This window comes from Vidua macroura, chromosome 1 (assembly GCF_024509145.1).
Source record: "Vidua macroura isolate BioBank_ID:100142 chromosome 1, ASM2450914v1, whole genome shotgun sequence".
Taxonomy (NCBI): Eukaryota; Metazoa; Chordata; class Aves; order Passeriformes; family Viduidae; genus Vidua; species Vidua macroura.
The window spans coordinates 86,849,704-86,993,882 of record NC_071571.1 but is presented as its reverse complement, the minus strand read 5'-3'; positions in this window follow the sequence as shown (position 1 = coordinate 86,993,882).

The following is a 144,179-nucleotide window of genomic DNA, read 5'->3' as shown; positions in this document are numbered from 1 at the left end:
GTTTATTTCTGTATCAGTACTTACACCAGAAAAGTAATAAAAAATAGTTCCTAGTATGCAGAAGATTAGCTACTAGAAAGATAAACCTAGAAAATGCCTGTATTTTCCTTTTTTTTTAATGAAGATCCTTTCTTTTACATTTACTCCTTTTTTTCTGACATAATCCTTATCTGTCTTGACTACTGTTGATCCCGTATTAATTCCTCCAGCCATCATCTTCTATGTAGCTGTCTTTTCCTAATTTTCTTTTTCAAGTTCCTCTTTGTTTCCTCAATCTGCCTCTAGCACAGTCCAGCAAGGGCCCATAGAGAGAGTGAGCAAAATCATCGTCTAATTTTTCACCCATCATAAGCACATTGGATAATCATATAGTCTACTTGGATTAAGGCCAGTTGACAGAAAAAAAAAAGGTTATAGATCTTGATGGTAATGTTGCAAAACATTGTTAGCTTCAGAGCAGCATTACTGGCAAACACTTCTGTGCTTTTGATATAGAGTTTTAGCCAGTATTAATTTTAATGCGGCCCCAAAGAGCCTGCTAACCAGACCTTTCATTTAGTAACATTACAATATCAGAACAGATTTTTAAAGATCTTGGCAGAACCAGTGAAAAAACAGGAGGGACATTAATTTAGTCAGGAGACAATGCAATATGATGCTATTACACCAACTCACAGTAAATCTGAGCAGTTAAAAGCAAACTTGTCTGAACCTGGAAAAAACTTCTCTGACTTAAAGCTTGGAACTCTGAAATTGCAGTGGGCTTGTTTTTCAGAGTGACTAGGACAATAAATCTCTTTCTGCAGAGTTAATAACAGCTGGGACAATGAAGGTGCAGCTAGGTATGAATATGGGATGCCCAAGAAGTTAGGTTTAGATGGCCTTGGGATTTTATTAATGAAATGAATCATCGGTCACAGCTGAATTTGATGAAGTGTTTGCAAAACGCATATCAGTTACTTTTTGCAGCACAGTCTTTCTCTAACTTTGCACTATTATAGACCGTTTTTCATGGATCCAGATGTACTTGATTGATTCAATTCCATGGAGATTTTAAATGACCACATATGCGATGTCTCAGCAGTGCAGTCTTAAAATAGGAAGACTCTTACAAGTCTAAGAGCTCTGGAGGTTTTTATGAACTCAGAATGTGACCGGTACTGGACTTGTTGGTTTGCATACAGATCTCATTGTGATTACCCTAACCTCAGTTATTACAATTTATTCCACATGGAAAATGGGAGATCTTTGTTCTTTGCACATTGTGGGAGCCCAGTGAGGTGTCCTTGTTTTGGTTTCTTCCCATATCTTGTAAATGTGCTCTTACAGGAGAGCACAGAGCTAATAAAAAATATATGTTGATTTAAATGTTCTTTCACTAAAATAGACATAGCTGGTTTTTGCTGGGAGAGATCATTCATCAAAGAGAAGTTTCCCAGAAAACCAAGCTATCAAACTGGAAAAGATCATGTGAAAAACAGGGCTCATGCTAAGCTAATAAAAACTACTAAATACTGAACTATTAAAATTATTTAACACCTTCACTTACTTAGCAGGATCCATTTTTATCTCCATTGCTCCTGCAATGCCTCTGTTCTGAGAAACTGCATTTCCTGGTGGTTAGGTATTCTTTTCCAACTCCTGATTTGTAGTCCAGGTATATACATTTTTTCACTATAGTAATAGTGTCTCTAGATATAAGTTAACTCTGCTTTATCAATTTTCTCCTACTTACCTATTTGATGTATCTCTGGTCAGTAATCATATCTCCTCCGAATCTTCTTTTCAGGCTCAAATAACTCAGCCAATTCCTAGACATCAGTTTTTAGATATCATCTTTCTTCTTTGATTAAACATTCTTTTGCCCTTCCTAAAACTAGTTCAGTTTGAACAAAACAAACTGAATATGTGTGACTGAATATGTGTAAAAAAATATGTGACTTGACTTGCATCTAATATTTTAGGTGAGGTCAAACCAATATTTTATTTGATGGTATTAATACCTTCTAATATTTATTAATTTCATAATTTTATGTCTCTTTTTTTCCTGGTTCCATCACACTGATGAGTTACAATCAGCAGGTGATTAATCAATCCAAGTCCTGCTTCCAATGTGTATTATTCTTCTTTCTGTGTAGTGTGATGATAAGATAAATTCTTGTTTTAAATATGCATTTTTTTCTCAACTCTTTTAATTTCATATATTTTTTGGTATTTCAATCTTCAAGGCAAGTAATTTTTCTAAATTTAATGTCTACCCCTCTGGGTTGATAATGCCTTCCATGTATATTTTGTCAGAGTATATAGTTCACTAATACTAATATGTACTGCATAGTAATTAATTGTTTTCATTTGTCTAAGGATCTTCAACAGTAATTTTCAGAAGTCCAGAATCACCTGGAAAAAGTCATCTGTTGACCAGAAACTAAAACATCTAATGATGGGGAAGATTATGCTGCATTAAGTTGCATTTCAGAGTCTGAAACAGATTTACATTATCTCAAGTTTAGAAGAGGGAGAAGTGTGAGGAAGTTCACATACTGTATAACAAAGGAAGGATAATATGCTTATGTTGTGAATATATATATATATATATATATATATATATATATAATAGATTGGACTTTGTTTCCTAAATGAGGAATAGGATAGCTTTCATGCCAGTTGTTTTGCTATGTTTACTATTATACATGCTATAATGCTTTCCTATTCCTGTATAGATGTACTATAACTACAAAATCTGTGTATTAACTGGAATTGTGCAGGGCAGGCAAGAGTCAGAGAACCATGTAGAAAGTCTTCATTTCAAGAAAGAAATATTTTACTGTGAGACTCCAAGTGCCAACAAACGACAAGACATAGTGTCTGCCTGCACATGACAATTTACTCCCGTTCCTGCCCTTTCTTGAAGTACCATCCATCTTTTTTGCTCCTGTGATCCATTGATTCTTTGCCTACAGTGTTTTTCCTCCATCAGCTGGTGACTTTAATCACTCTTTGCTTAAAACTCTTGATGCAGGTGTTATCACAAGGAGTAGGCATTAAATTAGAAAAATATAAATGTTGCACTAGTGGTAAATTGGCAAAGAATCTTATTTTTTCTCCAGTTTTATTTAAAAATTCTCCTTAAATATTTCTTTTACAGTTTCTAAAACTGCATAAATGAGGAAAATAATTTATGTTTTCTATTCTTCATAATTATCATGTTTCTGAAGGAAAGTCAAAATTCTTCGCTGTAGCATAGAAAATTTAGGTTTTTCTGTGTTCTTCCTTTATTCTGTGGCTTCCAAATTAGTCACAAGCCCTCCTCTGCTAACTCTTAGTAGCATGGGACCCTGTTACTTATGGCTTGCTTGCTTCTTTTTCCATATCCAGACTGGGAGCTATAATGAACAGGGGTAACTTGACCCTGTAGGACATAAAGAGATGGTTTTTGGCTCGTTTTTTCTTTTTTGAGAGTTTTTTTGTGGTTTTTGGTTGTTTGCTTGTTTCAGCATATTTGCCTCTGTAAGAATTTTCTATTATCAGGAAAACCACAAGGCTAAGATAAGAGTTATTCCTCATGGCAGTTTGTCAAACTTATGCCTTTATGATTGTCATCTTGTCACTGGATGCTAGAGTGTTCCTGATGTTGTATCCTGAACGCTACGTGTATTTGTCATTTGGATTTGTCATTTTTGCAAAGGAACCCTTTCCAGGCAAAAAAAAAGGAGAGGGAAAGTCTCACTTTCCTTATTTTCAGTAAAGAGCAGTTGTAATAGTAAATTATACAAGGGGCACACCAGATGGACTGTGGAGAGTGCCTTAGGAGTGCATGCAATAATAATAACAACACAATTAATCATTAATAGCTGCACTGGACTGGGCCTTCCAGCATTGCTTTGTTTGGAACTTACCAAATATTTCTGAATAACATAGGTTCCCTTTAATACCCAGCAAGTCAGCTGTAAGCTTATTATAAAATTGGCTCAAGTTGGAATGCGCCTGATAATAAATGTGATGTCAGTCACCCCACCAGTGCTGTAGGAAAAAAAGTCAATCCATTTTCTTTGAAAGTCTGGATCAGCTGCTGAAATTAGAACAAAGTGATGTGTGATATATGATACCATACATACCCTTAAGAGTTTTCTTAGTTACTGAATTAAGGAAAATCTTAGTGAGTGTCTGGGAATCTGTGGGGTTTTTGACCATCGGACATAGGGTATAGTTCAAAAGGAAAGGCTGACATAGGATATAGTTCAAGAAAATAAAATAAAATTCCAATGTCCATGAAACATGCCCAGGTTTGAAGTCATCTGCATCTGTAAAGAGGGGGAAAATAGTATAGCTTCTTAAGTCTTGTAAAATGTCAGCAAAATATATTCTAACTAGACAGTAATCCAATGCAGACTATGTTTCAGTTATGATTGCCAGGATAAAAAGACTTGTTTTATCTCTAACTTTGGGTTGCTTCATCTTTTTTTCTCGTGATTGATAAAGCTCTTATTTTACTTTAGCTGAGCCCTTCAAATTTTACTACTTGAGAACTTAAAATCTGACATTCTAAAGTTGATTTCTGAAGCTGCTGCAGAAGCCTGGTGGATAGGTTGGAAATGATGGGCATGTAGGGGATACTGCAAGGTTCAATACTGTTGTTTCTTGAGCTGTATTTTAATATTATGCGAGATAATTCTGTAAGCACTGTGGGAGTCTTGCCTTCTGCAAATCTGACTCTTGTCCAAGTAACACTGGTTCCTAAGAAGACTTAAATACCATTTGATCTTTTCTCCGCATTTGTGGCAGTTATAATGATTTTGACCTTCCAGCGTCTCTGATCTCTTGCACATTTCTGCTTTTACCTGCAGATTTCTGTTGAGAGTGTAAGACTCTCGGTGGAAGACTGAGATGGAGGGTCAATCTTTTTAACTTCTGGAATTTGAGTGACATCATTTGATTCTAGTATCTTTTTTTGTTCAGTCTGTTTTGGCTTGTTAAGCAGTTATAAAACTATTAAGAGACAGACATGAAGCATAATCAGACAAAAAAAGTAATCACAGGAATTCTGATTAAAAAATAACAAAAAAAAATCCAACCAACAAACAAACAAACCCTTAACAAACTAAAAAAACCCAAAAAAACCCAAAAAACCCAACAGTTAGCATTAATTGGCTTCATGGAATCAGTTTGGGGTGGGGGTTTTTGTGTGGGTGCCCTCAGCTTCTCATTCTCAGTCTGCACTCTGTCACTATGGCTGTCTTCCCTATTTCTCTCCTTCTTAATGACTTTATAACTCGATTACCAATTTGACCTGGGGTGGAAAGGACCAGTATTTTTTATTTCCATTAAAGTCATTACAACAGATGCTCAGGTAAATTGATTTTTCCTCTGAGGAAAAAGATGTAATCCTTATCAGAGAATCCACATTGGAAAAAAAAACTCAGACATGCTACTCACAGAATAAGTTGTTTTCCTACCAATGAAAGAATAAGAAACACTTATTTTAAATTTCATACCTTAAACATTTCCAATAAAAGCTAAGGGTCAGTTTTCTATAATGTGGTGGTGATGTGCTGTTTTAGCAAGAATGTATTTTGGATAAGATCCTCCCAACTTTAGCCAAACACTGCAATTCAGAGTGTTTCAAGTTCAATACGTATTCATAGTGTTACCTGTGATAATAAGCAAAGATAGCAAGGAAGAGCAGTTTCATTTTACATCTTTTTTAATTGTTTCACTGTAGTAGAATATAGAGTTGTGGTTGGAAGCCTCACCATGCTCTGAAGGTTTGGTTTATAACAATTCATTTGCATCTGTATATGCATCTATTTACACACAGTTGCTTAATATGGAAATAATCTAATCAGGTGTCTAGGAATAGATAATAATTTTTCTGGTCGCTAAATTCAGTACAGTTGTTCTGTGCTGACAAAAACTCCTTCAGTGCTGCTTTTGGCATGTGGGATGCCTGTTGGCACATGCTGCTTCACAGCTGCTGAATTACTGCAGTCTCAGGTGACTGCTGTGTGCTGCAGCATTATCCAAGTCAGGACATGGTTTTGCCAATCTCTTGAGTCATGCCACTGATGGGGAGGAAATTTAGGTCTTTTATTCCTTTCACTGGGCAGCCTCTGCCTAATTAGGCATCAGGACATAAATCTGTATTGTGAGCTTTGGATTGAACACTGTCTTCTCTGTGTGCAATTTCTTTAATGTATTTCAGGAATGAAAAAAAAAAAAAAACTTTCAATAGTACTCTGATAATTTGGGGTTTTTGGTGACATTCTTTTATATAGCATGTATTGGTGTTCTTAATACTGAAGAGATGTAACAAAATTATATTTCTTCATGTATTAAGATGCCAATTGAAAGTATGTATGGGGGAAAGATATCCCATGCACCAGAAAAATTGTATTCTGCTAAAAAATACAGGTTATTTTCTCATATTTTCTCCATACCCAGAGAATATCTTCCTTCTCTTAAGGAGCCTTTCATCTAGCAGTTCTAAATGACTAGCACATCCTCTATGAGATGGTACTAGCAGAAAAGTAGAGGTTTTGCATTATTTTGAGAGAGATAGCGCAAATTTTTCCTCCAAATTGAAAAATATGTCAGAAAAAAAATTCACAAAATATTTTTTTTGAAAAAAAAGAAAAAAAATTCCTCCATTCTGAAAAATATGTCACAAATCCCAGTCTGCTTTTAGCTTTTAAACAATTAATGCCACTTTTGAATATGAGATGAACTATAATAAGCACACTAGATGTGTTCAGTTTGTATTATTTTTCTAGTGCAATTTCAAAAGTGCCTGAGAGAATTAAGCATTCATTTCTCAATGAGAGTAAAGGAAATTAAGATGCTCTTTAAAGGAGTTAAGGGAGCTTTTGAAAAGGTAGCATAACATCTTTGCAGACTATGAGAGTCTAATGCTTTATATTGATTTTAATAAGAGAGAAATAGCCCAGAAGACTGACTGAATATTAAGAATTCTGATGAACTGTCCACAAGAATTGTTTTATACTACTATGATAGTTAGGTTATTGGGTTATTGGGATATAGGTTATTATTATTTCAGATTTGTTCTGTGCATGGAGAAAAAACATGTTCTTTTCTACAAGGCCTCTTTTGTTTTGGAATTGAAACAGACATCTCTATGGAAAGCAGAATTGATGGTGGTTGATTTCCTACAATTCTCCAAGTCCCTGGTACTTAATTATCCAGCTAAGCTAATTCTGTAATATTTCCCTCCTCTGAAAGAATTAATATTTTCTACCTAGATGCCTTTTCCATGTAAGTTTCAGCAACTTAATGATGTTGGTACCTCAGTTCTTTTCAGCAATTTTGATTGAAAGTAGAGATTTGAGAGATAGACATATGAAGGTCCTAAGGCTCATTTCCTTGGGAGATGAGGTTAACTAGCTAGAATTAATAGAAGGATTGGAAAGGATAGGAGTAAGGAATGAAATAGCATGAATTTACAGCATAAAGTGTTGAATCTTCCCGAGAACCCATGACCTAATACATATTAGAAGAAAAACTTGTGGGTTTTTTTTTTAAGTAATTTTATTCCCTTATGGCTAGATATGCAAGACTTTACATCTTTACTTGATATCCTTATTTTCCCCTGTTCCATGAATTTAGGATTGAAAATAATATGGAATATTTCAGCATTGGCTGTTATTTTACTTAGTGAATTTGCCTGAGTAATAGTGACATGGCCTTCTGATTTTCCCATATGTTATCTAGATGAAGACTTGTTATATAAACAAAGATAAATAGTATGCAGTTCAGATTTATGATTTATGTATTATACTTTGGAATGAGTTACCTAATCTGTCTTACCATGGGAATTGATATTATTCTGCTACACTACCATCAACCTATGAAATAGAAAAATGAAGTTATATTTTATATCCAATAACTAATTCTTATATTTTCTAAGTACTTTCTGTTTCTTTTACACTTTAATTTTATCTTGACAAGTAAATTCTGACTGGTAAGAAGGAGTTTTTTTGTTTCATCCCAACCCTCCCCTCCACTACCCCACGGAAATCTCAAGGGGAAATTTATCATCCATAGGTTCCTTTAACCAGTGTCACTGAATCACTGTTTTCATAATAGTGACATGATAGCTCAGGCTGTTGTTCTTGGCTTTAAAAATTACCTCAGGATAAACTACAGTCCTCTGTAAGTGCTGGAAAACATTTCAGAGGGCCCAGTGAATAAAGATGAGAACTAGAGAGTTCACAGCATTTCAGAGAAATGGATTTGACAAATACAGTGTGTGTAAAAAACAAACAAACAAACAAACAAACAAACAAACCCACAAAACAAAAAAAAAAAAAAAAAAACAACAACAAAAAAACAGTTGGGAGAAAATTCAAGAACAATTAAGGACACTTCCTTCATCCAGGAAAATGTCCAGAAGAGCCCCTGCTTCCAATGTGTATTATTCTCCAAAAAATCTTTCAGGTTCAAAAGTGAAACATTGTGCTAAATGAATGTACTTCTGGCATTTACTTGGTTTCTCTTCCAAGTAAACAATGATGGTGAAGACAACACAGAAGATCAAGTTCTTTCCCAATTATTCGATGTGCTAGGAAATGCACCACTGAGTTTGTGGTTTGACTATACTTCATACATGGAGAGATAAGGGATTATCTCAGTGGAATGTGTCCTGTTTTGATACTTTCAGATTTGCTTTTGATATTGCTAAATATAGAGCTAATTGACTTGCAGAACCACTTGGCAACCCTCACTCACAGTTGCCTAGTCATGCTAAAACTAATGACATGAATAATAAAAATATTTAAGTTATGGACATAGGAATGGTAGCAAATATGAAATCTATCATCTGGTTCCAGACCAGTTTTGTACTTTCAGGATTTTCTCCATTGTAATCATTAGTCTGTCAATTGTAAATCACCTTTCTGGAGAAGGTATGCAAGGTAACTAGCTAGGGACTGTGTCTATGTAGCATATCAATTGAGAGATTGTATATATTTACTCCTTGGAGTAAGAGCATGCATGAGGCCTTGGTGTGGAACATGGTATATTTTCACAGATGTGAAGAATTCCACACAGATTTAGATTTCACAGTCAGAGATTCCTCACCTCTCACTGGTGGAAGTACTAGAAGAAACTGGAAAGAATCTTTTTTCAGTGGTATTTCTATATGGCCAAGCTGTACATCAATAGCCAGTCACACAGTTCCCTGGCTACTTGTAAGTTAGACATGGTATTAGGAGCAATGCAGCTCCTAACAAGAAAAAGAAGCAATTTGAGGGAGGGCGCCTTGCTACTGAGGAATACAGTGGTGATGATGCTACTTAGGCAGATGGTACCTATGCTTAAATAGTTAAGTTCTTGAATTACTTTCCAAACTAGGTTCTGAGTTAAATGTTGAGGGTGTTAAATCTTGACAGGAAGGACTGCATACTGACAGTTCCTGCTGAGGTATAACTAATTATATGCAGCCTCTCTTTATGTATCTCTGGTTTGACTCTGCATTCACTTCTCTAAAAATATTGCCTTTAAAAGATTTACATGTCTGTAGAAGGTATTTCTATTTATATAATACATTCTGGGAACATACATTTACTCATCTAGGGCTTCTGTGTGGATTCTGCTGAATGATTGCATTTATATTGGTTTAAATTGGAGGTAAAAAGTCAGAATGGAATGCTCTTCTGTAGTCATAAGTAGGACATCTCAGATAAATGTTATATGCACACAAGACTACATTATCATTTACTAAAATATTTTTAAAAAAGATTTTCTGGTTTGTTCTATGGATAAATCCTGAACTCTCTTCTTCCTGAGATGAGCAAAGCCTTTGATCTTTGTCAGACTATTACTGAACACTTTTCTATGCATTGTGCCTTGGAACTAGTATATTTGTTTATTATAGATGTTATTGCATTTAAATTGCCAGCAAGTTCATCTTGAAATAAACTTAAGCATTTTGTTTGTGTTCTAGATGTAAATAAATACCAATGAAATATTCATTATATATAGGAGATACTGGAGGCATAAATCATTATCATATAAACTGCCTCATTTTCAACATATTAAAATGAAACATTTATTTTCTTAGATAAAGTACTTCATAGAAATAATTGTTAGAAAAATAGAGAATTTCAAAACAGGAGTTAGTAAAATAATACAGTACCTTTAAATCCCCTTTTGGCTTGTGGAGTGAATCTACTGATGGGCAGAATATCAAGGCTTTTTCTCAAGAAAAAGCTTATAACTTAAACTGACTTGTAAAAAATGTTTATGGATTCTTTTTTTGCCTGCACAAGTTTTTAACAAGACATAAATGTTAATATATGAAAAGAATAGGTAGAGGTGTTTGTGATGGCATAAAAGGAAGAAGTTGCCATTTATTTCACTAGAAATCATGTTAAGTCCTGAAGAGAGATTTTGATTTGACAGAGTTCTCTATAGGTCAGTATCCACCACAAGAGCTGACTTGGGCTTATTGGCAGGAAACATGGGAATATTGAATAGGTCTGAAGCGATATCCACTTATTGAGATTCGATATCTGTGTATATGCAGGATCCAAAAATGTTCCCATGGGTAGGATCTGAAACCCTTCATTTCAAAGTATTCAAAACACTCATCTTTTGCATTTCATAATGGAACTGTCTGGGAAACAGATATTCCTCATGGTAGACATATAACCAGTGTTTTGGCTGTCACAGCATTTGCCCAGCATCAAGGTTTTTCCCAATGCAGTTAGGCTCCAGGTGAGCAATAGGTTGGGAGGGGACACAGCCTGGACAACTAACAAATTGACCAAAAGCATATTCTATACCACATTATGTCATGTTCATCAGTAAAAGCTTGAGGAGAGGAGGAGGAAGCAGAGGATGGTTGTGATTATGACACTGGTCTTACCAAGCAGCTATTACACATGCTGGGGACTTGATTTCCCAGGAAGTGGCTGCACATCCACCTGCTAGTGGGGAGTGTTTTGCTTCTGCAAGCATCTTTTGATTTCTTTATTAAGCTGTCATTATTCTGACTTGAAGTTTTCTTGCTTTCCTTCTACTTTTGCTTTGTCTGATGAGAGAAGTCAGTGAGCAAGAGGCTGGGCAGGGGTTCAGCTGCAGGCAGAATCAACCCACCAGACCTAGTTTCAAGTCCATAGTGCCAGGAGTTTTTGTTCATTTTGTGCAATGACTGTTTAAATATAAGGTTTACAAATTATTTTGAGTAAAGACTAGAACCAGAAAACCCTTAGTTGCTCTTTCTGGTGTCATGGACATCAGGCTAGTGAATAATTCTCTGTCTTGTAAAAAGTTGTCTGTGCATTTCTATACATATTTTTCTTTAGGAAAGAAAATAAGGGATTTTACTGCTTGCTACAAAGTCATGAAAAGAATCTGACTTAAATTGACACTGAGATGTGATTCTGGCAATGAGCCCCTTTGTGTGCCACCCAGGGGTTTGTGTAGCATCCAGCAAAGCTCCAGCTTAATGAGTGATGCAGCCAGCTTCCTGTGCATTTCCTCTTGAGTGGCACTCCATGCTGATGCCAGAAGAATATACTGTATCCCTTCTGAGTTTCAGCTGGAGAGCTTTTTATCCTGATAAAGGGCAAAAAAGGAAATAGAATTTTCATTATAGATAGATCACTCACAAAGTTTGGGCTTTTATGGAGCCACACAGTTGCATTGCAATAAATAGGAATGTTTTTGCAAATTAATTTTACCTTTAGTTACTAAAAACTATTGGTCAAGATAAATCATGTCTGAATTAGCAGCCCTATTATAGATGAGAAGTTTAAAGTATATAAATAACAGATACACTTGCTTTAATTTAACCCTAAAAAGAATAATTATTGTTTCACTTGAATCTACAGTTAAGAGGGATTTTCTTATAACTCTTCTATTTCTACTGTACTTAATTCTTCTGTTTCCAAAAAATTCTGTTGATTTTAGAGATTACATTATTTTTTCATTTTAGTGACATTCCCATGAAAAGAAAATGCTAATAAAAAGAGGCAGCTATTCTTCTTAGTTATTTCCCTCCATCAGGAGTGCTTACTGAACATTAATAATAGACATTTGCATCTTGAATAAGGAATCATTGGCAAAAATAAATGTATCCAAGAGACACATATGCAATGCTAATTGACAACTGTGTACAAAAGAGCTGCCATTTATTTTATTACAGTCAAACATAACCTTTGTAAATGTCAGCTTTGTGTTCTGTTGACCAGCATTTTAATTTAGACATATTGTTCTTCCTTTTTAAGTGATTATTATTTCATTCCTTTGCAGCACATGGTTCATTCTTATTAGTTGCCCTTGCCTATTTAGTGATTATTTTGAAAGTAAATTATGTTGTTTTTTTTTTTATGGGGCAAATTATGAAAAAAAAAAAAAGAACAACAAAACAAAAAACCAAGCAAACAAACAATGAAACAAAATGGAAAAATTATCTCTTTTAATTACTTCAGTAGAGACTTTATGGTGAATGTAGAGGATGTTTTTAGTATTTATCTACAGAGTCGATAATAAACCTTACCAATAAAGAAAGAATAGTGATAATACCAAATTGCCTTAACAACAAAGAGGTAGGAAACAAAGACAGAGTGGGCATTTCAAACTTTTACTGGTGTCTGCCAAGCCTGACTTGGGAAAGGTAACGGATGTGAATGGGTCCATGTTGTTCATACCTGTCAGAGTCTCTGTGAACCTTAATGAATCTTTCGTTAGTACAGAAGGAAATCTCACTACAAGTGAGATTATAGGTGTAACAGCTGTTAATTGTGGCTTCTTGATCCCAAATCTCTTGTCCCTGGGAAATTTAGCAGAGGGAATTAAAAAGAAGATAGTGTAACTTACACAACTCAAGGACCCTTCACAGCTCTTTACTGGCAAGCTTCCCTCTTGCCAGTAACACCTCAGTGGTGTTGTGATTTTGAAACAACATTCCCCAGTTTTATGCCTCACCCCACCAAAACTCTCTTAAACCAGATGCCACCTGCTTGCTTCTCTCCCCACTTCACTGGGAGACATAAAAAACAGAGATTATGGGTTGAGATAAGAACAATTTACTGGAAACAACGATGCCATAAGTAAATGAACAGTAACAGAAATAATACTAATAACAACTGTGTACAAAAGAGAGGGTGATTCACATGTAAAATGCTCACCAAGACGAGACAATGAACAATGAGTGAGTGGACCCTACATCCACCATGTTTTCCCATGACCAGGGAAACCAGGCACATTCTTTGATGGTTATGCTGCGAGGTGGTGACAACTCATCTTGGCAACGTCCACACATCTCCAGGTTCTGCCCCTCACAGCTACTGTGAAAAATGAACCTTGTCCTTGGCCAAAACTAGAAGAGGGCATCCTTTATTTTTCCCATGGGGAAAGCAAGTTGCAGAAAGTTTGGGATGTTTGCTGTTTCCCATTTTCATAGGGAAACTGTGTATTAAGAGCTCTTGTGCAATACTGTACAACTTCAAAGGGAAGCAGACCCCTCCTAGGTTTTACAAAGCATTAAGGCAAAACGCTGTTTGTTGTCATGCAGAATGGCCATTGAATTTTATGAGAACCTGCAGGATATTAATTTGTTACTCCACATTTATGAGAATAAAAAATATGCTTTGTGTTCCTACTTAACTTCTGTGTGACAGAGTGAAGCAAAGAATCTCCCTTATTCATATTTAAAAACTAATACATTGTATTCCATATTTTAGGACCTGAAAGATAAGGCATATGAAAAGGAATATGTTCAAGATATAGATTGTAATTGGTTATTTTCTGGTGAGATGATAATTTGAATTTCACCAAAGCCATCTTTTAGAACCAAGTAAAATTGAAGAAGGTACTGAGTCAAACCTGAAGATAATAGGCTCAAATTTCAAATGAAACACTTTTGTGATTAAAATATCTTATCTTTTTTGTCATTTTTTGATACACTGAATATGGTTTAGATTTTTTTTGAAGACATACTGATAAAAAAACTTCTGCTTTACTTCTGAATATTTCATTAAGTCTGGTTGACATTTTAACTGGAAAGCTTGTATGTATTTAACAAACCCCTCAGTAAAATTCAACATCATTGAAGGAGGCAGAAAGCCTTTTGAAAAATATTGGCATTTAATCTCATAGGAGAGCAAACTGTCAGGGTTGCATGCTGCTCACTATTCAGTAGCATGTAGTCAACATGGGAAGGTATGGATAGTGGCTCTTAAGTTCACTTAACTGACTCCTAAAGAATATCTAGCAGGTTCTAAAACTACAGTTGTGTTCAAGATAACTCTTGCCAAAAGCTGAGAATAATTACTTTTTAAAAATCTTTTCCTAGTCATGAACCCTTAATTGTGCTTGGAGAGAGGACACAGGGTTAGAAGGATAATTGGAAAGGCTGTGGTGGTGCTCTCAATTGCGGATTTTCTACTGGACAAGTTAATTTTGCTATAGAGACTGCTAACAATTTTAGAAATTAAATGGCAAACAAAATATTAGAACAATAATGACTAATGATTTTTTCCTAAAAACTGAGAAGTTTTACTAAGTAGATTGAGAAGTTTTACTAAGTAGAAGTTGGAGTAACAAATGCTAGACCTTCCATAAGGCAACAATATTTGTTTTATGAATTGCATTATTTACAGCAGAATATACTAAATATTTCAACACATTGTTTCTAAAAATTGGTAAGGAACATTATTGTTTGTGGCTTGCTACTCAATGATATAAAAAGTTAAACCATTTATGAGATAATATTTTGAAAAACATTGTTTCAAAAACCCTGTTTCTAAGCACTTGTCTGTTGATTAATACTGGGGGTCATACAGGCTTTGGAAATACTGTTTTCAGAAGCTTTAACACCACAAAGTGATCATAAAATTAAACCATTATCAAAACTAAAATGAAAATTATTTTTTTCTCTGTAATTATTTCTTGCACATGGAACACATCCACCCACACAGCACACCTACATTCCACCTCCATCCAATCAAGCTATTTCTCTTCAGTGTTTAGCAAAAAGAGAGATGATAATACATCTTTTTTCTATTTTAAAATGCTGGAATGTTGCTCAATTACAATGGAGCTAAACTTCACTGAAGCATTTAAATAAGCAGGAGATGGTAGTGACAAGTCATAAAGAAACTTTTTTGCTGCTTAATTTTGCAAACAGCTTTTTATTTTGTGTATTCAGTACCACTTTTTAAAATATGGCCAGTAAATTGAGACTTTAAAATCTGAAATCTGCACTGAAATGATTGTAAATTACTCTAGATTATAAACATTGCAGAAAATGGGAGAATACAAAATGCATTTGAATTGTGTTCTAAAAGAAATATTGTTGTAGCCATGGAAGCATAAAAATGTAAGAAAAGAAAAAGGTATGCAGGGTAATAATATGATTCAGTAGTTTAATATTTAATTCCTTTGTCAGACCATATGATACCACTGAAGATGGTGATAGGGAATGAGATAAAGCCAGCATGCTTTGGGCTCTCTCTGTCTTCTATCAGGTCCAAAAAGAGGTCACAAAATCCAACCTAAATATACTTAGACACAATGTTTTGTTTAATTTTTTTAACTCACATTGCCCTAATTTCTATTTATTTTTTTCACCAAACCCAGTGCAAAACTTGCATGAGTGATGTAAAACTGTGTCTTGTAATTTCTTAAGTGCTATAGCTTCCTTTAATTTAAGTGTATAATCAAGGTTATGTAATTTCTTTACGATTGTAGGTTGTGGCAAATAATTGATTGTATTTTCCATTAACCCTTTGGAAGCCAAGGGATGAAAAAGACTGTTCCTGGTAAGTCAGTAACTGTACAGGAAAAGACAAATTTCTTAAAGATAGGTGTGCTTCACCTTACACAGGTCAATAACCTCACATTAAGCACTGTGGTGAGGACTCATAGGATGCCAGAGGCTGAAGTGTGTCAGTGAAAATCTTGTGTTTGTAGCTCAGCTTTTAACTGCAAGCCTCTTGCTGTTTTGGTCATGACTTTTTCTAACTGTTGAGTGGAGCTGTGAAGAAATCATATAATTAATTTTCTGTTTGACCTTGCTTGAGTATAGGTTCCCAGAGGTGGAAGGCAACTGTGATTATTCACTGCAAAAGTATGCCTCCCACTTTCCTTCTGTAACTAAAACTTCACTGTTGCACCTTATATACTGAGTCTGATTCCATACTCTCTCTTACCTCTCTCTCCCAAAGCCAAACAAAACCAGGGACCCCCTCCCCCCGAATAAATAACTAGTGTGCTTTCCTAGGAAAGCAGTTCTATTTTATATTGAACAGGACTTGTAATAAGTAGTGATTTGAATGAATTGTGCTCAATACTACTAATATACCATTTATTATTTTTAAAATGTTCCCATGCTTCTAGAGCATTTTCAGGTGAGTAGTTCTTGAGTTGCAACTAGTTTATGTTGTACTGTGAATGATCACTGATATTTCGTTACTTTATTAGTTAGCTATCAAAAGTGATGCCTTGGAGAGGCTGCCTAGAACGGAGGCTAGACAAAGCTAAAAGAATAAAGTAGGTATTTATTAAAAGGCCTTCAAAGGATACATCTTGGGCAGTGCAAAGCCTTGCAGAAGCTAGACCCATGATGGGTGACAGTTATGAGATTTCTCAGACAGATATACGCTTGGTCTATTTGCATATCAGGGGTCAATTGTCCAATTATAGCTTTAGGTAATGAAGTCATATTCCCCTGTTGTGTTACTCTTCCCAATTTACTTTTGTTCATACTTCCTGGGGCTTGAGGCAAATGATATGACCTTGGTTCCCAGGCCCAGAAGGATTGTTTAGTCTGACTAAAATGTAAAGAAAGCTAACTAGCATTCTATATAGGGTTCAGAGTTATACACTAATGCAGAACAGAATCTGAAAAAATATAAAAGCTAAAAACTTAAGTCATCAAAAGCATGTAATAATGCCATGGTTTATTTCTGGACAGTTTTTTTGTAGGTCACCTAATAGAGTGAGAAACACAAACAATGAATAGCAAAAGTAAAAGTCACGATACCTTAATGAGATGGTTCTTCTTTTTAAAGAATATATGTTTTGGGTAAAAGATACACAGCTAGATAAAGGGAAGTGATCCTCTGCCTACTGTCTTCATCCATTGTTACCTTAAAATAGGTTTTTTTATACCCTAACTATTTCTAAATTACTTGAAAAACAATCTTCTAGTTAAAATCATTTGCCTGGTGAAAGTCATGTCTTTTAAAATAAAATTATACTAAGAATCATTCCAGTTTCTAACAGTATGAAACCTCAACTACCACTACAATTATTTCTTTTTTATAAAATGTCAGCTTTAGTGAAGGAAGATGCTGTTTGGTTTCCTGTCTATTCTCTCATTAAATGTTGACAGTTTAACCTTCTCTGTGAGGTAGGGTGATGCTGCATTTCATTCTTTCCAGGAGACAAATAACATTGCATTTACATGTCCACTGAATACTTTCCAATACCTGTTTATATTTCCATAAGAATGTTTTTATCTTATGCTTCTCTGCCCAGATATTACAAGCCATGGTGATTTTAGGACCTCCATTGCACCTTTATTTTTAAAAGGGTGGATTTATAAATGCACACATGCTCTCACACATCTAAAAAGACCCTTAAAATCAGGAGCTATGCATCCTAAAAAATTCTACCGTGGTTTCTGTTAACACATTTCTGTTCTTGCTTGCCATGGCGATGGAATATTCCACATGAATGGAAAAGAAGGCACTCTCATAGAGCAGGAACCTACTGAACTCTAGTTGCTACTTTGTTTCTGAAAGTCTGAACACACCTCAATTTGTAGGTTAGTTGGGGACATCTTACAAACAAGAATGTGTTAAAGAGATACATTTTAGGAATAAATTCAGAACAACTGAAAAACAGGATTGGAGGCATGGGAAAAAAAACAACAATATGACATGGAGTATTTTGGTAATGTAAAGTTGCTTTTTATTTTTATATGGAAAAATTGTTAATCACCTTGTGTTTCTCAACAGAAATTTGAACTTAAATGCTTAGCTATTTTTATAAGAATTATCTCATATGTGCAAGTGACATTTTTCATAAAATGTCTTAACTACATGTTGAAATAAAATCAAATTAGACAACATGACTTTCTATTAAAATACTACTTTAAATTACATTAAAATTTGTCTCTCTTGATTGGAAACAAAAGTTAATTGAAATCAAGCAATTTCAAGAGAAAATTCTGATTTCCATAAAACAGCCTGATGAAGAGCAATGATATTTGAAAATTTTAATTGATTGACTAATTTGCAAAGGCAGCATAAATTTTCTATCACCTGAAGATAACATGTATTGTTCTACATTGCTAATACAGCAGAGACAGAGAGCAAAAATATCTACACAATTTGCTAAATGTTAAAGGTATTTGGTGTCTACCAATATATTATTTCACTTTTATTTGCTCTTATATTTTGCTTCTCTGTTCTAATTTTTTTTTACAAAAATGAGTAGTGCATGCTCTTTAGTAAAAGTCAATGAAAATTTGAATATTTTATCCAAAAACAAGCAAACCTCAACCTTTATGTATTCTTCACAGCAAAAGAAGCCATGCTAAAAAAAGTGAACTACATCTTTTTAAGTAAATTAGATATGCAGTGACTGCAGTGACTGACCTAACGATGCTACATCACAAGTATAAGATAAGAGCTAATAACAGGTCCTATAAATTTAATAGACTTTAGTTACTAAAACTGGTAATGCCCAGGTAGTTGTGAGAGCATAGGAGTGTACAATTACCCATCTGCAGACAAAAGCAGATATTTTCATTTCAAGAATAAGATTTTTTTCCCTAGAATTTCACACTTATGTGTTAGTCAAAGTCTCTGTTTTTTTTAGGAAAGTAGACAAAAAATGTTAATTAGCTAACAAGTTAATGAATGGGTTGGTCCTTATGATAAAACCAAACAGTGCCATTTAGAATGCTCTTTATCGTTCTTCATTCCTTGGACTGAAAAACATACCCTAATAGGACCAAGGCTGACATATAAATATCCTAATCATCTATAAAATATTTTAAGACATCCTATCACTGTAGATGAACAAAGGCACAGAGATGATATATTTGTGTGATTTATAGGATTAAATTTTAACTAACCTGCAAGATTCTGACATAAATGTCTGATTTAAGTTACTCTGAATAACACAGGAATATCCAATCCAAAGATAAAATATGAAGAGAAACTTATAATATGACTGCAATTTGGTCATGGCCAAGATTTATCAACTACATTTTGAAGGAGAGGACAAAAAAACCAGATGACCTTTTGAATCTTACCTGTAAGATATAGCAGCATTTCCATGATTGAATTCAATCAGAATTGAGTATTGGGTGCAACCAGAATAAAGCTCTGGAGAACTTATAATTAATTACTTAACCTGGTAGACTCTTTTCAAGTTCTGACCTTTGTATTCTCATAGGATCACAGAATGATTTGGGTTGGGAAGGACCTTGCAGATCATCATTCCAAACCCCTGCACACCATGAGCAGGGACAGCTTTCACTAAACAAGTTTGCTCAGAGCTCTATTCGTCTCGCTTTGAACACTTCTGGTGTGTGGTCTCTGGACAACCTGGTGTGTGTCTCTGGACAACCTGTTCCAGTGTCTCATCACCCTCACAGTAAAGAATTTTTTAATATCTGATCTAAACCTACTCTTTGAGTAGGTTTGAAACCACACTTTGAGAGTTTGAAACCACTCCCCCTTGTCCTGTCACCATGCTCCTGTAAAAAGTCCCTCTTCATCTTTCTTGGAAGTTCCCTTCAGGTACTGGAAGGCTGAAATTCGGTCACCCTGAACACTTCTCTTTTCTCGGCTAAACAAACAAAATGCTCTCAGCCTTTCTTCACAGGAGACGTGCTCTATCCCTCTAACCATCTTGGTGACCCTCATCTAGACTCACTCAAACAGGACCATGTCCTTCCTGTGCTGGGGACCCTAGAGCTGGATGCAGCCACTCCGAATGGGGTCTCACCAGAGCGGAGCAGGGGGGCAGAATCCCCTTCCTCACCCTGCTGGCCATGATGCTTTGGATGAAGCCCAGGACACTTTTGGCTTTCTGGGCTGTGAGTGCACATGGCTGAGTCATGTCCAGCCTCTCACCCACCAGCACCCCCAAGCCCTTCTCAGCAGGGTTGCTCTCCAGCGGTTAAACCCTCAGAGTGTGTTGATATCAGGGGACTGGAATGTCTTTTCATGACTTTTTCACCTGAGTGCCATGACTTTTTAAAAGTCATGCGGAGTTGCTTGACAATTATGCCTGGCAGTTCTCTCAGGACTCCGAGATGAACGTATTAGGTCCAAGAGATTTATATACACTCAGGTTACTCAGGGACTCCTGAAGCTGATCTTTACTTCCATTCTCATGCCTGGTTGTTTTTCCTTGCCTACACTACCAGTTGCTGCCTTTATATTTTCATTTAGCAAGGTACATGCACATTTTAGAAAGAGAGGCAAGCTTAACCTGATCAGTAATGAGCACTTACTGTGGTCAAAGCAGCCAAAAAATACCAGGAGGTTTGGGTTGGTCATTTAGTTTTAATTTTGCAAAATAATTCCCAAATCTTTCTGCTTAGATTTTTTTTCAGTGTGCTATTCCACCTTCCCCTGTCTGCTTGGAACTGATTCAGAGCTTGGGCTGTTCTAAGAGGAAGGGTTAGAGATAGGGCATTTTGGGAAAGGGGTTGTTTTCATTTACTCTATTTTGCTCAGTGAAAATGAAAGTGGTCTGCCATGTGAAGCCATAAATATCTGGCTTTGGGGAGAATTGATGCAGTGGTACAGTTCCTTCACCTTTAGAAGTGGAAGGGAAAATTGATCTGTGTCAAAAGGGAGCATTGCTAGCAATTGCAAAGGCTTATCTTTCCAAAACCTATTGAGTCAAAATGTTCTTTATGTTTACAGTTTTGTTGAGATAAAAGAAACAAGCTTTGGACACAGAAGAAAGTTACAGCATTTTGCTTGAGAAATATCTCCTGTCTAAACTATTACTAAAGGTAAAGATAAAAGAGATGTGGTGGGGTTTTTTTTTGGTTTTTTGTGGGGTTTTTTTTTTGGTTTTTTTTTGTTGTTTTTTTTTTTGTTTGTTTGTTTGTTTGTTTTTGTTTTTTGTTTTGTTTTGGTTTTTTTTGTTTGTTTGTTTGTTTTTTTGTTTTTTTTTGTTTGTTTGTTTTTTTTAAGAGCAAGAGAAGAAGAAAATAAGATTACTTAACTAATTTTGGCATTTTGCCACTATAAAATCCATAACTTTCATCATTGTGTTTTGGAAAAATGTAAGTCAATGAATATATATGTAAATACACACATGCATATCTTAATTCCATCTAGTTTTAGAATCATAGAATTATTTAGGTTGGAAAAGACCTCTAAGATCATCAAGTCCAACCATGAACTTTACAACACTAAGTCTATGCCTGAACCATATCCTCAAGTGCCACATCTACGTATCTTTTAAATACCTCTAGGAATGGTGACTCAACCGTTTCCCTGGACAACGTGTGCTAATGCTTGAACAACGCTTTCCAAAGAGAAATTTATCCTAATATCCAGTCTAAACCTCCACTGGTGTAAGTTTGAGTCATTTCTATTGTCCTATTGCTTTTTACTTGGGAGAAGAGACTGATCCCCAGCTCCCTACAACCTTCTTTCAGGCAGTTGTAGAGAGTGATTAAGTCTCCCCTGAGCCTCCTTTCTTCCCAGCTAAACAGCCCCAGCTCCCTCAGACACTCCTTATAAGACTTAGTCTGTAGACCCTTCACCAGTTTTGTTGTCCTTTTCTGGACATGCTCCACTGCCTCAATGTTCTTCTTGTAGTGAGGGGCATTCACCAATAGCAAAATGGAATAGTTTACTTTAAGACATGGACAGACTTCACAGTAAAAACAGAACAGAAAGCAAAACAATTATCTTTACAGAAACAAAAAATTCAGATAGACAGCTTGGAGTAAGCTGGGAAACAGAAGAGCATAGCATAAAAAAAAAAAAATCCATCATGAACGGGAGTACAAAAAAATATCCACAAATCACAAAACATGAATTGACCTTAGGACATTCTATTAACTTGAAAAACAAAGTAATAGCTACCACCTTCAACTACATAGGGAAGAATGAACTTTGGCTGCAAGGTTAGAAAACTGCTCATAAGAAAGTAAGCAAGATGCCATAAAATAGGACTTTTTTCCCCATCACAAGAACTAAAATGTAGAAATGAAGCAGAAAAACATCTACTGAACTCTTTCTAGGGGTTGCCTTTAGCTCCTCCTCAGTGGTTCACTTACAACTGAAAAAATGCAACAAAATACTATACAAATCAAGAACAATTTAAAAACTAGCTAAGTATGATTCTATATATACAATCATAACTGCATATATATAGATATACCACAGCATAATAAGGTTTTCAACTTTGAAATATCAGTAATTTTTAAAAAGAATTTATAAATATCTATTTATTTAAGACTTATTCATAAATAGCTTGCTGGAAATCAGCGTTTCTTTAGTCTGATATTCTTCATTCCATTAAATATTCAAAAAAAACTTTAGAAAATGTACAAAGATTAATATACATGTTTAGTGAAGCATTTCATTGTATTACCAGAAAATAAAGAAAGAATTATGAGGCTTTGTCAGCCTTCTGTTTTCCCAGGTGATTCTGACTATCTGCAATATTTCTTTAATAGGTGCCAATTTTCAGCTGAAAAGTCAAGTCTATCCCTTTGTTACTTCATACTTCCTTTTTGTGCATAGCAATGGACAGTGAAAATTTTTCTGACAGAGTGATTGTTGTTGCATCCCGTCACCCCATTCCCGCGGTCCCACTTGCCCCGAAGCCCCGTGTCCGCCCCTGCCATGTTCCCATTGGTCGCTGTAGTACACATCATCACCACGGCGTCTGTATTCATTGGGCGGGAGGACTGCCCGTCCTCCCTGTCCCACCCCTGTATCATCCCGCTCCCCCCTGGTCCTGGGGCCACTTTCATCCACGTGAGGTTGGGAGAGGGCTGCGGCTTCTACATCACGGCTCTCACAGCCAATAAAGCATCCAGCCGCCACATGGACGGATTTGGACATTTTCCTTGCCTGTTAGTTTCCTCCCTCGTGCCAACGGCAAAGCGCGGGCAGCCCATCCCTGGAGCGTGGCAGCAGAAGCACCTGGAAATCGTGGCAAGTGCCGGCCCCAACGAGAAGCCGAGGAGCCCAAGCCTGGCACTCGGGAGCTGACCGGGGCCGACAAAAATAACGCATTGCCACTATTGTAATTCTGTGGAGTTTTTCCTTGCAGAAGCATGTGAAATTCTCCTCCAAAATGGTATTTTAAGAAACCGAAAGTCCTTCTAGCCTTAGTAATTTTTCCAGAGTAAACTTTTCAATAAAGCCAATAAAATTCAGTCCAGTGAATGTAGTTTGCAATGGGGGAAATTTACATTTTCCCTTAGAACTTCAAATATCAGGGCTTTCATGATAATTGACACAAGCCTAGATCTCCCAGAACCAAATCCCTACTGCTGTTGGTGCTGTCATGGTCCTCCTTTTGTTGCTATTTTCCTCACATTTGCACAGTATTCCATTATTGATTTTATTGTTCTCTAAGGATTTACTTCAAAGTCTAGTTTATTGATTCAATTTGTAGATAAGTCTTCTAAATTGCTATGCATTTTCACAACCTACCAACTCTACCATACCTCCTATTTTGCTAACTGGTATTGATATGTATGAATGGAAAAATCCCCAACTTCATATGGTTTTCTAGAGAAATTAAAGCACTAACATCTTCTGTATGACCGCTGATGGATTTTTCTTAAGAGGTTTACTGTTAAAAGTAGAAAGAAGATGTCCTTGGATTTCCCTCTAATTATTTTTATAGTGCATTGGTTAGTTTTGTTTTCAATATAATTGCTAAAATATTTTAGTGGATGTATTAGATAATTAACTAAACCTAGAATTATTCATGCCTAGGGCTATGAAATCTAAAGGAGAGAATCAAGAGTAGTACTGATATTCATTACATTTCCCTACATTTCCCTACAATCTACTAATATATTAATAAGATAGCATTTTCTGTTTGAGTGGAAACAATTTCACTAATTTTTCTGTTGCATAATAATGAAAAGATTTTCTAGTTCTTCCAGTTCCACCCACATATGATGTGGATGCTGAAATGTCAAACTCTTACTACAGTGAGCAATCATAATACAATCAAACCTTCCTTCCTCTGAATTACTTTCTCTAAATGGTCATTGTTTTGCAGTATCAAAGTGTCCTATTAGCATTCTCTATATAAAATCATAGGGATTCCATTCCATAGGTATCACACCAAAAGGCCTTGAAAAATATGTTGTCTTTGCATTAGAGTTCTCTTAGGAATTGGTTTTATAAAATGCATAGATTTTTTTCAAAAGAAGTGGAAACTAATTTTATCTTCAAGATCAGGAATCAAAACTCTTTACCAGTGCCATTAGAATTGCAAATGAGATCATTTGCCTTCAAGCTAAAGAACACTGTGTTGTATGCCAACACTGGAGTATTGTGTAAGAGGAAATATTTAAAAATCAGAATTAGCAGTATTTTCAAAGATAGTTACTCAATTAGAATTTAGCTAGTAAAAGTAAGATCAAAATTCATTACCATATTTTTAATTTTTTTTTTCTTCTTTCTGGTACACTTAACAGAACTCCATGGTTTAGAAACTATTGTGCATTTTGTCTGCTGCACAGAGATCTTTATATTAGAGACTGTTGGAACTGAAGAATGAAATAGAAACTCAGTAGCAATAATAATTTTGCTTTTTGTGTCATGAGAAATGCTCAATTAGTATTAAGAAGACTATTTCAAGAATATTTTAATTACTGAAGTTTGGAATAGAAAGTAAAACTCTATATGCATTCAAATTAGTCAATATGAGAATCCTACAGTATTTAACATCTAATATATGAAATGTTTCTACATCTGTCTGAAAATGAATTCAGTCTTTGTTCATGGTATTAATCACTTTTGTTTCATATACTACTTCAGAGTATCCAATTTGTCACACAGAGGCTTGTGTTTTACAGAGTATAGTAGATTCAAAATAGAAAAGAACCTTTCTTGGGAGAAATGCATTAATTTCTGGCAATATAACTACCATGTAATTATCCTCTAATACTGTCTGAAAGGTAAAAAAAAGACAAATGGCTGCAATAAAGAGACATCACACATGCAGAATGAAGGTTCAGAAGAGCTCATTCAACCTCCATTTTAACAGCAGTTTGTTTCAGCCACTAAGCATTACTAATAGATTCTTAGTATAATCTAGATAAATGGTTAAAATTATAAGTTATGATTCAAAGAGACTGAAAGGAGACTTTGAAAAAAAGACACCTGCCGTAAACTGTGGTGAGATTTCTGGCTGTGGGAAACTTAGCAAAATGCAAATAGTTATTAATAACTACACTTTATTTTACATGTTTTACATACTTACAACCTTGCTTTTTCTAAAAGCCGAACACCACCTAGACATTTTGTTTCAGCTCCTATCTTGTAAATTGAATGGATTATTTAAACCACAGGTATGGTTTTCTCTAAAGAATTATACATGTGAGAATCAATTACTGTAACAGTGATACAGGATATTTTTCCTGCCCTTCTTGTCTCTTTCCATCACCTTGTGTAAGAAGCAATAGAAAACATAATTACCTTCAGCTATTCTATAATTTACAAGACATTTCCATTCATCCAGGTTAAGTACTTGATTTGTAGTTGGGTAAGGAAGGAATATAAAAATATAAGGAAGATAAAAATGAAAGAGAACTGTTAATTTAGGACAGCTGTTGGCACTGTGGAATTCCTGTGTATACCACTAGTGGTTAAAGAGTGTGCACATTATTTATTCTGCACTTAGTTGTCCCTAAATCCTGCTCTGTGGGAAGGGTGACTACATTTTTTATATGATTAGGTGGATGAGGTTTCAGAAAGCAGAGACCTGCCAATGTATGGGAGAACTGCTGGAGCTTCAAATCTCTCCTTAGGAATAAAATTATTTTGTCCAGCCTTGGGATCAGAGAAGACAGATCCCAGGAGTTTTCCCTCTTCCCCTCTCTGGTTGAAATTTAGCTCCTTAGTGGGAGTGGCCATGTAGCTACTGGTGCCATCACAATGAGATTCTGCTGCAAAAAAAAATGGCCCTTGACAGCAGCGTGTTGTCTTTCCTCTGTGACCAGCTGGGCAAAGAGTAAAGCCTGCCTCATCCTGCTGCAAGAGCTGACTGCTTTTCCATGACTGGGTTGAAACAGGGATTACCAAGCAACTAGAGTGTGAGTGTTTCAAACTGGTTTGTGGCTCTTGTTTCAAGGAAAAAGGTAATTCTTGCCTGAACCTGTTCTTTCAATTTTGATTTGGTTATTAAGACTGAGAAAGAAGGGTCAGTGAGAACAGCACAATTCACCTTCTCTGTACAGCTAGAAAACAAGCTGTACTCCTCCCAGTTGCGTGGAGGGGAAAGCTAAAAACTTCTGACATATGCTCTTCCTTGTAGTGCCTTATGTGAAAGTTATTCACATAAAGTGAAAAGTGAAAGTTATGTTGAAGTTATTTCTCTCTGCACCTGAAAACTCACTATAAATGTTTCCTCCCTCAGAGTTCACATTTTTACTGTTGACAATGTGCATCTTTTGCACTACATTCAGTGTTGCTTTGGTCATTAAATCAGTGGTATGAACTGTCAGTTTCGAGTAAAGTGCAGTATGTCTTCATGAAGCACAGTATCTTCTCATTGTTATGTCTATTTACTTCTAATGGACATGAAAATTTTATTCTTCCCCCAAGTCACTAAATGACCTTGAGAGGAAAAAGGTTGGAGCTTAAAGGCTATTCTTTACATGCCTCTTTTATGATTTAATCCTTCTAGTAAGTATACATGGCCTCATCTTTGGTAATAAGAAACCTATGTTTTGTAATCCATGTTGTGTGTTACGGAGTTAAGATTCATTGGCATGTGTCTGATATGGTGGCATTGACATACAGATAGTGAAGAAATGGTAGATGGTGGTGTCAGAAATAACTAGTTCTTTAAGGAATACTGTAGCATTTTTATTTTTAGAAACTGTTCAGTTAAACATTTGGAAGGGTGATCAGGGCCTACTTCTGAAATTCTGTCTCAAGGCTTATCCTTCCACACCTGCCTAGACTCAAGGGAGTTATTTATAAAATTAAGGATTTTCAGAAGTTGCTTTACATTAATTTGAGTGGCAAATAACTAGAAAAAATGAAGTTGGTGGATTTTTTCCATAAAAATATCTAAAGTTCTGAGACTGTGCACTACAGAACTCATATTATGAAATGACAATTATTTTAAATACCAAATAATTATATGCTGAGTGCTGTTCCTTCACTCAGGATAGAATCTAGTCTTCTATTTCATGTATTGTATCTTCACAACAACCTTCCAGTGTATTTTAACAGTATGATATTTTATTATTATTCTCTTCTAGACAGTTCAAATCACTATTCTGTTTGGAAGAGAAATGTCTGATTGCTAAACATAACTTGTTTTACAAAGGAGATTGTCTAGTAATAGTAAAAGAAACTGGCCTCTGAATGAGCTACTCCCATCCCTTTTTAAAGAAAGATGACATTCTGCAACTCTTCTTTAATAGTTTGGACTATAACATAGTCCCAGTTTCATAAGCTTCAGCTCTAAAGCAGGCCCATTCAGATATTCAAAATTAACTGAGTTGTTTCTTAAGTCAGAAAAACTAGATCTTTGTGCATATCTATGTGTGTGCAATGCAGTTTTTTCAGTTGATCATTACTTAATTTCAGCAGATATTTTTGAGACGTTAATGAGACAGAAGACGTGGTCAGTTTCTAAGAGTAATTTAGATGATCTATACACGGATTCAATTTTCACTCTTTATATGTGCTCCTTCACATATATTTTTATCCTGGTTTCCGTCCACAAATAAGCAAGTTAATGTTTGCTTTGTAATCACTTTCTTTCGTTTCTTAAGAGGGCAAATACTTTTAAGAAAAAAAAATAAGGTCACGTTAAGCACTTGTAGAATCTGTGTCCCACCAGTAATTTATAAAGTTAGTATGAGATTAATGCCTTAACCTTTAACAGCTGCTCAGATTAGTTAGAAAAGTGTTTTTAAAAGTTTATGAATTATAGCTTAAAGACAAGGTCTTTTATCTTACAGCTTTTCCTTAAAGAGTAAAACAAAAATTCCTGTAAACCAGGTTAATAGTGATTCAGATTTTGACACCAATTAGTTAAACATTTTGGTTAAACTTCCAAGTTACACTGTTATGTACCAGTGTATTTTGTATGCCAAGTCGTCAGACCCTGCAGTGCCCTAGGCTGATGGACTGTTGCTGCTGGACATGTAACAGCAGGTAGCTGTGGAGACGCTGACTTACATTTACCACTGGATGTGTGCTTGGGCCATCAGAATGATTATGAAAAGAAAACACTTGTTCAAAGAGCAGATATAGACAAATTTGGTTAATGGAGTCCTGTGATAAAAAGACTAAAGAGCTCATTACTTTTTATAGCAAAGCTACAAGGTATTGAGGAGGATAAACTTTGACCATATGTTGAAAGTACTTAAGGAATTGAATCTGATTTTCGGTGAAAATGGAATATTTTGTTTGTTTGTTATCCCAAAGGTTAATTTTAACAATGTTTTTTGCTTGATTATCAAGTGTATTCTTTGATTAATTAAGTATTCAGCTTGATACAGGACCATAGGAGTCTCACTTAATTTACTGGGCCATCTGATGACCAAAGTCTACTGAATTTGGAACCACTCCATCAATGTCTTATAGGCTGTTGAAATTTGCATTCAGCTCAGCTTTAGGTGTGGACAGCTGGTTAACAGGAAAATACAGGAGAAATTGCCTACTAAGAGGAAACCTTTCTAAAGTCAAATTGCTTGGTGAGACAACTCAAATAGCTCTTACAGAAAAGCCCTGAAGGATTTAGCATGACTAAAGCCTATCATGTTCTACAGAAATTACTCTTACTAATCTGTAGGACTGAATACAAAGCACTATCCTGTCTGTTGCATTTTTTAACCATATGCTTAATATTCTATAGAGAAAAAACCCCAGGATTTTATCTTCAATTACTTCAGAAAAGTAGTAATTTTCTTGTAAATATTGTGTCTTTCTGTATCTCTTTTGTGTAGGAAAAAAAAGAAGAAAATGAAGAAAGAAACTGCAGTTTATTTGAACTGTCAAGTTTTTAGGCAAAGCTAATAAAAAGTTCATCTGAGACTGTCTCTTGGTCCCCATTGAAAGGTTCTGGTTTTTTATTGCTGTTAATTTTATCAGAAGTTAGTCATTTTGGTTGAAATGTTCATTGAAAGATATTTACATGAGACTGTTTTAGAAAGTAAGACAGCCAAAATAGTTCACCATTTTGAAAATTTTAATGTTTTTCAATGGAACACAAGTTAATTTGGAGAAAAAATATTTAAAAAAAACAATCCCAACATTAAGTGTGGAAGATTTTGAGAGAGTAGTAGTAAGAGAAGATTTTTGTGATGATAAAAAGATGGAAGCAAGATACAAGGAACAAACTAGGACTAACTGGATAAAGCCTGGTGTGAGAACAGGACCTATAAACTTGGTCCTATATTCTGGGCCTGAGTTCTGTAACAAATAATGTTTGTTTGTACAGTGAAATGTGCCCTAGTAACAACAAACCACAATCAAATGGAGTTCAGAATCATCTGTACATCATAACTACAAGGTTTTTTTCACAAAAACATAGAAATTACCTTTCTGTGCCATAGAAGGTTGATGCTGACTGGATGCCACGCACCCACCAAAGCTACTCTCTCACTTCCTTCTGTAACTGAACAGCAGGGAGATAATATAAAGGAGGGTTCATGGGTTGACATCAGGACTGAGAGAGATCACACAGCAAATATCATCAAGGCCAAACCACATTCAGTTTGGGGATAATAATTGAATTTCTTACCAGCGAAATCAGAGCAGGATAATGAGAAATAAAGACGAACTTTAAACATCTTCTCTCCACCCCTCCGTCCTTCTCATCTCTATCTCCTCCCCCTCAGCGGTGCAGGGAGACAGGGAATGGGGGTTACGGTCAATTTATCCCATGTTGTTCCAGCCCCTGCTCAGGGAGAGGAGTCCTTCCCCTGCTCCAGTGTGGGGTCCCTACCAAAGGAGACAGTTCTCCATGAACTTCTCCAACGTAAGTGCATTCCACAGGCAATAATTCTCACAAACTGCTGTAATGTGTGTCACTCTTCCAAGGGGTGCAGTCCTTCAATAATAGTCTGCTCCATTGTGGGTCCTCCACAGGGTCACAAATCCTACCAGGAAGCCTGTTCCAACAGGGCCTCCTCTCTCCACAGGTCTACAGGTCCCTGCCAGCACCCTGCCTAGCACAGGCCTCCTGCAGGATCACAGCCTCCTCTTGGGCATCCAACTGCTTTGGTGTGGGCTCTTTCACGGGCTACATGTGGATCTCTGCATCCACATGTATCTCCATGGAAGTTTGCTGTTCTAGTGACTTTGCAGGCATTGATATTGTCCCTAAAGACTTGAAACAAAGCACCTGCCACAAGAGGGAGAGATTCTGTAGATATTTAACACACCTGTTAAAGAACAGAAACAGCAACAGAAAATGGGAGATAATCCCTTAATGTAGCTGAGAATGAAACTGGTTCACATTGTGTGACCTTTGTTACAGTTAGTATTTGATGTGTCTTTATGAAGGAAAAGGTAGGAAAACTACAAAATAGTTCCAGAGCTGTGTTTGAACATCAAATGTTTGAACATATAAAATATATGTGACCAGTGAAGATAACAGTTCCTCTCAAGAGGTGGAGATGTCACCAATTAAAAAACAAACAAACAAACAAACAAACCTCTCAAACTCTAAATAGATCAGAATTTAGAGTTTCATAGATGTCCAAGCTCTGAAAGAAAAGCTGAGCACTCCTTCAACAGGAACCCTCCCCTTCCCAGCTGGTCATTTCTATCCTTGCACTTTCTGCAAAAATTCTTGACACCAAGTGCAGAGTAGCAGGCTATGGAAATGACTGTTTGTTCCTCAGTGAGATCTGCTGATCACAGAAATAAGCACATATAAAGGTGAGTAGCAAGAGAGAGGCTAACCTCTGCCAAATTACAGCTCTGAATACTTTATTGGGAAAAAAAACACAAGTCTGTCTTCTTCAATTTTCCTGGATCTCCAGGTCACAGAACAAGTTACCTGTGCATGTTTCATGGTGATACTGATTGAAGGGGAGACAGTGGTTATGACTGACCAGAAAGCTGCTGTAGTCCATTATGAAGTAAGAAATAAAACAGGTGCTTGTAGCTCTCCAGCTGTTCTCTGATTACTCTCTTCTGTTATTTTTAATTATTAGGTAGCAATTAATTGTGCTAGTCATCCAATTTTTCTGTAACAGAAGAAGAAAACATTCCTAATCCACTAACTTTTTTTTGTTTTTTGCGTCTGTGCCTTAGGTCTGACTGGGATGGATTTAAGTTTTCCCATAGCAGCCCTCATAATGCTGCTTTTTTTATTTGGAACTAGCATGGGGCTTCGGCTACTGTTGTGTAGTGCTTGCTGTCTCTCCAATCATCCCCAAGCCAAAGTTAGCCCATCACAGACTGTGAATGGCAATATGACAATACAAACATCTAGGATGGGTAGTTTTTTTGTTGAGAATACAATTACTAATATTTTTCAGCCTTTGTGTTTGCTTGTTGAGAAATATTGAAACAATTCTACCCCATATGAAATGCTAATGAGGGATAGTACTGCTCAACATTTCAGTCCCAGAAGATGGGGATGAAACTGATTTTTTTTTTCTTTTACTGTTCTTTTTAGTCCTTGCTCCATTATTGTTGATTGTTCTCTAGTATATTACAGAGAAGAAAAGGACCACCAGTGTGCTTTGACATTTCCCAGGCTGTATTTTGGACATGTTTTTCTATCTACTGTTGATTTTTTAAGCTGCCTAACAGCTTGGTATCTGTGATAACTCCACAGTGAAACAATATTTCAGAAAGTTTTATATTATGCAGAATTGTATTGAGAATGAATCTGATTTTTTTAAAAATACATTCAGTTTTGAGTTTATATGTATTTTTAAATTGGTCTAGAAATTTATTTTTTTAGACCTAATAAACAGCATATTTCCATGCTTGAAAATAAGAATTACAAAGCTACTGACATATTTCAAAATAACACTGGGTTTGCTTCAGCTGTAATGTTTTCAGTAATAATCTTTGTATTATAGAGAGAAATTGCACTGACGACACTACATTTACTCAACCCAAATAAATCAGAACTTATTTGATCAAAGTACAATTTCACATGCAAATTTTTTCAGTTTGCACAGTGCACAGAATGACTGTGACCTCCAAAGGAGGTCATAAAAATGTGGTGTTAATTGATATATTCCTGCCCTGAAAAATGGTGTGACCAATCTCATTTAAGCAATGTAAACACTACGTGTTCCTGAAATTTAAAAACTTTCAGATATAATACGGATATTTAGGACAGAGTGTGAGACCCTGAAATGTTACAGTTAATGGCTTAAACATTGTTCTGAAGGACTTTTTTCCCATTATGGCAAAACTGTATGAATAAGCTGCGACCACTGAAGCCCGCTCCTCCCTGAATAGCCCTCCTGACTGGAACTTCAGACTGAGTTAAGCTTCAGGTGAGTTAAGCCACCTAATGGAACATGAGGTAAGATAAAGGTGACACTATTTTCCAATTATCTCAGGTCTAGGGGAAGTAAACAAGGCTGAAGGGGAAGAATGCATCCACAAGAAAGCCAAACCTAGCAGCTGTCCTGAAAATTGGTTCTGGCTGGGTTTGGAGTCAGGGAGGCCAAAATCCACAGACCCATGTGGTGAGGTCAGGTTTGCACACACACACCCCAACCAATGGGGGAGGAGAGTTTTGGGTGTGTGGAATTACCTCTGAATATCCATCCTCTCTTATGCAAACTGGCTCAATTGTAAAGTCCCACACCCCTAGAAGGCTACATCCATGGGACATTCACATTAGAGCAGCTGAGAAGTGTCATAAAACATCAAAGACCCCAAAGTGCTCCCCAGACTCACTCCTGAGGCCTTGCACCAGAAGACTACATGTGATTATCATGGTTTGACACTGGCCCAATGCCAGGCACCCACAAGGGTCGCTTGCTCGCCCTTTGCTGCCACAGCTGGGCAGAGGAGAGAAGAAAAAAAATTAATGAAGTTTTCATGAGTGAGATAAGGACTGGAAGAAACAGTTCAAGAACAAAACAGGCTCAACTTAAGTTGCAAAGTGAAATTTATTATTAACAGAATCAGAGGAGGATAATGAGAAGTGAAATAATCCCTTAAAATACCTTCCCCCCCACCCTGCACTTCCCTCCTTCCCCATGACAGTACAGAGAGACAGGGCATGGGAGTTTTGGTCAGTTCATCACCAAGATTTTCTTCCACTGCTCTGGGAGAGGAGTCCTTCCCCTCTGAGGCCATGAGGTTCCTCCCATGAACTTCTCCTTTGGGGGTCCACTCTTATGAGCAGCAGCCAAACTGCACCTGCTGCAGCGTGAATTCCTGCCACAGGCCGACAGTCCTCCCAAAACTGCTCTAATGTGTGTCTGTTTTTCCATGGGGTGCAGTGCTCCAAGGACAGGCTGCTTCAGCCTGGAAGCAGAGGGCCTCTGTCTCCACTGGGTCTTCCACTGCATCACAGCCTCCTCCAGCTCCAGCATGGGCACCTCCCCCATGGGCTGTGGGTGGATCTCTGGATCCCCTATTGATCCCCATGGGCTGCAGGGGCACAGCTGCTTCACCATGGTCTCTCCATGGCCTGTGGAGGAATCTCAGCTCCAGTGCATGGAGCACCGATGTTGTATGCCAGCTTGGTTCAGTAAGGGGTTTTAATAAATGTTAGTTAGTCGGTTCTATGTACCCCCATTTTCCCCTCACAATGGTTTGCTCCAAGTCACTTACCATAGGAGCTTTCCCATGTCCATCTTATAGGCACCCCCTGTTCATTCCTGAAAGTTCTGTGTCAGTCACCCCATCCTTGCAGTCCTATTTATCCCAGAACGCTGTACCCATCCCTGTTGTGTTCCCGTTGGTTGCCGTGGTCCACGTCACTCCCCTGTTGCCTGTCCCCATTGGGTGAGGGGAGCTTCTGCCCCTGTCTGCCCGCCCCCTATTTAACCCCATGCCTCCATTGTTCAATTGCCGTTTTGTTCGCGCGCTTGGGGACAGCCGCTCCAGCCACCGCAGCGGCCACGTGGGAAATAAACGTTCTCCAGCCACGCAGAACAAGGTGTGCCTCCCTTGTCCCTTTGTCTCCTCTCAGCATTTGGCTGCAAAAGCAGCAAACCCACACGGAGGCTCAGCCCTAGAGCTCCATACACAAGGCAGCCCCGGTCTCACCAAAAGGCAGAGCCTAGCCGGGCTTCCCAGCTGCCTGAGACCGGGGCGAGAAGAACAAAAGCTGCACACCTCCTCCCCTCCTTCTCCACTGACCTTGATGTCCCCATATTGTTTCCTTCACATGTTCTTACCTCCTCCTCGTCTCTGACTAGAAGCAAATACCCCCGATGACTTTGTTTTGATTTTCTTCTTAAATACATCATCACAGAGGTGTTACCAACCTCTCTCATTGGTCCAGTTTTGGCCAGCAGCATGTCCATCTTCAGAGCCATCAGGGATTGGCTCTGCTGGACACGATGGAAGCTTCCAGCAGTTTCCCACAGGAGGTGTCTTTGTGGCACCCCTGCTACCAAGAACCAGGCTGGGCAAAACCAATATAGTGATGCAAAGGGATGCAACTGATCCAGAGTCTGTTGCAAGAGAAAGTGTCAAACTTGCCCTCTCCCAGGGGATGTACATGGACATTCCCATATGGTCCAAATGTATATAAATTAATTGAACTCTATGTTTGAAGCCCTCCCCACCAAGAAAACCAGAAGAAGAGGATCAACAGGATGCTATTGGGATCCACAGAGTGGTGATATTTTCTAATTCATCTGCCTCTCCATCACCCTCTTTCTCTCCCTGCCTTTTTTTTCTCTTTCTCTCTCTCTCTCTCTCTTTCTGTCTCCTTCCCCTTCACATTTAATGTTAAATAAAGTCCATACTATTGACTTTGACATCGTTTGTACCTTAATTCAGGCAGAGGTATCCCTCTAACAATTTTAATAATTGGATAGTAACATGGAGGGAAATACAAAGCGTAATTGCTGCTCAAAACAAATTCATTTAAACCATTTATTAATCTATCTAGATTTTTGGTTGAAGAGCAGACACAAACTCAAAATCCTTCCTGCAGATTTCCTAGGGGTTTCCTCCTATAAAATGTAACCAGTTGTCAAATTTGATAAAATGCTTGCTCAAGTCTCAGTCAAAAGATAAAATATAGGTTCCTTCTGTCCTTGTGGTGGAATGAAGAACCTTGTTCTTTGAGATAAAGGAAGAGGTCATTCCCTGATCTGTCTGTGGTGAAATGGAAAGATCCTCCAAGATGTTTGTCTCCTGGGATCTCTTGGGTGGTGCAAGATAGTAAGGCAAACTTTTCTGATTGGAAGACTTAGTTCTTGTGCCCTTTCTGTGAGAAGGATAAGACTGCATCAGAGATGAGAATTGGAGAATCCCATACTCTTCCTCCGCCTCTGTGTGTTGTTAGACAAAAAATATTTCTTCAGCAGGAAGCTGGCTTAAGCATGTCAAGAGGTAGATTACTTCTTTCATGCTTCATAGAAAAGTCATTTGTACTACTTTGAACACAGAGTAACTCCACTGGAAATACACTGGTGTCTCAGAGGTTAAAATGTTTTTAATTAATCTGATCACTGTTGTTGCCTGTAAATTACATAAATTGCCAAATATCAGCTTACATCACTTCTGTGAGACTTCAGTAATTTTTTTCTAATGTGTTTGGCTACTGCCCTGTTAATCCAGTGACAAAATGTATCCAAGATATCCACAAGTGAGAAAACTAATGCCTCTAATCCCTTTCTATATCACCAGTAAGAACTGACACAACATTCTTTGGACTGTGCTTTTAATGGTTACCTTCCAATTACAGGGATTTAACACTCAAAAAATGAATTGACTTATTTAAATTGTCGTGTTTTAACCACCTGTCCTATTTGAAACAATGAGCACTTTTCTTTGTAAAAACATAAATCAGAGTGAAGTCAATTGACTATACAAATATGTAACAATATTGTTGTGAACTGAACAAATTGCATGACTTCAGTATTATAAGGATTAATGTAGAAACACAAGGATGAATGAAGAAACGCTTAAATGATGCCTATATCTCAAGTGCTAGTGGTCGTAAATAAGATTTATCTGCCTGGGGAGCAGCTCTGAATGAAGATGAAGCAGCTCATGTCAGGTTTCTTATACATTTGAGGTAGGGGTATGATTCAGTGGCCTCCTAAGAGAGACTGTGGAGCTAGGCTGGGGTGCTTACTGTGCTGATGCTTGTGAAAAAGTCACAGTTGCTACATATGGCTGTCCTTGCAGAGAGGAGGGGTTAGTCCTTCTGCTTGACAGCAACTTTCCCCTTGCATAATTCAGGTAAGCCTCAGAATTTTTCCAGAGAAAGGAAGAGGGAAGGAGAGAGAGTTTTCACAAACACTGCTGAGTTGAAGTCTTCTCCACATTCTACTATCAATGCTATAACCCATTTGGATAGTTTCCACATCATAATACTGTTATTCTAATATATAGTAATTTCCTAATTAAATAAGGTTTTTTTATTCCCTTACATTATTTCACCTTAAATATAATAGCAAAATATTTTTCTTTATTAAGCCCTTTGACATATCAAATGATTTTTCAGTCACACACTGAACATTATAGAGAAGACACATGTAAACTGAAGTTTATAGAAGTTGATCATTTCCAAATGTAAAGGTATTAATAGCTTAACAGATTTGGAGTAGTGTCCTAAGAAATGGTAAAACTTCTATAAAACTGTTGTTGCAGTTACCTTCTTCATGTTACTTAGAATCATAAAAAAGAATGAGCACTGGTCAAGATAATCAGTCAATGATCCAGGAGCACTACACCTTCAGAAGCATCACTCTTATATGTAGTTTAGTTTTCTTGGCTCCTTGATAGGAACAGGAACAGAAAATCAAAAACATCACCAAAGAAAACACTCCATCATGGGGTGGGTACTTCTGGGGCATACCCTAAGATCCTGGTCATTCTAACTCTGGATATGGTTTTATGTGAGTGCATAGTGCTGCTCTCTTCAGCATCCAGGTTTCCCTCCTGCACATGCCAGGGCACAGAGGAGATGGGGCAGTATGTCTTAGTCTATGTCCAGCATGTAGGCAATGTGAGCATCTGAACTTGGCATTGAAGAGTTCTGAGGCCTCATCTTTTAGGTGTAACTTTAGAATTTTGCAGTCAAGCTTAAATTTTGCACTTGAACACAAAACAACAACTTTATGTTTGTCCAGAGCCCAAAAGCAGTACTTCCATCACAAACCCACATTATTTCAAACTGTGCAAGCATGTCCTGTTCACCTCTTCTTCACTCTCTCCTCCTGTAGCCCCAGAAATGAGTTTCCGACCCCCCACTGACTTCTGATAAGAGAGACAGAAAGAGCAAAAGGAGAAAGCTATGAGTTCCATTTTAAATCAGTATGTCTGGGTTTTTCTAATCCCAAGGTGCAGGAACTATTTTATTTTAAACATGATGTGATTGCTCCTTGTTATTATGCACAATACAGGCTCATTTTAGAAGTCTGAAAAGTTTCAAAAAGCAAGTGCAGTTAGCATTCAGTGAAGAAGAGGTCCAAATAAGAATTGAGCTGTCTGTTCCTGTTACACTGGGATCACAATGTACAGGGTCAGATTTCTTCATCCTTATATCAGTTTTATAGACACATAACTCCACTGATTTTTATTGGTTACTTGCACATGAAAGGAATGAGATGCAGCTCAGTAGAGTATTTGGTAAGGCAAGGTCTTGGCTCTCCTCTTCCTTGCATGCACACTGCTGAAATACAAAACCCCTGAAGTCAATATGAAAGTGGCAAAACACTCACTAATCCCAATGAGGTGAGGTGAAAGCCAGAGGTGGCTCTTTCCAATCTTTTAAAGGGATACAGCTTCCCTCAGTGTTTTATTTTGTTCTTTAAAAAAAAAAAGTCCTTTAAAGAATTTTAAGGAAAAGAAGAAATCTACTTTGCTCCTACTTTGCTGTGAGCAGATTTTGACCCTGAACAGAAGAAATAAAAATTAAGATATTCACTTAGTGTTTATAACTTTATTCTTTGTTTCCTTGCTGCTGAAAAATTGATTATGTCTTATGTCTAGAAATTGATTATTTTACAAAAAACAAAATTGGTTTACATATTTCCCTGGTTGTTCTAAAATACCAAAAGTAATTTCAAATTTTAAAAAAGCTGAAAATGAAAACAGGAAGTGCAGTATACCAATGTGATTCAGTGCTAATGAAAGTCAGGTGAATCAAACTCTTCTGAAATTGGTGCACTTGTCAACAGAGTGAGCACAATCATATAATAGGAAACCAAGCATTTAATATCCCTGTCTGGAATAAAATAACTCCAATTTGGTTAGCTTTGACCTTTGTGAGATTTCAGTTCAGATCTATTTTAACTTGAAAGGCTTGAACTGGAAAGGCCAGATGGCTGTTTGATGGAGCGATATCAAGGTGGAATCTGACATTTTCCCAACCCCATGTCATTCAGGTTGCAGCATCTTGTCATTCAAATCTCCCTTGTCAAATTCAAATCTCAGCCAACTCTTGCTGTATTATTTATTTCTCTGAGAGTTGATTAAAGTTTGAACAGTGAGGTGCAGGAGAATGCCTCATGACTTTTCACCTTATCTCTTGGTGAATTCTGCTTCTGATCACCAGTTGAGACTGCAGAGCCAACCACAGTCCAGATATAATGAGAGGTGATTTTCTAAATATTCCTCCAACCCTAAATATTGGCACAAAAAAACACTAGCTAACAAATTAAATATTTATAATACAGCCAGAATAAAGATGAAGTAAAGGAACAAGTACAATTTTAAATGACTTTCTGCTCTGGGGGGATGGGGGAAGCTGTTGAAAACAGCACCCTTGTTAGCTGTACTCTTCCCTTTTAGAAAAGCATCATTGTATAAGCAGAATAGCTTGTGGTTTCGAGGCTGTGGGAAGAGACTAATGACATTTATTATTTAAATATGAACCATCTAAAAATATTTTCAAAAATACTGAACAGAAAGCCCTAAATCAAGAGAGCTATAGTAGTTTGAGAATCAACCCATAGCATTAAATCATGGTGTCACTTATGTTGAGGTAATGCAAAAAATCACAGTTCTTGTGCTATGATTTAAATGTAAAACTGTCAGTGATAGCTACCACAGAAGTGTATCAGATATTGCAGGGTAGATGAGAAGGGTGTATTTAATTTTTCATAGCATTATCATCCTGCTGTGGTGCATATTTAGCCAAACTACAGAAACCAAATTGTGTGCAGCTAAATAGCATCTATACAATTCAAAGCAGATATATATTGTGTTTCAGTAGGTAACAAGATTTCTGTAAAATATGTTCATCCCTTGCTTCTTAATTTTATTAGTAGTCTCAAGAAATGTAGATGTGTGGCTTGGGTTGGAAAAAAGAGATGGTCAGGTAACAACAAGTTTTTAATTCATATTTCAGGCTGAGTCAATTTACCTGAAGTTTTTCCTCAGTGACCAACTAAAGCTTAGACTGTGCTAAACTGAAGGGTGATTAATTGACAAACAGGAGAGAAGGGAAGTTAGTGACACGAGGGAAGTATGTAAAGAAAGGTATTTTTGGTCCCATTTTAAAAATTATTTCTTTGTCCTCAAAGCCAGACAATATAATTTTCAGTAGGCCTCATATGGAGATGGAGCTTAAAGTGATAAAGTAAGCTGGTCTTTGCTTTTTTGGAATTTATTTTTCTCATAAAATGTCTAATAAAATGCATGTTTTTCTCTTTTCAGGATAGTTTGACAATGAACCAGACCTTTTTGGCTTAGGACTTAGAATATTGTAAGGTACTTTGAAGAGGGCAACAAAAAGAGGAGTCAAAAGCTTCATCTACAAAACACTTAGGCAGTGGCTGTTCATCTATCAGGTAGAAGGAGTGAGAGGAAATTCATTTCAAAATGCTCCAATATTTGCACTAACTTTCCCATTTTCTGGGTACAGTTTAAAGGATTGCATTTGATCTGGTCCTACAGAGGATTAAAAGAGGATTAAGAGGATGAACAAGTCAGTTGATGGAATTTTACCATTGATTTCAACAAGGCCAGGGATTTCACCTCCAGTGATTGCCCTCTGTAATCAGGAAAATGTTCTTCCTCTTGGGCCTGTTACAAAGGACAGGATCAAGAGGATTAAATTTTTGCAGTTAAACAATCAAATGCCTAGAAGCATAGGCAAACTCAACAGCAGATATGAAACCATTCCTCTCCTCCCTTATGAATGTAAATAGCAGAGAAGCCTCTGACTGTGTAAATGTGCACAGACAGGTTTGATATACAGGAGAGACAGGAGCATGGGACCCATGAGCATGGGAAGAAGGGAGCAATGATCCTTGTAGAGAATGCCTTCATTCCAGAGAGGTAACCCCAGGCTCAGTCAGTGACTAAATAGAAGTCCTTGGGCTATAACATTAGCAAGTAACAGTAGATGAAATAGTCAACCTGATAAATTGCAGGAAGGAGCTGTATCAAAGAAGTTCAAGAGAGATCAGAGTTATAACTTGAGACCCAAAAAACTAAAATCCTCATTTTCTTCCAAGACGTGTCACTTCTCACATCTTGGGAGATGCTCAACACAAGGGCCTGTCATCCTGGAACTCATCCTGCAGAGAATGGTATATATCATCCTCTTCTGTTTTTTTTTTTTTTGTTTTGTTTTTTTTTTTTTTTTTTTTTTTTGGTTTTGTTTTTTTTTTTTTTTTTTGTAATAGCTGTGGTGAGATGCCTCTTTCAGGAGACATCAAAAACCATAGCATCTTATAGAATGGCCAGTGTTTTGTCCTAACTACCCTTTTCTTTCAAAATTGAATAGTATTTTACCCAATGTGTTGTAATGCATTTCCTCAATAGAACAGTCATGTCTTTGATTACAGCTTTACCTGATATCTCGATATTATAATGTAACTTTATCAGATGACATTTGGGTTTTTTTAAGATTATCAAAGAAACGGAACAATATTAGTTAAAAAATGGTGGGTTGAAATGGGATGACAGAGCCTTCTAGTCAGTTGTTAAATTTAACTATTTTAGACTGGCAGCCTAAAGAGATTGCTTCTTCAGATTTACAGAGATTTTTATTTTTGATGTGTACAAAACAAGGGCATACATTACAGTTTATAGCGCTCATGAAATCCTGGTTGTACAGAAGTGGGTGACAAAACTTCAAAAGACATTAAGTTATACCTTGATTTAATTAGATGGGCTGGCACTATTTATCTTGTCGAGTAGAGCATTTTTAAATCTGAATGGGATATAATTTTTATTATCTTTTTATTTCGGTTTAGTTTTCCTGTGAATTTTGCACTTTTCACTTTATTTGTTTAAGTGTAGTGTAAAGAAAAACACCAAATGTCAGGGAGAACTAAGTTTGCTTTAAGAAGATGGAAGAGAAAATCTATTTCAGTCATTTATACCTTCTAAAGGAGCACTAGTCTATTTTTTTCATTATAGAACAAAGAATGATACCTTAATTGAATATATTGATGGGTTAATTTTCTTTATTTGCATAGTAATAAATTAGAACCTAATTTTTATGTCGATTAATAGAAATGGAGGTAAATGTACTTTCATATTCATAATGACATCTAAATGCTTTTTCAGTTTTCTCTCCCTGATTATGTATGAATATTTCCTTTTAATGTAATGCATTAATTATATCATTAGAAGAGGATTATTATTCAATTGAAGACAAATATATTTGGCTTTAAAAGAACTTTGGCATCATATTATTTAAGCTTGTCCAGATGCCTGATGTATGACATAAGTTCTCACGTTTGCAACTCATTCTCTCTAATTCAGAATTTTAATGTTGTTCCAATCCTGTGAATTTTTTAATGTACTTTAAAATTGTACAGACTTTAAAATTGTACAGACTTTAGGCACAATTGATTCTGGGGACATTATGCTAAGAGTGGAAGGCACAAGCATGCAGTTTCTGCAGTTTTCTCAACTTTACTTAGGTAAATATATTTGTGTGAAATTTCATGTCAACATCTACAGAATCCTGTGATTTTCACATGGTCTAACATCACCTTGAAACTGCCATGCAAATTTTTTCAAATTAACAGTGGAGAAATTTAACCTCACTTTTATGAGGTAAGAGGCAGCCTTTCTGTTCTTTAAGACCTTAAAGCTCAACAACTTTGCTTTCTCTTTGAGTTTATTCTCTTGAAGAAAATGAACTTTTGTATTTAAAGAAGGGGAAAAACACGCTGGAAGAATTCAGAGATTAAATAGGTTATGTAAAGACAACATTTTTTCTTCTACTGGAAAGTCCAGGGTCCAAGAAAAAGAGTGAGAGGATGAAGGAAACAGCTGTATTTGTTTCATAAGGACTTTCCCCCTAAATACCACGGGAGTTATGAGAATGGAGAAACATTATGAACAGGCCTTCAGCCCATCATTCATTGTCTTGTTCATTAATGTCAGGAGAAAATAGGCAGCACAGTGCATGGCAGATATGTTAAAAACTCCAACAAAATCATGTTAGACAAATGCATTACAGGGAGAGAAGTGATTTGAGTCATATATTATCAGGGCATACTGGGGGAAAATACTGTCCAGTCGTATAATATACAACTACTGGCAATGCCAACAAATAATGCTGGAGTCTTTACAAAAATCCTCCTCATACCTGTCTGGATTTTGCTCACATCCATAATTAGTTGCATGTTAACACAAGGCAGAGAGTTCTGACATGCCTGTGTGAAAGTCTCAAAGCCACAGCTCCATATATTATTTAAATAAATGAATGAGCTTCAGTAAAACATGAAAATATGTCCATCTGGATACATTTAATATAATAAATCATATGAGCTCTGGGGTTTTTTGGGGAATATGATGTCATCACAACCCATCAAGAGAATTATTTTGCTGTATCTCATCTATTATTCTATATATTAACACAGAAACAGCTGTCATTCTGATGAATGTTCTCAGGATACTCAAAATAATGGCATGTGAAAGCATAGCCAAAAATACTTGGCATCCACTGCAACTCATTAGTAGAGTTCAGTATCACGATTAATGTTTAATGAATTATGATCAATTTTAAGTGACCATTTATCATCTCATAGTGACTGGCATGCTAAATCTTTGATGGCATAGCAAAACAGGCCTCATGCCAGTTGTCATCAGTCTGTCATTGACTGAAGACTCTCCTACACCATGAACAATCAAAATATAGCAAACTGGAAAAGGCACTCTGACCCCTATTTAAAGAGTTGTTCAAATTCTTTTTGTTCTAAGTATGGGAAAGATACTGAAGTGCAAAATAGAAGTGCTAAAATATTTATTTTGCTAATATGCAACATATTCATTATATAGAAATAGTTAAAATTTTGGTGGCAATGAGATTAGTTTTCCCGCTAAAACCAATTTCTATCTAGCAATATTCTGTTGACTTTTTTAAGATACTTTCTTCTCAATTTGAATTCCTCTTCTGTTATTTCATTCATTTTCATATCTTCTTTATTCATGTCGGTAACATCAAAACTCTGATTTTATAACCTTGGTGTGTTTTGTTTCACAAGAGATAGATGGATTCCATGACCTATTGCTGCCATTGAAATAGTTGGGCTTTTAATAAATATGGTGGCTCCCCTCTTTGAAATAAGTCTTTTGAAACAGTCAAGTAAAGGAATTGGGACTTGGAAGAAATTCCTGCAAACCAGTTCAGCCTTTGTTTTCATCCATGTGAACACCTATAGCTGATAAAGCTACCTTAAGGCTTGGCAGAGACCTTTGCAAATGTTTAATCCTTCGAAGGCTCTCACGCAATCTCTTGTTGACGTGGTAGTGGTTTTTATTCACATCACATGTACATATAATAAAACTTTTTGATGAATACATCTAGAGTTATTTATTTAATAAGTATTAGTAATAGTAATTTATTTTATTTATTGGAAAAATGTTAAGTGTGCCAAAGTCGCTTAACTCAATATTACTGCAGCAAGTCTCTCAAACTTGAAAATTGATGGTGGCAGTGATTTCTATCACACTAATTATGGTCATGAACAATCTAAGCCCAATCCAAATTCCAGTGTATTCACTCTGTGTGTTGCATCCTAAAAGAGTCTTTTCCTAATGCAATATCTGAAGCTTGTATTTAATTGGTCTTGGTGAGATAATCCGAAAGGAATTTAGTTTACATATTTCCTTAACAATATTGTCAACAAAACCACAACCCTCTAACAAGGAAGCCATTACAAAACCTTAAAATGGGTGAGACAGAAGACTTATGCATACTGCGAGGCATTGACTTATATGTGCATTTCTTTGAAGAGTCTTGAAGGTAGGAAACACCATTATGAATGGGACAGTGTAGCCAAAGAAGGCCTACTGCTGAGGAAAGTGAGTGGCCAGCAAAAGAGGGGAAAAACAGTGATTATTCTCCTGATTCCCCACTGCAAGTAGGATGCACTTTGAGAACATGTTCATAAGAAACCTCAAAAGTATCTTCTTTCCTGAAATAATTTTCCTGCTATTTACATTCATGTAAGTGTTTGGAGTCCACAATACCTTTTGACAATGATTTTACATCAAACACTTAAGCAGTGTTTCATGTAAAATCAGTAACAGTGAAAAAATTATCCTCTTCATTTGTAACCTGCTGCCTCACGACTTCATGTGATGTCCCCTTCTCTCTGTATTGTGTTTACAGTGATTAATGCTTAACTTCTCTTAATCTTCTTTATTCTGTTTGCAATTTTATATCTGTTTAATCTTCTTTTGCCTCAATCATTCTTTTCCAGGCAGGCCAGTACTGGTGTATTTGCTATAACAATATCAGACAGCATCTCCTTTACCTCGAATGGTTTTGTTTGGATACAATAGAACAGCATGGAAACAGATCAGTATGTGCAGGTTAATAATACAGGAGAGAATTTCATAGTGCTGGACTCTATTTTTGTGTTCTGTGAACCGTCAAAGATCAGCTGTGGCTCTGCAATGTATTATTTGATTTGATATTGTATAAGTATTACTGCCATTTACTGCACTGTGAAGCCCTTTCTCATTAAGGGCATGCATCACTTTGTCAACCTGAGGAGGTTTGCCATAGATTTGTTAAAATATCCGTTATGGATTATTACATGGAAAAGCATGTGGGCTATAATGTTTTGTTCAGCAAAATTATCTCACAGGTACCTGGGGTTTGAATGAGGTGCTTAAAGAGGAAGATTTGCTTGCTGACAAATATCTTCCCTTTTTTGTCTGTATTAAATTAATGGGAACCATATGGTGAAGTACAGAAAACCCCTGTGTTAATATCCCTTGTTAACTACAGCCACCTGTTACAATGGCCAGACTAATAGCAGGCCTGTTGGTGGTTGCTATTAACATATTCAGTGTCTTTCTCGGCTTTCTTTGGCAGTCACAGAGGATTATATGCCATTCTCAAAACTGAAAATCCTGTGGTTATTTTTTTAACAGATCCTCAAGGCCAACATGGGGTACCCATGCATAGCCTTATTTAAAAATCAGCTTGTTTTGTTATTTAATCTATTAAAAGTTTGTTTATATGGCACTCAGCTTAGAAAGCTCATGCTCACTAATTCTCAAGTTTTGACATGAATATGTTATTTTCCACTGCCATCATATCCCAAATTCTTTTTCTCTGTGCCCCATTCTCTGTGATCATCCCTTAGCAAATTTGATTCTCTAATTTCAGTTGTTTGTCAATATGCCAGAAATTTGTACAAGTGAATCGACTGGTAAATTAATACTTGAAACCTATTGAAAAATGTGATCTCATCCCTTATAATCACATCTGTTCCATCAGTCTTGTTCTTTTGATAAATATGCTGCAAAATAATTATGTGTAATGAGTTTCATATACTTATTAACCATTATTATTAAGGTAAGCAGCACCCTCTGCAATATGTATTTGAAGCAGTAGTTGTGCTTCCCTATCAGACTTCAAAGTCACAGGAATGAATTTGTAACTAGAAAGGGTAAAACCAGTTTATCACTCCTTTTTATCTGTTTGCTTGCCCCTGCTCCTTAAGGTCCACCAAAATGAAAGAAAAGGAACAAGCTAAGAATTGTTAAAACTAGCAGGATCAAGAGCGTGGTTGGTTTACAGCCCTACCAGTCATTCGTTTGCTGTTCAGACACTACACCCTGTGAGCAGCAGCAGTCAGTGGCAGTACTGAGAAAGAAAAAATTAATCACAAATATTTGTGAAATCTGATTTTTTTTTTTTTTTTAATGCTGGAAGAGCAGAGAAGCATGAGCTGGAAGTGTGGGGCTGGACATTCTGCACAGGCATTCAATTCCTATGTGAATTGGCCAGGTTGGGTTTGGAAGCCTCATATCTTCATTGAGATCAAATTGCACCCCAGAACATAAATTTGTATAACAATAATGGGAAGGAATAGAATTTCTAGTGGCTATCCCTTCTCCCTGACCTATTTATTTTACATGGGCTGTAACAAAGAGCAAAGAGAGAATTAGGGACAAAGATAGGAATCTAGGTTTCCTATGTCTGATTTTCTCTTTTCACCTTGAAACTTGAGTGACTTTCCACTTTTCACCTTGAAACTTGAGTGACTTTCCACCTCAGAACTTCTGCTGGTTGGAGGGGTCATATTTTCAGATCCATAGCGACAGATTCACAGACAGATATTTAACTGTGTTGGAGATAATTTTGTTCAAATTTTCAGCATTAATACTTGTCTGCCTTTGTTGGTTGCCTCTTCAGGATGCTGGAGGCTGAATATATTTTTCTTAGCATGTAATTGTTGCTTTTTAATGTACAGAGGTGATAAATTCTTAATTCAGGCATCGAAATTTCCCCCAGTAATGAATATCCCTTGGCTATGACCCCTCTTTGAGCTGTCCCTTTGTATGTACCAGTACTATTTTCCTATCTTAGACAGTTATTATGAGTATAATTACATTCAAGATTGTGATTTTCTCTGACAGTAATAAAAGCTACACAATATATAACAAGTTTCTAGAGGAGAACTGGATGGAATAATTTGTCTGCCATTTTTGCACATTATAGGAAGAAATAAACACATCTTTGGTGATGCTGAAATACTTTATGAATCAATATTAAGTCATTGAAATGTTTGTATTTTGGAAAAATGCAATGTAAAAAAACTCAAACTTTTCATTTGGATATTTCCAATTGAAATGTTTAGTTTATTATAAAGTTGAGAATTAGTCTTTTATCTTCCAAATGAACCAAAACAAAGGGTAACAAACAATCTCCTTCATCTGAAACATGATTGCTTTTCTCCCCAGCTTCTCAAATGTCCATATTTTTCAAGAAAGGGAATTGTTTCAGGTAATCTAAAAAAAAACCAAAAAACAAACAAAAAACAACAACAACAAAAAAAACCAACAAAAAAACCAAAACCAAAACAAACAAAAAAAAGAAATACAAATAAAAAAAAAAAAATCCTTTTTTTTTTTTTCAGAACTCCTAGGGAAACAAAATATCTAATTTATAGTGAATCCTATTCAGTAGCTGATATTGTCAGCTTGTGCTGACATTGACTCTTGAGCTGTGTAATTTGCTGTTCCTCTGAAGGTCTATTATTCTCTCTGTTTTCAAGCATATGTATTTATGACAATGGCATACAACTGTTAAGGACAGATAGATTGTTGGCCACGCGTTGGGGCGCCACTTGTTGCTTCTTTTCTCTCCGACTTCCTTGTTTTTGCCCGGCTCCTCTTTCCCAGGGCGCTGGCCAGGCGCTTCCGGGAGCAGCCGGAGAGAGAGAAGCAACAAACACCTTTGTGGGTTCGTTTGATACGGACAGAGCTGTTTAGAGAGCGCGATCAAGACCAGGATAAAGAGGCTCAAGAGATTGGACACTTGTTGTGCAGTCCAAAGTAGGTTGTATTTGCTCAAACGCCGCACGTACAAGTGACAATGATCAGGGGTCGAGACACAGGTTATATAGGGGAAAATAAGAGCTAAGGTGAAACCAATAGAACAATGCCCAGTATGAATACATTATAGGTTAAATCCAATGGGAATAACTCCAGGGGGAAGGGTAAATACACGTAAAAATACAGAATAGAAACTCCAGCTTTAGGTTTAGGAAACAGAAACTCCCATTTCAAATTCACAAAGCTTTTTTGCTCTGTTTGTGTAGCTGTACACTACAAAAATAGATAATTAAGAAATGAAGGGTAAAATGTTCCCCCTTTTCATGAGAGTTAGAAATATATTCCTGCTCCAAGCCAAATACTCTAAGAAGCACTCAAGGCAATTATAAAATAAATTATTTGTAAGTGTAACTGAATTCCTAAGGTAGTTTATCAACAGTTACGAAAATACAAATATGGTAGATAGCAGTACTATAAATTTTTCTTCAATGACATTGTATATAGTTTTTATTATTGTTATAAATTCATCTCTGCTTCTGAAAACAGGGCATTTTATCTTATAATATTTTCTTCAGATATTGCAAGGTTTTTACATGGGTTAGTTTTAAATGTATATTTCCACCTTCATTTTATCATCAACCTTGTGTATGCAGGCAAAGACAATTATTACTGCTTTCAATGTCTTTGCTATTTGCTTAATAGCAGGTTTCAGTTGATGTGACCTTTTACTTGATAAAAAGAAAATACAGCATCAATGGATTGCTATCATCAATAGGATACAATTAATCAGGCAGTGATTTAATGAAAGAATAATGTCAGAAAAACTGTGTTGGAAAAGCTATTTTAAGACTTGGAGAAAATTTTATGCAAAAAGCATATGCAGAAGGTAGTGATTTCATTAGCATAGTGCTTAGGACTTGACAGCAACCTTGATTTTCATCTCTTTTCTCTAATTTTATGCTTAAGTGATCATTGAGGTAAGTGATGTGGAAAAGAGAAGCACTTCTCCTTTGTCTTAAAAAGACAAAGCAAAACATTTAAAGACTAAAAGGAGGTTTCAGTCATCTGCTTTCCGTGATACTGTAGCTGCCAAATAAAGCAAACTGTGACCTCCATTAACCATGACATGACCTTTGACTTGCTAGCTAAGTAGTACTTGATCCAAGGAGTTTTAAGCAGGTAACAAAAAGATGCCCTGAGCATTGGTTCTAAGGGTATTGTTTTATAAACTTCATGACATTTATTTTGAAGAAAACAGCTCAAAGAAAGTAACCAAGGGTGCCTTGACACCAGTGGAAATAGATTTTATTATGGAAGTATTGTGTACTGAAACTACATATAAATACTACATATAAAGCTTTCAATTTCACTTTTTTAATTACTTTTGTATATTATCTTTAACATTACTTTGTCATTCATATTGAAAATATCTCTCTTCTCATATTCATCTAGGAAGACTTAACATCTCATTGCACAAAAACAAAATACAGCTGGATCAACAACCATCATTCATTCATTAATCAGTTTTTCAAAATAGCAAATGCCTGGCTGAAATCAACTGTGCATTTATTAAATTATTCTTCATTATATTATGACCAGAAAATATTCTAAGGGACTTGTGTTGTAATAAGAATTGCAAGTAAGCATAATAAGTATAGTCTCAGAGTCCAAAAGCTTGCACATTAAGAGGTTAAATGAGAGAAATATAGCATTAATAGAGGAAGATAAAAGTATATCTGTCTATGACTCTTGAGAAGAATCAGTTATGCCAAAGGTAGTTTGTGCTGGCAAAGGGGCTATGTCATTGGTCTGCAAGGGATAGGTTGTTTCTCCTATGAAGGACAATGGAGATATGGAGAAGAGAAAGTATATGAAGTGACCAATAAAACTAGTTCAGTAATTATGTCAAAAGCTAGGCCACAGAAAATCACACTCCAACTGGAGTATTAAAATTATTGTATTTTTAAATATGAGTAATGACAGGAAATATATAAGGAATATATTATGTTGCTAGAAGAGCACACAGTCAATAATATTTCTTTTCCCTCTAAACGTATGGGGTTCATTCTGGGCTATTAAAGCATGATGGCTTTGAATTCCAAATTTCAGACTTCACAATCCCAATTTCAGACCACAAAACATATGGAAATATAGGGACAGAAACATATGATAATAAATAGGGGCAAAAAATACAAGCAAGCCATGTCCAGATGAAAGTCTTATGTGCATTATTTTGCCCTTCATATTTAAAGATAATTGCTTTGTTTGAAGTAAAATTAAGTGCTCTGTTAGGATTTGAGTAAAGATCTCTTAACAGGGCATCTATAATGTACTGAGGTTAAAGCTCAGGAAAAATTGTTGCAAAAAATTACATTTCTGTTCAGTAGCAAAACAGCATCCTAAAAGTCAAAATATTCCTTGCAAGTTACTTGTCCTATCAACACATCACATCTTGAGTGGTCCTCCCCAAGTCACTTTGGTTTGCTCATTATATCTCTTCTATGAATGTGTAGCATTGCTTTCCCCTAAGTATTTTACGGTGTTCTGTTTTGTTTGTTTATAGTTTTCTCCTGCTAGCCCTACTTTTGTCCTAACTTCATAGGCTATTTGTTTCTGCTACAGCACTCGTGAACTTAGGTAATTGCTGAGGAGTCGTCTAGAGTCTAGTGTGCTAATTTGTTTAAAATATAGATTATATTTTTTATTCCCTTTTCTCCTCTGCTACTCTATATGAACTAAGAAATATTGATATGTTGTTGAAAATTGAGGCCTGAGAAAGGTCCGCACAGTTCTGCTTTCCAGATAAAGCTGCAGATGAAAAAATCAGGCAAATTATTAAAACATCCAGGAAATGTCATCTGGTTTACACTCATTTTACTTTTTTTGTTACTGACCATGTTTCCATCATAGATTCATATCATTCAGCTGGAGTTTTATATTGGACACCACATGAAATATTGTTCTTACAGTAACACAGATTTTGACATTACATAAATATTTGCAACATATCAATAATTGCCACAATGGGCACAGGGAGTCATTAAAAATAAATTTTCAGTGCATTACTAAAGAAAGAAGGAAAGGACAGCATTCTTTTATACTGCCATTACATTATTGTGGATCTTCGTGTCAGGCAAATAGTACTTTATTTATACCAAAAAAAGAAAAAGTATATTTACAGTGCAAGGTAAACTTGTACTTTTCAAATGCAAGGATATAATTCAAAATGTCTCAAAGTTAAGAGAATGATCTCTCTAGGCACCTGCATAATCAGGCAGGAGAGAGAAAGGCTGCAATAGTCAGTGTTTGGGAGCAGGATATTTAATAGATGTCTCAGGAATGCACCATTTTATTTCCTTTTTCTGTTCTAATTAATATATATATGAGTTCACTCCATTTAAATGATGGTGTTCTTCTCTGTTTTATTCCAGTACTGCAACTTAAATATGATAACATTCTTTCTACTTGCTTGTAGTCCAGTGGGAGAAGCAGACAGGCTAATCCTACATAAATTTTACCACATTAAGAGCCACGGGCATTCTATTAAAGCTGTATATTCTGAACGTCTACTTGACCTGGAAGAACAGCTTGTTATTGAAGTAAAAAAAAAAATGTAAATGCAAAATTAAAAAAAAAAAAAGAAGAAAAAAAAAGAAAAAAAAAAAAGAAAGGAAGAAAAGCAAGGGGACATTTAATTATCAAGTTTGCTTCTGGCAAAATGAGCTTCCAATTTTCTTCTCTTTTTGCATTCTCTGGAAACCTGCAGAAATGAGATAACCCTTAATCCAAAGCTCATTCTCTTTGTTTACTCCCATAGTATTTACCTTCCCTGTCTTGCTTTTCTCTGTTTAACCAAGTATTGTACATAAAGGATAGAAGAGGCTTCAACCCCAATTCTTTAAAACAGGAGGTGGTAATGACTTTAACAGCTGTGGCATGAGAGCACAGTGTGCCAGGGAAAGGAAATTGATACCTTATGCCACCATCAGTAACATCTTTAAGGAAACACCATGAACTCATGGGCTCATAGTTTAATTTATGTCAAAAAAGAACGTTAGGATCAACAAGTCCAACCATGAACTCAGCACTGATAAGTTCACTACTAAACCATGCCCCTCAGTGCCAAATCTACACATCTTTTAAATACTCCCAGGGATGTTGACTCAGCTAGTTCCCTGAGGAGCCTGTGGCAATGACTGATAATCCCTTTCATGAAGAAATTTTTCTTGTTATCCAATCTAAACCTCCACTGGTGCAACATGAGGCCATTAACTCTTATCCTGTCACTTGTTACCTGAGAGAAGAGACCACCTGTTCCCCACCTGGAAACAGGCTCCTTTCAGGCTGTTGTAGAGAGCGAAAAGGAGCCTCCTTCTCTCCAGGCTAAACACCCCCAGCTCCCTCAGCTGGTCCTTACAGGATTTCTGTTATGGACCCTTCACCAGCTTCATTGCTTCATTCCCTTCTCTAGACCTGGCCATCTAGCTAGTTGTCTACTCAGTGAAGAGTGCACATGTCCTATCCATGAGCAGATGATTTTCCCACAGAAATCCTGTGGAAACAGTGTCAGAGGCTTTACTGAAATCCAGTTAGGCTACATCCACAGCAGATCATCTTGTCATGGATGGAGATCAGGTTACTCAAGCAAGGTCTGCCTTTCATAAACCTGCACTGGCTGGATCTGATCCACTGGTTGTCCTGTTCATGTCATATGCCTTTAATATTGAAATTGATTTAGCATTTTATTGATATTTGTTTTGATGTATTCTTTTTCTGAATATACTTAATAAAATGCTAACATGCAAATTCCCATTGAAATTACATACTGTATTCAAGTTTGGCAAAGTAATAGCAATTATCCAGCAGGAAGAGCAAACTGCTATTTTTAAGAGTGCTTTGAAAGATACCTACATTTGTTATTACAAACAATAACTTGGTCCAAATTCCTTTCAATTGCTTCAGTCAAAATATCATATATGTACATGGTCCATGCAGTTCATTTAGCATTTACTGCTTAATCCTGATGGACATGGAAATATAAGGGAGTTCTTGCAAGATGAGATAAACAGCTTGATTTTAAGGCTAATAATGAGATTATCCAAAAGTATTCATACTTGGAAAGGAAAAAACACAGAAGATTATAATTCACATTGACTTTGGTACTGCAAAACTGAATTTATGATACTTTGTAAGTAAAACAACTTTACATTTCTGAAGAAATTGCTTTTTAAAAAGCATATATCTAGAAGAAATAATAACACTGAAAGCTAAATTTGATGCAGATGAATTTATGTATCTTATCTTCAGTAGTCTATCTCACAGCTTATTTCTGTACTCTGAAAAGATTCACTGCAATCTTTATAATGGAATACATATGCTATCTGTAACGCATTTCAAAATTACTTCTTATTTGTAGTTAACAAACAGCTCCTTGTGAAATTCCTGTTTAGGGTTGCATTTCAGACAGCTCACACTGAATGTTGTGCAATTCTCAGCACATATTTGAGGAAGAAGAAGCAGCATGTTCAGTGAATGAATCAAGAGTAGTTTGCTAGGAATTGCCTTCTTTCTTTAATACAAATATGGAAAAATGTTTGTGGTTTTTTTTAAATAATTATTTTAAAAGGTAACTTTTCTATAATGCTTTCCCATTGCTTCTTATATAACTGTTAGGATATATACCTCTTCTAATGAAGTTCTGTCTCCCTCATTTAGGGTATTTATGGAAGAGAACTGTTTTTGAAACAAGAAGAAAATTCATTGTCTAATTACCGAGATGCCAGTAAAATAAATGTGGAAATCTGATTTTAAGAAAGACACAGTTTGCATCGCTAGAGTTTCTTAAATTATTAAATCTCACTGAAGATAGAAGAGCCCAAAAATTCATTTAAAATGTCATGACTGTGTTGTGCCTCTTGTCTGCATCACTAGAAATGGCATTGAGGATAATTTTATATCTATATGCAACATTTTTCAGCAATAAATAACTGTCAAATGTAACTTCTCTTAATGACTATATATGATTATATACATGATTATAATTTTGCAGTTAAATTATTGCTAGTATAACTTTAATGTTAAACTTTCATACCTAGAACTATGGGACTTCCTTGCTCAAGATACTAGCAAGTAACAGTTCTTGAGCATTGGAAATATTTTTTCCCCTGTGCATCAATTCAGTAGAGCACTTTACAAGATGCTTTGCAGAAGTCCTCCATTTTCCAGTTCTGACAACAGCTGTTACAAACTCAGTGAAAGAGGTAGACATTCATATAGCCAAACCCCCAGATTTAAATTTCTGGCTGCCATTTGGGGGCCAAAAGAAAAAAAAAAAAAAAAAAAAAAAGAGAGGAAACAAAATACCCAAAGCAGACATGAAAATTACAGAAAAACAAAGTTTTAATTTTGTCTGTATTATCCAGCTAATATAAGCCAATCATTTATAGCCACTATATGTACTATTCCATTCCAGATTCCATGTAAATAGCATTCTACTACAGCAGATACCCAAACAGGGAGAGACAGGTTTGTTTTTAGATTAACAATGACTATGAATTATTCCTTTAAAGAAGTTAAACAGACAAAAACTAAAAGCTTAAAAAAATAAGGGATTATTTAAAGGATTCCCTTTTTTTTAATGGGGATAACAGAAAATCTGAAATCAAAACACTTTTCAGGAAAGTGTTGATTTTAGTTGTTGTTTAAACTATATGGACTTTTTTAAGCCACTAACATGCCTTATTTGAGTAATTGATTTTTTCAGTTCTAAAAATGAATATACAGCTTGTACATCATTGTGTGAGTCCAGCTGAAAACGTCACCTGTATTTTGTAAACATAAAAGAAATAACTGGGTAAAATTAAACAAGAAATATTAAATTTATTTAAATGATATGATGTTATCTTTTTGGTATTTTTTACTGTCTAGTTAGAATTTCAGATAACAGGGATATGTTGGTAAACTGGAAGCAGGAAAACAGGTTTAAAATGTAGTTTTAGAAACAACAGGACTGTATTTAAAAATAAAAAGATAATAATCAGAAAGCATTCTGTGTTAAAATATAAATAGAGATAAACAGTAAAATCTGATCTGTGCGCATTGAGCAAAACAGCTCTTTTTTCTGTTGTTTCTTCAACTCTTTAGTAACTTGGGAGGGAAAAATTTCCCCAAAACCAAGAGCAAATTTAAAGTCAAATTGTCTGCATAAGCAGAGCCTCTCTCTAGTGATATTGCCTTTATCAGATTTGTTTGCCTTCAGCTTTTAGCCTAGGTAGTGCACAGCCACACTAGAGTTTCTTAACATCAACTACAGTGTTTCTATTCCTGAACAAAATGCTATTCTCTGAGGTACAGACAAACTGACATAGATCAAAATGAGGAATGATGGCATTTGTACAACATGACCACACAACTGAATGTACAGTGAGTGCTTAATGGCTTAGATGAAGCTAGAAAAAATTTTAAGCAACACAAAGTGGAAATGGGGAGAAATATCTTAAAGAGTTTTGTGACTAATAACAATTGTACAACGTGTAGGTTCCACTGCTCAAAACACTTCTGAAACCTTCTGTCTGAAAAATTTTCTGAATCCAAAGGTGAGGAATTATTAGTGAAAAAATAAATACCAAGGTGCAGGCATGTTCTAGTTCTCTCAAACTGGAACTGGATGTGTTATGTTATGGATTTGATTATGAAAACAACATAGAGACGTGCCTATCTGTAGGCCTGATAAAATTATCTCCATCTGCCACTTCCCTTCAATGTTCCAAATGACCTTGCAAAAATTGATACCAGTGAACTAGGAAAGGGAATGGAAAGGTAGAAAGATCTCCACAGGCAGAGGGAGAGGAGAGCTGATGGGCGGCTCTTAACTTCTCTTATACGCAATGGTAGTTTGGGGAATGTTATATGGATTTCTGTGCCCAGCTTTAGGCCCTTTTTCTGTGCAAGTTTGACTGCAAGGTCTTTGAGGACATCCAGTTGATGCTGTTTGAAGAATTTGTACAATATCTAGAACTATGGGATTTCCTGATTTTCTATAATAAAAAAAAATAATACAGTTGTGGTGAAAGTAGTCTATGACAGGTGGGCCAGTTGCTCTAACCCTTCTATCTGTGAATATAACCTTAATTTTTTTTTTCTCCTCTTTTATGCTGAATGCCGGTTTGTTCATGAGGCAAATGCAATGCTGCTGTGTGGCTGGCATCTTGGAAATCCTGATGCCAGGAAATGTCTGACTTCTTGTATTGCATCCCGGGTTGGTTCAGTTAGGGGTTTTAATAAATGTTAGTTAGCTGGTTCTATGTACCCCCATTTTCCCCTCACAATGGTTTGTTCTGAGTCATTCACCATTGGAGCTTTCCCATGTCAGTCTTGTAGTCACCCCCTGTCTGTTCCTGAAACTTCCGTGCCAGTCACTCCATCCCTGCAATCCAATTCATTCTGGAACCCTGTACCCACCCCTGTTGTGTTCCCGTTGGTTGCCGTGGTCCACGTCACTCCCCTGTTGCCTGTCCCCATTGGGCAAGGGGGCTTCCGCCCCCTATATAACCCCATGCTTCCTTTGCCTCACTGCCATCTTGACCACACACGTGCTAGGAGATAGACGCCACTCCAACCACCGCGGCGGCCACATGGGAATAAACTTTCTCCAGCCACGCAGGGCAAGGTGTGCCTTCCTTCGTCCCTTTATATCCTCTCAGTGTGGCCAACCCACTCAGAGGCTCAATCCCAGAGCTCTGCAAACATGCGGCAGCCCCGGCCTGCCAGACAAAGCGCAGAGCCTAGCTGGGCTCCAGAGCCACCCGGGACCGGGGAGAAGAACGCAACGCTGCATTCTTTCCCAGATGAAGTTATTGTTGGGGACTGACCTAAGGTAAAACATCAGCATCAAAATAATTCTGCACTTCATAGACATGAATCCCAAAGGATTTCACTGAAAATATTTCCCACGATCGCTTTCCCCAATTAGAATATAGGGGAATTTGACAAGAACACAAAAAATTAAATCACATCTTCAGCCCAGGTGAGTGCTCCATCTTAGACTGTGGTGGATTGCTGAACACCTGCACCAGCACTTCCAGGTCTCTTCCAAGCCATGTCGAAGACAACAGCTACATTCTCACTAATGCAATGAGCACTGAACTAATCTCTGAATTTCTTTTGCTTGGTTCACACTTTGAAAGCTGAATGGAAAGGAAAGACCTGGACTTTTAAGTCACCATACAAAAGAGAGCTTTATTCTGAGAAAGGTTAAAGTGTCATTGGGTCCTCCTCTCCCTCACTAGCATGGCATTTTTGACTCATGCCATATTTTCACAAATCGCACATAAAAAAGCAGGTGATGTGGAGTGGACAGACACAACCTTAGAAAGGAGAACAAAGGTTCATTGTTGATGGTGTGCAAATTATTTTAAATCTGAAGACTAACATGTAGACTTTAAAAATAATGGGCTGTGGACTAGCTTGATGGAGCTTTAAACTCAAGACTGCTTTCCTAAATTTTTTCTCTAGCACAGAAAGCAAAGATGTGTGGAACAGAAGAACAGTTAGGCATAAATGCAGATTTATTGAATCTGGCAAGCTTTCTGACTGTGAAACAGTAAGCTCAAAAGCAAATCCTTTCTTCAGCATTATTGTAAATCAGTCCAGAGGGGAAGCTATCCAAGCTGTTGTTCACCTTGAACGAACATCTTTTAGCAGTGCATTGAAAAACAATTCTTTTTCAACAGTTTCTGTCAGTAAAACAGTCCAGAACCAACATTTAAAAGCTGTTAAGAAAAACAATGAGAAAATAATGAATATATAGAAGATGTCAACACAGTACTTGATGAACAGGACAAATCTTTAAGAAAGAAAACTGTTTAACAAATCATTTTTAACTCTCATTGTATCTTTCCGAAGATGTAAAGGAATAGTGATTTCCCTAAATAATACAGCATTAAGTCAAGTGCTGCATTTTTAGAAATGTTTGGTGTGCAGATTTCACTTAACAAATTACTTTGTCTGCCATGGATAAAAAAATTTCTATTAATATTTTTCATTAAACTGCAAGTTCATTCCTAAGTTACAAAGCACTTTTTCATACTGAACCCTCCTCTGCTAATCCGGGCATTTGAATACAAGCTGGAGGAGACAACCAACTTCAAACACTGCGGCGAACACAATATTTTTTTTATGCAGGGTCCTTCTTTGGTGATGTTTGCTAAGAGCTCTGAAGAAAACCAGAATGATTAGTAAGTAGTGTCACAGGTCAGGGTACTGCTCCTATATCCTGATATTTAAAAGACTTCTCCAAACTGTAGCAGTAGCTAGTGTAGCATATGTCATGTACTCTTATTCTGAATCCATGTTATCATGCTGCAACCCATACTCCTTATATCATAAGCCTGTTAACCCCTAATCCTCCTTGCCTCCCATCTGCCACTCAGTTCACCATCTTGACCTAAGGAAGTGTCACATACACATCCCATGCAGGAAGACTTTTACACCAGCCAGAATTAGTTCCTGAAGACTGCATTTGGACTTCTCTGAAAGGAGCCCAGAGTATGAAATGCAAATTATGATCAGGCTTTTCAAAAATGGCTATAACAGTTTTGTGTGGGCATTGGTTGGACTCTTCAAAAGGACTTTGAATGAAGGATGAAAATTTTGGATGCTACAGTCTAGCAGGTTTAGTAGTTTTCTTTGAAAAAGTCAGGTTTTTTCTTCATTAGCTATGGCTAAGACATTCCAGAAAGGGATTGTATGTCAGTATATATTAAGAATATATTGACATAATATAAGATTTTGTCAGCAATGGTGCAGACTGCTTTTCATGTAAAAACCCATGTTGAGAGGCAGTAATATTAGGTCCTTACTATTATGCCTTTGCTATTCTTCCTCAATGAAAGGCAACACAATAGGGACATTTCTATATGTTTTGATGTTCAGTACTTTGCAACCTGTGACTTAGAGGAAAAAAAAAAAACAACAAACAAAACCCAAGCATATTTTATAACCATAAACATTCTCTGTGGATTTTTTGCACCTGCTAAAAATTTCCTATATTTCCCTTGTCAGATGTTTTAGTATATACTGCCCTCAGAAGATACACAGATTTAAAATCAGCAGCCCGAATGACCGAACGTTTTGTGAAAGAATAGCTAACAAATTTGAATCTTTGAAAGGTCTTGTGTAAATAGAGGAGTTGACTCTGAAATATTAATTACAACAGAAAGATTAAGACATACTTTCAAAAGGAAGTGGACAACTAAATTCCAAACTACTTTGGTAATCCTACTAAGGACATTGATACCTGTTGTTTAGCCAGCTATAGCCTGAACACAAATGCTAATCATAAATGGTTCAATGATGCATAGGAACAGATGTAAGAAACCTATTGTGTCTGGTAATGCTGATTCGTCATATGTGTAAGCAACTATTAAATCAATACATTACAAGTTTGAAATGTCAGTGAAAGTTCAAGCTCATATCATCTTCTTCAAACACCAGACCCATGCATTGATTCATGCTCTTCCAAATTATTCTGGCTACATTTGATCATTTACTGTGACCTAATCCTGTTTTAGATTCAGTTACAAAGCTGGGAAAATATAAGTATGGAGAAATTTTCTGAGGCAAACTCTAGTCACTTGAGAATTATTCATTTTATTCCAAGGCTAAAGGTTAACATGTTTCAAGTAACATAAAAGTAAGTATTTATTGAAATTTTGTATTTTCTGGGTAGATGTATCTATAAGGACCTTGTTGGCAAATTTTATTGTAATTATTACTTTTCCACTTCTTATGAATTCTTGCTTTTTCCTGTCTCCTTGCCCTTCCCCTTTCCCCGCTGTGCTCCTTTCGGACCAGTCCTCTCTTTACACTTCTGTAGTGAGTGAAAGTCAGTCAGAAAGAGAGAAAAGAAATAAAAAAGTCAGAAAGAGAGAAAAGAAACAAACTATTCTTAAAACTGTTCACTAGGTGAAACTATTCACCTGAAGCCACTCAAGAGCAACTGCTTTGAATCCCTTTGAAATGCCATTCAAACTTTTAGTTGAAGTCACCTCAGTAAATAATGCTCTTTGAAAGCCAGGCTCAGGGCACAGATGAACAATGAAAGGCGATGATACCAGGGAAAAAGAAAAAACTGTCAGAAGCAGAGAAAGGCTGGGCAGAAAGGTACGATCCAGGCCACAAACTAAAATTTAATTTATTTTATTATATTTAAATATATATTTTATATATTGATGTTTATATTATTTTATATAATATTTTATGTAGAAGAACTGCATCCAAGCAGATCTTATATATATATATCTATAATTATTTTTTTTACAATTTAAAATTTGATTCTAGTCCCCATCATTTACATTAGAAAATTGCTCTAGAGTTTCATTAAAAAAAAAAAAAGAAAAAAAGAAAAGAAAAAAAAAAAAAAAAAAAAAAAAAAAAAAAAGAGGTAACTTCCATTGTCAATTGTCATCTGTATTTATCCCTACAGGAAAAACAGGCATTTATGATTGCACCTCATTCAGCCCTCTCCCCTCCACCAAGTCTTCCGTAGTCTCAAATGTCTACACACAGTGCCCATACTGTGCACATGAAATGAAACATGAACATCAGACTGCAAATTCTAATCTGAAATAAAGTCCTTTTATTATTATGGCACTTGGAACTGGACACCCCACATCCCAAGTTTTAATTCAGTTTAAGCACTACAGAAGTACCACACACAACCAGGAGGAGACCAGGCAGTATGGACAGGGCCAACCTACTCCAGTGGCCTTGGTCCTGGAGGTGCTTCTCTCTGAGGTGACAAAGTGGTGACAAATACCTTGTTAAATATTTAAGGAAAATTTTTTCAATATTAGACTTATTTTAGTTGATCTTAGTATGTTTCATTTGGGATTGTCACTGTCTTCACTGTTACTTACTACAATCTTGGCAATGTTACTTACACCTCAGTGTTAGAATAAATGAACAAAGACTTCAGAAATTTTTCTGTGAATTAAGATATCTAATTAATTATTATTGCTGTAATAAAATAACTTGTGAATTGAAATAATTCAATATACCTTAGTGGGTAAAAAAATAAGAGGTACGAATAGAGAAACTGATTTTTTTGTTTGAAAAACTGATTATTTTAAAAATAAGCTTCATAAATTTAATATTATGTTATTTGTGTCAGTTTAAAAAAAAATTTCCTTAGGGGGATGACAGTCCATTCATCTGATTGCCACAGGTTTTGTTGCATCTATCAATTAATTCTTTTTTCAAGCTGTGCTCATCTGTGTTTGAACTGAACACACCATCAATCAGCAGCTCATGCAGTTGAAAGGTTGCTTAGAGGAACTGCCCATCACTGCAGTTGGTAAGCAAGAAAGTTAAAGTGTAGGTAAGAAACAGAAGCAGAAAAATAGAGTGTCTTTAAATTATTGTTTAATTCATATTAATGCAATTAGAAAGATGGCTGGGCAGAACATGAGCCTCACTTTCATAATCTTTATAACTAGTGGCGAGAAAACTAGTGGAGGTTTTGCTCTCCTTAATTTCAAAATGACACAGCAAGGCCTAAATAAATTCTTCAAGGCCCCAGAGTAGCCAGCACTGCAGCTCAGCAGAGGCAAACATGTGAAGTGGAACACCAACAGTAGGCACCTCTAAAAGTGTACTTTGAACTTATATTAGTCTGGTCCTGCAGACCAGTGATTTTTGGGCTGTAGCCCATTAGCTGTGCTCCTGAAGAGAATGTCCAGGTTTAGTTTCACAGGAAATAAATAAAATATGTGCATTGAAATGTCAGCTGAGTTGCATCAAGTGGTGACATTTCAGAACTACACATTAGGAGAGTACTTCTGACCTGAGCTGAAATGTAGCAAAAATGCACCCATAGGTAGGTAGCGAGCAGTGAAGTTTCTTGCAAATGCATGTTTTCAGAAAGGCGAAAGGCAGTCAGAGGATTACAAGAGCCATTAATGAGTTCTGCAGTCTAAGACAGAATCTATATGCAGCAAAGCTGGAAAAACTTAGGCAGCCTGAACTAACCACCTGAACAAACTAAATAAACAGCCTTCAAATTTGTCTTTCCTTTTTTTTTTTCTTTTTTTTTTTTTTTTTTTTTTTGTCAGCACTACCTATTTTGCTTCTTTTGAATCACAGATTTGCAGTTTAATATTTTACTAAGAACAGCTATGTAATTTTCTTCGTTCTTCTTTTTGAAAAAATGATACTTCAGATATATAATCAGATTAAACTTAAACTTCTAATATTTCAGTAAAATGTACTGATTAGTTAAAACAACAGTGAATCACCTCTGAGTTAAATAAGAATGAGAATGATACACATAGATAATTTGGAATTATTATGCAAAGAATTGGTTCCGTTCATGGCTGTTCCCCTAGTGGTGAAGCTAGTGTAGGTGCAGGAACAATGGTATTTTGCAACTGTAAATATAACCCATAAATAGATGAAGTATATTCATTAGAATATTCAGCATAGGAATGGCATCATTTGCATCTGGCAAATTGGCTGAATTGCTATTTGAACTTTCCTTATTGTCAGAGAAGGTGTGGTTTTGCAAGAGGTTGTTCAGGTCTTTCAAAGAAGTCATATGCCAGAGTCTTGTTTATTGTCACAAAGAATTTTCATCTGCCAAAAAGCACTGATGTTTAAAATATATTTCTAAGGTATTGAAAAGGAGTAGCCTCTCAATTCTGGATTTAAGTCTGATTTATGAATGATTAATTTTGATGACTAAATTTCCAGTTTCTGTTTGCATTCATTTGCTGTTGGTGTAGTCCATGGAACAAATGTATTTGGAAGCTTTTGTGAAAAGCCAGTATGAGCTACATTGTTGGGTAATGAGACCACAAGCCTCGGAAAAGATAAGATATCATACATGTACTAGCCAGCTGTCAAAAATTTTGTAATCTTCTTAATTTAGAAGAATTCCAAGTTTTATATCCCAGAACTTTTTTTAGCTCAACAATGTTCTTCTTTGCAGTTTGGAATTTCTTTTTTATACCTTCTAAACTTCTTCAGAAAATTCTGAATGATTTTGCAGAATTGCAGAGCAGCACTCACTGTTCATAGTGAACATCGTTGACATTGAGAATTACAGAAAATAAAATTCCTGCTGCTTCTATTATGTTTCATGTGAAATTATATTTTATCAGTTTACAATTATGTTTTGGTTGTTTTTTTTTTTTTTTTTTTTGTAGATATTATTCCATATCTGTTAATGTTTTCACTTCATCCACAGAAGTTAGATTACTACAGCCAGTAAAATGGTGAGGAAAACCAACAATATTGAGCCTGTTCTGCCTTTCAAATTTCAGTCAGAATTTTTATCAAAATTTGAATTATGCATTTGTATAGGTATGTGGGGGTAAAATGTTCACTGCTAATGTACATAAATATAATAAGACTCATTATTTAACAAAGCAGTTCTCCAGACTGATTTTTTATAACACAGTTATTTCTTTAAAGTGAATAGGGATCTTACTTGATATAGCAGAATGTCATTGTGGGAAAAAATGAGCATTCACATATTCTGCAAAGTACAATATAAAGATGGATGTTATATTATATCCTAGTCTGTTTCAAATACACTAAATCAATCAAACAAACAAAAAATCATAAGCACAAGCATTGTCATTAAAAATTCACTAAAATTAATAAAAAATCCTCTTATCCAATCCAATAACACAGAAGCTAATGACTATTCTAAGAAAGTATATGACACAGAGACAGAGGAGTTCTATCTACCTCTGTTATTTGTGAGAAAACAAACGTTCCTCATGAAGAAGACTTGCCTTTTCTTAGATTACGTCCCTTGAAAACTACTGATGTGTGAAAGTAGAAGGATAATGCTTCTATTTTTCCTTCAACCTATCATACAGCTAAATTACAGTTCTTCTGAAATGCTAATACTGATGTGATGGGATTGAAATAATAAGCATCTGTCAGTCTGGGGAAGATACTGCAAGGAATCCCCATCCTACATATGCTGCTACTGCAATATTTACAGGCAGTATCAGTATACTATGTGAAATGCAGGGAATGTATTGAAAACTTACCTCCTTGTATTTTAGTAGAAAAATGGTTAAATTAAGTTCTCAGAAAATTAGCTTATATATTTTTGCTGCACAAACATATTAACAGAGAAAGGGAGTTCATTGCAATTTGAGAAAATTATTGTAGCATCCACAAGTCACATCTGTTTCAGTGGAAGTAAGTTTTTTCCTTCCTCAAGGATCTGTTCTTTAGTTTATAAACTAGCAGGTCCTTGCAATAGATGTTTCATGTGTTCTGTACTACATTTAATAAGATGAGTTCTAATCAAGGCCTGTAGTGGTATACTGTTGCTACCATCAAAGAAAGAAATATTTTTGATGTTATATCTGTAATTGAATCTGAATTGCTCTGTTCCAAATTTCCCATTATAATGAACAAAACTTAGAATAATTTTCATATTTAATGTTTATGCATATATTGCAATCCTCCCTTAATTAGTGGTTAAGAGAAATAAGTAAAAAGAGTTAAAGTTGTGCGTGTCTTTAACCACTATCCTCCAAGAAGGGACTACACAGATGAGACAAAAGTAAAAAATTGCATTTGTTTATTATACCAAATGTATTTGAATAAAGAAAATGTGGTGTAGGTATTTTTGTGTCCTATGCCACCGTCAAGCCTTGAGCGTCATATTCTAGTGCATGTGGCCATCAGTCAGTGGCTAAATTAACCGCTGATAATTTTTTAATGACTTCTTGTTCATTCCATATTTTATATACAATGTGTTTGCAAATAAAAAAGTAGATTCTCACTTTCAAGTTCAGGTAATTATATCCGTGTCAGTATGAAATGCTGTGCTGGTTGATTTCACCTAGATAAATAGCTTGACGAATTGTTTAAGGTGTTCCACAGACAAGGCTCTGTATGACTAATATATCTCATGAGGTATGTACTTTTGCTTGCTGGAAGTTGTTCCAAACTTATAAAAAAATATTTTGCAAGCTGTGTGGAAGAGTCAAGCTGCAGGCTATATTTTGCTGAAATTAATGATTAGTATATGGAAACAAAAAAGAACCTGCAGTCTTTTGTAGGTATTTTCTGAAAGTAGATGGGAAGGAGTATATAAAATAATATCTTCAGGAATAGAACTGAGAAACTATGGAAATACAGTGTAGAGGGAGAGAGGAAAGAATTTAGGAGAATAAAAAACATAAAGGAATAGACAAACATTTATCCTTATTTTGCTCTAAGGGAAAGGGCAAACAAGTTTAAAATGTTTTCACATGCACTCTTATTTTTTTCAAAGATGCCCTGAAGGTTTTTCAGCTCTCACAGAAGACAATTAGAGAAGAAAGTTTCTAGAACAGTGCCCAATATTTTCAGAAAATTCAGAATAAAAATTAACAAAGTTATCTTTCCCTTTGCAAAGTGCTGTAAAACATATCAGAGCAAGTGTCTTAGGCTTTCTGATATACACATAGTTCCTGTATATAAACTGTAGCTTAATTATTTAGATATACATCAAGATCTCTGTTAAAAAGAAGAACAGTCAGCTAGGCCAAACTGGTAGCAGTAATACATTGGTAACAGTAGGAGGCCACACTGAACTTGAGTTTGTGTAATTGAGCAGAAAAAGTACCTTCTTCTTTATCATCAAGTCAGAAAAGAGAACTGAATAAACTAAATAAACTAAATAAGAAGGTCTCACTGTATCTGCTGCTGTCCACGTGACTGGCTCTACCCTTGCTTACCTGGTAGTGTAGTGACTCTCTTATAAAAATATAAGTATATGGTAGAGATGACCAAACTGGTTACTTAGTGATCTACATCACTTTTTCAAGACTCTATTCATAATGGAAGAAATATAAAGAAAGGAAATAATCCTTTCTTTAAAAAGAAGGCTGAAACTCAGAGACTTCTAAAAGTGAAGCCTTTATCAGGTATCTATTATGTCTTCAAATATACAGTCATTTTTAAAAATTCTTCTGCTTCTCAATTGCAGATACCCCTCTTCATTGTTTGCTGAGCCTGAATGCAGGGAATAAGAAGTTTCTGGGGATCCAGCTCAATTTGCATTGATTCCACTGGGAGTGTCTTCACTGCTGCAGTGGGAATATGATAGCATTTTATTAGAATATAATTTTTTCCTTGTTGGAATCATATCCATGGCTTGTTTGTCATGTTTTGAATGTAAATGGATCAGGTGTGTGCGAAACAGAGATATGGGGAGAGTGACAGAGGCAGGGTGCAGTTTGCTTCCCAACTGTGAAATAAACCTAGAAGTATCTTTGCTTCCAGTGAATCTTTTTCCTCCAAAAAGAATGATAATCCATCAGAACTTTAAAAAGAATTTCCTAAAAATGACATAATTCATCAAAGAACTGATGTGCACTGTGTGTGAAGGCCTGTAGTCCAAACATCCACCTATAATACAAAAATAAAATGCACAACAAATACTGTAGCAAATTTAACTAGAAGCATCATCTGTTAATTACTGATAAATGTTTTTAGGCATTCAACAGTTAGTTTGGCAACCAGAAAAAAAAAAAAAATCGGACTATGCTGTATCAGGTTACACTGGGCTGTTTTCAATGATAAGGTTTTGGCCATAAATCAAGAGTCATGACTGCTGAGTGTCTCAGTACAATGTGCAACATGTTTGATGTTGTTTGGTTTTAGTTTGAGTTTAATTCTTTTTCAGTTTTTATTTGTGTTGATGCCAAACATATCTGCTGTTAATTTTGATAGGCACTACCCCACCTCTTTTGGAAAAAAAAAAACAAAAAAATCCAAACAAAAAGATATTATTAAAGGAAGAATTAAAAAAAAAACAAAAACAAAACAAAACAAAACAGGAACAACAAAAGGAACAAAAACGATTTTCTCAAATTTACAGGGAATGGAATGTTTCAAGATTGCTTTGCCTGTAATTTTGCCTTTACCATCTTCTGTTCTATTGTTAAACACAACAAATAATTGTGTATCATTTTCTAGCTGTTCCCTGGATACTCTGGTGCTCCTTGAAGATATGTCTGCATTTGTGCCTTGAACTTCATTACCAGAAAAAATAGTAAAAAAGTAATCCTCAAAAAAATGAATACACATTCCATATAACCTCACTGCTTTACAGGGTTAATTTGAGAGAAGTGTTATAAATGGTTAATCTTGAGGCTGAAAGGCAACAGTTTAAAACTCTTTATTTTTTTTTCTTTTGCTGTGCAAAACATCAATCATGACAGACTTGAATTCAGACATGTTTGAATTCTGAATACCTACTTCTTTCAGTAATATTAATATGAGACCAGCAGATCTGACCTGGTTAGAAAAATGACTTGTTTAATCCATTGCAGAAGTTCCTAAGTTTTAGGCAATAATTCTAAGACATTAAGGCAGATATACGCCAGAAACAGTCATATGCAGAGGACATAAGGCCCTTGAACCAAAAGCCAAACAATAATGTAGGAATGAAATACAGACAGATATCAAAAAGCCAAAATAAGCTTCCCTCAAATCAGGTCATCAAAATGGAGAGAAAAATTGCACAGGCAAGCTCCTACCAAGACCTCTTTGGTAAAGGACAATGGTTTAATAGCTCCCACCCTTAGCATCAGGGAATGATTCTTCAGTAAATAATTTTTCAAAGGGAGTGTCAAAAATAGCAACTTGAACTGGATGAATAATGGAAAATATTGTCCCTAAATACTAACTTGAATTTTTAAATATTTTTGTTCCAACAACATTTATTCCCCTATTATGTTTGCCTTCAAGAATTATTCCATGGATATATTTTAACTGCACAGGTGTGTCTGTCCCAGGTAAAAAAGATTTCAAGGGGAAGTTTTGGATTATATTCATCAGAAAGCCAAAAGCAGTATCACAGGACTTATCTCAAATACAGTAATCTTCTTTTAATTTTTCTGTAACAAACCCACTCTGAAAGTTACTTCCAGAATGGATTCCCTGAGTCAATACATTACTGGAAATCAAGAGCTACCCTTTTGTAGGCTTGAGAAGGGTCTGACAAAGCTGTTGTGCACTGTACTTAGAAAACCAGAAAGGTTGCAGTCGAAGGCACTTTGCTACAGAAACTGATCCCTGCATACCAGTTTTCCATATTAAAGTCTTTCCTATATGAACAAAACTGTGTTTGTATCCACATTTTAGTTCAGATCTGCAAGTAATTTAAAGGGTTCTAAATGTTTTTAATTTCTCTTTCGGAAAGTGGAAATAGAAGTGAAATCAACTTGTTATAGAAAACATATTAATAATATTTATGTGATATAAAATAATCTTTCCTTTTTCCAGAAAAATGTCATAGAAAGCATGCATACTCTAAAGGCCTTGGCTTCTTGTTGTGTGGACATAAAAAGATTCAATTTGCAAGCAGATGAATGAATGCCACAGTAAAGCAGTAATAAGTCATACTGGGTTATGTGGAAGTTAGAAACTGTCTTGGGTATCAATATAAGTAACTTTTTGCATGAGATGCTGGGAAATTAGAAGTGATGCTACTTTGAAGTGGTTCATTTTTTTCCTTCTTTTACATAGTTCTTCACCTTATTTTCCACAAAGACCATGCTAATCTCTAGAGAGGGGCCTCTGATTTTGGATGAGAAATCTGTCTTTCTACTGAAGTTTAAGTGTGCTATTTTGTATCACCTAACTTCAGTGTTGTTATTTCTGTATTTCACAGAGTCACAGAATGGTGGTGTTTGGAAGGTGGGAATGCTCTGGAGCTCATTCAGTTCAACCCCCCTGCTAAGGCAGGTTCTGGAAGGAGCTTGCACAGGATTGTGTCCAGGCAGGTTTTCAATACCTCCAGATAAAGAGACTATACGTCCTCTCTGGGCAGCCTCTTCCAGTTCTTAGGCACTCTTAATATAAGAAGGTTTTCCTCATATTGAGATTCAGTGTCTCAGTTTGTGCCCAATGCCCCTTGTCCTGTTGCTAGGCACCACCAAAGAGAGCCTGGCTCCATTCTCTTGGCATCCTCCCTTCAGATTTTTAGAGACGTTGGTGAAGTTCCCTCTCAGATGTTTTTTTCTTAAGGCTCAACAGGCCCAACTCTCTCAGCCTTTCCTCATAAGAGAGATGTTCCCATCTCTTAATCATCTTTGTAAAACTTTGCTGGACACTCTTAACTAGTTCATTTTTTTGTCTGGACACTCTTAACTAGTTCATTTTTTTGTCTTGAGTGGGGGACCCCAAAACTGGACACAGCACTCCAGATGCAGCTTCACCTGGGCTGAGTGGAGGGAGAGTATTGATAACCTTCCTTAAGCTGCTGGCTACACTCTTCCTAATGAAATCCCATTTGCCTTGCTGGCACAAGGGCGTACTGGTGGCTCATGGACAGCTTGTCCACCAGGACTCCCAGATGCTTTTCCACAGAGCTGCTTTCCAACACGTACTGGTACCTGTGGTTATTCCTCCCTGAGTGCAAGACCCTATACTGCCAAATTTTCAACTATTTTTTTCCTAAGACATAATGTCATCAGGCATTTGCATGCTACAACTATCTGGATTTTATAAGTGCCTCTCCTTATTTTTCAAGTCTAATTGTGTCTCTTGTGGGGTGTAAAAGAGTATCTGTAAAATCAGCATGAATCCAATACAGGAAAGTAAGGGTTTGCTGATTTTTCATCAGAGAAACAGATGTAGAATAGGGTAACAGGATAAGAGAAGAATAAAAGTCAACTTCTATCTCTGTTCTTACCATCCAATAAACAATTCACTACATTTTTGTAATCTAGCTAGTGTGAATCCTTGAGTGATTCATAAAAACTTTAAGCAGTGTTTGGATCTTTTCCGACTAGTCTCTTCATATTATCTTTGTATAGTGGAAGTTAATTAATTAGTATATTTCTTAAACTTTCTAAGAAATTTACATGAACGATGTTGAAAGACATTAAAATAGGCTTATAAAATTATTAATTTTTTTTTTCTGATACCACTCTCTCTAAAACTTAGTCTTGAAGCATAGTATGTTTTGTTTTTTGTTTTTTGTTTTTTTTTTCTGGGAAAAGGCTCTCATTCTCCAGCAAAAGACAAAGGTAAAATATTTATTTTGTATTTAATTATTACAAGATAAACCTCTGAAAAGACCAAGCAAAGATTTAAACAGTGAACATAGCTATCCAAAAATATTGAGAGATAAGAGTCTGTCCAACTTCAGCAGCATTGTCAACTTATTTATTGATAAATTCTGCTTATTATATTACATGTAATTATACTACATAAAGTTACAGAATATGTAGTAAGAAACTAGAAAATTTTACTAGGTGTGAAAGTCATATAAATCTTTAATGCCAATGAGAAGAATTCTAGCATAGTTGTCTGTAGGAACCCATGCACTAGCAAATTTTGTTTTATAATGTGTTACTGTTCTTTCTGTAAGGTTAAGGCTCAAGTTCTACCAGGTGCTTTCCTTTCACCTTTCAGCAAAGTGCCTAAGTGCTTCCATTGTAAACTATATCAGACATTCGATAAAAACAACTGGCCAAACAGTTTTCTATAGAAAGGTTAATACCAGGTCATATTATATCTAGAAGGCCAGAGGAATAGCACTGTAACTGTAATAATTAACAGAAAACCACCTGTGCTCATAGAGTTGGGTTGTCACACAGTGATTTCTACTCCTGAACATTATAGTGCTGGAAAAAAAAAACTACAATACATGTCTCCAGTAACCTCAGTAGATAAAATCTAAAAGGAAATAGAAGTGCTTGACAAGAGTGATATTTCTCCAAGTTTTCTGTATTTATTGGAATAAAACTACACAAACTACTGAATGTTTAATAAAGATATGGTCCAGAATACTTCCTAGAATAGACTGGTTTAATGCTTCACCACAAATTAGCCATGGGTTATTCTCTTTGCTTTTTGAAACTGATACAACTGGGAGTTTTCATTTCCATCAATAATCTCAGCATTTTAATCTAAAAAAGGCAAATATTCTATTGCTAGCAGCCGGTCACCTAAAGTGGATCATTATAAACAGGCAGAAGAGCAAGTATTTATCAGCCAAGAAGGGTATGATGGAACATTACCTAATAAACAATAATAGACAGTTAATAAGAAATAAAAATCAATATGCTGTCAAATGGGAAGCCAGTGCAATGTAGCTAGGTTGAAAAGATATGAGTCCTTTTAATCTGGGTGAATACTTAAGCAGTTACATTCCAAATGAGCTAGAATTTATTGACAGCATGCTGAGAGAGACCTATAAATAGGGAATTGTAAAAATCCTATCTGGACAGTAAAATCCAGAGATTATGAATGTGCTGCTTTCATGAGCATTTAAAAGAAAACTATTGGAGAGATTATTTTGAAAAAAAAAGCTTTTTGTCAGCAACTAGAATAATGCTGATAGGACAGTGTTGACAATTCCTAGCCTCCTATACTCATGTGGCTATCATTCTAAATGGAAAGTTTTGTCAGAGTCATATAACAGCACTAGGTAAGGAAAACACAGATTACTGACATCCTGCTGTAACGTACAAGAATTCAAAGTCACCTGGAAAAAGCTAGATGTACTCCATTATATGATTTCATCCCTATGAAAAATAGTTTCACAGTCTCAGTGTGAAAAGTACATCACTTTATCTAGATTTCAATATTTTTTAAACAAACTTTAAATGGATAGAGAGTGTCATGAAAGCATGGGGTTTTTTTTCCTTAAAATGTTTTTTTCATTTGTAGAAATATAATGAAGAAAATCCTCTGGAATAAGGAATAAGTCCTATGGCAATAGTACATTTTCTGTTTTTAATTTTTTTACCCCCTGAGGTAGAAAACAACAAATAATTATTTGATTGTAGATGAAAACTTCTTATAAAATACAGAAAAAACTTTTTTAATAGTTTTGCAGTTGGACTGGTAGAAAAACTATGTATAAAAAATGGCTAAGGATAAAAAGAATCTTCTCTTTTACACTGTTTTTCCTAGTATTTCACACTTTCTTGCCTGAAAAGATTCCAACTTACTGCAACCAAACTTTCCCAGAGGGAGTAACCACATGAACTTTCTTCTTCTACATATTCCCATGGGAGGAGTTTTTGACTGGTCCTCCTGGATTTGTGTATCCACAATTTATCAGCTAGTTTTTTTTCAGGAAGTATTGCAAGGGCAACTTTATATATATGCTTTACATATATATACACATATACATACATGCATACATACATACATACATACATACATATATCATATATATATATATATATATATATATATAAAGTATTTATTTATTAAAATTTAAACCTTTCTTCAGTCAATAAAAAAATCTTTATCTGGTATTACTATATTTTTAAAAAATTGAAGTTTTTCTGTGCTTTTTATTGGAGTGTATACAACTCCAGACTCCACAGAATATTGTTGGTTTTTCACTGACATTAAAGTGCTTCCTCCCAAGAAAGACAGCAAGGATATAGAATGTGGAGCCTTTTCCCAGTTCCACAAACTCTGAATTCATGTAATGCTTTTCATCCCTGTTATGATGCTGAGGTGATTTGTTGAAGGTGATATCCTTTTTAGCTGTCATTGGAAAAAAAAGTGAGTATAATGTGAGTAACTATTTCTGATGGGCAATTTAATTATAGGAATCATCTAATTAAACAGGAAAAACACCTTGCTTACAGAGAAGCATTGTGCAATTTGCAAATGCCAAATGGCATTTTTTACAAGCAAATATACAAAAATTCAGAATAGGCACTCAGTTGGAATATGTATTTGTGTATCTATGTCTGTTCAATTGTCTAGTTTGTAGATCTTTGTGTTAATTATGTGATATCAGCTTGGCAAAAAAAGTTATCCAGTAAGGTTGTTAAATATGATGGTGCTGGAAACTGTTGGACTGCAAGTGCTTATATTGAATATATTACAAATATGTTCTTCTGGTCATTTACTCTGTGTACCTCTCAGCAATGTAACATGATTAGAACAGTTTAAGTACAGAATAAATTATATATATATATATATATATATATATATATATATATATATATGCACTAGTGACATGCCACTCTGTTAGTAACTTAGATACCACTGTCTCTCTGATCTTAAATCTAATGAGAAAAAGTGTAAACAATAAATAGAAAAAAAAAAGAGAAATTCAATGTGTATAGTGCTTTAAAAGTCCATTTTCCTGAATAGATTTTCAATTTATTTTCTCAAGGACTGAGGCATTTAGAGTCCCTAAATAGGTACAATATTTAGCGATTTCATTAAATACATCCTGTAGAGATATATAGGGACATCAGGTTATATTTAACTAGAGCTTGGTTTAAGGTGTCAAAATTAGAAACGGAAGAAGACCTCAACAAAATCAGAATCTCTGGACCTTTTTTTTTGTTAATTTATTTCTCTCTCTGTCTCCCTGCTTCTCTTCCTCTTTGTCTCTTCCTTGCTTTTTCTCTTTTCAGGTGCTGTGACTTTCAGTTAGGTTCTAAAAAACCTCTTGGAGGTCTCAAGCTGCTCTGGTGATTTATCCTGTAAGCTATGTTAATAAAGTTAGGGAAGACAAGCATGGGCAAAGGGGGAACATAGTTTAAGGTTTATATGCATGCTTTATGCATATGTTTGTTACCAAGAAGGCAATATAAATCAAGGAAAGAGGTAGACATTAGTTCATTGTATAGGGATTTGAGATTGCATTTGTAGCATCATTTACATTTTTTTCTTGTAAGCTGTCACCTTATGTCTATATACCTCAATTTCTGCACTCTGTATGAGTAATGACACTTGAGACTTCCCTTTCCTATAAAGCACTTTGAATTTTGTTTTGACGAATAACAGCTAAGTGTTATTTTCTGTATATTATGCCTAGTACCCTTTTTGAGTTGCATTTGCCAGAATACTGATGGATGCTTTCTTATAAAAAGTAATCTATTAATAGGTCTGGTATTGTTTAGCTAATTAGTATTTTTTATCTTTTTTTTTTTTAGGGAATAAGCCTTAATATCCTTAAAATATCACATACAGAAGGCAGCATACTGGAAGAGCATTGTACTATTCACTACTCAATCTCCTGTTTCTAAAATCTGACTTTATATGCTCAGTTCCAAAGTTCATATTGAGGGATGTTCAATTGAGTACTCAAGCCTGCTAGAATATGACAGCACAGTTTATTTTCAAAAACAAAATAACTTTTCTAAAATAGGTATATTTCCAGTACAAAAGGATAGTATGGCAATGTTGTGATGCATAGGTGGAATATGCCTAGGTCCAGGCTGCTGAAAAAAACCAAAATAAACCAAAAAGAAACAAAAAAAAAACCCAAAAAAACCAACCAAACAAAACAAAACAAAACAAAACAAAACAAAACAAAACACAAAAAAAAAAGAAAACAAAAAAAAAATCCCCAAAAAAACCCCAAACCTTAATTAAAATTAACTAATTGAAAATTAAATAAGAAGTTAACAAAATGGGGAAAGATTACTCTTCTGCAGAAGCTTATGCCTCATTCACAGTAGGTCATTCTTCAAAATAAGCCAGAGAGAGATTGCAAGCAGTAACTTAATGTGAGGCTGCTTCTTGTACCCTGTCCATGTGCTTAATCCTCTTCAATGACTTCAGACAGAGTCTAAGCAATGAGTTGGCTAATATAGATAGCTGGTTTGAATGCAGTCAGTACTTTCTTGAGTTTGCACTCCAAATGATGCCTGAAGGACTTATCTGTCTGCACTGTCTACACTGGGAGTGGAGACTTGTGGGAGGGGTCACTGGAATGCCACAGGAAATCACACAGGTATGAGAGACCTTTACATTTTCCATACAGAGAAAAACAGGTCCATCATATGAAGTATCCTCCCCAGTTTGTGTCAGTCAAGGGTTGTTCCATTCCCCTGTTCTGGAAAGTTCTTTGTTCTCATTATTCCCTTGGTTCCTTCTGTAAGACCACTCCCTTCCTTTTCCCTCATTGGTTCCATATAAGTAACCTCATCCCTAGAACCTTCCCTTCATTGGTCCGTTTGTACCCTGACCACTCCTATCCCTCCCCAGTTATATACCCTAGCCCCACCTTTCTAAGGTGCTCTCAGAGTCAGCTTCCCCTTGGAGTGCTTGTCTCCCTGCACCTCTTCCTCCTCCCTTGCTCCTCACCTTGCCTTCAATAAACCCTCGAGGATTACAGCTGAGTGTCCTCCTGTCATTCGGTGGAGTTATCCTTGCACATCTGGGCACCCGTGGACAACCCTGCTGTGGGTCACCCGGTGGGACAAGATCCCGGGGTGGCCTACAGAGACTAGCCTCCTAAATTAGGCATGGATGTGCCGGTGCTGTTAATGCCTTTCACAGTCTCAAGGCAAATTTACTTCTGAGTATATTTCAAGTAGCAGGGGATAACATATGTATGTTAAAACTGACACCTTAGCTTCTTACTAGAAGTTGGGACTCTCTGACACTTCAATTTTTTTAAGATATTTGCTTTTACCTAAGTAAGAAAAAACCCTAGTGGTGCTTTACTAGTTCACTTGGAGAACAGGCAGTCCACCTGAAGAGATTTGACAATGAAAATGTCTTTTGTGTCTTTTACATTTGCATAGATATAATGTTTTCATTAGAGAGGGGAAAGTGCTGTAATTTAAAAATAGATGTAAAACATCATTCTGTTGATCACGTTGAAAGAGGTTCCTTTTTGAACTTTATTGAAAGAACTGTCATGACATAAGAATCAACATCATTGCTCAGAGTTGTTTTTTCTGTAAACTGGAAAGGGCACACAGATAATGCAGAACTTCAGTATGACATGTATTGCAGCTGGATTGTTTAATAAAAGGACATGTGGATTTTAAAACTTGATACTACAAAAAAACCAAAAAATCAAATAAACAAAAGAAGCATTTCACCATGATCTTGCTCTACCAGCCTTTTTTTCTGAAGGGTTTTTTTTCTGGGACTGATTATTATAAGATGACACCCTCAATTTCTGATTAAATTGGCTGATATCAATCAACAAATCTCTCTTTAGAGTATAATATTATTCACAAGAAGTGAAGGTGGAAATCAAATCACACATTACAGCTTGATTGTGTGAGATATTCAACATCTTCAAATTATACTCTCTCCATTTTCAATGATACTGTTTACAGTGAATATAAGAGATAAGATAGAATCAAAATATGGAACCAGAACAAATCTGGATCTAGAAGGGAAGTTAATGTGACAGGGCTCTTTCTTCCTTTCTTCCTTTCTTTTTTCTTTTTCTTTTTCTCTTTTTCTCTTTCTTCCTTTCCTTTCCTTTCCTTTCCTTTCCTTTCCTTTCCTTTCCTTTCCTTTCCTTTCCTTTCCTTTCCTTTCCTTTCCTTTCCTTTCCTTTCCTTTCCTTTCCTTTCCTTTCCTTTCCTTTCCTTTCCTTTCCTTTCCTTTCCTTTCCTTTCCTTTCCTTTCCTTTCCTTTCCTTTCCTTCCCTTCCCTTCCCTTCCCTTCCCTTCCCTTCCCTTCCCTTCCCTTCCCTTCCCTTCCCTTCCCTTCCCTTCCCTTCCCTTCCCTTCCCTTCCCTTCCCTTCCCTTCCCTTCCCTTCCCTTCCCTTCCCTTCCCTTCCCTTCCCTTCCCTTCCCTTCCCTTCCCTTCCCTTCCCTTCCCTTCCCTTCCCTTCCCTTCCCTTCCCTTCCCTTCCCTTCCCTTCCCTTCCCTTCCCTTCCCTTCCCTTCCCTTCCCTTCCCTTCCCTTCCCTTCCCTTCCCTTCCCTTCCCTTCCCTTCCCTTCCCTTCCCTTCCCTTCCCTTCCCTTCCCTTCCCTTCCCTTCCCTTCCCTTCCCTTCCCTTCCCTTCCCTTCCCTTCCCTTCCCTTCCCTTCCCTTCCCTTCCCTTCCCTTCCCTTCCCTTCCCTTCCCTTCCCTTCCCTTCCCTTCCCTTCCCTTCCCTTCCCTTCCCTTCCCTTCCCTTCCCTTCCCTCCATCCATTTTTTTTCTTTCTTTCTTCTTCCCTTCCCCTTCCCTTTTCCCTTTCTTTCTTATCTACATCATCTACATCTACCTCTACATCTCTCTATATATTCACATAGCTATATATATTTATGGTACAAAATGTTGCAAATCAGACCTCAGAGTATAAATAAATACATTAATAAAGTTTTAATTTTGCTGTTAACTAGAGTGGAATGAGAGAGGAAACATTAAAGCTAGACCTTATGTGGGAATGTAAAGCATCTTGTGCCTGAAAAGAAGCATTCCTTCCTCACTAGAAGCTCTTAACATTTTTTAAAAAAAGTAAATTCCATTATTCTTTTCATAACTACCTTTATCTATGTATGAGATGCAAAATATGATAATAAATCTTAGAACAGGCTATTACAGCTAAGTTGGTATTGATCGCAAGGAATGAAATTGCTATATTACATGTTGTAAAACTTATTCATATCCCACAAAAATATTACATTAAAAGTATAATAAATTGCAACACTTTAATCACTTGGCAAATGATTTGACTCTTTCTTTTCAATTTATAGTATCATTTCAGTAGCACCTGCTTCATAAAATGTGCATATTACTGATACTACTCTGATGGCTTTTATAGGAATGGTATTGGAATAATTTATGCAATTGCTCTTTTTAACTAATAATTCTTTTCTTCCACTTTCCCAGAAAGCTTCACTTTTACGTTTTCAAAATCTTTTCTATTATCTTATATTATTTCTGCTTGTGCTCACCACTGTCCCTTTTTGAGCTAATGAAGTAATTTTTCTCCAAGTAACTTAATCTTTCATTAGCAAAAAAAAAGCTTTAATTTTTCTACTACTTGCCTTAATTATAAATCACAAAAATAAAAGTTTATAAAATATTAGTGTCTCTGAAATTACACTTTTGTTTCAGCTTTGTGATACTACATCTATTCCTTTTAATTAAGTTCTTATTGAATTTTCCATTGAAGAGTAACAAACAAACCATAGGATGTGAATTATACATAAGCTGAAGCATTCTGCATTAGTCAAAGGGATAAAGAGTTCATACTTATTCAATGCAAATTTTTCTCATAAAGATTATAGATAGAATCCTACCTTAAAAAATAGATATGATCTATTCCACAATGTGCATTTAAAATCTTGATATCTCATCCATATTCTGTGGCATAGAAGTGCGTGATGTACAGAGAGCTGCATTCAGATTTGATCATGGCCTTCTGGAATAACTTCAGCAACATGAATATCATAAGCACCCTGGAGAGCAGTTGAAATGAGATTATGCCAAAATCCAGAGACCAAATAGCAGACCCCAAAAGGAATCAAATCTTAGTACAAGATACTGTCCTGCACATAGATCTCTTAGAAAAGTAATAGAGAGTATGTTATTTGGGGTGAAGATTCTTTTAATTGTATGCAAAATTAATATGATTATTGATGAAATAAATATTTTTAAGATACATCCAGTAGTAAAGCCAGGAAAAAGTTCTCATTTTAAGCAGTATGAAATAAGCGGATCCACTGCAGTACTAGCTCTGTTCACGTGTTTGAGAATGTTTGCATGGATAAAGAGACATCAAAGGGAGGCAGATGAGTGTAAATGATACTACACTACACTGCAGTGATATGTTGGATGGCAGTGTTTATAGATAGATTTTACCGAAAGCTCTGTAGGTAAAAAATGCAGATGCTTCTCTCAAGAGGAATACATATGTATCATACTCTTATCTATAGATAACAGATAAATTTAAATTATTGGGAAAACATTGTTCTAAAATGTACTGATGACTAGCATCTTGGCTTTACATGGGAAAAAAAATGTGTAACAAATGTCCTAAAGCCTCAGCCTTTCTGAGGCTGTTACTTGGAAACAGAGCTGAGACAGAAAAAGTCCCTGAACTGTGATCCTGTAAAAGAGACTGTTAACAACAAAGCAGCTTCATTGCAGTCTGAAGATTCTGCCTCAAGAATAAGAGTTGACTAGAAGCTAACAAAAAATGTTACTAGCAAAAATAATACATGAAGCTGTTGGTAGAAAACCAACAAGCAAGTAAATGAACAACAGAAAAGCAAGCAAATGAACATCAGAAAATGAAAAAATACTTGACAAGAAAAAAGGAACTATTCCAACCAGTGTGGGAAAAAAAAAAAAAGAGAGAGAAAGAAAGTGAAGAATATTCTAAAAGTAGAAAAGATGACAAAGTGAGAGTTCAGAACAAGGAAGAGCTCTGAACAAGCTGTTCCTATCCTGAGTTATGAAAGAATGGAAAATGAACCAGATTCTAGTTGTAAAGTGCTTTAAAACATTCTGACACAAGTGAATTTATCTGGATTTATGCTGATGTGAATGAGCTCAACAACTGATCAATCAAAAAATAAATACTGGTTTGGTTTGGTTTGTTTTTTCTTTTTGTTTTTGATTTTGTTTGCTTTTTGTTTGGAGTTTGTTTATTTGTTTTTTGTTTGGTTGTTTGTTTTGATGGAGAGGGGTTGTTTATTTGCTTGCTTGTGAGTTTTTGTTTGTTTTGCTTTTAGGTTTTTTTGGGGTTTTTTTTTTTGTTTTTTTTTTTTTTTTGGAGCTAGAAACATTAGCATCCTGGGCAAGGGAGAAAGTATGTGCAGTAACAAGGCCACAATTTAACACATTTGGGAGATTATCTAAAAAATGTATCCCAATCTTAGTTAACCTTCTTTCCCTAATATATATTCTCTAAATACTTTTCAACCTGTGTTGAGAGATAACATAACACTGGGTCTTTTGTACTAAACTATCTGTATGAGCTAATAACCAGGTAAAAAAATGAAGATATCCAAATGGTCTAGTTCTTCTGTCAGCTTCTTTTGCTAACATAGTACTACTAACATTATCAAATTTAATGTGTTTTTTATTAACTAACATACAGTGAGAACATAATGGGGAATATAATTCCTTAAGATGAATTCTCAAGGATATAGCCTATATTTCCTCATGGGAGGAATTCAGGTGACAAAATTTGGAAACAGAACTCTGAGTCCAAAATGTGAGTCTTCTGAACATCTTGCCAAGAACAAGATAATCTGGATGGTAACAGACTATAGAAAATGCAGGAATATGCATTTCAGTTCAGATATTTTAAAGAGACACAATGCAAAGAATGGGTTTCAATAATCATTATTTTTCAGAATTGTTTAGACCCTCTCTGATTCTACAGGAACTGTCAAGCAAAGCTAAATATGAAGGCTATGCCAGTTTTGACATTTTTAAAGGTGAACAGGTAGACCTTTACACTACAGATAATTCCAACTCAGAGCCTCACCTCTGTTGCTGCAGATTACAGAATCACAGAATCACAGAATCAAATATCGCAGAATCACAAGTTTGGAAGAGACCTTCAAGATCATTGAGTCCAACCCGTTCCCTGACACCTCAACTAAACAGTGGCACTGAGTGCAACATCCAGTCTTTTTTAAACACATCCAGGGATGATAACTCCACCACCTCACTAGGCAGACAATTCTAGCACTTTATCACTCTTTCCGTGAAAAGGTTTTTCCTAAATCTAACCTATATTTCCCTTAACACATCTTTGAGACTGTGACCTCTCATTCTGTCAGTTGCTACCTGGTGAAAGAGATCAACCCCCACCTGACTGTAACCACCCTTCAGGGAGTTGTAGAGAGTGATAAGGTCGCCTCTGAGTCTCCTTTTCTCCAGGTTAAACAACCCCAGCTCCCTCAGCCGTTCCTCACAGGGCTTGTGTTCCAAGCCCCTCAACAGCCTTGTTGCCCTCCTCTGGATGTGCTCAAGCATCTCAACAACCTTCCTGTATGGAGGGGCCCAGAACTGGACACAGCACTCAAGGTGTGGCCTCACCAGTGCTGAATGCAGGGGAAGAATGACCTCCCTGCTCCTGCTGGCCACACTGTTCCTGATACAGGCCAGGATGCCATTGGCTTTCTTGGCCACCAGGGCACACTGCTGGCTCATGTTCAGCCGGCTGTCAACCAGCACCCCCAGGTCCCTTTTCTGCCTGGGCACTGTCCAGCCACACCATCCCCAGCCTATAACGCTGTAGGGGGTTATTGTGGGCAAAATGCAGGACCCGGCACTTGGACTTATTAAACTTCATCTTATGAACTCTGCCCATCCATGCAACCACTACAGGTCTCTCTGCAGAGCCCTCCTACCTTCCAATAGATCGACAAACACTCCCAGCTTAGTGTCATCTGCAAATTTACTAATGAAAGACTCAACACCCTCATCCATTGTGGCAGTCTGTTAATTTGTGTTTGATTTTTGTTGTAAATGTTGTTTATTCTTTGTTACGTTGTTCACAATGGTTCAGCCCATGTAGCCCATTTTATCCCCCTAATGGTTCAGTCCTAAGTTGTTTACCCCTAAGTTTTCCCACCACACACCTGTCAATCCCTGTGCCAGTTCCACAGTTCCTCCCCTCATCTCCTTATATGCCCATGTCAATCCCAGTTTCTCTGCCCCTCACCCTTGCCCATCAAAGTTGTCACATCTCTTTTGTTCTAGAATGTTCTGTGTCAATTGCCCCTTCCTCGTAAGAGGATTGGTTTGCAAATCCTGCTTCCTCCCCTGATTTACCCTCATTGGGTATGTTCAGTCATGAGCTCCTCCCCTAATGTTCTCCCATTGGACCAAAGTTGTATCCACCCCCATCCCCCTCCCCTCTTTAAAAGCACTGTTCTTGCCTCAGCTTCTTGTCTCTCATCCCTGACCCCTCCTGGGAATAAACCCTCCTTGGATTTCATACATGTGACTTCTCCCTGTTTCCTTTGTCTCGGTTCCTTGTGCCTTGTTTCGTTGCTGTGCTACCCACGCTACGTCCTGCTGCAGAGAGCCGCAAACTTCTTGCAAGCACCACCATCCGCAGAGGTCTACAGTGAGATCTGGGGGCGGCCACTCTTGTGCGTGCCCTCTGGCCACAGGAAGTGTGCCAGCTCTCAACCTTCTGCCCTGTGGCCACAGCGTGCTACCGCAATCATGTCATCAATAAAGATATTAAACAGAACTGGCCCCAGCACAGACCCCTGAGGGACACCACTGGTGACTGGCCCCAGCTGGATGCAGCACTGTTCATCACCACTCTGGGCCCAGCCATCCAGCCAGTTCCCAACCCAGCAAAGAGTGCTCCTGTCCAAGCCATGGGCTGCCAGCTTTTCCAGAAGTATGCTGTGGGAGACAGTGTCAAAGGCCTTGCTGAAGTCCAGGTACACAACATCAACAGCCTTTCCTGCATCCACCAGGCAGGTCATCTGGTCATAAAAGGAGACCAGGTTGGTCAAACATAACCTACCCCTCCTAAACCCATTCCATCTGGGTCTGGTACCCTGACCATTCTGTAGATGCTGCATGATGACATTATAAATTGCTCCATTATCTTGCTAGGTACTGAAGTCAGACTGAGTGGTCTATAATTACTAGGATCCTCCTTCCCACCTTTTTTGTGAATAGGTGTCACATTGGCCAGCTTCCAGTCATCTGGAACCTTGCCGGTGAGCCAAGACTGTTGGTAAATGATGGAGAGTGCCTTTGCAAGCTCCTATGCCAGCTCTCTCATCACCCTGCGATAGATCCTGTCTGGTCCCATGGATTTATGAACATCCAAGCATCTCAGAAGTTCTCTGACTGCCTGCTCTTGGATAATGGGGGGGGGACCGTTCTGTTCCCTGGCACCATAAACAAACCCAAGAGGCAGTTATCCTGGGGACAAGCCATCTTCCCACTAAAGACTGAGGCAAAGAAGGCGTTAAGTATTTCTGCCTTCTCCTCATCTGAAGTTACTAAGTTCCCTCCCTGATTCAGTAAAGAACAAAGGTTGTTCCTACCCTTCCTTTTACCATTAATATATTTGTAAAAGCATTTTTTATTATCCTTTACAGAAGTCGCCATTTTAAGTTCAAACTGAGCTTTGGCCTCCCAATTTTTTTTTCCTACATGCTCTAGCAGCCCCCTTAAATACTTCCTGAAGTGCCAGTGTCAGTTATGACCACAGTTTTGATGATGGGCAAGAGACAACAACTGATGATGAGGGGCTATATTTGGGATGGAAATTCAGCTGTGTCCTGTAACACCAGCATGTGATTAAGTAATCAAATGTCTTTGACTATGAATAAGAAGTTTGTGAATTATGTGCTAGATGGGAGACTGGTGTTTTAAATTCCTTTTTCCCCAGATAAGTAGCAAACCTATATACTGTTTCTAATATTAAGAAAACTAACACAGTCAACATAACACTTCTCAAATTTTTGTCCTTTTCTTTATGCTAAATTGCATTGTAAAGTATTTTTTGGCTCCTTTACATTTTTCTATCTGTTGGTTCAGAACAGAAAATAATAGAAGCTTTGGGCCTGACTCTGCTTTAATATAAATCAGCAGAGTCCCATTGTCTCCATTACCGCTATGCTGATTTATGGGGCTGATGATTAGACTCTTCCTCCTAGAATAGTAGAGAACTAGCAGTGTTGTAGATTGTTACAGGGAGACTTTGAAGCAGATGGACCCGTTGCTTTGAATTTACTTTGAGCCATGGTTTTCTTCTGTCCTTAATAACACATAATTCTCTAAAGGAGTTTGCTATGTGTGTTTCAACAACGTACTGGAAGTGCTCTACTTGGAAATTATCCTCATAAAGACCTGACGTTCCTGATCAGACAATGCAAAGAAAATGAGGAGAAATATCAGAAAAGAGGTAAGAATTTAGATAGATTTTGTTCTGAAGCATTGACAATTCTCTACGAAAAAGAAAGATTTTTTTTTTAGTAATTTATTATGACTTGTAATGAGTAAACTAGATTGCTAAATACAAAAATATAGGGTGGTTATTTTGAGGATTTATTTTGTGAGTTTTTTTGTTTGTTTGAGGGAGTATTTTTTGTTTGGTTGTTGTTGTTGTTGCTGTTTATGAGATCTGTTTTCTAGATATTAGTTGACTTTTTATAGAGGCATTTTTTTCCCAGTATGCTTTTCTGGTGATTCATTATTTCAATTGGATAGCAACCAAAATACATAACTTCAGTATGGTTGTTTTGTGCCTGGCTAATGTAGCTTGCTCTTTCCCACTGGTTGCTGTAATACTCTCAAGATTTAATCCTTTCATTTACTTCGTTCCTATTGATCAGGAGAGTTTATAGTATCATAGTTACTATTTGAATTCTATTTCTAGAATATTCACTTGTAGATAAATAAAAATTGCTTAACCAAAGCTTTAAACTGAGCTCAGCTATGGATTCCAACTATATTAATTGCTGAATACAAAATTAACATTATGATGCTATGTTTTCTTCCACTTTACATACCTAAAATTTTAAGTGTTTTATGTAATTGAAGATCACTGAATTACTTATCATTCAAAGATTCTGTCTCAAACATTGGTCTGTAGAAATATCCAGATATTTAAAAAAAATGCCTTCCATCGTAAGAGCAACTTTTTCATACTAGCATGGCTTGTTTCTTACTCTAGAAGTGAGTGCAAATAAATATAACCTGTTGGAGTAGCTAGGAATTGACAGTAAGTGATCCAATATTTCTAGGAATGTGATATGATTTCAATCTACTGTTTGGTGCAAAAAACTGAGAGCAAGATACTGTGATAATGGGAAAGGATGGGGAAAGAGGACAGGTAGAACACAAATGAAATAAAAAAAAATGTTAAAACCAAGTATCTTCACTATTGAGAAGACATCATAGACTTGTTGCCTAGAGCTGATATCTTTTCAAATCAAGGTCCAAGTCTAGAGTTTAGTCGACATGGAACTGAAATGGTGGGAAGTTCTGCTGAGTGTCTGGGTTGCGGTGCTAAACTCAAGGCCCATTCTCAGTTCAAATCACACTGGATAAACTTACATATTTTATTTTGGGATTCAGGGAAGTTTTATCCTTTTGCCTACATTTCATATTACCATACATTGACTGTGGAGAGACCAGACAGTTTTCTAAAAATAAGGAAGGTGGAGCTTCCCTAATGTTTCTGATGTTAGAGTCATATTTGTCTATTATATGCACAGTTTAAATAGCAATAACCCCACAGAAAGAAAACCACCATTTTTTTACAGTGTTGGTTGATTATTCTTGCAAATTTCAGCTGAGAAAAACTCACCTAATGAAAAAAAAAAAAATGACTGATGAGCCTTGAAAGTGAATTAAGCAGAAACCATTTGTTCCTTAATCATAGCTGTTTGTTTTGTATAAAATGTCATTTCTCCAGCAAGACGCTAGGGAAATTTTTTATGAAAGCAAAACACAAAATACATTCTTGTTTAATGTTTTCTGGCTATAACCCAGTTTGTGGTGGCATATTTTATCTAGATATGTCACTCTGTTTGCCATATTGAAAAAGAAAAATCAGGTAAATTAATCACACTGGATTTGAACTCTAAGATATGAAGTCTAAGCTATTTCCTTACAGCACAGCACTCAAATGTGCTTAGGTGAGACATTTGATTCACTGCTGGATAGAAATGGGGTTATCGGACTTTTAGGTTTCTTTACTGCTCTCCAAAACATACAAGACAATTCTTCTGTACAAGTTGATTTACTTTGTAATCCAGGTCTACATTTTGCTGAGTACAGCACCTGTGAATACTTCCCTCTCCTGTTGATAGCAGAGAGGTTTACACTTTGTACTGATGAAAAAGTTGGGGTGCACCACGGGTCTGTTGCTCACCAGGGGCATTCTCAGATCTGCTTATGCTGTGAAACAGAGAGTGACTATATGGAAATAACTCAGCAAGTAACCACGGGAGCTTGCAAGTCCATGCCGCAGTGCAGAGAGTAGTGTTATGGTTTCTACATCAGTGCATCTGCCTGGATCTCTGCTCCAATACAAGTTCCCTGCTGAGGTGTAAAGCTGTGCTGAAATAGCTAGAGTGCTTCTGGTTCTGAAGCAGGCACAGCCTCAGCTTTCTTTAAAATTTCTGCACTGGTCTCTGTTGCCTGATGTAAAAATGTTGAGGAATATATCTCAGTGTGCAGGTGTACTGTGATCTGCAGACTGAGCTCTGGGTGATCGGAGCCCCAGGCAAGAGGCCATAAACTGCCAACCTTTTGGAAAAAAGGGCACAGAAACCTTTGGCCCAGCCAGGGCACTGGACACTCAGACATATGGCAGGAGCTGAGGGCCCCAGACCTTCCTGCACTTAGACTGTGACAGTATAAAAGTCCAGGGTTTCCTTTGTTCAGGGTCATCCTTGGAGGCACGCAGCTGGAGCTGTTATTTTGTTATTCCACAATGATTAAATTATTTTAAGGATTGAGTTGACAAAGACTCTGCTATGGGAAATGTGGGACTGAGCCAGTGAGGAAACTTAGTCTGGCTGTGAGTGTAGGATGTGCAGCTGCAAAGGGACCTTGGTCCCAGCTTAGATGCTGTGGATGTGACTGCCAGAGTAGATGACGTTCCTGGATAGTCAGACAGGGAAGTATCCTTGACAAAAGTTGCCAAATACTAGTCCTTATTTTATCAAAAATGCAGATAATGTCATGGGTACTCTATATATTGGTAAGCAAAAATGTATATATGTCTTACATATGGAAGGTAATAAGCAATATAGAAATATATTATCAAATAGCTAAATAAAACTTAATTTTGTTTATGAAAGTGTTTTGTTTTTAATATCATGTAGATGTTTACATTCAAAATTAATTTATTCTTAAATATTTACAAATTTACATTTTAAGTGATGATTAGAAGTTCACCTGTTTTCTGTTTTATCCCATGTGGTATCCCATATAGTAGATATGTAAAATCAGCATTCCTGCGGGCTTTTTTTCAGCTTCCTCATTAGTAAAGATCACATTTCAAAAAGTCTGAAACCTGTTCTAGTCCTCATGGTTGCAGAGGGAAGTGGCCTAGCCATAAAGTAAAATAATCAATACGGATAACAGTAATAAATGTTACTAAAAGAAGATTCAGTTCTGAAGATTTTTGAAGAGTGACAGTGAGGGAATATGCTTTGTGGAGACCATTTTCCCTGGTACTGAAGTTATTTATTGTGAGAGAGTGTTTTCATGGTGTTTGTTCTCTCTCAGAACTGATATTTGTAAGAGCATCGTCTGTGGGATGGTAATGGCTGGCAGGCAATCGTGAAGCATGGAGGAGAGAATAGGAAAATCAAGAGTACGAAAACTTGTGGGTTGCAATAAAGACGGGGAAATCACTTGGCAATTATTGCTACGGACAAAACAGATTCAAACTGGGGAATTTAATTTATTGCAAATCAACATAATTATTGAATTACTTTTTAGGATATTGGGAGTAACAAAAAACCCTAAAAACTAAAAACATGTAAAACAACTCTGGCTCACTCTGAGAACCTTTCCTTCATTTTTATTGCTGCTACAGCTTGGAACAGTCTGTATGTGCCACAGGGCATGTCCTGACCATTTTCCCATGGATGCCACCCCACAGACCTCCCCAGCCTGTCCTCTGCTCCTAAAACCTTGCTGCCTATGCTCAATACACACTCTGAGTTCTACCTGCTGTCCTTGAGACAGGATTATTTTCAAATTGTAGATTTTTTTCAAAAGTTATTTGCACTTATTTCTTAGTAATCTTGGCTTGGTTTGTTTGAGGTTTTCAGTTTTGCCATGTATTTTTTTTCTTTCATTAGGCTGGATCATAAGTTATAAAATGGAATTTTATAGCTTGGTCTAAGTAAATACTGAGTCCATATGACTGTTAAAAGAAGATGAAAGCTTTGTGATTTGTAGGATTGTATTGCTTTACCTTTTCCCCCCAGTCTATCACTCTTCTTTCAACTGATTTTCAGCTTTCATGCATTTAAAAGGGAACAGAGTCTTTGAATCTTGACACAAGGCTACTAGTTTTTCCCTCTTGTACCTTATACCAGTTTCTAGCCAGTTCAGGAACTCTAGCTTACACTAGCATTTATTCTGAAGGTGCAGCATTATACTGCAGTGCATTTGGACCACATGTGCAAAATTATCTTACTTTGGATCAGTGCTACTTCTACTGCATTTAAAGAACCACTACTAGCAACTCAGTGGATTTAAAATACTGCATTTAGTTCAGTTCAGTTCAGTTTAGTTTAGTTCAGCTTCTGTGTTTAAACTGTTTTCTGTCAGTGAATCTTTTCCCCTGAAATGACCCAAAGACATGCACACTTTCACAAGAAGAATCTAGAGCTCAGTGTTTCAGCTACATGCTAATGTAACTCACTTTTCTGTATTTGTATGTAAGTTATATTCATGTGTCCATATGTAACTTTTATATTTTTTTATCTGTGTGGAATGGGAATTAAACTGTAAACAACATTATATTTTCAGTGTTGAATTTGATATATGCTGAAGTATTAAATTATCTTTCTGTTTTTCAGAGGTTAATATTTCTGTGTTTGAACATATAATAAGACATCCAGAGCAAGAAATGAGTAAGCAAGTGATGAACCTAACAGTATGTGTTTATTTTCTATTTTAGCCTTTTCAGTAACAGCTACTTGATTAAAAAATCCACTAATATAATTTAAACATAAATGTGGTAAAAATAATTCCTATCTCTAATATTCCTAGGTACGTACCGATCACTAATCCTTAAATAGTTTCAGCTTAATCAGATTGCTTTTAGATTGATTTGGGATTATTCATTTCACCTCAAGCATGTTCTTTGGATTTTATTCTAAATCATGTTACTGAAACCAAGTGATTGAATCCAAACTTTTGACATAATTTGATTTAAATGTTGTTGAACTGTAAATAAATCCAATACTCTTTCCCTACAAACTAAACTGAAAGCTGCTTTCAAAATTGAAAAAGCAGAAGGTAGTTATTTAAAATAAATTATTTTGAAATAGACTTGAATCTTCATTCACACAATTAACTTGTGAAAAGTGCAAATGTGAAAAGTGCAATAGTAATTCCTAGAAACTGAACAGATAGTGTTTTCAATTCTTTACGTTGGCTGACATTTCTGCTAGGAGGAAATCTAGTTCTCAGTTCTTCATGCTTATGACTGGCAGACATGATATATTTGGGTTGTAATATTCTGTAATGAGTGTCTGACACATGATGATATTTTTGGTAAATTTCCTTTAATTACTCATATAGTTCTGAGAATGGAATCAAGAAAAAAATGTATTACTTAGGCTGTGGTAAGAACAACATATACAAGCTTTCACTAAAAAATTCTAAAAGGAGGAACTAAAACTTTCCATGTATTAGGGTTCTGAACTTTATTGCTCCTATTCAAACATCAAATATTAAATAAATGTTATATGCTTGTTAAATTTTTTGTCAGATGAAAAAAAATCCATCTTTAAGAATTGTCCAGTCTTGCATGACTCCAACACAGAACTGTTCTGATATATCCATAAATTAACTGGGTATGAACGAGTCCAAGGCAGAAAGAGCAGGGCAGAACTTCCTAAGTAAGCTGCTCTTTAGATTTGCTCTGGACTGTTCAAGACAATATACAAAGAGACTGAAGAAAAAAAAACATCTGGCTTTTCTAAGAGAGGCCATGCTAGGCTTGGATAGCTTGAGAGAAAACCAGTTTGACTTGGCCAGGTAAGATGAAACTAATAAGTAGACTGGCACAAAAGTTTCGTCTGATTAGGACTGGGATTGGCATAGAAGCAAGAATATCAGAAGCAAAGGTCATGGGGAATCTGAATAGCAATAATTGGTGGGATGAGTTAGATTTAACAAAAAGCCATGAAGAGAAGCTGGCAATCAGGTATCAGAAGGTGCCTGACACTATTCGGTGGCAATTAAGTAACTCCAAAAATACCACCAGCACAGATAGAAACAAAAATCCTGACTTGGGTCTGTATCCAGAAGACCACATTACTGACATTTTTGCAGTACAGTAGCTGGAATTAGAGTCCTAATCAAAAGCTGGGGATTACTTTATAGCTAGATTTTTAGTCTGTTGTAATTAATTTTGTGGAGCTGTCACAAAACATCTTCATGGACTTCACCTTCTTTAAACCTTAATTAATATTTCTTATGCTACAGTTAATTTTTCAAAGCTATCCACACTGTCCAGCATAAATAATTTTGGGTATGAATAATTTCTGAATTTTCTACTGGTTTTGTCACATTTGGTCAAACTTTCTATTACAGGATCTGAATGGACCTTTTCCTTTTTTCAAAGATGGAGGCAGCCTCGCTTTAATGGATTTCTTTGAATGCATTCAGATAAATTGATAAAAGAGTGGATGAATTAGACAAAAGAAATATGAAAGGGAATGTAGCTGGGGAATGTAGTTTTAGCATGGCTTTGCTCAATTCTTATGATGGGAACTTTCACTGAGGACTTAAGCCATCAGGTCTGCTCTGATACTCACTAACTTATCCAATGATGGAAGAGTTCAGAAAAGATCAGCACGAGTCCTCCAAAGAAATCCATCTATTTGGATTTGAAAATAACACTCAAAGGTAATGTAGATCCAGAACAGCCATCCCAGACTATATGCTTTTTCATTTCTTAATCTTTGACTGTTTCAAAAGTTGGCCCTTTGTAATAAGTAAACTTGAAGCTATTTTTGTGCCTTCAAGGACCTGTCTTTCCTACAACCATGATTCATAGTTCGTTAGGATATCAAGGAAATGATTTAACTGTGGAAAAATCCATGCAGTGCTCTCAGTTTTACCCAGGCAGACCAGGGACAGCATCAGTCACTCAGCTTAATGATCACCAGATCAAATCTGGTAAGGTGAGGTGCGGTGAGGTGTGCATACCTTGTGGTGTCATGTGTTAAGGAGACAATAACATTTCCTGGAGACCTAAGCAAGTTCCCAAGACTGTGGGTTGAACAAACATAGCAAAACACATTTTAAGGCATCTAGGATCTCTTCTGTGGTGATTCCTGGCTGGCTGGGCTCAGCTTGACACATCTTAGGGCTGGGTAAAAGTTTACCTCTTCACTGTATTCATTGGCTAAATTGATAAAAAATAAGACCATTGTGCTCACTTCTGCTTCAGACCATGTTTGTTCAGCTCTTGTACCTGACAGATCTGTCACTAGTAATTATGGGCCCTAGGACCAAGGCAGAATCTGCTGATATTATGGTTTGTCCTTTACTGTTTGTCCTTTCAACCAAATAAACCAAGACTGGGTTAACTTTGATCAGACAGTGACCCCATAGTTAGGAGAAGCTGTATAAGCATAGAGAAGGGAAGAAAAGTTAAATAGGAACTTAAGTTTGAGTTACTATTTTGCAGATACCAGTATATTTAGTGGTGGGGAAAGAGTGATTTGTTTTAGAAATCTGTGAGAAGTCTGTGCAGGTGCTATAGGTGTACCTGCCCCTGTTAAATTGGGTGAAATATCTGTAAAAGCAGTTTGTGGTGGTCTTGGAAAGGGAGGCATAGTAAAAAGTGTATAATAAATCACTCTTGGTAACCTATGCCATCATAACATGAAGGAAGTGTATTTTTATGCACAGAAAATGTGTTTCAGTGCTGAATCCCAGTGAGGTTGAAGGGAAGAGGAGGTACATGAAAAAAACATTGGAGAGGAACCTAACATAGCCTTGGGACACTTATGTGAACTGAGTCTGTAATATTTCTTGTTCTTGTAAAGGATCTTTCAGTCACTGTAGCCTGGCAGGAAGCCCATTGAATTCCCACCTTTCCTAGAGTTACGTTGATGGGGAGATAATAGATACGCATACACTGTGGGCTGGAAACAGAGCCCTGAATTCAGTGGTGGATTACATTTATGATAGTCGAAGGTTGTTTATTATTTATGTATAAACTCTGTTCACAGTGAAAAGGAATTAACAATTTCAAAAAACACAAAAAGTTCTATTTACTAGACATTTTTGGACCTCTTTTGTTCAAGTGGATCACTGTTTAAATAAATTTATAAAATTCACATTTCTTTCCATGTGTTCAAATGAAACTCATAACACTGGGGGGGAGAAATATCTTTCCAGCCTTTGAAAACATCAAAGACATTACTTTCTCCCTGATCTTTGAATATGATAGCCCCAGTGAGAGCTGAAAATGAAAAAATAGCAAACACTGGGACTAGCATTGGAGATTCTAGATTTGGGCCATGAAACAGAATGACAGCAATAGATGGTTATTGATAAATTTGAAACCCTCCATGTAAGAGAATCAAGATCATAGGACTCTTAACAGACCTCAAAGAAAATAAAGCCAGTCAGGAAAAAGGGATGACAACATTTCATTTTGTTCCCTTAGAAGTCCACGGATTTAAAACATGCTGAGCGATTTATAACAGGTAAAGGCCACTGTAGCAAGAAGCTTACTGCTGAATCCTGATTGCTGGATTTACTTTTTCTTTTCCATAAAACAGAACTTATTGCTTCCTTTGTGCTGCATAAGAAGAGACCTAAAACAACTTCCTGTCATATTAGACTTGAATGGTGATTACATGGAAATGTATGTAATCCCTTATATTTTTGAATTGAAAAAACTCCATAATTTTTCTTAAAAGCCCTAGAAACAGAGTATCCCATCTTTTTATGCTGTCACCTGAACTACTCTGAAAATAGATAGGTATCTTTCGAATAAATGCAGGAGAATTATTTGCAGCAAATAAATCTATTCATAAATACTGGGGTTTCTACTGTTCATTAATTGTAAGCAAATGATTACTTCTTCTTCAAATATTTCCATTTCTTAGAATTATTCAACAGCTATTTTATGTGAATATATTTCAACCTATACCTTACTGAGAAATTGCTAAGAGTATTCTGAATTTACAATTTAAACCCCAAGCTGTTTAGATTAGATACATATATATATCAGTCTCAAAATTTGCTTTTATAATTTTATGAGAGTAGACTTCAGAATCAGTTCCTGTGTAACTTTAAAAATAACTCTCACTTTAGGTATGGTATAAAAAAGAACACTGAAGAAAAGGAAGACTTTTCTATTGTGTTTTGTATACACTAATGGCAAAATAAATTCCACAAAATGGCTCCTGTTAGTGAATGAGGGTCCATGATACACGACCAAAATACACTGTTACCTGGAAGAGAATAACAGTAAAATATATTTATAAATTACTAGTTTTCCTGCTAAATGTAGTTTGTTTGACTGTGAATAAGAGATAAAAGCTGAAATTATATCCAGAAGTTGCCAATTAACTGTGGATGTTTAAATTTTTTTCTGAGGAAAAGATAAAGCCAATTTTGCTTATTTAAAAACCTTGAATAATTAGCCTCCAAATGTCAAAATGTAGGCTTTATACAATAATGTGTACAGAAGCAATCTTTCTAGCTCTTTAGATATGGATTCACTTTGCATTAGTTTGGTTATCCATCGTGAGTTCAGATACATGAATAGCCATTATTAGTGCACAGAAAATGCACAATTAATAGTTTTTCAAAGAGAAAGTCTGTGAAAATAAGCATTTATTATTTTCATTTGGGAAAAGGAAAGACACTGAAATAATTACCACGTTCTACTAATGGCTGAATGTCATGACTTATTTGCCTACCATTTCTGTTTCTGGAAATAGCTGCAGAGAAGCTCCAAAAAGGACTCATGTGCCTTGGAACGTAGTGGAACAGCATCTAATTCTTTTCTCCCCGGTCTCAGAACACAGTTTCAAAGTCATCAGGTAAGTAATCCAAATGTTGCTGAAACCTGGTCAGGTGAGTCTCCTCAGTTGGCTGTCCCTGAGCACCTCCTGGGCTGCTGTCCTGATGAGTCCTGGGCTGATCTCAGCTTACTAAGCTCCCTGTTGGTTATGGAGCAGAAACTGCTGGGGTATTGTCAGAACAGAGAAATGGAGGGAAAGATGGGGAAAGAGAGAAAGCTATCCCTTCTACCTCTTCCTCCTGCTACATCTCAGGCCTGCATGCAGTGCAATCTTCACATGTATGCCAAACAGCTTTGAGGCAGCTTCTAAACTGTCCAGATTTGTTTGTTCTTGGCCCTGAAGGCATTAATATGGTCCCCTTGGGGTCCATGGTGTTCTTTTCAGTTCAGGCTGGGACAGATTCCTGCCCTGAGATTTGTTGTCATTGCGTGGGGTGCATCCCTTCCTCCTGTAGGGACCATCACCTGCCTCCTGTAGGGACCTTCACCTGCAGCACACTCTGCTCAGGCTCTGGGGGATGGCATCCTGTGTGTGAGGATACAGTCCATGCCTGGACCACCATGGGTCCCAACAGAGCCTCCCCTGTTGAGCTGCCCTGCTTGCCCTTCGCCCTGATGTAAAACGCCAAAAAAATATGACTAATTCTGTCCTGCTGAGTTTGGGCTTCTGTGAAGGATTCCAAGTCCTGACTCAGAATATTGAAAATCTGTGAGTGAAGATAGAGCTGAAACTCTGGCTCTGACTTGGGCTTACCACATAACATGAACTCACCCACTGCTAAGGACCTAAACAGGCCAGAATGTACCCCAGCAGGAACTGCTTTGTGTGGATTCAGGGGGTTGTGTGACAATGACAAGGGTATACCTGAATCTTTGGGGATCTCCCAGATCCAGCTGACTACTTGAACCACCTCCTTCTGTTAATGGAGCTCCAGCACCTCCAATCCATGGAAATGGTGGCTGCAGCTGCAGTCTGTGGAAAGCCTCAGCATCTCCCAAGGCCCAGCAGAGACACATGTCATCAAGGGGGTATGTAATGATGAATGCTGTATTTCTAGTTCAACGATGAGTTAAATTCTTTGCCCCAACAGGGGTGGACATGCAAGACTCTAGTTTGTCACCTGAAATATAAGATTAAAAATAAAGCATATGTAAAATTTAAAAAACAGATTATGAGGGGTTTTCACGGTTATAACTTTGGATTATCTCAGTCTCTCCCACTCTAAATAGCCCTTGGCACATCTCCAAACATGATTAGTCAGGGTCTTCATGGACAAAGTGTATTGTAGCAAAAAAAACCCTGGTATTAAACCATCACTCAGCATAGCATATCTAGTCACTGTTTTTTTTCCAACCAGCATATACATCCAGATAGTGGGAGTAATCTGTCTTCATAATAAGCAGTTGAACATCAATTTCTGAGGATTTTTAATATGTAGATGAATTGGGGAAAATGTCATCATATGGTCATTATAGTGAGTACTGAAGACAACAAAAAGATCTTTCTTATCCATGACTGTTCTTTCAGCAAGAGAGATCTGTTCCAAGAATTAGACTTACAAAAAGAGAAATCATTCTTCCTTGGTAGTCTCTGCTATTTTTAACAATGAAAGACATGAAGTGTATTTTATATCTTGTGGTAAGGCACCAGGCATGATATCTCATGGGTATATTGTCAGGAGATAATAAGGGTTGAGTTGTAAAGAGGAGGTCTTTGACTCTTTGCAGATCCTGTGGGCTCAGGCTTTCATATTAACTAAACAAATCTGCAAAAAGGAAGTACATTTTCCCACTTTTTCATAACAAAAAGTGTGGGTAGGTGTGGGGGAGGCAGAGAAGAGCACAACTGAGTGTCCACCCTCTGAATGCAATTAAAGAGGGAAATAATATGGTGGTTGTAAACAGAGGCAGCAAGCTAGGGGTAAGATTAAAATACGACAGAAAAAAAGTAAATCTGGAGAAGAGAGCAAAATATATTTCATAGGCAGGAAGAAAAGGAAAAGAAGAAGCTAGAGGAACATTTAGTCAGATAATTTTGTAAACTAGTATCTGGTCTGACAGAACCATCAAGTTGCACAGGTAAGAAAAAGATCATAAACTAAACTATTTTCTGGGGCAGACTTACTGATGAGCAACAGAAGTGAAGAGCAGTGTTATGACTATACTCATAAATTCACAATTGCTTTCTTCCAGCACAGTCTTGGTGCTAATTTTCTATGACTGCATTGACAATAGGTGCACTAGGCAGGACCAGGACCACATGCTTTTGGCTTCTGTTCATTTTCTGATTATGCCTAGAATGAGGCAAACACAATTTGTGGGGCTAACTCTTTTAATAAGCCTTTCAAAATCCTTCATGTAGTACTTTTCAATGGTCTTTAAGAGGACTGATCACATCTAGACAGGTAAAAAATCCCAAATCAATGGAAGTTCAGATATGATTGATTAGTTGTTATATGACACAAAGCAAAAAACAACTTACCTTCCTTGAATCACTCCATTCAATCAAAGTATGTATGTTTAAAGACAGTTATTATGTTTTAATTGATTTTTCAAAACAATACTGCAGTACAACTGTTGACCTATAACTGTATTGCTAAGTGTACTGTCAAACTCCTAAGATAAAAACAAAAAATAAAAACAGAGTGTGTTCTTGACATAACAAGAAACAACAATATCCAACAGGTTTCTAGAAATATTGTTAATTGTTCTATGTACAGACTTTCTAGAGGCTGGCATATATTTTTGTCAAGGCACTGTTTCATAATTAGAAGCGACAATGAGCCCAGGGACTTTCACCACAGAATTCAGGAGCTGGAGAGTAACAAACAACATTGTCAAAATTCCTTGGACAGGTAGTGTGTGCAGTTTTGTGCAGACCTACTTTTGCTATTTTTCATCAAGGTTTTAGAACAACATATGTAGAGCAATTTGGTCAGTGAAGACTTTTTGTTAGTACTCCTAGTATTTGATATGCTGTCTCTACTCCCTCTGCAACAGAAATGTCACAGAAAATGTGTACATACGGCATGGCTTTTTGAATTTGAGGAAATAAGTGCTAAGCCTTTTCACAGTTACTTCCCATAGCTGCATGCAATAACCATTCCTCTTTTCTATTCCACTATATGCAGAGTAATATTTTCAAACTGAGATGCAAGTACCTGTTTGCCTGTACCTGATACTGCATCCCAAAGGTTGGTTCACCACAGCGCTAAACTTGCATTGGTATGACTAGTCAGATCTCAGCTGCTGTCCTGCTGCTGCTTTGGACTTTTTCATGAGGAAGATATCATCTTCCCAGCAAATCTTTCCCATCACATTGAGACAAAAATGTCCAGATTAAGCAAAACTCATCTGTCTTGTCTCTCCAGTCTTGGATGCACTTCTCCACCATGTATAGCTGGTGACGTGGAAATCAGACTGACTCTTCTAGGCAAGAAATTTATTTTGATTTGGTGTTCCATAGTAAAGAAAAATACACATGTGTATGCAGTGTATAGCAAGGGAGAAGAGAAAAAAATGAGGCAGTTTTCTGTGGGAGTGACCATTCCCAGTTTCAGTATTTTTTCTTCTATCAGCAGTCTTACATAAAGCTGGAGGCATGTAGTTTTTACCCAAGGAGATGGAAAGAAAGCTGTACAATTCTCACCCAAATGGGTAAGCAATTGTTGGAGGAACAATAGGGGGACCTTTACTACTGACTTCAACATTCACAAATACAGGAATTTCTTCCTGCATCAGCAGCAGACAAATGGACAGATGTATATAGATTATATTAAAAAAAATTGTCTTTTTTCCTGCAGATTTATATACTATAGTTTTACATAGAGAAGTTTACAGAATTTGGCATACTATAAATACAATAAAGTCCACAATAAAATTACTTAGTATCTTGTTAGCCACTTTTTAACTAATGTTAAACTGATGTTTTTAGCAACATGAAAAAATAGAAATTTCCTCTCCTCTGACCAATTTGCACAGAATTCAAGCATCGGATAACTTTGGGTTTGTTCATATAAAAATCACTGTAGCTTTAATCTGAAGAACTGTCACAGAGGTACAAAGCCAATAAAGCACAAACAGAGTGCATTAGCAAACTGTGCATACAACTGATTTATCACTTTCCTGTAGAATTTTTGCCATCTACAGATAAAACTACTCAAAAGTATTCCTAACCTATTAAAGGAACTGTTATGTAAAGTTCCTTTTTGAATTTGCTAATTACTGATTTTTAAAATGCTTTTCTCTTAAAATTAATTCTACCTTCAGGCCTAATCTCCTGTTTTTCTGATGTCTTCTTTGGATTTAAAACAAAATGAAGAGAAGCCAGCAGTGTTTATGCCATAGGAATTAAAAAATACCCAATTCCTGGCACCTTCTTTAGGAGAAAAATAGATTTTGTAACTTACCTGATGTCTTCCAATATATTTCTGTTCCTAAATGCCTGATAAGTCAAATATATTTTGTGCTTGTTTGTATTAGGGGCTATGGAAAATAGAGCTGTGAGAGACTTGTGCATTGGGAGTATATTACTTTTTCTAACTTACGTAATTTTAAAACTGATTTCACTCATAATTCCTAATCCACTGTTAGTCGTCAATTAGCTCTTACACTAAGTGGGGCTCATTCTGGGAGATGAATTTGCCTAAAATACAGTATTGATTTTTTTGAAATACAATTTTCATGGTAAAATGCACACAGTGGGAAGATATTATGCAACTGAGTGAATACTGGATGACAGTAGCACAGGAAGACAACATGTGAATATTGTATAAAAAAATTGATGTAAGATGCAAGGAGAAGAAAAGCAAAATTCTTTTAATGAGGAGGAAGCTAAACAACTTTCTCTTGGCCAATTTGTTTCTTAGTGACCTTTCCAGGATTTGTCTGTGTGTCCTATACTTGTAGAAATCAAAGGGATTACAGCCAGAAGAACCAGTGATGATTGAACAAAAGCTAGTCCAAACTCTAAAAATAAAATTCAAACCAGACTTGAAACAAAGCATTTTAGATAACTGAGAGAAAAAAGATTTTTCATTACTCTTTACCCCGGATAGCCTGATTTCAATTGGAGTCAGAGGCAAAAAATACTATTATTGTGCAAGTCCATCAGTTGTTGCTTTTCTGAACTGAACTCAAAAGTTTCCCAGTGAAGCCCAAATGTCAATCTTTTAAGACAATTTGCTACATAGAGTTGTTTGAACAAAGTGCCCTGTAGAAAATCTTTTCTTATGTGAACTCCATTTAGCCCTAAGATGGGTAGGAAGGCTGGAAAAGGATAGTAACTCCTTCTGCAGAAAAACAAATAAATCGATTTTCTTATGCAATGGCAAACATTTTGACTTAAAGAAATTGCAGTTTAGGGCTCCAGAAAGAGGCCAGAACAATTTCTGGTGTAACAATCTTTCTCACTCTGTCAACTAAGACAATCTTCATTCTATGATCTCTGTTCTGCTTTATTTCCCCTACCTTTTGAACTTTATTTCATTATTTAAATGCTGTATGGTTTGGTTTCTGTTTGTTTGTTAGGGTTTTTTTTTAAAGGAAGGCGTGGCCAAGAGGAGAAATAAATAATCCTGTCTTTAACTAGTGGTGGAACTAGTGGTACATATACCTTATCTATGCACTTCTACTTTCAGACAAAGGGTGAAGGTTTTTTTATCTGCACAATAACTCAGCAATAATTCTCTATTTATGAAGAAAATACTTAAGATGTGTCAGAATTGGTACAAAAATTAATCATCAAGAGATAAAGACCTCATATAAGCCAAGAAGATTACATTGACTTTGAGTGAAGCTGTTATGTTTTTATCATGCCAGTTTCACAGTGTGGCCATTGAGTGGGAGTGCTGTTCAAAGTGGGGGTCTGCACTAGAGATGGAAAGCTCTGGTTCATTTTTGAGGAGCCGAGCAAGGGACAGTGAAATCCCTGTTAGACCAACTAAGTAGTGTGAAGCAGTAAAGCATCAACTCAGTTCCTGCAGTAGCTCCCTCAGCCCTTTGTGACTTTGGGCAGACTGTAAAGATAGGACTTCTTTATTCAGACCTGTGACAATCATTGTATTTAACCCCAGGAACAAGACTATGTAGCTCTCCCTGAGCTCTGTATTGATGTGAGTAACCTTTCCTCCAGTATCTGATCTAGCTCAGGCACCTCTGTTTTGTGCTACAGGCTTTCATTTTTATGTTAAAAGTAACACTTTAATCATACCAATAAATTTTGAATAGAAAAGGACAACTGCATTCTTAATATAATTGTCAAACTTTCAGTGTTTCAGCTTTTATAGACACATAATCACAAAGTGGAAAAAAAAGGTATCTTGACCAGGTACTAACAGTGTAGTCAATGAAAAGAAATTGGAAGTGTCTGAATCATTACTTACACTTTTAAGCACAGCCTTTCTCTTTCTTTTCCCTCTAAGGTACAGGCTATTTTTAAAATTAAATGTCAGATACAAAGTCCTAGTGCTCTCCCTGTTGAATTCAAGACAGTATAATGCTATTCAGAACTCCCAGAATATTTGTTCTCAAAAGGATATCTCCATTTGTTATTTCTGAAACCACAGTATAAGTGCTTATTCTCCTTAGTTGTAAAATCATTATTTGAAACACTGGATGCGTAAAAATGGTCTAAGGAAAACTGCTGATATGCATTTGGCACTCTGAAGCAATTAAAATTCGTTATTATCAACATATTTGGAGAGCCAGCAGTTTCCTGTTAGACTTTTACACTGATTCTTCAGCATGGTTTGTATTACCAAATTAACCTCTGTACTTGAACATAGAGGGCAATGAAATAAGAATGTCAGGAAATAAACTTACAGTGAATTCACAATGGCACAAACTACAGAGGTTAAGGATTCTATCCTTATACCAATAATTTTTTTTTGAGAGTGGGTAGCAGAAAGAGCACTTCAGTGCTGAACATTTCATGGGAATTCAATAGCAGCACAAACAAACCTGGCTGCTGGTTCAATGGTTCCTGTTTTATGATGACTTGGGAGGGCCTCCCTCCCCACTTGGAGCTGAAGCAGTGTACTAATCCATCAAACTAACCTGAAAAAACAAAATTTTGAGATGGCTTCCTATACTGGCAAGAAAAAAAAAAAAAAATAATTTCAGAGCTGGTGCAAAGGGCAGGATGGGTTTGTCCTGCAAAAGTAAGGGAAGGGCTCTCGCAACCTATAGTTGACTGGTGTAGGCTGCTGTGGAATCAGCCTGGCTGGATAGGAGAAGGGAGATGGGGAAGGAACTGCCTAAAACACCCGATAGGAATTTCATGCTTATTATATATATATATATATATATATTTTTTTTTTTTTTTTTTTTTTTAATGTTCCATTTTTTTTCACTGTGCAATTAAGTAACAGATTCATACCACGTGTAAAAGTAACATGTGCATCCTGTGCGTTACAGCCTTTTATCTCTGGAGAAGAGAGAAACTTCACCATAATATTGCTATAGTTAAAGGGCAGCTAGAAAGAGGATAAAGGCTCTGTCATTACAAGGACCCACAGAGAGAAGAGAAGTGGTGACAGGCACAAGCTTCACTGGGAGAGGTTTTGTCTCAGTATGAAAGTTTTGGAGTCCTCATTACTGCAGGTTTTTCACAATGTAATTGGAGAGAGTGCCCGGTAACTTTATCTAGGTCCTCTTTCCCATTAAAGTTTGGACCAGATCATCTCTGGAGGTCCCTTTCAACCGGTACTGTCCTCTCATTCTATGATTCTCTGATTTTGTTTGCTTCTTGGCAGGATTATGTAGTAAAAAAACAAAAGTGAAGAAATGAAAAATACTTAAAGGCTTCAGCAGCTATACAGAGACCTTTTACAGGCAGATATCTATTGTTTGGAAAAAAATAATAAAATTCAAGTAGTTAATTTGCCTATGATAGAAGAACATTTGGAGTGGCTCAGTTTTAATGAAACTTAACGTGCTTCTGACGTTTCTGTGCTTATCTTTTTCAGATTAATGCTTGCAACATTTAAGAGTCTTTTTCTCAAAGCCACAGCTTGTAGATACTTTGAATTACAGAAGAAACATGGTTTTCACTAGAAAAGAATGACAAATAAAGCTTGTGGCTTCTGCCAAGCAGTCTAAAATTTGCCAGGAGAAGGGAAATAATGCCCTGGATTGCCGTTGCTTTGCTGGAGGGCTAACTTCATTGACTCTCTCATGTATCATGGGCTTGCAGTTACACCGCACAAAAGTTTTTCCATTGCTATAGCATTTTCTCCCCTTCTCTTAGTTCAAAAGCTTGAAGATATGCCTGGTGTTTTTCTTTCATGCACAAAGAACCTTTACCTAAAGTCCCTCCCTGAATTCTAGATTTTAGAAAAGTGTCAAGTGTTCTTTAAATCTTTTATAAAAATTGGACCTTTTTTTTCTCCTTGCTCTTTATGTTAATAATATTATCATATTTTTCTGCAGTGTTACAGTTATCTTAGTTGTTTATCTAAAATTCTTTTCCTTTTAGCCAGCAACACTAGAGTTCTTTTCAATAGGCTGTGTTTCATGGAGGCTTCAAAAGTTTGGCAACTGCTGTTAAAATGATTCTGAAGTTCCAGACCTATCCTTTCATCCTGATAATTTTCCCCCACAGGCCCATTTGAAAAAAAAAAGAAAATCAAATTTAAAATGCAGCACTCAGGATACCCACTGAGACTAAATGTCTTGTTTCCATAGTAAAAAGCTGTTAAAGTTTATTTATTTTTCTTGAAATTTATAGTAATGAAACTATAAAGCTACAAAGATAATTTTACCCCCTCCTCCTTACACACATTTCAATAGCTTTGGGGTAAATGCCACAATGAGTTTTAAAATGAAATTACCTTTCATTTTCAGAAAATAATAACTTCTAGCCATATCAGCCATCCAGCATTATTTTTCTCTTTTTTTTAATGAAAATTGAATATGATAAGGAAAGACAACAGCACCTGAAGAATAATACTGAAGACAAACAAATCATTGTGTCATTGAAGGAAATGACATATAATCTCCAGTTTTTAAGGTGAAATGTGCACTTTCAAAGCCAAGTACCTGAGACCTACTGAAAATTGTTACAGTAATGGTCCTCATAATGGATGGTGACCATGCACTGAAGTTGTGTGGTATTTTCTCTTATAATAGATTCCTTGATTTCCAAGTTCCTTCACCTTTTCCAGTGATGGCCACAAACCTTTGGGGTGTTTTTAGCATGTCACATGGAATTCCTTTCCATTTGAGCTATGTAGCTATCCCCTTTGTCTTATGTATTAGTATGGAAAAAGACTCTCAATGCAAACAGCAGGCACAGATGTGCAGAATGACCTGGCTCCACATCAGACAGCCACGACCTTTTATAGTGCAGCTTTCAGGGCTCATAAATTCTGCTGCATTGACAGGGCAGACAGAGTGGGCATTTGAATTCTTCAGGCTGACCTATCTCTTCTTCATGGTGAAGAATCACACGTGGAGCTGAGGTTGGAGAAAGCAGAGCCTGAGGGCTGCCCTCACCAGAGCCCTGGATATGGCACTTCCCCAGCACTGCCTGGTATTTTGTCTGGATAAGAAAATCTGGGACATATCCTCTCTTAAGCCTGCAGACCCAAAGGCCTGTGCTGCATTTCTTCTGAATCCAGTGCACGGTGTGAACATTTCCCTCTAAAATAGCAGTCCTTCTGCTGCTAGTTAAAATAGCATGGCACGCATGGCACACATGTCACAGCAGCTGTACAGAATAGCTGTGCATTTGTATTCCTGTGAAAACAGAAACAAGAAAATGGCCCAACTCTTCTTCTCCCCTGCAGAAAACTAAAATATTCCCAGAGCAATAACTGTGAAGAAGGGCATTAAAAGGAAGTTCTGATAGGTCAAGTTCACATTCAAGCTGCTGCTTGCAGTTAGTTACCATGCATCAACTGGGCCACAGTAGCTGCATTCTTAGCTCAGGGGAAATTGAGGATAATGACACTTAGTGTGGTCTGTGACAAAAGACAGTTGAGCTAGGTCACCTTACCAGGCATTTGCGGTAGTGGCAGAACAAAAGACTCTCTGGCTTAGCTGACATTTTAGCTTTTAAGTGGTGGAAGTTTCAAGCTATACTTCAATAATTAGTTTTCATTAATGTGCGCTTGAAAGAGAACACCAAGGTTTTGCTTCCAATACTTTATATTTTATATAAAACACTTTATATAAGACAGCCTAAAGGTAACTGCTTCACAGCTTGGTATCTCTGCTGGCTTGGGAAAGTGCAAAATACACACTGGCTGCCCTTCCTAGAAGCTTCAGGGTAATTTGCACCCTTGGAAGATTTCAAAGAATGTTACTTGTGCATGGTCCGCTGTCTAAGGACTAAGCCTTAGTGGTGGTGTGGTGACAAAATGCAACAAGTTGCTTTTACTTGTCACCATGCTAAAAGGAGATAGAGAAGAATTGCAAGCAAACACTGTAATCTCAAAATAAATTCTTCCTTTCCCACTGCAATAAAACTACTATTAATTTCTTAGACTCTGCTTCCCAGTTTGTTATTACATTAGAGGTTTTTAATTTGTCTTATTTCCAACACAAAGCCTATCATTAACTACCAGTAGTGGTATGTCAATAATACACTGGGAGGAAATGTTTGTAAACTTACTGGGGAAGTTACTGGGCATCTTTCAAAACTTAAATATTCCAATAGCAGGAAAGATAACGACTACTCCAATGCAATGCATGAAGTATATGTGTATATATTAGAAGCAGAGTTTCATTATGAACTGTTTTTTTTGCTTCACTTTACATTTTATTGAGAAATTATATGTATTGAGAAACATAGTTTGTATTGAGAGGTCAGTTTTCATGTAGAGATGAAAAAAAAATTTGGTTGTAATACTGACTTCCAGTTTACAGTAAATTATCAAACTCTTTTATAAATACAAAAAGCTTTTGAAAGAGTGCAATATTCACTCTGTTTAGTTAACAACGGTTGCAATGGATAGTTATTTTCTATTTTTTTTTCTTTTCCATGAACACCATTAGATAAAAGTAGAACACTTCAGATGCTGAAACTCTGAGTCTTTCTTAAAGTTATGTATTTTATCTTTCCGTCTTTTATTCTCACAAACATAGGAGACAGAAAATCAGGACTTAGGCCTGAACACAATTTGAAAAAGAAATACTCCAGATTTTTCAAAGGAGACTTTAGATTATAGGAGCTGGTATCTTATTCTGTTTTCATTTCATCCAGCTCTTTTGGAGTTGTAGCTTTAGGTGACAATCCTTTTAGCAATTACATGAGCCTTATTGTTGTTCTGATTCAGTGAAAGATTTCACACTTAATACTTTTCTAAAGTAAGAGAAAGTGGTCATGAAGAGGTTTTTTTTTTCCTTATCCCACAGATGTATTTGCAATGTTTACATCTGAAAAAAAACCTAATTAAAGCCACTAGTTATTCACAGAAGTTTTCTTAGCCAGATTCCTTTAAGCTGCTTTAACTCCAACCAGTTGGAGTTCTTGCATGACCCATGGTAGAGATGTGTATGTGTGAACATAGATTCAGAAACAGCCTTGAGCAATGTTCTTTCTGAAAGCATGAGCAATGCTTAAAAACATATTTTGCTCCCATTTGGATAGGTTGTTACTTTGATTTTGTGCTTGTCTGAGAATTTGAAAGGCACTCAAAGAGGCTACAGTATAAAATATTTACTAGCTTAATTTTCAGATAGCTTCCTTATGTACAACCAGCAAACTTTTTTCAAAGATAGATGTCATTGCTCAAAACTGAAGCAAACAGGATATTTTTATAATTATCTCAATTAATGAAAGGACTCTGGACATTTCTGGCACTGAAGTATCACAACAAATATGCATCAAATTCATAGAATAGGAGGCTAGCCCAGAGTATTTGTTTTATTTTCTTCTGTCTTTCAGACATTGAAGAATCAAAACATAAGCAAATGCACAGCAATATCTTAGCCCATATCAGTTTCTCTTAGTAAATGTCTTATATTGACATTAAGGGGGTATGTTGCTAAGTCACAAGAGTTTGTAGATACCGTACTTATCTAGAAAATTATTTTAAAATGTATATTTAGAACTCATTGCTATGTTTTGAATGAAAAAGTTTAAAAAAAATTTTAAAAGGAATGCAAATAATCAGAGGGAAATAGAAATAAACAGGATCTGAAAAGAAACAAGAATGGGAATTTTTTGATGGCCAATGGACTACTGTATTTCTTTTTTTTTTCTGAGGTAAAAAGAGAAGACAAAACAAAAATATGAGAAGACATAAGGATTGAGTCTCATCTTATGCCTGACTTAAAGGTTTATGGTAAACACTTAAAAAAAATTTAATTGTGACTGGCTGAAAAATCCCATTAATGCATTATCAAATGAGACAAGCCATGTGATTAGAACAAACACATAAACAATGTGTTGAAAAAAGCTTTAAGTCTTAAATATACAGCAATTTAATGTATTAGTCACATTCAAAAGCAAAAAGCTTTGTTGGAAGACAACCTGGAGGAAAAACTAGAAAATACACTTCCTAGTGGAAACCAGGCAAAATTATATGGATGCCAGAAGCATAGTTCCACTTTCTAATTAAGGCCACTAATTACTCAGACTGTTCTACACAGTTGTTTTCCTTTTTTTGCTATAGTGCTGGGAAGTGACAGGGGGACCTGCTCCCATCCATCAGCTTGCTATATTTGAGTCTAAAATATGGCATGGCCTACAAAGAAAGACAATTCTTTCTCTTTTCTAATTAGCATCAAAGTTGGAGACATTGGATTTCTACTCTTTTCTGACCCCACTTCTGGCTTCAAATTATATTGCTAAAGTCAGCAGTTCCTGCCAAGAAGCAATGCCAGGAGGTGTAAAAATCAGTATTCAGTAACTACCGCAGGAATAGAATAGCTGTTTTTCCAGAAAGATTAAGATTGCAGCCATGCTGCATCACTAAATAGAAAAGGGCTCCTTTTGATAAAGGGGTTAACAGAAATTAAAGGAGGGATTGCTCACTCAGCAAGGTGAAGTGGCAGAAAGGACCTGGAACCTGTGGGTCAGCTGTAGCAGACCCAGCTAATCACAAGGGCTGCAGTACAGGGTAACCTTCAGCCCTCTCCTACTCTGAGTGTTTTACTCAGAGCTTGTAGGCAAGCATATGGTTCTGGTTGTTCTCGAAAGTTATAATTTACAAACCTCTGTTGCAGGTGACTGCTTCCAGAACTGTGTCAGAAAATAACAGTTTTACTTGTCCTGTCTGATTTGCACTTAAGTATTTTCTAGAAGGAGGTGGACAATCCAATCAGGGAAGCAGACAGCTCATATTAATGAGGATCAGGTTTACCCTGGATGTGAAGATTACGAGAGAAGAACTAAACTATATATAATGCTAACATATAATATTGTACAATTGTTATTGTATTGTATGATACCATTGTTATTGTTGTTGTTTTGTAAATATATATTGTAAATAGACAAACTGCTAATATATAAATGCATAAATATTATCTTGAAATATACAATAGTATAATTCAGGAGTAGGTTTTGTACAGTGACACTTTAGTGCTCTAGTAGCAGTCATTATCTGTCAGTAATGGGCAGCTCATTGCAAGTGGATATGGGAAGTACACAGACAACCGGAACTATAACTGAGAGACAGTAGAATGCAAACATATTATAGATACAGTTTTATTTTGCAGTGTTCTTTCCAAGTTGCCTATGTGAAGCCTCATTTTTCTGCCCAAGACTATTTTTGACACCGAAATTAAGCCTTTATGACTTTCTGCCCTTTAATTTACACTGCTTAATGAAGCATCAGAAGGAAAATAGCTTATTAGATTTCACTATTGAAACAAAATTAAAAATATTGCAGTTGTCTTTGAATTTGAAAACTAATATATAAAGAAACAGAGAAGATAACTAGAAGTGTTCAAGGTTTCTTTCTATTTTTTCAAGCACTAAGTCCAGACTAGAAAACTGTGTCTTCTGTCCCTTTCAAAAACACTGAAATATCAGTTTTATGTGCTATCAATCTCTGAATTTGCATGTGATACACTTGATGGAAAGGGTAATGTCCAATTATCTAGTAAATCAATTTTATTTTAAAAAATACATCCAGCTGTCATAGTAAGTGGCTGAACATTATATAACTGTGTATTGATACCTGCACCACACCTTCACCACTACTAATCGATATTTTGTAGACAAATATAGCAAGAAAAATTAGGAATGTTTATAATAATAGATATTCAATTATGTTTTGAAGCCCTAAATAATAGGACAAATTTTCAAAGAATAAACCTGTTGAGACATTATAGAACTCTGTGTGAAGTTCTGTGTGTGAAGGTGGGATAGTCAGTAAGCCTTATTTTCAACTCTGTCTGGGGCTACAGCATCCCAGCTGGCCCCAGCTTGCCTGGGGGTGCCCCCTGTCTGCGCTGCCTGGAGTTGAGACAATCAAGTATCTGCTCCCAGGGAATATAATTGTACTGAACTGTGGGTATGTGCTGTGTAGATTAATCTTTCATGATGGTTGCTGAAGCACAGGACAAAGTCTTTGCTTCATTGATTTGACACAGGACATACTATTCTCATCACTGTATGACATGTTCTATAAAATAAAAGATGGATGATTGGTCCTGGCAGGAGAGATATTCACGAAGTGCTTTTCTTCCAGTCCCCTGCCTCTTCCCTGCTTTTGAACTGAGACTTCTCAGTAGCAACTGCATCACAGCAGCTCCTACTAATGCAAGATTAAAGACAGAAGGCCTCCTTTATGCAGCATACATGTGTCCTGTATTCTATTTGTACAACATCATTCAGTATCTCCAGAATGGAGCCTCAAGTTCAAGTTGAATTTGGGAAAGTATATTCACTAAAGAGCTTAAAATACTACTTTTAGTACTTTTTAGTTTCTTAAAATTTGCTATTTCCAAGAAGTACATTGTAACAGCATGTGAGGTTTATTTGGACTCTATATAGTAATTTTTAACAGTGTAAAATTTCTGATTTTGACAGAATCAGTAAATAATAGGGGAGAAAAATATTCTTCTCAGGGAAAGTCACACAAAAAAGACATTTTTACTAAGTCAACTGACAAAAGCCAGGAGGAGTTTGTGTCTTTTGAAAATCTACATCTATGCTACTTTTGTATTTGTTCATGATAGACTTATAAATCTATTTTTGGAAACTCTTACTGAAAATTTTTCACGGTTTTGTACATACAGAACTGCAAAATACAAGGTTTAAGAAATAAAAAAAACCTACAAAGTAGCCACAGAGGCTAATTTTAGCCTAATCTTGTCTGTATTCAATAGGAAAGGAGTTAGAAAGGGAATATCTATGTTGAGTGTGGTAGGGGAAAATGTCAGTTTGTGTTTGTCTTTGTTTTGTGGGTATTTTTAAGTTGCATCTAGACTCAAACAAAAGAAAAAAAAAGAGGAAAAAAAAACCCAAACCAAGAAAAACCACAATTATATAAACCTTAACCAGCCTTGTCTGTGGACTATAAGGGAGCCAGAATACCTCTGGGAATTGTGATATTGCTTTATTGCAAGACCAAATGAGTACAAATGTATTTGTGATACTGCTAGTAAATTCACTTTCATAAGCATGATTGACCTTAGGAGTTAGACTTAAATGATCCTCGTGTGCTCCTTCCAACTCAGGACATTCTATGATTGAATATATGTTAGCACACTAAGAGTGTTTCCAGGGAAGTTTGGTCTCTGAAACATTGCCTACTTGTTAACCTTGAGTTGTTACTAAAAAAAATGGAATTATTGAATACTCTTTTATGTATAGGTGTTTAAAATGGGTTTTGTAATTGTCTTGCTCAAATCTTCTACTGTACATGACTGATTTGACTTTAATATTTGAAACAGCTTAGCCAACAAGGAATTAAAAAAATGGCTTTTCACATAAACTGAGAAATTGTTTTTTGCTTCAAAGTGCTAAGTGTCTCTGTAATTGTATCAGAAAGAAATACTGCTGCAGCTACAGTAAAATGATGCAATGAAGCACAACTGATTATACCATGGTTGTCCTAATATTAACATTATTATTCAAATGTAAATACTTATGTATCTTGTGGGGTATGTAGTAATGAATTTTTTTTTTTCTGAGTGCTGTGTCTTTTAATTCAACATTTGGTATTAGATCATACTTTCAGAGAGAGAAGTGCCTGCTTTAGGGAGTAACAGATTTCTTTTTTTTTTTCCTAGTTTTCTTTTTCCAGTGTGTGTGCGTGTCTCCATTCACCTAGACAGAGTTGTGAACCTGAACAATTTTCACCTGTGATGTTGACCATGTTGACCAACTCTTCCTTGCTGATGGGAAAAGGCTGGGGCAATGTGAGCAAAACTTAAAGGAAGAATCAATTATGTACAACAAGGTCTTAATGGAAAAGGTAACTGTCTGAGAAACCTTTACAGAAGACGTAAGGTGACTTTCATAGAATCATAAAATAGTTTGGGTTGGAAGAGACCTAAAAGGTCATCTAATCCAACTCCTCTGCAATGAGCAGGGACATCTTCAACTAGGTCAGGTAGCTCAGACCCCCTCCAGTCTGACCTTGAATGTTTCCAGGGATGTGGCATCTCTCACCTCACTGTTCCAGTATTTTAGCACCCTCTTGTAAAAAACCTTGTCTTTTTAAGTCTAGAAATGCAATTTCTCAGCCAATGTTGTGGATCCTCTGTCAGGTTTCTGGATTTGCAGAGACTAAACATAAAGCTAAGACTTTAAAAATCATAGCCATGAGTAAATATGGAAGGAGAATCGTGGAGCAGAATAGCTCAATGTGAGCACTCACTGAAATGAAACTGGAATATGTTTCTTTCTGGCAGTGTTTGGTATTGCCACAGAATGAAAAATGAGGAAATATGCTTGTAGTAAATATACCAGAAGTCGAAGGGCAGTCAGAATTTCTGAAGTATTGAATCTCTGCTGATTACCTCCATTATAGGAAATACAATGAACTGAGGAAGGGAGAGGACAAAAGAAAGGAATGGGATGGTTTGGTATTTTTTTGCATGTTGCTGTCCTTTGCAGATCTAAAAAAATAATGATGCAATGATTAGGTAAGTTGTCCAAATGGTTTACTAAATCCAGTAGTATTTTAAAGTCCAAGTATTTTTTAAAAGAAAAAAAAAAAGAGAAATTTTAAATTAGTAATATAAAATCAGTGCTAATGCAGAGTAAGGAGATGTGTTGTGGGTTGGTTTTATTTATTCAGGGGTTTTATTAATGTTAGTTAGGTTGGTTCCTTGTACTCCCCCATTTTTCCCCTCACAGTGGTTTGTTCCAAGTTGTTTACCCCGAGAGTTCCTGCCACTGGGATCCACAGATACCTGTCAATCTCCTCACCTCTCCCTGTTTTCTCCTCATTTGGTGCCATCAGTCAGGGTTTGTCACTCCCTGTCAGGTGCCAATCCTGTAACCACCCCCAGCTTCTTCAAGAAAGTTCCGTATAAATCATCCCACCTTAGACTTTCTATTTGTCCCAGGACTCTGTACCCATCTCTGTTATGTTACCATTGGTTGTTATAATTGATGTCATTTCTCTGTCGTTTGTCCCCATTGGGCGAGCCAGGTTTCCACCCCTGTCCACCCAACCCCTACTTAATCTGCTGCAACCCTTTGTTCTCCGGCATTTGTCACTGCATCCACCCCAAGAGCACCTTTGTTCCTGCCACACCTGGGGGAATAAAGGCTCTTTGGGCTTACAAAGTGTCCTTCTCTCGTCCCTTCATCTCCTCTCAGCGTGTGAAGCTACCAAAGCTGCGTAACCCACGCCGCAGCGCTCAGCACTACCAGGGTGGCAGACACCGCTCCCCTGGGGTGTCCTCTCACGTGGCGGCCACCCGGCCTCACACGGGCAGTTCTAGCCAGCACATCTTGACTGCTTGAGGTTGTGGCAGGTAGCTGCTGCAGAGATGAATACTTATCAGACAAGATAGTATCAGCCAATATCACGCAAGAAACAGATAAGAACAGGTAGGAAGGAGCACATAGCAATGGGGCAAATTTGAGAAACAGCCAAAGAGCAATTAATTTCCACTGGGGCTGAAAGCAAGTACTGGAGGTATTAGGAGCACAGTAGATCCCCAAGTGCATATTGAATTTCAGTAAGGGAACTACTGACACTTGACATCATCCTACTGATACTTAACATCATCTATAGTAGTCAACTGGGAATCAGTGGATATACAAAGAAGAGAGTATTCAAGAGAATTTCTGGGATGAAGTAATACCAATTATTTTGTTTAATCCAACAATTGGATTACCCCTACTGGATGAGTAAGCTAAAAATAAATAGCAAATTCCAACAAAAACTACAGCAAGATGCAAACACACTTTTCTGCTTTGTAAGCTTAAAAAAGGTAAAGATGACAGACTAGGTGGGAAATATTTGCCTGTACTATAATATCTCTAAAGTAATTAGAAATATAAAACGGTAAATTTGGTTATATTACCAAGAAACTCTATATTTTATAAATTTTTTAAGATATATTTTAGGTTATATAATATAACACTGCTCTGTCATAGTTGTGATGCAAATAAAGATCTTACTGATAGCTTTCATAACCAGGAAGTTTGATTTATGAAGCATTGGTACATGACATGTCTGTGGTAGTATAGTATATCTTGTTGGAGAAATGAAATACTCTGAATAATTGGCTGATTGTCTTTTTTCTTGGAATAGCTAATGAGCTATTAAAAATCAAATTGTGAATAAAAATTAATTTATTGTCAACAAAAAGAAGGAATCCATAGGAAAGATTGAGTAGCAGTTCCTTGATACAGTGAAAAAAAGCACTAAAACCTGCCCCACTCCAACTTCCTCTCTTTCTGACCTCTGCACATAATGCTTAATCATCAAAAAGAAGGTATTCTTCGAGGCTAAGCCACAATAAAAGAAAAAATCCATGGTATTTTCAGATATGTTTATGGTCCCAGAAAGTCCAAAGGTACTTGGTCTTTGCTTTTATCATGGCTGATCTTAAGGGTTCCACAGAAGTAAATTTGAACACAAAATTGAGGCACTCAATTGGTAACTCACTCAGCTAACAAATACCTGTCTTTAACTATTTCTAGCTGGACTTACATCTTTCTGATGGGAAGCGGTCTGCTTCAGTAGGCTGCTTCAGTAGGAAACATGATGCAGTTTTGCATATTTGGGGTTGCGTTTTGTTTTTTTTTTAACTTTTATTAAAGACTGTGTCCATGGCCTATGCATGGACACAGAAGAGAGACCAAGGACACATTTCTTCTGTAGAAAATGCAGCATTGTATTTCAATGAAAAGAAAGGTGTGAATAAACTGTAATCACATCTCATTTCCACGGGAATTACAGAAGAGGCGGGAAGGAAATCCATTGCAGGGAACAATTTTTTTTTCTTTTTTTGTTGCAGAAGAGTTTATTGAGAACCCTCTTAAAGCTTTTTGGAGAATTTTCTCTAAAGGCTTTCAGCATAGGATAGGTATTTAAAATTGGTCACTTTCATCCTTTCTCAATTTAAATGGAAGGCAACCATAGGCTTGATAAGGAATATCTGTAACTATTATAGTGCAGAGTGCATGAGCAGATTTAATTTATATAGGAAAGGTAGAATCTTTTGCAGGCTTGTAGACTGCGATAGTCCCATGAATGTAGGAATGCCTCCTGGGGATCTGACTCCAAAGAAGCATGTGCAGGACAAGTTGGTTTAGTGAACAAAGCAATAAAGGTGTCAATAATTGAACAGAAGATGTAATAGTATCTTACAATAGCTGCAGAATAATACTGAACTTGACCTTTTTTGGTATTAGAAACCCAAGAATAGTAGAAACCTTTTTTTGCTCAGAGCTTATGGCAATATGCAATGTTCATGCAGCTTATTTGTATTTATCTTTAAGAAGTGCAATTATAATCACTTTAATCATAAGTAATAAGCCACAGCATAAACTAAATTATTACTGAATCTCCATCTGATTAACTAGCAGCACCCTTATCCAATATATTATAGCATATGTAGATCCTCTATTCCAGGGTCATCACCAGCAGCTGAGTCTTCACTACTAATAACATTCTCAAAAAGGCAATACATGTTAAAATGAGGCAATGTGTTTCTTTTTCCTGAATGTGCATGTGCTGACACTCCTTTGAATTTGTGTAGTACATCTGCTGAAAGTAAGATACAATCTTATTTTGCAAATTATCTCGTATATGTACATGGTTCTATAATTCTGTAATTTTGGCTTATGCAGTGGGGAAGATATTAAATGGAAACGTCTTGAGTCATTAGAAATTTTATGTACTAGAAACAGTGCCCTCCAGAAATGTACTCATTCTTTTCTTTCTTCATTTTCAGTTCACAGGATCGTAGACTGATTTGCATTGGGAGGTGCTTCAAGGATTACCTAGTTTCAAGCCCCCAGCCATGGGTCAGGACACCTTCCACTAGAGCAGGTTGCTCAAACCCCCATGTAACCCATCAATGAATGCTACCAGGGTTGGCGCATCCACAGCCACCTGTTACAGTGTCGCACCCCCCTCACAGTAAAGAACTTCTTCCTAATATGTTATCCAAACCTATCCTCTTATTGTCTAAAGCCATTCCAGCTTGTCCTGTTGCTAGATGTCCTTGTGAAAAATCCCTCTCCAGCTTTCTTTTAGGCTCTCTTTAGGTATTGGAATGTTGCTATGAAGTTTCCCTTGAGCCTTCTCTTCTTCAGGCTGAACAACCCCAAACACTAAGGTGAAATTTCATTGAAAAAATTCCTGTATTTTATAGAGCCATATATTTGATAGTTTGTTTTAAAAATCAAACCTGACATGACTCATCTGTGAATTCAAGTCTTAGTGAACTTCAGGAATCTTTTTAAGAGGTCAGACATCTTCATTTATGGATCCAAATTAATCTTGCTTTTCTCCTTTTTTAGTTGATTTTTTGACAAATCAAGATAGATTTTTAGTGTGCATTTTTGTTTCTTTTGCATTCAGCTGAAACCAGTAAGTAGTCCTTTCACTCCTGACATTGGAAAAGTTTGCTCTTAGTCTAGGCCTGATATTTTGGATTATTCAAACACAAATGTAAGGGGCATAAAATGAAAGGCATATGGAAGTAGGGGAAAATATGAAGTTCAAAAAAAAAAAAACCAAGATGCAGGTTTATGTCTGTAAAGTCTGCCTTTCTTCTTCTTTAAAAGTGTTGTTTTTCTGTAATGGTTTTATTTTAAAGAACTCTTGATGCTTCTTCCCCAAAGAGAAAAGTTTTGATTTCATTTGAAACACCTTGGAGACAATATATATTTATTGAAGAATTTGTTAAACAATTTGATTTCTGAAAATGCGAAGTTGTATATAGGTACAATTTTACAGTTGATTCAATCTTATGCTGTGTACAATACTTCCATCCCTTTTGGAGGACTGATACATATTGTATAAAAGTGTGTTTTGTTGTATGCTATAGACTTTACTTGTATAAGTAATGAAGAAAAAATGGAGAAAATGGAGAAATGGAGAAGAGCCTGTTCTGGAAATCAGTTCAGGAAGCTTTTTCAGTGCATATGCTTTCCTTTGAACAATGAAAGAGTAATTTCATAAACATCACATTGACTATAAAGCAGCTGATCCAGGTACCTCATCCCATGTCCCTATTTGCGTAATTCTGCAAACTTTCTTCACTGATTGAAGTTGCTCATACTTTCAAATGCAATACCAACCTTGGGCCTTGTTTGAGGCTTATGTTTATAACTTCTGCTCCAAGATACATCTCTCTTAGCTTCTTCTGGCATCCAGTATGGTGCAGACTGTCTTGGGTTTTTCAGGATGAGCCTTTAATAAGCAAGGCAGCACTAGCACTGTCAATATATACTCATAAAATAGTCCGCACTAGAACTGGCGAAGGACTCTTCAGTCAGTCATTTTCAATAAGGGTTGAGACATACTTATCAAGCAAAATGAGATGAATAATTTTGGCACAGAATCTCTGAGCTCTCACCTGGCATTGGTATAAGGAGTAAGTCACTGCTTCTAAGTGAAAAGTAATTTAGCATCTTTCCCTAGAGTAAAAGTATGTTAACTACATTCACCAGTAAGCCTGCTAAAGGCACTGCTTAATAATAAGAAATTGATTTTGCACCAATGCAAAATCTCTTTTACAATGATTCTAAAATACTTATTGACACAACAGGAAGAAGTCAGTTTGATATGCAGAAGACAAGCACAATGCCATGATCAGTTACTTGTTAATAAAACACTTACTTGGAACAATAATCAAGTTCTTAAAGACTTTGTTCTGGCTGAACAAGGTGGATTTCACTTCTTGTTGCTGATGTGTATGCCTTATGCACACTCTGGCATCTCAGGTTATAAATGTAGCATCAGATCTGGGCTAGTGACTGGGTGTCACTCCACCCAACACAAAACAACTAAATTTGTTGTCTTGGCTCTCGCTGTTGGAAGTGAAAATCAGCTTGTCCACAGCACATCAGCTGGATTATTTCTGCAATAATGGAAGAATTAATCTTGGAAGACTATGCGGGTATTTTGATTAAGTTAGGGACCTCACATAAAATATTAGATGATGTGAATAATCTTATTAATAGTTCATCATTAAGATAATAAACATATGCCATTCTTGGCACTGTAGGAATTTTTGCAGTATAATAAAATAGAGGCAGTTGCTGGGTTTGAGCCCAGTGGTAATTGGTACCTGTGATTCATAACTAAATTTTATAGCTAATTTCTTTGGTCAGGACAGTGCTCATTCAGCATAACATCTAGACTAACGAGATGAGAAAAAAACATTCTGAAAAATGACTGTGACAAAGAACTAGATACAACTTTATTAAACTGTCTCAAAAATTCAACATTTAATTTGCCCTAATATAGAAATAGCATTTAAATTCATTGCTTTTAAATATTTCATATGTTTCTAATAACCTAATCTACAAATACATACTGTGCAGTGCCACCTCTTTCACCCAAATACATTCACAGAAACATGTGCCTTTTTATTTTCTGCCTTCCCATTTTTTTTGTTACGGCATATACTGGTACTTTCTTTTCCTGAAGCAAAACTGATTAGAGCTGTTCTAGGGAGATTGCTGCAAACTTTCATTTAAGTTAAAACATTTTTTTAAACTGTAGTATATTAATAATTTGCACTACATAATGTCCTCTATGTCCAGTTAACTTTGTATTGTGGTGGTCTCCATTGATTATGTTTGAAAAAGAAGGATTTAGCCTCATTTGGATCTGTTCCTAAGATCACCAAAATCATAAGGGAAAGCTGCCAGTGACATAAATTGTCTTTGGACCAGTCCCTATGACAGAAGGGACTTATTATTTCTTATTATGTGAGGGTTTTTTTTGTTTTGTTTTGTTTTGTTTTTTGTTTTCAGATCAGTAAAATACTCTGATCTCTACTTCCTTTACCGTTTGGGATTTCAGAACCTGAAAATTATTTAAACATTTGAAGACTTTCTTCTTCTGTATTGCTAATGTTTGTTACAGAATTCTTTTTGGTCTCATTAACTGAGACTTCTATTAATGTTAATTTCAAAGTTCTTGGGCTTTTAAGTTGTCCTTAATGGTTATATGTCAAAGCAAATGTTTATTGATTAACATTGTGTGACATTCTGTCGAGATTCACCTGCCGAAACCCATGTGAAGCTTCTAGTTTTGGAATTTGGCAGCCACCTTCATACTGTACTAACAAGGAAATGCATACTCTTTATGGTGGCTATTGTTTTTAATATTTAAACACAATCTTGAAGAGATTATTCTTGCAATATTATTCCTTCAGACAGAACCCACTGCTTAGCTGGTTAATTGCTACTTCACTTTAATTTTTATTGATACAAATTACTTTAAAAATTCAAACAAGAGATTGGTGGCATTAATGCTGTTTAAGTCTGCATGTAATGCAGACACTGCATTATTTAAAAGTTTATGTCTGAATTTCTTTTTGAAGACTTGTGTCCTAAGCGGTTTACCAAAACAATGGAAACTAATGGGGAATTTTAAAAATTCAGGCAATTTACAGAAAAAAAAGCCTCTACCTTGGAAGAACTGTCTATATGTGATTTAGTTCCTTTCAGCATGCACGCACATATATTATCTAAAACTGGATGTAGCTGAAACTTTCTGACTTCACTCCCCAGGTGAAGAACTGTTTATTATAGTTATTCAACAATATGTATGCCATATGTCCAATGAAAAATATATTTGATTTATTTAAATAATACTGTAATTTAATGTACTATAACTATAACATAACTTACTGTCTTTTTTATATGACTTTGCTGGGGTATCACTAGTACTTCAAATCTAAAATTTTTTTTAAGATACTCTTCTAATATAACATATGATGTTTGTTTTCATTCCCTTTTCAAAGAAAGATAAAGATACACTTATCTTCTGGAACAATAAATGAAGACTAAAATGCATGCAGAAAAAACAGTATCCTCTGGGTTTTTTTTCTTATTAAGAAAATAGGAACTTGACTGTCTTCACAGAAGTCAACAGCATTGAAGGAAAGCTCTACATAGCCCCTCAGCAGGCCAGATTAATTGTGATTAAGATTAAAGTCTGTATTCCATTGACCTAGATTTGTTTTACAAATGTTAATGTTTGTCTTGCCTGGAAATGGACTAGTATTACTCTGCCGATGAAGTTACAGTCTTAAAGTTGTGTAGGCAATTCCATTTGGAAGCATTTACATCATTTTATCAAACTAGCTCAATTTAAGATCTGCTGAATTAAGAGTAATAATGTTGATATAGATATCAAAGTTTGCACTGATATATTTAGGCTGGAGAGTTAGACTGAAAGAATTCTAAGGGAGTTCAACAAAGGCAAGTGCAGGGTCTTGCACCTGGGGAGGAATAATCTGAAGTCCCAGCACAGTCTGGGTCCTGATCTGCTGGAGAGCAGTTCTGCAGAGAAGGACCATTTATATTATATGATATGATAATATATTATCTGAGCCACAAGAAAACTCCTTTACACATGGGTCTGATTTTTGTTTAAAGTCACAGTCAGATCCCAAGGAGTCTTGTGGTCACCCTGGGAACAAAGAAAACAAGATGGCAGAGAGGCCCCTCCTCTGAAGATGGCAGCCACCATAGCAGACTGTGTGGACCAGAAGACAAAAACAGCGTGGCAAAGGAGCCCCTTTTTGGACCATGTTGTAGAGAGAGAGAAAGGAAAAAAAACACAGCAGTCAAGCCTCTGGGGTGACGCAACTCCCTCTTCCTGAAAACAATAACCAGTGGGCGGCAGGGACAAAACAAAACCTGGGAAAACATCCCTATTTTTGTCCAACGGGCTCCGATGCTGCTGATATTGCTGGAAGAGACTTCCCAGCAATTTGCAAGTCCAACCATTCCTTGGCCAGAATGGCAGGCAGCTGCAACTGGAGCAGCGGCTGGAACTCGTGGGCAGAAGGTCTGACTTTTCTGGCATGGTGCTGTGGCTGCAGCCAGCAACTGGAAAAACCTGTGGTGTGGGTTCACCCAGCAGGCGGTGAAGGTACTGTGAAATTTGCCCCAAAGTAATTTTGGATTGCGAAGTGCCACTTTCTGGGTTTCAACTCAGAAAGTGGACACAACCTCATGTCCATTCCCATTTTAAAGGGACAAAGTGCATTTCCCCTCCATGAATCACAGGTAAAACATAGGAGTTTGTTTCCCAGATTGTTGGGTTTTGAAGAGACGGGACAGTGATAATCTGGTGCAAGTTGGCATAGAGAAAATATGAAATACACAATTATTTTTGGGGCACCTAAGACATCATGTTTCTGGCCAAATATCAAAACAAATCCAGGATTTTTATTTTCAAGTGACAATATCGTGTGGTGACTTAAGGATTTGTCTTTTATTGTTGTGTATCGTGTAATAGATGTAAGGTTTTGTACGAGCCTTCACAGTTCCACCCTTCTCTTTATGTATTAGTGAAAGTGTACATGGCTGTCTCTACTCAGTACTGATCTCCAGCAGTGTAAAATTTGTATTCAGCCTTTGTCTCTTCAAGCTAAACTGAATTCTAGTCACTAGAATGCAGTTGCTTTGGCTGCCAGACAGCAATTGTTTCCAGGCAGGCATTTATAGCATTGCAATGTAGTTGGTTTACCTTCAGGGTAGAATCAATGTAGGGCAGTTTTTACTCTGTTGTGCTTGAATATGGGGATGCATTTATCACAGTAGGACTCCTTTAATCCTGAACATTAGCAATTTGTAGTGTCTCCTACTTTCACTGTTTTTATTTTTTGCATTTTACTGGGCACACTTAATAATATTGCAAAGGACACAATTATTTAGGACTATCAGGCATCTAAAATAGGATAATGCCTTCAGGTCTATCCTTTGTTTTTTGTCATATATTCTTATTTTGTGGAAGAAACAAAATTATTTTATAAAGTTTATTAGAGTTTTAAATCTAGGCTTAGCAATAAAGTGTATATGCCCCTACACTCAGTAGCCCCAAGTGTTTGGCATTTCTTAATTAATTTGTAACAAGGGTTTTCAGTTTATCCAAGAACTTTATTATGTGAAGCATATTTTCATTCAGCCAGGCAACGGTCTCATTTAACTTTGTGTTGAGCAGAAATAGCTTCCATAGCACTGAAAGGCATATCCTCAGTTTGAAGGATTCAAAAAGAGATAGGGAATGATGAGGTCAGTGAGGCTTGCCTACTGAGGATATACTTTAGTTATCCTCATAGCTGTGTGACTTCAGAATTTGTGCTTATGGAATATAGAAATATTCCAGAATAGCTTTAAGGATATTATCAAGGGAGATTTAGTAAAGGAACTCACAAAAAGGCTTATGTAGGTGATCTTTATCTGCCCACAGGAAGCTCTTTCACTGCAAGATCAAAGTCAAATGTAAGTGGGAGTTGGTAATGATAATTTTGATGATGGTTTTAGGGTTTGTTTCCCTCCTCCTTTAAATTAGCTTCCCATTCAATTTAAAGGGGTGGAAAAATGATTTGGTATATCCAGTTACCTCAGTGGATTACCTAAGGAGAAAATAATTATGATTACTTAACATAAGAGTACATGAGAAAGATGCAGAAGTATGTGTCTCAATCCTGAAAAAGGACACAGAAAATACCAAAGAACAACATACTCAGACATCATTCAGGTTTTAAACTTAACCACTTGGTTTGAATCCATCAATATAGTGAGATCACCAGGAGATATATTTGATAAATTCTGACAGAAAACTAAAGGCAATTGTTATGCCAGAGAAGAGCAATACATTACCTATTCAAATATTGTGAGGTAGTTATGGGGGAAAAAACTACACTCCTGCCTCTACATGCTTATAAAAGTGGATTAAATTAAGGGATGCTTCTATTTATTTGTTTTGATTTGACACAAATAGACACCTAATTTCAGATGTGTGAAATCTCCTTACCTTTCTTAGACACATGATATCCCAAACAACTTCTAAAATAGCTGGAGTCATTTTTTCAGTCAACCTGTTCCTGAACCATTATTCTCATCCTGTAAGAAGCTGTAGCTTAAATCTTTAGAAAGTGTCTTCTATGAAAGATTAAATTGTATTTTTGTTAGCATTGTGTCATAAATGTTGAAAATGTTTTGGTGCATACTATATTTTACACTTTATTTCACTTACCAGTATTAATAGGCACAATCTTTGTTCTAAGGATTTTGCCCTTCAATTGAGAAAGGAAACTTATTTTCCAGGTGTCTCGCAGCCTTTCATTCAATTGCCTGTTTTGTAAATATTTTGGCCACAAAAGATTTGATTAATAGTCTATAAAAATGATAATGTCTACAGAATTAGGTAAGGTGTAGAATTCAATAGTTTGAGGTTTTGACACTCCTTTTTAGAGATGTTTATTATCTGTAAGTTAGATTAATGCATATTGAACCTGTTACCTTCAGGGTATTCCCTGAAACCTGAATCTCATGGAACAAAAGCAATGTTTTATTTAGGTAACTGCCAAAGGTTCCCAGACTGTGGTGTAACATACCAGCTACAAATTACATAACTGAATCTGGTCTTGCTGTTATTGACTATTATAGGACATTTGGCTTTGAAGTCATTGTGAAAATGAAATCTTGTTAGTTTTTATTTAAAAATGTATGAATTAAAAATATCTTTATTCAGTATGCTTTATTTTCTTTCAATGAACAATGTCATTTAGGTTTTCAGCATGTTACTTAATCACGTTAACAATTAGCATGTCCTTATGATATCTCTCATGCAACGAATCTAGTTAATTACATATTTGCTGCACTGTCTTTTTCCACAATAAACAAGCTTTAGAATAGTCTATGAGCTAGACCTTAGGCTGAAAGATTGTGTAGGTGGGGACCTAATCACTTCCTGTGTATGTGCAAACCTGATAGAGAAGAGTTTTTGTCTTTTGTCTAAGGGCAACTGGACATTGTTATGCTTATTATTTAACTGCAGAAGAAAACTCACCAAATCCATTCATAATGCCAGATTCATGCTAGAACAACTAGGGAAAAACCAAAAAGCTCAGAATAACTCCCCAGAGAATCCCTTGTACTTCTAGGACTGATTATAAAAATCAATAATTTTTTTAACCCATTCGTAAAATATTTCACTGGAAGTATTCTAGTCCAATTTCCTCAGGAAGTAATATTTTTCAAAAGCATGTTTCAGTACTCTCTTCACAAAGGAACATTTATAATTTCCAAAGTAGATCTATTTACTCAAAACCCCACTGTAAAATTATTCCATGGCATTACTAGTTCCCTGTTTACCTAGATGGTGAAAGTCTCCATTCCCCCTATCTCTCCTCATAAGATCACCCATTTCACAGATAACTAGGATGGCTACATGTGTTAATAATACTTCAACAAAATCAGATAAATTGTATTTCAAGAAGTGGCCAAAATCTGTATGTGAGTTAAAGAGTTCAAAACTGAATTAAGAGAAAACAAACAAACAAACAAACAAAAAAAAAACCCAACAACAACAAAAAACAAAAACAAAAAACAAAAAAAAAAAAAAAAAAAAAAAAAAAACAAAACAAAAAAAAAAAAAAAACCAAAAACAAAAAAAATACATCACTTCTGGGAGGAACCAGGCACTTATTAGAAGGAAACAAAATAAAATAACTGCCATAGGTGAGAAACTTACATTCACACACTATAGTGCCTAAGGAATTTAAGTAAATGCTTCTTAAATAATCCATTGAATGAAGTACTTGTTTCTTACTGAAGTGTTGAGAGCAATTGAGAGCAATTGCATTTCAGGCTGCCTGGATGTAAATTACCATGTAGTGATGACTAAGGCTTTTCTTTCAGTAGGGAAAATACTACTTTTCAACATTTAGCAAAAGAGCTTTTCACTGGTTCATGGGCCCCAACTTCACTTTTGTTTAAGATCTGTGGTATAACATGAACTACTCCTGAGCTAATTCCAGGGAGAAAAAAATAAAACTTTTTTTTTAAAATCTTTTTCCCTTGAACTGTACCTATACTAGCAGCAGTGGCATTCTGAACAAGTAGATTTATGGCATTTACACATTTAACATTTAACTCAGGTCAAATGTGATCTAAGTTTCAAGTTAGAAAATCATATGATTTTAGAAGCTCTCATAAATGTCTATTTCTGTTATGAACTGACTGTTTAGTAAGTGTTTATTTCTTCTACTTTTTTCCAAGTGAGTAAATTCAAAGTCAGAAAGGTGAAAGTAGCATCCACAAGTTGCAGTTGCAAAGATGATATACGTGACTTTTTTGTTCTGTTCTTTAGTGGTCTTACATGCTTGGGAGGAAAGATAGTAAGGCTGTGGGTTGCAGAATAGTAAATAATGTGGCTGCTGACTGGATTTTTGGTGTTAAACTTGGCCTTTGCTTCTGTGGTAGAGGAACTGTCTCCATTTGTAGAGATTTATCACTCAGCTGCTTTGTCTCTTGAGATATCAGGTAACCCCTGATGCTATTTGCTAAAGCTGCCAGAGACATCTGTAGGAAATAATGTCTGAATCTAGAGGAAATTTGACTTAACCCAGGAGAAGAATTCACTGACTATATATATTAAGGTTTCAGAAAGTGGATCAATTTTTAGTTTAGAAACAAACTAAGAGACCTTTGAGGCCCTGGCAATGCAAACGATTAAATGAGCATCTAAAATCTGTATTTATGTCTATTTTGAAATCTTTTATGCAGGAAGAATATCTTGTTGTGGTTCAGAGACTCATCTACTTGGTATTCAACACAGAATATTGTTTTAAACTTGAATTTTCCTGATGTGAGAGGGAAATGATGCAAGAGTGCTGCTTTGAGCCCATACTTTTTTCCTTCCCTACACTGAGCATTGCACTGAAATACATATCCTTACATTACCATACACAGCCCTCCCTCTGTATCTTACCAGGCCCTTCTTCCATAAAACATTACAACTAATGCATTATGCTTCTGTGTTGATTATGGGTGATGTTATGACACATCCCTTTGGGTTGTGCATAGCACATTAATTTTCACATGAGTTGGCTTTGTACAGAACATCTACATTTCTAGGCAATCTGTCAGTCTGTGAGGATAACTGCCATGCTGCTAAGAAACAGTTCATGTTTCAGTTTTTATTCTGAAATAATACTAGCTATCTTGGAAAATATTCAACAGAGTAACAGATAACAACAACTGTTGGTACTCTGTGAAGGAAACCTGGACTATGATTTAAAGTGGCACGACCAACTCCAGAACAAATTTGATTTTGGCCTTTCTGCTTCTTTTTTTCTTCAGCCAGTATCTCTTGGTTCTCCTTTCTCTATTTTTGTTGCTCATACTCCTCAGGAAAAGCATATTTCTTGCAACCATTTTATTTTCCCTACTTGGTACCAGGGGAGTAGAAGCTGAGCACTAAAAGCTGTGACTTGTAGGGGGTGTCAGCTGGAGGGATGTCTGACTGGGCAAAGGGCTATTCAGTGGGAGCCATTCTGTGAGTTCATCTTAGCAGTGACACCAGCATCCTTGTCAAAGAAGTGCTTTCTCCTCCTTGGAGGAGACTAGGTGTGCCAGTCATGCAAGGCACTGATGAGTGATTGGGTTTGAAAGACAAGCTTGTCCAAGATAATCCTGGTCTCTAAAGTCTCCATCTACACAGAGGATGTGAAAATGAAGATCCATTTTCTTGTTTGCAAGGACAGTGTCACATTTCTACCTTGATGCAAGAATTTTGCTTGGCAATGAAGAATAAAAATCTTGGGAGGAGCTGAAGAGTGATATAAAAATACTTCAAAGGCAATTCAGAAATTGGGTGTGTATGTAGAAAATGAGAAGGCAGGTTAAACCAAAGGATATGTCATTAGAAAAATGGTGTTGGGAAGGGACAGGGCCAGGGGACAGTGATTTAAAATGGTTTAGTATACTGGATATGTGATGTGCCATACATGTAAATGTGTCATGACTATATTTGAGTCTGTGTAGAGGAAGGGATGTGGAGGCATCTCTTCTTTCTTCCACATCTTAATATCTACTTTTGTATCCTTAACAATTACATTAGTCTTCCTCACCCTTTTAGAATTGTCTAAGTGTAATGTTTTCATGTTTGACAACTCAGAACCTCCTGCAGAAAAAAAAACTATAAATCACTTTTGCTACCTAAAGCATTCAGTGTAGCTGTGATTTTTTGGAAATATAAGTTGATGGGCTGCTCCAGTTGCTTTCTGAAGACTATTTCTTTGTCCAACCAGTGGAAAATATGTTATCTTCTAGTTTGTGTCAGGAGATTTTGACCTTTATGGTGAGATACTGTGACAAAATTAGCTCTGTGCTCCTTCAAATAGGGTTTTAAAAGTTGATATCTATGCAGATTCTTAGCTTGGTTTCTGTAGAGAGTGAAGAATTGAGAATAACAGTGTAGCACTTAAAATACTGTAAATAGTCCTCCTTTGTAATAGACTGATGTGAAACAGTCTTTATTTAGACTATGTTGTTACAGCTAATTTGGAGTAAATATTGCAAATATTTTATTTTGTCTCAGCAGACCAAAAACAATTTGCAAAAGGAATAAAACTTTATTGCTTTATCTTGAAAAACACTTAAAGCCCTGAAATAAAAGATGGGAGGAATACAGACTTCATAATTTTTTGTGTACTTAATGATACTTTATCTGAAAGGCAAAAGAAAGACCTGTTGATATCTTTTGAGATTTACATTTGAGGCAAGAGGGCTTTGTGTCTTTAAAGAGGGAAAGTATTGTAGAACAAAAGGATATTGGTCTATGTATATTTTCAGACTTTCATGTCTGTGAGCTGATTTTTTTCCTGACATGAAGGTCATTAACAGTGAGAGAGATAACAGGCAACAGAGTTGAGCAGAACATGCAACTATTTAAACATTCAAAGAGAGAGGAAAAGGAGGAGAAGGAGTGGAAGCACTAACTGAAAAGCTAAAGTTGTTTACTTTGTCCTTCAATTATCTGTCAGTTTTACTTTTAGATGAGAGGATGTTGTATGCTGGGTTGGTTCAGTTAGGGATTTTAATAAAAGTTAGTTAGGTTGGTTCTCTGTTCCCCTATTTTCCCTCACAATGGTTCGCTCCAAGTTACTTACCACAGGAGCTTTTACATGTCAATCTTGTAGCCACTCCCTGATTCTTCTTGAAAGTTCTGTATCAATCACCCCACCTTTGCAATGCTATTTGTCCCAGAATGCTGTACCCACCTCTGTTATGTTCCCATAGGTTGCTGTGATCCACGTCACTCCCCTGTTGTCTGTCCCTATTGGGCGAGGGGGATTTCCACCCCTGTCCGCCTGCCCCCTGTTTAACCTAATGCTTTCATTGTCCATTTGCCATTTTGCCCTGTGCTGTGCTGGGAGCAATCGTGCTGCCCATCGCTGCGACCACGCGGGAAATAAAAGCTCTCAGGCCCACAAGCAAAGTGTGTCTCTCTCGTCCCTTCGCTTCCTCTCAGCATGAAGCTACCAAAGCTGCGTACACATGCTGGAGCGTTCAACACTAGCAGGGAGGCGAACGCCTTAGCCCTAGAGTGCCCGTGCACGTGGCGGCTTCGGTCTCACCAAAAGGCGGCTCTAGCCGGGCTTCCTAGCTGCCTGAGGTCATAGAGAACAAAAGCTGCAAGAGGAGCACTAGGGATAAGGGAGGATAGAGAAAAAGCAGGAAATAGAGGAGGAAAACTGATGTTCTGCATCAGGAGTACACAGTGGTTCCCTGTGCCTTGTCTTAGGAATTGAAAAGGTGTCAGAGGAGGTTTTACCCCAAAAGTGAGGGAGACTGACTTCCGTGGATGCTAAGAACTTTTAACAGCAGAGGCTTAAGTGCTGGTGAGGGGTTGGAGCCAAATAGTCGAATTGTATGATGCAATATAGTGCAGGTTTTTGACTGGAGCAATTCTAGTTAAACAGATGTTGCAGGAGGTCTACAAATCTGTGGTTTCCATTGATTTTCTGCTTACTAAAATGGACTTCCCTTATTTTGAATGAATGACAAGGGTTTCTGGGCCAAGCATTGCAGTTCTCAGCACCTGCCAAATTTCTAAATAAGAAATAGTGATGATAATTGGGAAAGTTTTTGTTCGGTGGACTATGTTTCTGGAATAAAAAAAAAAAAAAAAAAAAAAAGTAAGATGGTCAAGTGTCTGGAGGTTGTTTTGGTGAGTTTACTTTTTTTCTCCTCCAATGATATGTCTTCTGGATATAAAAAGATCTATTTGAATCAGTGACTTTTCTTGAGATTCTCTCAGCATATAGCCTCTTGCCTTTCCATGAATTCTCATGTACATTGTAATTGAAAAATTTAATGTATTTCAAGCAGTTTAAAAGAGAAAATAAATTTTCAAGTGAAGCTACCACTGTACATAGCAAGGCTGCTAGTTTTTGTGGTATTGAAACTGAGCTTTCAATGTCATTGCTCAAACCATGAAGTGGTATTGACATCAGCATATTTAACCCAGCTCACATTAGGTGGCTTCACAGATGGATAGTTACAAATAACAACTGCAACTCATTTATTGTTGCCCTTCCTATCTGCATTCTTTAAAAAGCGGTTCTGCACTGTTAGAGAATGCAAAGTAGAAATTTTCAACTAATACAATAGGTAACCAATTAATTATTACATAATAGGAAATTATGAGATACTGGTAAATTATTAATATGCTAGTCACCCTCCACTAAGTCCCCTGATGACTTGGGTTAGCCTGGCAGTCATCAGTCAGAGGGAAAGATTGGTCACATTCATCTCACCTATGACTGGTCCCATAGCCTGAACAGTTCTGCTGATGAGGAGCAGTTTTCCAATTACCTGCTTTTTTCCTTAGCATTTTGTACATTTGTATTTTACCTCTGGAATCCTTGAGGTACTGAGCATCTCTGTCTTAGCACTCTTGCTTCTGTCTTTAATTTTGCTTTTCTCACCTGATGGGGCTCTACTGTATTTGTTTTCTCACCATACTTGCTTGCAGCTTAAAAGCTTTTCACCCAAGTTGTAACCCAGGTTATGCTGCTGTGCAACATTGAAAACCCGGAAATAAACTCTCCAACCAATTTGTTAGATTAGAAAGCAGGTGTCTTCTTTTATCTAATTTTTATCTGCAGTTGGATAGCATTTTAGAAATTTGTCCTTCTAGAGGTGAGACTCTTTTGCTCTGAAGGGTGTCTGTGCATAGTAGAATGAAATTATATGAACAGAAATTTTGCCTGGCAAAGATCTTCACTTGTACCTAGCCTCATTCACCTCATTGACAGTAATTGCACTGTACTGTGTAGGCCTGTTGATGGCAATGACAAGTCATGGAATTGTTCTCCTCATCATATTTCGTCAGAAGTATTTGCATTTCATTTTCTAATCACAGTTGCTAGCTTGAGTTTTGAAGAGGAAAAAAAGGACACACATGGTTTGATACTAGAAATAATTTTGCTCTCAAATCCAAACAAAACCTTTTGAGAAAGTGCATGATAACACATCTGTGTGATAATCAGCTTCAGGTTGACCGGACTGGCCTTGTCCTACTTTCTTGATGAGTTCCTTGATTAAAAGTTACTTATGTAATGATTAGTAATGTAGAATTTTTTACGGTCTCACTCTACATGCACTCAAATATCCATAATATTTGGGACTTAAAAATAGTTGGTAAGCTAACCTAGAGGCAAGCTTTAGTGGGATGTTTTGCACAGTGAGTGGAACGTAAATTACAGAACTACTTGTATTTTGGGGATTCATAGCTCTGTTTGTGATTCACTGTGTGCTAGAGTTAAGGCATCACTTATGAGCCCCCTTCAAGAAAAGAATTCATTGTTTCATAACTTTCCTAGATAACGGATAACATGAGTAAAAAATGTAATGCAATTAATTTTGGAGACTACTTAAGATTGATTTAACAGTACTCTGATAGAAAAGCTACGGAGCTTGGGTGTTTTTGCTTTTCTCATTTGCTTCTCCCAGCCTCTCCTTTACATAAATCTGACTGTTATAGACTGTAAATGAATGAGAAGTCTAAACTTTGTGCAGCTGTTTTATGGAGAAGAATGTATCAAAGAGAAGATTTAATGAATTACACTACAAAAGGGAAAGAACCCTGTATAGGTTCATATAGGACTCGTGTTGAATTCTACTTTACTGCTTCTTATCACTTGAGAATGAGATAAAGATGGTTTCTACAGTATTTTATAGGATACAAAAAATTTAATTGTGTCCTTGTATTCACCTGCCCTTTATCTTTCCCATCTCTGAAATGCATCTTTCAGCAGCTAAGTGAAAGAAGAGTTAGGGAAGCAAAGTGTTACAAAAACAGAAGAGGTCTTTCAGAAAAATCCTCATGTGAAAATATTTCAAGCCCTTCTCAGGTTTTTTTTTTTTTTTTTAATCAGTTCTGATGAATGTCAGAATCCATGGTTTGACTTTGAACTTTCAATTTGTGGGCCTATATAGTAGGTTTTTTTGGTTTATGCATCAAAGGACACATGCTTAGCAAAGTTCACACTCATCTAAAAGAACTCTCTAAGTAGTGAAAAGTATATTGGTACTGCAAGACTTTGTTCCAGTTTTATTAAGAATAAACTGTTGATTTAATGGTTATGAAAGTAACAATAAAGGTAAGTTAAAAATTATATTGGTGCATTTTTTCCCAACAGAACTATAATAATAAAGCCAATGACAGAGCCTCAGAGGACATAGGGAAGTCCATCTTTCAGAAGCAGTAAAGGAAGGAGAGTTTTCTGTTGCTGTTCTTTTTCTTCGGATGTCACCTTCAATGCATATTTTGCATCACTTGTGCTTGTACAACAAAATGGTTATTCTTTGTTAATGAATGTTTTCTCCCTTGAAAATATACAGCCCTAATGCTTCACCAGCTTGACTTGATGTAGAACTAACTGATGGAGATTTTTGACCTTGTTGAAAAAGAACTGCCAGTGTAAGTTTTCTGTCATGCAAATGACTGTTGCTGGGATTTCAGATGTCAGTTGCATAATTTATTAATGAATTCTAATAAAAGAATATCACTTCTGTAAAAGTCTTTGCTAGATCAGATAAATAGGAAAGGAATAGAGCAACATCCAAGGGCATGTTCTTTTTAATGCTTGAGACAGATTATTCTTATTGTGCATTCATAGAGTAGCATTGGTTTAAGTTCAGATATGAGAATAAAATGTACACAGACATATTGTGTGCCCATAGAGAATATCAATTGCATTGTCATACAAGTGGTTGCTGCTTTCAGAGACACAAATCAAAAAAAAAAAAATTAGTCCTGATTTTCTGTGATGTGAACATATTAGCTGACTATCTAACACCACCTTGCCAGGAGCTTTATTGCTTTATTGCTGTTAGAAATTACAATAGTAGACATATCTAGGTAATAGTCTAAAGGAATCAGATGGAAACCCCTTCAAAAATTCTGTGACAAAGAGAGAATTTCTGTCAGCAGGAGCAAAGATTGATAGCTTAGTTTACCTGTGCTTGTGGCATCTCTGATTTGTAAGTGCTGATTTTGAAGGATTTAAACTTTTTCACTCCTGGGTTCCATGTTTCACCCACCACAAAATACAGTGCTTCTGTAACTTTTCTTGACAGACACTCATTACGGTGGGAAATACGAAAAGGAGCTCCTTCTCTGTGATTCATGATTGGTTTCTAGTTTAGAGGTTTGTTCTTGGTTTTGGAGGTTTTTCTGTTTGGTTGGTCTGGGTATTTTTAAGATGGGAGAGTTCTAAAGATGTGTCCTGCAACACTTTCTAAAATGTCTTATTGTTTGTCTGAGTTATTGTTAATCTGAAATGCAAACAATAGAATGAGACTTCAGTGAGTTATGTATTCAGTGCTTACAAGTGATTAGCAAAACTTTTCCGAAGTACAGTGTTTGACAAAGATGGATATTTCTGCTTAGTTGCTGTCCTGAATTCAGTTATTAGTAGGAATGCTTTCAAATGTTTGTTACTTGATACTGTGGGTTACTTTATGTGAAAGCATAAGTCTACTTTTCATCAGCAGCCAAGTGTAAATTTGAATTAGAGGAATTTTTTGACCTTGTCAAAAATAGAAGGATGAAAATACTCCAACAAACAAAACCTTGCCATCTTTCCAGTCACAGTTTGTACAGTGCACTCCTGGTCTCTCTGAAAGTCATATTACCTGTGTCAGGAAGAAAACACATTCTATGTAGAGGAAGATTTAAAAAAAAAAGTGCTTTAAAAGTTCTATTATACACTTGCCATTCCGAGTATTGCTGTTGAAGTATCTTTTGTGAAGCATTTTGTTTTTGTGTCTTATCCTATGCTTTTGATGACAAATGATCTGTGCCATCAGTTATCCCATAAATACCTGGAGGAAAGAATATATTTTAACAATGAGGGAGGGCTATCGAGATTTTGACTAAGGCATTTGGAAAAATAATTAAACATGAACAACAAACTAGTAACACTTCCCTCAATGGTTGTAAAAACTGTTTTCTTAGATTTTTTTAGTCTTTCTCATGAACACTTTTTCCTTTCCTGGGGCTCTGAGTATAAGAGGTCCATATTGGAGTGTAACAATGGAGTGTAACACTCCATTTTGGAGTGTAACTGTTTACAGAATTCACCATTTCCAGTAAATTCCATCAATATGTCTCATTAGAAGATTTTATGATATTTTAATATTTTTATAATAAATGCTATTTCATAGTGGTAATTATAAATAAAATTATTATTCTTTTTTTATAAGGGTAAGGAAACCTGTCTAGTAGAAGCTAATGTAGCTTATTAGCTGCACTTACGGAGGCAGGGGGACTATGTTCTGCTTCAAATTTTTTAACCAATTAAGTACTATTGAATCACTAAATTTGTAATTTACAACTCAATTTAGTCTATAGAAGACTCCTAGATTTATTATGAAATATTTTTTGTAGATACATGGTATCACATTTAACATTGCAGTCTACAGAAGTCAAGATTATCAGATTTTTTCTAAATTAGAAATTTATTTGTATTAAAAATTCCAAATATCTCAAACTATTATTTTATGAGGTACACTCTCAGTTTTCTCTCCTCGGACTGAACCTTAGATTCACTTTAAATAGCTTAGTTTTAAAATTCACTTTATAGGAATTGTTTTTTAACTGTTCTTGTATTTAGTTTATGGTTTAGATGATTGCAGGCTATCTCATTGTACAGTTAAATAACCTATGCTTCAGCAGTTAGTCCATAAGTATTTCATGGGACACAGTGTCAAAAGCTTTCCTAAAGCCTTCCTTTTTGTTCAGGAAATATCAAGAGGGATGTTTTGGAAGATTCAATATTTAAACTGTATTATGACAAGTATAACCTCATTATAAATTGATGGGACCTTCTTTTTGAGCTAATCATCTCAAATTTATCTATCCTGATCCACATAATGGGAGTTTCATTTATTTTGCGTGCTCTGCTGCTCAAAGTTTCTTTGAGATTAAAATACAATCTTTTTAATAGTATAAATGTGACACTTAGGAGTAGGATCTGGAAATTTCTTCTGAGAACAACAAACCTTTCTTATTGTTTGTTTTAGTGATATATCTTTGTACTGCTGGAGCCAGCCATACAAAGTACATCAGTTGCTTCAGTAATCCAGTAGTTGATTAATTTCTTTGTCCACTCATCTTTTCAGCACCTCTATAGAACTGAAGGTGCATATTGATCTTTGCCCACCTGTGGGTTTCAAATTATTTTTGACTTCAGCAGCCTCATGATCTTGTGATATCCCATGATTATAACATGCATGGTTCTCTATGGAAAAAAAGTCATCTGATTTGGTTTTGCACAGAAAAAAATCCTTTTTGTATCAGGATTTTTCACTGTATATTTCAGAATGTTCTCATCTTTTAGGGTTGAAGGGAAAAGCAAAGTTAAATTAATCAAGTTACTAGCACTTTAAGTTTCTAAAGAAACACACAGATTGAGTGGATTTTCACATTACGCTCCCAGCAGGGACTTTACCTCTAGTAAAAGCATCAGTTTAACAGATATGAAAGAGAGAGCACTATTCTTTGCTGAACAAAACTGTTGTTCAGGTGTTTTAAAAGTTGGTTTGATCTCTTTAATCTGCACATAAAATGAAAGATTAAGGAATACTTGCCATTCCCAGATGCAGCTGCTTCTCTGACCTGGCTCTGGGTGAGAGAACATCTTTGCACAGGAGTCCTTTTAAGACTGTGGACTCTCAGCTGTGGATGGGTTTTCTTCCCCCACAAACTTGGAATTCACCTCCTCTCTTTTGAAATTTATCCGAATCTCTTACCTAAAAGAATAACTCTTAATAAGGTTCAGAGGTATTATCTTGTGGTATAAATTGGAGTTTGGGAGATTGGGGAGTTCTATTTGTCTTGAATGTCACTACCTTAATACATGGATGCTCTGTTTGCTTCCCCTTCATCAAAGGCTTGTAGGTCTTCTGACAGAATCTCTTGCCTCTTGACCCCTCTCTAAGGCAAATCAATATCAAAATCATCAATTACAAAATGACAAATCTAACAAGTGAGTGGAATGACTGCAGGGTTTCAGATACAGTGCAGAAGTGATGAAGGCCAGATAATTCCTAAGAGTAGCACAACACTCATAAGGATCTGTATAGCACATCACAGAAGAGAGCTGAGTCTTGTCCTAAAAGTCTTTATTACTTCTTCAGCTTAAAATGTCTGCTAGGGATATATTATGTGCACTTCAACTTGGGTAAAGCTGGAGTATGAGAGATGACATATGTATGTATGTTTTCTAAAAATAGAAAGTGGGAGTGGAGCAGGAGGAGGGGATGTGCTTTAGAAATAATCTAGAATCTCTTAGCCATTTTTATTCATTGTACACGAATGAAGAAGCAGGAAGCAAATAATTTAATATCATTTCCAGGTCACCTTTAACAGTAGCAGTAATACCATTACAATATATGAGCTGAAACACAAGAGAGAAAGAGCTGTTCATTTTAAAAGCTGAAATAGAGCAATTAGCTGGAAAGGATGTGTCATGTCTTACAATAAAAGTTAAATTATGGTAAAATACTTCCTTGCAAAAATGCTCACCATGTGCCAAAGCCCACACATCAAACCAGTGAAAATACATGCTGCAACACAGTAGTTCCCCCATCTGCCCAACTGTAAAAATGTGAGGGGCATTTCTGCACTGTGCTGGGGCAGCTTGGTGCTTATTGTAAGGCTTTGACTTCACTGAAGTTGCTCTGTAAAACTGGATTAATGTAGTATGAGGACTTACGACTTCAAATAAATCCCTGGTCACCTAGGGATTCAGACAAGCTCTAAATGCTGCTACCCCTCTTTGATTGACAGTGTAGTGGTTTTGGTTCACCAGCTTGAGTTTTCTGGCCAATGCACCAAATAATGTAGTGGGTTTAGTGCTGGCCCACTGAAAGTACACCTACTAGAATTATTTACTCATTTTCTGCTGTGAGATAGGATTGGGAGAAGAGCAAAGCAGCCTCAAAATTTCAAAGGATATAAAGAAAACTTTATTAACAGAATTAAAATAAAGAATAATAAGAATCGGAATAAAACTTTCAGAACACCTCCCCCCCCCCGCCTCCACTTTCTTTTCTTTCCCGCTAACAACGTAAAGAGACAAAACGTGGGATTTTTAGTCAGTTTACCACTTCTCATCAGAATAGTCTCTCATCAGTTCTTGTAGGAAAAGAGTCTCTCTTGCCATGCAATGGAGGCTTCTCCACAAGAAACAGTTCTCTTGTGGCTTTTAATTTCCACAAATAGCAGCCACCCAAAATCTGCAATTGTGAAGTCCATCCCATTTTTTACAGCCTTCCCACAGCTGCTTTTATGGGCCATGTCAACTTATGGGGTACTATTTTAAGGATGAGCTGTTCAAAAGCAAAGGTTCTCTTTGTCGGTCTCTGAGGTCATCTTCATCTCTGGGAACAGAAGTTTTCTTCTTCTTTCCCTGGGGGCAAAGGGTCTTCATCACTCTTATCTCTCTCTGTTCAAGCTTCTCATTTAAATCACAGTTACTTCAGCTTCAGCATAGATGCTTTTGCTCATGTCTAGAGTTTGAACACTTCATCCCCCCCATGCTTTTTCATTAATTAAAGGGATATTTTAGTGTATCACAGTCCATCACCATGGCCTTACCAAAATAATTTCAGCCTAAGACTAAGGCATCTCCTCATTCTCCTTTCATCTGGGACTTGATTCTTTACTGACCTTGGTGTCTTTAATGTTGTTTCTCTATGTGTCTTCATTCTGTCCTTTTCGCTTACTTGAGAGGGGATCGATATTTTTCAAGTTTCATCTGTACAGTGGAAGAGTTAATATCTCGCCCAGGCCTGTGGGTGGTCATGTGATTCTCCGCCAGGCTGTGGCCAGAATTGTTTATGGTGGAAGATTCTTCAGGGCCACGCTGAGGGGGAAGCTGGGATCTCAGCAGCCAGGCTATGACTCACGCCGCAGGCTGATGGCTTCCTTGCCCCCTGCCTGGCAGTTTCTGGTGAAACCCAGCAGTGACAGAATTCAGCTGAGCTGCGGGTTGTCCTCGCTGCGCTGGGGAGGGGGGAACCTGGCCCAGAGCTGCTCCTAGGTGCGGCATGGGTTTTTGCTCTCCCCGGCTGCACCTCCGGGATGCAACACCTAGGACCCTGCAGGCCCCCATTTGGCCTGGGATGGTGTGGGGGCCAGGCCTTAATGTCAGCAAGATGTTAGCAGCCATGGCCCAGCCCGGCCTTGGCTGGGGCCCCATGGCCTCTCCTCCCCTGCCCAGCCACTGCTGGGGCCCGGGCCAGCTCCATCAGGCTGCGTGGGCCATGGCAGAGCGGGGCTGGCCTGACCAACGCCCAGTTACCTCTTCAAGGCTGGAAGCAAGAGAACGATTCCCGGGCTTGGTAGTTTTTAAATGTGTATCTCACAGAGGTGGATTCAGCTCTTTCAAGTGGTTTAACAGGTTGTCAGTATTCAAAACTAGTCACTGATTGGTTTTGTCAAGCATGGAGGAAGCTCTTAGCAGCTCCTCACAGAGAATCACTTCCGTTTTTTCCCTCCTCACATTTTTCCCTCCTCACATTTTTCCCTCCTCACATTTTTCCCTCCTCACCACAAATCAATTAATGCAAAACCAGCACATAGTCATGTCAGAAGCTCTACATCACTAATGAAAACATTAGAGGGACTTTGTCCACTGCCAGCTTGGTTACACTTTCTTTTCATTTTTCCTATATTTTAATATGTTCCATGCTTGCCTCCAGCAGTCTGTCTAGTTCTTTTCATGGTCAGGTCTCTCAGAAACCGCCTCAGAAACTCTCCTATCTGACCAAATGTGGAGACCTTTGTGTGGTCTACTTTGCTTTATGTTCTTTATATGTTCTTGCAATTTTATCTTGTGCACTAACTCCTATTCAGTACCCAAAAAAGAGTACTGTGTTCTGTGTGTTGCAGATGTCACTCTGTCAGGGTGGGAGCCATCACCCAGCTCGAGTTAATTCCTAGTTCTTGATGTGCTGCCAACAGTACTGACTTCCACCTTAGGATCATATTTACAGTACTATTAATGGACATGGAAATACTGGCTGGGGAAGGCCAGGAGATAGCATACAACTCTTTATTTATTTTTTATTTGATTTACTTAAGTAATACAATTAAAAAAGGAAGTAGCCCACTGAAATGCTCAAAACTATTAACTCAAACTTCCCAGGTTCATACTTTCATTAAATTATTAGTAGAATTTGCAGTTAGTCAACAAGTATGCTAGGTTTATTTTTGAAAGAAGTAAATACTGACCATATAGATACATAATTGAAAATAGAAACAATATAGTTGGAAGTTTCTTTTTGTTGTAGCTAAATCTCATTATCAGTTACTTCCCAAAAAATGACTTTCTAGAAATAATGTCATGAAAAAGCAACTTGCAAGGTGTTTTATATCTGTGTGATGAGTATTAAAACACAATGGATTGATACAGCAATCAAAATTTTATTTTGGAATGAGAACTTCAGGTATTTAGGAACCTGTATAATATTTTTATAATGAGTATTACTCAACTTCACAATATGCTCTAGTAGGCATGGTGGTATTTGGTTGAAAGACAGGCTTGATGATCTTGGAGGTCTTTTCCAATCATAATGATTCTAGTATTCTATGACCATGAACCAGTCTGAGCCTGAAGCAGAGATTAACTGGGGATTGGGAATTAGTCAAGTAGCTGTGCTTCTAGAGGCCAAAAAGTCCTGAAGATAAAAGACAAGACAGGTTATTCTGTGAGGTTTTCAAAGAAGAAAAAAAAACATCTAGAATGTCTAGATGCCAGTAATAGCAATATATGGAGATGTACAAGCTTTTTGTCTTACAGGCACTGAAAATGGGCATTTTATGCTTAATTTGCTGTTCATAGGATATGGTATTTTAAATTAAAAATTAAAATTTAAAATGTCAGTGCCTATGGAAGGAATGTGGGACTTCTCCTGTGGAATCCATTACAACGAAAAAGAAAGGTTTTCACAGGCTGTGGAGAACAGCCTCCTCATATAGGTCTGGAAATCTCTGGACTGAGAAATTTCTTAGAATGAGGAAAAGGGACTGCTGAGAATTCAGAAGCCAGTTATCACAATCAAGGAAAATAACCTTTTTGGGGATAAGTGAGGACAGGGTAGCATTTGAAGTTGTTGATTCATCTGAAAGTTGAAGTTGTTGATTCATCTGAAATCAAGCCAGAAGTACAAGACCCACCAGCAAGGACACACTGGGCAAGAGCAGAGACAGTTATCCCCCATGTAGTTCTAGGCTGTTAGAACAAGTCACTTGAGATTTCTCAATTTAGAAAACTCATTGTTATTTCACATTAATCTTTGCATAAAGCTTCTTTCTCTTGGAAATTAAAGCTTTTTGGTTGTCTTTACAGATGTTATGGTAGTGCTCTTTTAAGTGATCGAGGGGAATTATACTTAGATGTACTTCAAACATTTGGCTGATTTGGTTCCTATCATGAAAAAAACCTTATTAATTTTCCATATTCTGTGCGGGCATATCAAGTCTGCAAAAACTATGAGTGGTTACAGTGTGTAGTGGATACATCTATATGTCTCTTTTCCCAAAAAATTAATAATAAACAAAACAAAAAAATCCTCTGAACTGCTTTCAGAAGTCAGGCTTTGATGAGATTTGGTGCAACAGAAACAGATAGACATGTAACTCCTAAACACGTGACATCTAAAACCAGACCAGCTTTAAAATAAGACAGCAATTATGAGGTTTCTCTGTTTCTGAAATACTGAAAAAATATTGCAAATTTTAACTCTGCAGCTCTATTATGAAAACTCAGTGCAAATAATACTTTAAATGAATTAATTTAGATTTAGGATTTAAACAGTAATTAAAAATGAGTGAGAGTGGTTGATACGACTAGAGCTCTTGTCTCAAGAAATGCAGACAAGGGTTTTCCCCTCTGCTTTTGGTTACAGGGCTGCTGGCAGTTCCGGTAAGCATGAGGGCAGCAGAACAAGTACTTGTATATTGCCTGTGGCTGGAAAGGACCTTGAAAGTGCACCAATCTTTCAGATTTTGTAAGCAGGTTAGGACAAAAATCTATTTTAAAGATGGTGTTGTCAACAATACTATCTGCACTTTTCTAGGGATGAGCCCTTCTCAGAGTATGGCAATGCAGGAAGAAGAGGGAATGAAATCTCTGAATCTTCTTTTTAGTGTCTTGCAAACATTCCAATTACTAGTGTTGGAAACTTTATTTCCTATCTGAATATCATTGGAGAGCTGTAAAGAAAGAAGTGCAATTCATCATCCCTCCATATTCCATGGGCAGCATTTAACACTGATTTCACTCACTTTATTTTTCAATATACGTTTCTCCCTTGCCAAGTTTTTAATAGCACACAGCTTATTCTATAGCTCACCTGTCTCTTGCAATGCTCTGTAACACATTAATCTAGTACTTTATGATGGAATGGGAAAAATGCACTTTCTATTTCGTAACTACTTGTGTAGAATTTTTTTGCATGTCTAATATTGGAAGATGATACATGGCTAACTTCATGCAAGTAAGTCTGAGAGTGGCCATGGAAGACTACATTTGAGTTTTTATTTCTATTCTTACAGCAAACAAGCTCATGCCTTTCTGCAGATTGTGGTAAGGGGCAGGCAGATTCTATTTGGTCTGTTGGGCAAATTACCAATCTATTTTCTGTAAACCAAGACTCAGGAATATCAAACCATTTCCTCCCCAGAACTTTTGTTGTGTTCCTTGGATACACTTACATGAAAAGCACAGGTGTCTACCCACAACACTCTTTCAAACTGTAGTTGTTTCATAGCACAGCTGGCATTTAAGCTCTGTGTCTGAGTGTATGGAAAAATGTTGTAGTGTGTTTGAAGTTCATGTCTGCCCCCTGTTCTCCTCCTTAATCCCCTCCTCTCCCAAGCTGCCAATCTTCCCCAGGTCCTCCCTAACCCCCTCCATTCCAAGTTGTCAGTCCTCCCTTTCCCCACCCCTTTTCTCCAGAATGTTCCTTGTCAATCCTCCCTATCCCTACCCTTCCTTCCAGAGTGTTCCCTGTCTATTTTGTTATACTCAACACCCTATTTGTTACTTTGTGTTATTCCACTCCCCTACTTCTCCTGATAGGTTTATAATAGTTTAGTCCCACCTTAGACCACTCCCCAGCTTTACCCTCATTGGTTAATGTTCCTGCACCCCTCCTCCTGAGTTACTGTATAAAATTTCTGTTCACGCCCTGAGTCTGGTGTTGGGGCTCCATCTTGTACATCTGATAAATACACTCTGGTTTCCCCCGTGTCTTCGTTATCTGTCCCTGCACCGAACCTGCCGATAACTGGGATTGCAGAACTCGCAGGGGGGCGGTCACACCCCTGCACTCGCCGCCCGGCATGCCCCGTGACGGCGCGCTGCAACACAAAAACTTTCTAGAGCAGTTAAAAAAAATTAAAACAAACAAACCACTTAAATTTGGAGGGAGGATGGCAGTAGGCAGCACTGTGTTTACAAAGAGGCAGAGCTCTCTCTAGCAAAGTTCCCCTCCTGCATTTCACTGCTTTTTCTGAGAGGAAATGAAACACAAGATCTGTTTTTGCTGCTCCTACTTCAGCTGCTGAAATTTTAACTCTGAATTAGTTCCCCTCATTTGCAAAGAGAAATGAAAGCCAGTGCAAGTGATCAGAGCAGAAAATTATCAAACAGACAGTACCTGGCATGTTTGAAACCAAGTTACATTTTTTTCCCAGGTTCCTTATACAAGCAGTTAACAGTTTAACTTTAGATATGCATTCGCATTGGAGTGCTGTGAAGTCACTTTTTGAAACAAAGTATGCTTTCATTTTCTTTCTTCAGAGTATCTTGTTGGCTGTTTTTCTTTATGATGTTGAGGACATTTCCTGTAATTACTGGATCTAGACACAGGTTATTTGAAAGCAAGCAATTAAATTCTGATCTCTAAAAGCAGTAGAGGCTTTTTGAGACCTGTTCAATTTTACCAGTCCTTCAGCTGATTTGCCAATTTAGTTGATTCAGTAGAATGAGGAAGACTTATCTTCTGCATGTTTTACTAATAATTGGGCCAATTCAATTACTCCTACAGACTTGTTAATTCCTTTTTGTTTAATAATTTGAAATTAAATCTACTTCACAATAATTTTAAAAGATGCCTGTGAAAGTACACTAGGCACTTACGTTTTCTGTGTTTACTTTTTGATTATTAATTGTTTTTGTCAGAGGTGTTTTTATGTATTTCTTTGTGCAAACATTTGAAAGAAAATATATTTATGAATTGTCAAAGAATTAACAGTCATTATATAAGTTCAACTCAGAATCAGTGGTAAGTGCAAGACTGAATTCTTTAGCAGCTACACCAGCAGATGATTTTTAGCTTTAATATTAGCTCAAAATCTGACTCCATGTGTATCTGGATGGTGACAGCGAAAATCATGAAAGATGGTCATCATGCCCTCATGAAGTGAGGTGTACTGACTGTTTTGGTAATTCCTCATGAAGACAGCTTTCTGGATTAAACCTGTATTCTTTAGTGCCACAAGTACTGAAACGTGATTTATAGAGCGAAGTCCTGTTACACTTAAGATAGAAATAAGAAAAAAAAAATCAAGGTGTTTGTTCTTAGTTGAGTGAACACTGATGTGTTGATCTCTGGGCTAAACTATCTGGTTCTTCCAAATGTTAGTTGCTGTATATGAAAAATATTTAATGGTAAGGTTGTATGTAGAAAGAATCAATGGAATGCAATGATCATTAAACTTTTATGTTGTTATTTTCAAACAACTCTCAATATACATGTAGTTTACAACACAGTGTTTTTTCACAGCTAGAACATGCTGTACTCTTGGAGAGGCACAGAGAAGGTTCCTGGTGGATTACCACCTACACTTTATAGTCAGTGCAGTGTTTTGAGTAGCTAAAACATTGCCAGCAAGAGAGACACAGTAACAAATATCTTCCTTTTTAAGACAATGAAGTTGTTTATGAGAACTGTTATCAGAACTGCTGTAATAAAAGTCTTACTAATTTTTAAGAATTTCTTGCCCAACAAGTAACTAGGTAAAGAACAGCATTCGTAGCACCATAGATTCTCTTAGCAATGGAGAGAAATCCCCTTATAGGAAAACAAAAAATATTTATAAAAATACATTACAAGATAGTAAAGTTTTTTTTCCCCCTTTATTTCCAGTTTCAGTGGTCAAAGACAAACAAAACACCCAAAATTTGAAATGATGGGTGCTTGGTGGGGTGAGAAGAAGGCTACATTCAGTAATGTTAATGCCAGAATTTAGCATAAATTTTTGAGCTTAGATCAGTTCTCTGAGCTTGACAATAGGGTCCGGTGTGTCTGTTAGATATCAAAAGTAAAAGAATCACAAGCAGAAACACATGTGAATCAAAACCTGAGTTCATGTAGCAAGCCATCAACATTTGCTTTGGACAGTCAAGCCAGACCATCAGTCATGAAAACTAGGACTCAAGGAAGCATTTTAGAAGCACCTTTGTTTCTAATGTGAAGTGATTTTGTATTATTAGATTCTAGCCTTGTAGTGTATAATTGCCTTTTCTTGTGTTTACAATACAATGATTTTGGTTATCTCAGTGGAGATATAAATACTTGTCTGGGTCTTTGGCATTGCATGTGATGCCTGGTCCACTAATCTAAGATTATTTTTTAAAATATATTTCTGAAGACTTAAAAATCAAACACTGAGACTATGGAATACTAAAAAATTAGTCTTAAAGCACACATCAAAGCTCAAAATTGCACTCAGTCTTTCAGAAAGCTTTTGAAAATTTAGCCTTGTTACTGAACAAGTGTAAAGATTGGGTTTTCAGAGGATGAAGAGAGGCTATAATCAGACTAATATTAATAATTTTTTTCCTGCTTTTTAAGCATCTAATTTTCTTTTGCTTCTAGAGTTAAACCCTAATTTGATAACACTTGCATATATTTTTCTTTCTTATCCATATGTATATCCAAAGCATTGTCCAGAACATAAGCACAGATCCCTAGAAAGTTCATACCTGAGGACTGTTGAACTTCCAATTTCCCAGGATGAATTTTCTTTCTTCAGTGGTAGTGTGTCACATACGAGGACACTGAGGGCAGTGCTGAACACAAATCCCCAGGTCAGGCCCATGTCTTCATGCATGTGTTACGTTGCAGAATAATAAACTCAAGAAGCAGACCATGAATGTAGTGCTGGTGTCAATAAAATAAATTGGACTCACCATATATACATTTTGCTTTTCATTGTTACCCTGACAAACAATCTGTTTCTGTTTGTGAACATAGAGATATTCTATGAGCATATCTTTGAATAATTAATGATTCCTTTTTATCCATTCTTAGAAATGCAATGTTTGACTTTCACCACTCACCAACAAATATGTGTGTTGTGTTCCACAGTGAAGCAAACTGATCTGAAGGCAAACTTTAATGCCCATAATATTGTGACCCTAAATAGTTATAAATTTGGAAAGTAGAGAGAATGCAAAGGAGAAGTAGCCTAATTTTAATGGTCCATGCAACATCTTCATGTCTTGGTATTCTGGAGAGATTAAGTACCTCCCAACAGTGCTTTGTGCAGAAGACTCATCATTGGTTATTGCTGGAGAAGGAACTGGATGATGATGATTTTATTTTTATTCGTAGGTTTTTTTTTTTCAAATTATTTCTGGTTCATCTTTCATGATCTTTAAATGCACCGAGCACTACCTATGCAGAAAAAGGGAGGACAAGTGAATCCATTATACAAAAAAAGAATTGCTTAAAACTAGAATAATGCCTCAAATGCTAAATTCTGAAAGAAATGCTGTTGTATATGAAGTTTTTATTGGCATTCACTTAGAATGGCCTAAATAATTTATTTGTGCCTTTCTGCTTGTCAGCAATGCATTCTGGTATACTCAGAATAAAACCTTAATGTCCTTGCTGGAAATAGTAGTAGGAATAAAAGCATCTTTCTCATATTAAATATATAGTATGTTATAAAAACTTGAGAGTTTCACAGAGGTGGTTATAAATTATGAGTTATGAATGCAGACAGTGGATGACAAATGAAAATCAATGGTAAACTACAGCAAACAGGGATAAGGACAAGAATAAACATTTTAGTATCTCTAGGCAAAATAGGGCTTGGCTTTGATTTAGATAGGTAGCAAAGAGAGAACAATGACTCAGAAAGCAGATCTGTTTGAATAAATACTAATTTAGTGCTTACAGAAACACTCAATGTTGTTTTCACATCTCTAAATTGAGTGTACTTTCTAGTTTGAAATTATCGAAAGTAGGTATCAAAAAACAGAGGCTCGTGATATGTATTTAAGGCATTTAATAAAAAGGACCTAAATGCAATAGGAAGAGTTACTTGGAATCCAGAGCACTGAGATGCAAAACCCTGTGATGGAGGGGTTGTGGGGGAGTGTGAATGTGTGTGCACCTGCCACTCTGTGTCCATTGCTCGGCACATTCCCTGTTGATGGTCTGTTTTTTGGCCATGATACTGATCCCTTCAATCATCATGCCATGCTCTCCATGCATAGGTATGGCCACATGGGCAACTTAAAGCAACAAGCTGCTTATGAACATTGCAGCCAGGAGTCTGCAACACACACATGGCACCCACCAAGTGCTTTTCAGCTCTGCAGTGTTTACCCAGCACCCTGATCAGTGTGCTTCCCATCTTTCTGATTTCCCTCCATTCTTCAGGGAGATCAGGACCAAGTTCTGGAGCT